This window comes from Pteronotus mesoamericanus, unplaced genomic scaffold (genome assembly GCF_021234165.1).
Source record: "Pteronotus mesoamericanus isolate MK-2021 breed Mesoamerican mustached bat unplaced genomic scaffold, CSHL_Meso_final scaffold_636, whole genome shotgun sequence".
Lineage (NCBI taxonomy): Eukaryota > Metazoa > Chordata > Mammalia > Chiroptera > Mormoopidae > Pteronotus > Pteronotus mesoamericanus.
The window spans coordinates 4,068,581-4,186,356 of NW_026555324.1; the positions used below are offsets into that span (position 1 = coordinate 4,068,581).

Sequence of the window (117,776 nt, forward strand, 5' to 3'; positions counted from 1 at the left end):
GAGACCCCTGGGGCTGAGGTATACGGAGCAGGGTGGGAGTCGTAGCCAATAAAGTTTACGATGGAGAAGAGGGAAAATCACAGAGGGACTTACAGGCCATAGTAAGAAGTCTGGTTTTTATCCTAAGCGTGATGAAGGGCCTTAGAAGCGTTTCAAGCAGGGGAGTGATAAAGTGTAATTTCTTTTGAATGATCACTCTGGCTGCTTGGTTGAGAATGTTTTCAAGCAGGGTTACAAAGAAAGCAGGGAGACTATATAGAAGATGCTGCAAAAGTGCCCTATCTCGGCCTGGATCATTGTCCAACGGAAATCCCCATGTCCACACCTGCCTCCAATCCATAAAGCATCCAGAAAAGTTCCCCCCGAACACAGCCAATCATACTGCTTTAAAACCTTCAATGTTTCAAATTTCCTCCAAACTCCTCTCCAACACAACTCAAAGAGAGAAAAGAAAAAAAAAGAGTTAGGATGTGGCCTCCTTACTTCAGAGACAAGAAAGAAATGACTTTAAGACATTTTTCTGTGTATTATGAATGGAATCACTATTTGCAAGTTTGTGATGATTTAGTAATTGCCTTTTTGTGTATTGTTTGGATCTTGTATTTTTTGGATTGGTGTTCAAAGAAGCACCACCTTCTCACGGCGAACAAAGCTGAGGCAGGTCAGCTTTGTATGGATTATACTTATTTAACTATCTGGCTTCCCCACTAAAGAAAGTCTAAGTTCTATGTAGAAAAGATTGTATTAACTTTGTTCACTGCTATATCCCTATAAGGTAGTGCATGTTCTGTCACTTAATAATATTTGTCTTAATAAATATTTGCTGATGGAGGGAACAACTTAGAGGCCTTTTCTCCCCAATCCTGCTTTTGGTCTGGATTGCTCCACATCACCAAATAATATATCACCTTATACTAGACTTTGAGACTCCAATAAGATCTGCTGAATGATATCTTTGGGGTGGCGGGGTGGGTGGCAGTTCTCAACATGTGTGAAAATGACTCCTCCAGAAACTTTATATACCAACAGAGATACCCTAAATTCTGGCTTACCCAGCTCAAAACCATAGGACTATTTAAGGTTTATTTTGACTCCAAAGTCACTTCCTGCTCCTCAGACAATGCTATGTAACTAAGAGCATTCCTTTCCCAGAGTCAAGTGATTCTGTCATTCCAAAAACAATCAAGAATAGCTAGTAAAACCTACTACTGAGGTAGGATAGTAAGAGGCTAGGAAAATTCCTCAGCAAGTGGAATGGGGAAACTGAGACAAAAAAATTAAACAAGGCCAGACAGTTTGAGCAACTTACAGTCAGCTGATGAGTCACAAGAACTTATCTTCCCTAACCAAGGATACCTGAGAATAAATGGTTTGTACCTCTCCTCCATAACCAAAGAATACATAGCTTAAATCACCCTGCTCAGGAAATAGAGAACAGAGACCCAATTAATGTCATTTGTGCCAGCTAAACCCATGGGAGATGAAGTCAGGGGAGCAAATAACAAAAACCCCATTAAAAGTCAGACTCAATATAAAAATAAAACAGTATAGTGGACTGAAGAATATGCCCAAAACCTCCCTATGTGCTCATTTTGACACATTAGAATATTAAAAATGCACCTGGAAAGCTGATGAATATTCTGGTGAAACCCTTCCTTAAAATTCTCACTCAAAAAAAAGGAAAGCGTAAAAGCTCTCAGGAAAAAGTCCCGGGGTGGGCTCACTTTCAAGCACACTCTTGCCCCTTCTCGGGTATTTTTATTTCCTTCTAAACTCTAAGGGTACCAAGGAGACTTGCAGCCAGGGGAGCAGTGGGCAGCAGCAGCTCAACCCAGACTTACCACCTGATCCTTTGTCCAAGGTGTTAGGGTGGTCGGTGCTGCAGGCTGTAAAAGAATTAACAAAGAGAAGAAAGTGAAGAGTAAAGTTTTTATTCACTCTCCAAGAGAAGAGAGGGGCTTGGTGTGGAGAAGTACACCAGCATTGAGAGGTGGGGGCTTTGAGGTTTTATTGGTTTATAACTGGATTTAAAAAGGGTGACAGGTTTAAAAAGGGCAGTTGTGTGGCTCCTGGGATGTTGTGGGTTTTGCAACACAGGAGGTTTCAGGCGGTTTTGCATAAGCTCCAATATTATCTTTTGCCTGCAGCTGTGAGGGGTGGGCAGTTATTCACATTCTGTTCTTGCTTTCCAGTAATTTCTAGTCCTGGGGACATAAGCTCAGAAGAGTAAAATGGTGGTCATGTTTAATAAGGTCATAGGCATGCTCAACAAAACTCCCGATCTTACAGAGATCAACTGTAAAATATGGAACCTACAGTTAACAATGCAGTGTTGTGCACTTCTGGAGCTGAAACCAGAAGAGCCAGTGTTCATGCTGCCTGTCACCTACCAGACCCAGTAAACAGAGGCAGGGATTGAATCTTTATGGGTGCTTTACTCAGATGGCTGGCGATCTGAGAAGATGGAGGATTTGTACCCTCACGGGCTGTCTTACATTCCATTTTAAACTGACCCTCTTTATAAAGAAAAGAAAAGTGTGGGTAAGAGGATTGGAATTCAGGGGAAAGGTTAATCAGATGAAAGCTGCAGCATTCTTTCCTCTGTGTCCTGGGTGGTGGACAGAGGTCTCTCCCTGGAGCACAATGGCTCAGATCCCATCTCGATTGTTTGCAGTCCTCCTGGGGCAACAAAGGTGGAACTGTTTAAGATCTCCTGGAGTCAAGCTGGGTCATACCTTTAGTTCCTGAAACAATAGCTTTTTATATACATTGTTTATTAAACTTATTAGCTATTACTTGAAACTAAAATTTTTCCAACATTTGAGTCCCCCATCCATGCCACAGTAGTATATGGTGCCGGCTTCAGCCTTTCACAAGGCTCTTTTTTCCTCTGACTTCCAGGTGACCTAACAACAACCCCACCTAGGACTCATTCCTTTCCTATAACTTTTCTAGGGAGCCAAAGCAGAGCACCGCCTAGGCTCTCTCCTGTTGCTTCTTCTACCCGAAACCCTTCCTTTGTTTCGCTGTCTCCAGCCTTAATAAATGTGCTCTCACAATCACCTGGACTTACGTGTGAAATCTTTCCTACACAAAGTCAAGAACCCACACACTACAAGCCTGAGGCAGACCTGCTCCTGCTCGTGCCTGTCCCATGACACTCCAAAGGGAGTATATGTAAACTAGTGCAGAAAAATCATAGAAAATAAACAAATAAAAAGCAGAACCATGGGTCTGGTGGTGAAAGACGAGAAGTTCACTTTTCTGAGAACAATTCCCTAAGTCAGTGCATAGAATATAAAACAACAAAAAAGCAGAACAGTGGGTCTCATGGTGAAAGAAGTTCACTTTTCTGAGAACAATTTCCTAAGTCAGCTGACCTGAGGTCCCTATGTTAATTCTCATTAGGTTTCCTTGGGACAGGAAAAGTTGCTGACTTAAAGCAGAGAAGAGTATTGAGAGTTGGCTGGCACGGGTTACCTGCATGCAGGAATGCGAGGGCCATCACTTTTCCCAGGTATGTGTAACCTTGACAATGACTATACCTTAACCTACCTCTTAGCAGGAGCTACTCAATTCAACAATAGCTGTCTTTACCTCCCCCTCTTTCCTCCACTCTGCCTTGAACAGTCTCCTGTTCTCATAAATTATGGTTTCCTACTTCACCACCTTATATAAACTATGCTCCCAAATATCCCTAAAATTTTCCTTATGGTTTAATTTAATATGTTGTTCATTTTCTTCTATACAGGTTTCGTTTTCTAATTGATATCCTCTCCTCCTTGAAAACTTCCATGACCTAACACTACACTGACTCTTTCTCTGTATCTCTTATTATTCTTTCTCCCCCACCTTTTTCCTTTTTCTGTACCAAGAATATTATTAATAACAACCAATATTTTTGAGTATTCATATGTACCTTATATGTATTAACACATTTAATCCTCTCAGTAGGTCCATGAGGCAGGTATTATTATTATCCCCACCATGCAGATGAGAAAACTGGGGCACAAAGAGGTTATGTTATTTGTCCAAAGTCACATACCTTATAAATGGCAGAGCCAGGATTCTACCCAAGCTGGCTGGCTCCAGATCTTTGCTATAATGCCAAGGAATCTTATGATCTTGTGGCTTCAACCACTTCTTTGCAGATTGTTCCCCAACTCTGAAATCCATTCCATCCTTCTGGCTCCAGATCAAGTAACTATCAACGGCCACAATACCAACCAAAGCTAACATTCACCAAGTTCCTACTTTAGCCTGGCATCAAGCTAAAATTGTTTTACACTCATTATCACACAGCATCTTCACATTACAGATGTGAAATGACATCATAAAAAGGTTATAGCCTTGTTTAAAGTCTCACAGTTATTTATTTGCAAAAAGAGTGATACACCATAAATTCTATTAAAAAATAACATAAGCTACTTGAAAGCAAATGTCATGTCCCTTCAACTTTGCAGCCCCTCCTACAACATCATACACTGAAGAGATGTCCATTATGTATCTGTGGAATCAAATTTAAGTGAGAGAGTGTGCAATTTAAATGAGAAAAACTGGAACAAGATATTTCCTGCTTTGGGGCAACTAGAGGCAGAATCCTAGACGCTTCAGAGATAAGTTATTTGTGAATTTTGGTTATCCATGATCTCTCTGCCCTCATAACTGGAAAGAACAGACAATGGAATAAAATGAGCATTAGGTCAAGAATTAGAAAGAAACTCTCATGCAAATAACATGGTAATGGAGGCAGCTAGCATTTATGGAAGATTTCTGACAGACAGATGAATGGATAAAAAAATATATAGTATATACATACAACTGAATATCATTCAGCCTTTAAAAAGAAGGAAGTCCTGCCATTTGTGACAACATGGATGACTCTCAAGGACATTATGCTAAGTGAAATAAACCAGACACAGAGGACAAATACTGCACAATTTTGCTTGTAAGAAGTATCAAAAGTAGTTAAACTCATAGACACAGAAAATAAAATCGTGCTTGCCAGAGGCTGGGGGAGGGTGAAAGGAGGAGTTTTTTTTCCATGGTGTAAAGTTTTTGTTGTACAAGATGAATAAGTTCCAGAGATCGACTGTAAAATATGGAACCCGCAGTTAACAATGCAGTGTTGTGCATTTCAAAATACATGTTAAAGGGGTAGATTTCATGGAAAGGGCTACTACCCAAAGGGAAAAGAAAAACGCAAAAGAACATAAGGAAATGTTCGGAGGTGTTGGATATGATTTAGTACATTGATTGTAGTGATGGTATTGTAACTGAGCAGACGGGGCCAGTCCACGTGGCACTTTGGTATATGACCCAACAATTAATGCTGGAAGACACAGGTTTTTATTTACAATATTCCAACCTTGCGGGGGGGTAGGGGGGTTGGGAGCACTTCAGCTGGGAGCCCTGTTCTCCCATGAGACCCAGCATTTCCCTTGTTCCCCAAAAGGCTATAAGCCAAAAGCAAGACCAATAGTTTGGCATTTTCTTATCTTAAGCTGAGTGTGCAAAGAGTTCTCCATCTGCTCTAGATCAGAATCTCCATCCTCTTGCAGTAGTTCTCTCCTGGGGTACGTTGTCATCCATGTAATAGTCCAGAAAAGACATAAGTCCCAAGAGTCCAGATAGAGTCTGAATTTGCATGACAGTAGTTCAGTGTCTTGCAAAGGAGAGTCTTCAGAGTCAGCTAGGGCAGGCACAATCAGAGCAGCAAATGTCTCCTTCCTTAATACACCAGGCCACATGGCCAGATCCTGACTACAAACTACATAGCTGCTTGCTCACTTCTCCCTCTCACATGGCTGCTGCATCATTCCTCTCTCAAGGCTCTTCAACTCCCTTCCAAGCCACATGGCTAAATCCCTCACTATAGGCAGCGCATGGCAGCAGAATCAAGATGGTGGAGGAGTGAGTGGAAGTCACACTGACCTCTTCCCAGGACCAATCTGGAATTACAACTAAATTGTGGAGAAATCACCTGGAACAAACAACTGAACAATACTGAGAGAGGAGCCTTCTAATCTCAGACAGACAGAATCATCAGCTTCAGTACAACCTAACTGATAAGGAGCACAGTAGAGACTTGAAAAGGTGGGCGGGATGCTCATGGGCAGCAGGATGAGAAAGATATTGAAACAGCCAGTTGGATCCCCCTGAGATGAGCGGGATATAAACTATAAGTGGGGATCCCCAGCCTACAGCACCAGAGCCCAAAAAATACACAGATAACAGCCAGTTGCTACCAGAGATGGGTGGCTAGAGATGCAAAGAGCCACTTAATGAGCCAACGCATAAATTTCTATTTGCAGCCACTTACCCTGGTCTCTGGAGTGGGAGTGGGCTGGAGATGACTGAGGAGAGACTGGAGAAGGAGGCTTTGGGGAGAAAACTGAGAGAGTAGCCAGCCAGATCCCAGTGCTGACTCATCTCCCAAATGGCAGCAGCCATTTTGCTCACGCAGACCACTCCCCTGAGTGGCAACAGCATGAGAGGACATAAAAGCCCTGCCACTGGGAGGGACTCAGCCCTGGCCTGATAGTGCTAAAGCCTGACTGCTGAGCACAAGTGGCAGCCACAGATGGTAGATCTCTGGCTAAAGGAGGCATAGAGTGATCTGGAGTTACATGAGGAGAGACTGCAGATGGAGGCTTTGTGGCGAGAATGGGGAGAGTACCCAGTGGTATCCCAGTGCTGACTCCTCACCCATACAGCAACAACCATCTAGCTCAGGCAGATCACTCCCCTGAGGGGCAGCAGCATGAGACGACCCAATAACTCTGTCCCCAGGAAGAACTCTGCCCCACCCTGTGGTGTCTAAACTGGCCTGCTGAATGCATAGTAACTAGATTAACAGTTGAAGGAGACAGCCACAGACAGTAGATTCCTGGAAGTCTCAAACAGACTGCCTCAGGTCAGACAGGGTCAACAACTGACATCATCAGAGGCAGATCCAGAAAGAAAAAACAGCATTCTCCTACGATAGAAGTTCACACCACAAAGTCAGAAAATCAAAACAGATCAATTTAAGAAGAAGCAAAAAAGAAGAATCTCACAAATAATGGGAAGACAAAGAAATAACCCCCAGTCAAAGGGAAAGGAGGAATCCCCACAAAGAGAACTAAATGAAACAGAGGCAAGTAAACTATCAGATACTGAGTTCAAAACAACAGTTCTAAGGAAGCTCAATGAGCTCAGTGAGCTCAGAGAGAATTACAAAAAACGACAGGGAAACTATCTGCAAAATATATCAGCATGAAAAAGGACATAGAAACTATCAATAAGACACAAGAGGAAATGAAGAATACAATTTCTGAATTGCAGAACACAGTAGAAAGAATCAAAAGCAGGCTAGATGCAGCAGAGGATCAAATCAGCGAGCTGGAGGACAAGGTAGAAAAAAGCTCCCAGAAAGAGCAAGAAAGTGAAAAAATACTCAAAAACAATGAAGAGGCATTTAGGGAAATGCAGGACAACCTCAAATATAATAATATCCATATAATAGGGATACCAGAAGGAGAAGAAAAGGAGGGATAGAGAAACTGTTTGAAAAAGTAATGATGGAAAATTTCCCTAATTTGAAGAGGGAAAAAGTCACACAAGTCCTGGAAGCACAGAGGGTCCCATTCAAGAGGAACCCAATGAGACCCACTCCAAGACACATCATCATTAGAATGGCAAATATCAAAGACAAAGAGAGAATCCTAAAGCAAGCAAGGGAGAAAGAGGTAATAACATATAAGGGAGCCCTGGTACAGCTAACAGCTGACTTCTCAACAGAAATACTGCAAGCCAGAAGGGAACAGCAAGAAATATCCCAAGTAATAAAAAGCAAAGGTTTGCAACCAAGACTGCTCTACCCAGGAAGGCTCTCATTTAAAATGCAAGGTGAAACAAGAAGTTTCCCAGACAAAAGAAGGCTAAAAGAACACACCTCCACCAAACCAGCATTGCAAAATATGCTAAAAGGACTGCTTTAAAAAAATGAAGAAAAAGAGTCTATGAATACCCAGTTCCTTTCACAGTCACCAATACTTGATATTACCAATATTTTTAATACTTATCAATCTGATTGTGACAATGATGCATTTTAATTGTTCCTTTATTATTTGTTGAAACTAAAACTGTTTTTGTATATTTCTTGCCTATTTCTATTATTTTTAAAAAGCTTTAAATGAGTTTTTGGTATTCCTTATCCATTTTCTGGTTAAATGTTTGTAGAAATTTTTCTCTAAAGAAAAAAACTGTTACCCTTTTTTTAGATGTGTTGCAAATACTTTCCTATTCTATTACTTGTCCTTTAACTTTTTTATATGTATATTACTATATAGCCTTAAATGCTTAATATAGTCATACTGCCAATATTTTACTTTATAGCTTCTGGGTTTGAATATTTTACTTCAGGGTAAGAAAAATGTTATTTTGCATTTTCTCCTAAAACTCCTTAGATTTTACATATTGATTTTTAATTCACCTGAATATTTTTTGTATAATGTGTGAAATAGGGCTCTATATTTGGTTTATTTCAAGTAATAGTTGTCCATGCACCTTATTTGTTGAATAAGCCTTATTTTCCCCAATGATTTGAAACATCAATTTAATCATATATTACATTGTTAGACAGATATATACATTTGTTTCTAGAATGCTCATTTTATTTCATTGATCTACTTGATTATTTCTGTGCTGGTGTTATGTTGTTTTAATTGCTGAGACTTTATAATGGATTTAAATTTTTTAATATTTTATAATGGATTTTGAAATTTAAAAATAAATAAATAAATACAATCTGCATTTAAAAAATAATAAGAAAGAAAGACTCCTACCTTTTGCAACAACAAGGATAGAACTGGAGAATATTATGCTAAGTGAAATAAGCCAGTCAGTGAAAGACAATTACCATACGATCTCACCTATAAGTGGAATCTATCCAACAAAATAAAGTAACAAGGTAAACCACAGGCATATAAAGACGGAGCAGACTGAAAGTGACCAGTGGGGATGGAGAAGGAGGACAATGGTGGAAAGAAGGAGAAGGGACTAAACAAAGAACATGTATGAATGACCCATGAACATGGGCAACAGAGTGGGAATTGACTGTGGGAGCGGGGGGCAGGATAGGATGGGTGGAGGAGGGCAAAGGGGGAAAATTGAGACAAAATGCATGGCAGAATTCCAGACCCCCAAACTACATAGCTGCTACATTATGGCCCTCCTTCCTCACTACTCTGCTTGCAAACCGCATGGCCAAATTCCCTCATGGTTACTCCCCCTTAGTTTAAACCCTGACCTGGAGCCCCCTAAGTGACCTCACTTCCAACTCCTTCCACAATGTGCTACATTTGCCAGTTCTCCTATATTGTTTACATTCTCTCAGCTGCCATCCCCAGTCAGGGCAAGAGTGACTCAGTGAACCAGGGAGAATGCCTACCTTGCTACATCAGGAGTCAATCCTGAAAGTCATGCTCACCTTGCCCTGAGGTGGTAGTACAGCTATTAAACTAACCTTTGTTATGAAAAGTATCTTAAGCTGTATCATCTGCTCCCTCCATCCCCCAACCAAGGGCTATGGGGATTCTGGGGACCCCTCAGTTTCTATCCCCTTTCAGTATCATGGGTATATGGTGTATGCGTATGTCCAAACTCAGGAAGATGTATACACTATATGTGTTAGATTTTTGTATATCAATTATACCTCAATAAAGCTCTTTAAAATCTTTACCTGAGGATTTTTTTTCATTGCTTTTAGAGAGAGAGGAAAGGAAAGAGAGAGCGAAAAAGAGAGAGAGAAACCATCTATGTGAGAGAGAAACATGGATTGGTTGCCTACTCGTATGCACCCAACCAGGGATCAAACCCAAAACCGAGGCATGTGCCCTGACCAGGAATTGAACCTGTGATCCTTCAGTCTATAGATGACACTCCAACCAGCTGAGCCACACCAACCAGGACAATACATCAATAAAGATTTTTAAAAAGTGGGTCCTAGTAATGGAAGGATCTCTGTTTGCCAAGTAGAGTGATAGGTGTAGATGAGGGTGGACTAGTTGGGTGGACATGGGTTAAACTTTGATTCCTGCACAGCCTGACCATGTTGGGAGGAAGTTCAAACTATCCCAGGCCCTGAGCTCTCATGAAGGGACAGTAATGCCCAGTTTTCAGCCACTCCCTCACAGCCACCGTCTAACTGCAACAATGTAAGAAACCCTGGGCCAGCATCACCCAGCTAAATTCTTCCCAGATTCCTGGTCCACAGAAATCATAATAAATGAGAGAGAATAAAATGAGTGTTGTTTTAAGCTGCTACCCTTGTGATGGCTAGTTGTGATAGGTAACTGATATAGAGCCCTTGAAAAACTTCTGGGATCTTTCCTCAATAGTTTCAATTCTCTCCCTTCTGCTTCCCTGTTCCAGGACTCTGCATTCTGCTGAGTTTGCCAGGAGTCATTGTTCAGAAAGCCAAAGGTGAGTGGTGAGTGTTCAAAGTCTGACTTCCACCATCACAGGGTGCGGACTAAGGATGAACCTGAGCCACCCACATCCTCCAAGAGGCTCGAGGAGAGAGGCTTATTTAGGGGACAGAAGTTGGGCAGGCTTGTTCCTATGTTATTTCTTTTTTAATGGATCATTTCATCAAATTTGGATATCTTTTAGTCTGTCTTTTTATTTTACTTATAATAGTCTATTTGTTTGTTTTTAGTACCCACAATGTTCCCAATGTGGACACAGAACAGTGAATAAAACAAAGTCTCATGAAGTGAGACTAGTCAAGAGAGACAGTGCATGGTGGTCACCATTTCATTCTGATCATACACATCAACACAAAATTAATAAGGTCATTTCAGGTTAGCTTTAATTCCTTGGAGATGTCACTGGATTATGATTCAGCAGGTCCAGAATGGCGTCTGAGAGTCTGCATTTCTGGTGAAGGGATGCATTCTGAGTAACCAGGCACTGCATAGTGCTTCCCCATTGTGTTCCCAGGACCCACTGCCCAGGGTCCTTTCGCAGCTCCCACATCTCTTCACTAGCCCCAAAGCTTGAGGCATTTCCTCAGCACCATTCTTTCCATTCTTTCTCAAGTGGCCTCAAATTAAGACATTTAGTGTAACTTTGTCTAAATGAAGTTAGACATAGAGCTACAAAAATAACATGTACCAGTAACAGAATATACCTCCCATGATACCCTACAAATTCAAATTTTTATAGTCATATGTACCAGACACTGCCCAAAGCACTTTGTATGTATTAATTCACTTCTCACAATAACCCATTTTACAGATGAGGAAATTGAGGCACAGAGAATTTAAGACACTTGTGCAAAGACACACAGCTATTAAGGAGTAAAACCAGAATTGAATCCAGGATCCCAAGTCTTAACCAACTCATTCCCCTTTTATTAAATCTTCAGTGATCATGAGAATAACACAATTATATTGCATCGAAATTTTTGTGTTCGAATTAATTTAATGCCAACCCCAGTCCTACATCATGCACTCTTCTGCACCTTGGGTTTGGTTGTCTCTCTCTCTCTCTTTTTTTTTTTTTTCTTTTTTTGGTTTTTTATTTCTTTTTTATTTTTTAATTTACTTTTTAGTTATAGTTGACATACAATATTATATTTGTTTCAGGCATACAACTTAATTGATCAGACATTTATGAAACCTCACCATTTGCGACAACATGGAGAAAGGCAATTACCATATGTTCTCACTTATATGTGGAATCTAAAAAACAAAATGAACAAACTCATAGATACAGAGAACAAACTGATGGTTGCCACATAGGTGGAGTCTGGAGGGGTGGGTGAAAAAGGGAAAGAGATTACCGGTTATAAAATCATCCTCAGGGATATAAAGTACAGCATAAGGGATATAGTCAACAACACTGTAGTAACTATGTATGGCGTCAGGTGGGTACTACACTTACTGGAATGATCACTTCGTAAGGTATATAAGTAGTACTTCTAATGTTTTCACTGTACTGAGATCTCACAAAAGGAAAAAAGTGTAGGCTCCCTCGGCCTCCAGAGGCCCTGCTCAGAGGCGGAGCCAAATGATAACTGGAGAGTGTTTGACCCAGGTGACATCTGACCACCTGTCTCTCCTCTCCCTGCAGGTTCCTGTCCTCCATGCCCCCAAAATGCCCTCTGTGACATTGACGGGTACTGTACCTGCAAGCCTGGATACCATTCTCAATCAGGGGAGCGAGTCCTCACGTTCCCCTTGGACATATGTGAAGGTAAAGGGGTAATTTTCAAATCACCCAGAGTTGGAACTCGAAAGTAGGCAGCATAAGGGTGGGGGAGTAACAGTAATGCGCAATGCTGACAACTACCACTCCACCTTAACCAAGAAAGAAACGCTCTCATGAAGTCAGCAAAGGGGGCTCTTCCAGAACCTAGCCAGTTCTCACTATTTTCCTCTATAACGTGAGGATAATAATGCTGACTTCATGAGGGAGCGGGGATTGAATAAGGTAATGAATGTAACAGTACCTCATGGCTTATAAAGCATCATATAAATGTTTCTGTTTAAGTTAAGGAGTGAGAATATGCGCTAAAGTCATGGCAGAGAGAGAATAAAAATTTGGGCAGAAACTTTTCCAATTCATATGACTCCTAAGATATAAACTGTAGTCTCAACTCAATAACCTTATGGAAGAGTAAGCACTCCAGACTTGAGTTACTATTGGATTGTGTTCCTCCCTTGGGTCAAGCTCTTTCCCTGTCGGAAGCCTGCAGTCAGTCCTCTTCCCCACCTAACACTTCTGCTCTTCTTTGCCCAAACTTGCTGCCATTGGAGACCAAAAGAAAGAGGAAAGAGAAGCAGGAGAGTCTGTACTTGACCGATGCTATTGTTGTCATTTATCCTCTACGTCCCTAAGTTATAACACTTTCTGTCATGAGAGCCTTGGTGGGCACTACGAAGATAATTCCCCTCTCACCCTATCACTGCCCTGAAATTCCCTTGATAACAGCAAGTTCCTTCCTACACCTTCCACATCCTGGAAGAATCCTGTCCTCCAGCTTCTTCCTGCCAAAGGCCATTTACCATTCCAGGTGACCCTCTGGGACAGAACCTAAGCAACCCCACATCAGAAATCTTTCACACCTGACCCCCCTCCAGTTCTTGGGAAATATTCCCTCATCTTTTCCCAAGAAACTTGGGATATGCAGGAGGAGTAAAATCTCTTCTTTGCCAATGCAAGCCAATGGCTCATCCCTTAGGTTCTTTAGGAGGAAATATGCACCAATCAGCTGGGTCCCCACAAAATACAGACAATGTATAATTTGCTGAGTGAACTCCTTAAAATCCCTCTTTCTGGGAGTGAGATGAAGAGGAAAAACTCACACACTTTTCTCCTCTTATGTGGGAGTGGAGAGGCTCACAGTGCAGCACTGGCTCTCTCCAAATGAAATCTCCCTCCCTTATTCACCAGCCCCTGATCCTTTAAACCCCTGATATTAGTGAAGGATGGAAGAATCATATGACCAGATTCAAGATACCTTTTCCTTTGCAAATGTGAGGTCTGGCCCAGTTCCTCGCTTGGAAATGTGTTGTCTGTTCCAGTCGGTGCCAATGCTAAAACTTCTGCTTTAACAACTGTTATTATGATAAGTTAATATCAAAGTATTGCGTCACCATGTGCATTTTAAAAGATCACTTTAAAGTGATAGTCACTTTAATAGAATGGAAGTGATATTCAAAAACACTTAACAAAGGCATCACAAGTACAAGATCTTTGTATTGAAATATGTCTAACTGGTTCCATAAAAAGAAAATGAAGTCAGTATATATCCATAGCCTGGTAAATGACAGGGTCATTGGGTGGAAACGCAGTTAGGCACCAATCTTATGAGGCCATCATCATCTTTTTTTTATTGCGATTTAATTCACCTACCATAAAACTCACACTTTTAAGATACATAATTTAGTGAGTTTTAATACATTCCAAAATTGTGTACCATTACTACTATCTAATTCTTTGAGGTATATACTTAGGAGTGCACGCAGTGAGTCACATGATAACTGTTCTTAACTTTTTGAGAAGTTCTGAACTGTTTTACCAAGTGCTTCTGCCATTTTTACATTACCACCAGCATTGTATAAGAGTTTCAGTTTCCCCACATCCTTCCCAATGCTTTACGGTCTGCCTTTTTTTTTTTATTATAGTCAATCTCATGGGTATGAATTAATATCACATAGTAGCTTTGATTTGCATGTCCCTAGTGACTAATAATATTGAGAATCTTTTCATGCACTTCCTGTCTTCTTTGAAGAAATGTCTGTTAAGTTATTTACCTGTTTTTAATTGGGTTCTTTGTATTATTTTGCTGTTGTTGAATTTTAGTTCTTTATATATTCTGAACACTAGTCCCTTCCCAGATATCTGATTGGCAAACATTTCCTCGCATGTGTGGATTTTCTTTTCACTTTCATGACAGTGTCCTTTGAAGCACAAAAGTTTTTTTTAAATGAAGTCCCATGTGTCTTTTTTTTATTTTAATGAAGTCCAATGTATCTATTTTTTCTTTTGTTGCTTGTACTATGGGTGTCATATCTAAGAAAAAAGTTGTTTCTTACAGTCATTCGTTTTTATATAATATATTCATTATTATTAGAAAATGAAGGAATTATTTCTAATTTTTTAAAATGTATTAGAGATTTTAAACTAATGGATGAAATTTTCTACTTTTTTAATATTTATTAAAAGTTTCTTTGCAGAAGCATATTGTTGAGTTTATTAAAATGTATAATTCAGTTAGTTGGAGCATCTTCTCATACACCAAAATGTTGCAGGTTCAATCCCTATTCAGGACTCATACCTAGGTTGCAAGTTCAATCTCCAGCTGGGGAAGGTATAGGAGGCAGCCAATTAATGTTTCTCTCTGACAACTATGTTTCTCTTGTCCTCTCTCTCTGAAAAATCAAAAAATATGTTCTTGGATGAGGATTTTTTTTTCATGTATATTTTCTGTTCAAGGAATATGAGAGTATCTCTGTGCATAGGACTCTGACTCTTTCAGTCTCTATTCCTGTCTCTTTATACCTCTCTACGTCTGTGCATCTGTCTGCCTTTGTCTCTCTGATGCTAGCTCTCTTTCTCTCTCTCTCTCTCTTTACTGATTTTATTTATTAAAGTCTTGGAACACCCCTTCATTTTTAATATTCTTTATCAGTCTTTGAAAACAGCATATAGCTGGATACCATTTTTGAGCCCAGTATTCCAGTTATTTATCACTGTGTAATAAACCCCAAATTTATTGGCACAAAACAACAATTTTACTAGGCTCATGGATTCTGTGAGCCAGGGATTCAGAAAAGGCACAGCAGGGATGGGTCTTCTCTGCCCTATGACATCTTAAGTCAAAATGCTCAAATGGCTGGTGGTAAATCAAATGGCTGAGGGCTGGAATTATCCAGTGGCACCTTCACTCACATGCCTAGTGACCAAGCTGGGATTACTCAAAAGCAGGAATTATCTGGAATTGTCAAGAGCTTCTATGCCAGAACCCTCCATATAGCTTCAACTTCTCACAGTTCACAGCTGAATTCTGAGAGGGGATACCTCAGCATAGAACTTCCAGAGGGTCAGCCTCCCAAGAAAACTAGGCAGAGTTACATGTTTTTTATGACCTTTTCTCAGAGTACTGTTGTGTCACTTCTGCAATCGTCAGTTGACTGAAGCAGTCACAAGCCCACCTGGACCCAAAGAGCTAAAACAAAAGCCCATATCTCAAAGAAAGAGTGACAAATAATTTGAAGGCTGTGTTTGTTTTAGAACTTCTGCACCCAAACTGCTTGTCTCTGTTTTAACAGAGGATTTGTAACAGGGCACATCCAGGGCCCCCCAAAAGGGTATTTGTGACAGGGTCCAGAGATTGGGGTGTCCAAGAAAAATATATTCTCCCCACCCCAGGGCGGGCCACTGTGGGGGATGGAAGCCTTGAGCAGGGCCATTGAGAGTCATTTTGTAGGTCAGTAAGAGGATAGCTTCATTCTTCACATGCAAAGAGGGTTATTTTGCATATCACCAAAGCTAATCAGGAAGGTTTAAAAGACAATGCAGAATGTAATTGAGAGAGGGAAGGAGGAGAGACTGGAGCCAGCGTGAGAGACAGTGGGGAACACAGACTCTGGGGAACAGTGTGAAGACCACGTGGGGAAAAAAGAAGAGAGCAAGGACTCTTGCTAGTGGGCCGGGAGAAGGTGCCACATGGTTATGGATTAAGAGCTGGAGATCGCAGAGACGCAGCGGATGGTGCTGAGAACCGCGAGAGGCCTGCCTAGCTGAGCCCCGGACTTCTGTTCTTTTTCTTCTGAAGGACGGTACCCCTGACTGGCCTAACTGGGCCGAGGGGGAAGGCAGGACTGTGTGTGTGTTGGTGGGTGTTTTAAAGGGATTTTGAGACTTAAGGGAGACATTTAGCCATTAATGGAACCTGCATAACTTTTGAATAAATAGTTCCTTTCTTTTTCACCAAACTCTGCCATTCAGAGCCATAATTCCAAGGGCAGCGGGCGAAGGACCCACAACCGAGGGGTCCCGGGGAAGGAGGGTGTCGTTGTTTCGGTAATAGCATCTAGGCGCCACTCCTGCCATGGGTCCACTTGTTAGGTAACAGATTTCCATTTATATTTAGTGTATATTAATCCACTTATATCTAGTGCAATGGCTGACATGTTACTTCCTCCATGTTATTTTGCATTTTTTATTAATTTTGTACTTTTTTTCTTATTTGCCTTTTTCTTATTTTTTTATGTGTACATTTTTATTCTTTTATTTATTGTGGTTCAATTACAGTTTTCCCCATTTTTCCGCCATTACTTTCCCTTGCCCTACCCATCCCCCCCTCCCACATTCAGTCCTACCCCCGCATTGTCTTTGTCCATGGGTCCTTTATACTTGTTTCTTGACATGACACTTCCCCTTCCTTCCTCCCATTTCCCCCCTCCCCCTCCCCTCTGGTCACTGTCAATTTGTTCTTTATTTCCGTTTCTCTGGTTCTGTTTTGCTCACTTGTTTGTTTTGTTGATTAGGTTCCACTTACAGGTGAGATCACATGGTATTTATCTTTCACAATCTGGCTTATTTCACTTAGCATAATACTTCCCAGTTCCAGCCATGCAGTGATGAAGGGTCGAAGTTCCTTTTTTCTTTCTGCTGCATAGTATTCTACTTTGTAAATATACCACAGTTTTTTGATCCACTCTTTAACTAATGGGCACTTACACTGTTTCCAGCACTTAGCTATTGTAAATAACACTGCTGTGAACATTGGGAAGCATAGATTCTTTTGACTTGGTATTTGAAGATTCTTAATGTATAATCCCAGCAGTGGAATTGCTGGGTCAAAAGGCAGTTCCATTTTGAGTCTTTTGAAGAAATTCCATACTGTTTCCACAGTGGCAGCACCAGTCTGCGTTCCCAAGAACAGTACACTTAATGTTCCCTTTCCTCTGCATCCTCACCAGCACTTGTTGTTTGTTGATTTGTTTATGATGGCCATTCTGACTGGTGTGAAGTGGTATCTCATTGTGGTTTTAATTTGCATCTCTGTGATGCCTAGTGGTGCTGAGCATCCTTTCATAGCTCTCTGGGTCCTCTGTATGTCCTCCCTGGAGAAAGGTCAGTTAGGTCCTTTGCCTATTTTTAAATTGGGTTGTTGGTTCTCCTGATGTGGAGTCATGTGAGTTTTTTATATATTTTGGAGATCAAACCCTTGTCTGAAGTATCATTGGCAAAATATATCTTCCCGTATGTTTGGTTCCCTTTTCGTTTTGCCAGTGTTTGCTTTAGCTGTGCAGAAGCATTTTAATTTGACATAGTCCCATTTGTTTATTCTTTTCTTTATATCCCTTGCTCTACAGGACATCAATGAAAATACTGCTGCATGGAATATCTGAAATTTTCCTGTCTATGTTCTCCTCTAGGACTTTTATGGTGTCATGACTTATAATTAAATCTTTTATCCATCTTAAGTTTATTTTTGTGTATAGTGTTCATTGGTGGTTGAGTTTCATTTGTTTGCATGTAGCTGTCCAGATCTCCTAAAACCATTTGTTAAAAAGGCTATTTTTACTCCATTTTACGCTCCTGCCCCCTTTGTGAAATATTAACTGACCATAGAGACATGGGTTTGTTTTTTGGGCTCTCTATTCTATTCCATTTATCTATGTATCTGTTCTTATGCCAATACCAGACCATTTTGATTACGGTGGCCTTGTAATATAGTTTGGTATCAGATATTGTGATCCCTCCTACTTTGTTCTTCTTTCTCAAAATTGCTGAGGCTATTTGGGGTCATTTGTGGTTCCAAATAAATTTTGGAAATATTTGTTCTATATCTGTGAAAGATGTCATTGGTATTTTAATAAGGATTGCACTGAATTAATAAATTGCTTTGCATAGTACCAACATTTTGATGATCTTAATTCTTCCAATCCATGAACATGGTGTATGCTTCCATTTATTTGTGTCTTCTTTAATTTCTTTCTGCAGTGTTCTGTAGTTTTCTGACTACAGAAACGAGTTTCCTTGGTTAGGTTTATTCCTAGGTACTTTATTTTTCTTGTTGCTATAGCAAATGTGATTTTTTTTTTCCTGATTTCTGTTTCTGATATTCCATTGCTGGTGTACAAAAATGCCTTAGATTTTTTAATATTGGCTTCGTATCCTGCTGCTTGGCCAATTTCACTTACTAGGTCAAGTTGTTTTTTTGGTGGAGTCTATAGGGTTTCCTATGTACACTTTCCTGTCACCTGCAAACAATTACAATTTTACTTCCTCCTTTCCAATTTGGGCCAATTTGGATGCCTTTTATTTCTTTTTCTTGTCTCATCACTGTGGCTAAAACTTCCAATACTATGTTGAATAAAAGTGGTGAAAGCAGACATCCTTGTCTTATTTCCTGATCTTAGTGGGAAAGTGTTTAGTTTTTGCCCCTTGGCTGTAGGTTTCTCATATATGGCCTTTATTATGTTGAGATATAATCCCTCCACTCCCACTTTGCTGAGTGGTTTTATCATAAAAATGTGCTATACCTTATCAAATGCTTTTTCCACATCTATTGATATGATAATGTGATTTTTAGTCTTTCTTTTTGGGTTTTTTTCCCTGTTTGGAATATTTTTTTTCTAACCCTTCACTTTCAGCATGTATAGGTCTTTTGTTATGAGGTGGGTCTCTTGTAGGCAGCATATGTGTGGGTCATGTTTTCTTATCCATTCAGCTACCTTATGTCTTTTGATTGGAGCATTTAATCCATTTACATTTAAGGTTATTGTTCATAGGTGCTTATTTATTGCCATTTTCCCCCTTTGTACCTGTGTTCTTCTCTCCCTTGCTCGTTTTCTTCATCTTCTTAAAGCAGTCCCTTTAGCATATCTTGCAATGATGGTTTGGTGGAAGTATATTCTTTTAGCCTTCTTTTGTCTGGGAAATTCCTAATTTTGCCTTCCATTTTAAATGAGAGCCTTGCTGGGTAGAGTAGCCTTGGTTGAAGACCTTTGTTTTTCATAACTTGGAATATTTCTTGCATTCCCTTCTGGCTTTTAGTGTTTCTCTTGAGAAGTCAGCTGTTAGCCTTATCGGAGCTTCCTGTTTTTTCCCTTGCTGCCTTTAAGATTCTTTGTCTTTGATATTTGACATTTTAGTTATGATGTTTTTTGGGGTGAGCCTACCTTTTGTTTTCCAAGAGGCATGGCTATGTGAAGATGTGATGTTTGGAGCTGTGGCAGCCATCCTGGGACAATGAGGGAAAGCCAACAAAGGTCAAACCAATGTTCTGCTATTATGGAGATGCTGCATTAACAAACTGAGAAACTGTTTCTGGGTTGTTGTTTTTTTTTGTTATATTGAGATTTATTAGTAATCCCTATTGATAACTCACTTTTAGTCAGGCAAAATATTATTCAAGCCAGAAGCATCCTAACGGATACAAGGTTCGTGGTGGTGAGAAGGATGAAAACACTTTGAGACATATTAGATGCTCAATAAATCTTTGTCAAATGAATGACCAGATTTCTTTGTGTTTCAGATGTTGATGAATGTAAACCACCCTTCAGTAGGTATTGTGGAAAAAATGCTGAATGTCAGAATGTTGAAGGAAGTTTCTACTGTCGCTGTGACCCTGGATACAAACTCCTCTCTGGAGATACACAGTTCATGAATCCCAGTGACAACACTTGTCAGAGTAAGAAAATTTTTGTGTTTTTGTCACCCTTTCAACATTTTTCATTGAGTCTAATAACAGAAAAGATTTTTGTGTGGTGTGGTGGGGACAGGATGTGTTTTTATTTCCTGGAAAGAAATGTATGATGGAAAGAGGAGAAAAAAGGAAATAAGGAAGTTAGAGAAATAATAGGGTTCAGAAGACAAGTGGACTTTAGAGATGGAGGTGACAAGGTTATAAATGAGATAGGTCCCCTTGAATCGCAAAAGAGAGAAACTCACTTGGGTTATTTTAAGCAGAAAAGATAAATTTATGATAAGGGTCCATGGATATATCTTGGATCTCAAGGACAAGAACAGAGCTGGACTTCTTCTGGAATGAAATGAAACTGGGGGCTCATCATTATCAGGGTGCCCCAGTCTCTGATACTCTTTGGAGCTGATCCTGTCTTCCCTTTCCTTGCAAACTGTCTTTCTCTGCTTCCTATTCCACAGAGCTGGTAATACGTCCAACACCTCCAAATCTTTCCATTATCGTTGACCCAACCACCCAAAGAGATCAGTTGACTCTCTTTTGGACTTAATTGTAAAGTCTTTGGAAATATACAAGTTAGCCCAGTTTAAGTCATATTCCCACCCACGGATCTGTGTCTAAGAGGAGGTATCATGTTGTATAAGCATGATCACTCTCATGAAAACTATGTAGATGGGGAAAGCCTATACCCAAGAAATATGGCATTTGGCAGACTTATCTATGAGCTTTGGCAATGGTTGGAATGATAAGAGAGAGAATCTTTAAAGCCTAATATGAAGGAGCTGATTTGTAAAATAACAGTAATGTGCATATTAACAGCTAGGAATTTGTTTCATTTATATTATGTACCAAGTGATACATTCAGTGCTTTGCATGCATTATTTCATTTAACATAATCATATGAGGTAGGCAACTTTATTACAGATAAAGAAACTGAGGCATCCAAAAGTTAAGTAAATTGCCTAAGGTCAGCCATCTAGAAGCCTGTCTACCTGTATTGAGAGTTCTCAGCCACTTGCTGCATGGCAGCATGGGTCTCAGGGAAACCAAAAGAGGGACAAAGCACTCTTTTTTCTGGTACATCATAATAATAATAATAATAATAATAATAATAATAATAATAATAATGTCTCTTTATCAGTTAATATCCAGCCTGGAAAACAAAAACCACTCTAGGTCTTTCAAAGATAATTTTATAGGGAGAATTAGTACTGATGAAGGAAGGGCTGAGAAATCAAAAGGAGGTTGGGAGGCAACCCAAAGATTAGTAATAGCAGAGATACGCAGCCACCCTAGACCTAAAGGGACAGGGGAGGAAGTGGTATTTCCAGAGCCCAAGAGTTGAGTCCATATAATGAGAGGTAAAAACTTGGAAGAGATGATGCAACCAATGCTGGAGCTACCACAAGCCTCAGAGAAGAAGGGGAGGAAACTCCCTGGCTCCTCCCTTTCTCCCCTCTCCAATATTCTACCAGTATTTCCCATTGATTAGTCCATCAGGAAGCCACAGGGCAAGAGATCCTGGTAAATGAAGCTCTTTATGAAACAGAACAGAGCATGAAAAAAGTGGGGCCTGAGGAAAAATTAGCAGTTGATGGACAATCACTGTTTTCCAAGGATATGAAGTCTTTTCCTTACAAATGTAAGTTAAGGTGGGGACCTGCTGAGACTTACAGTAGAGAGAGTGCATTTCAAACTGTGTTGTTTTCATATAGCCAGTAGGTCTTATTCTATGAGATAGTGGAGGGATCACCCCCTTCTTTCCAAGCTTTCTTCAAAAAAAAAGAAACTTATCTATGAGTCTCAGTGTGTACCCCTATGATCTTAAATTTGTTCTATTCTGTTTTTAGCCTCCTTTTCTCAATTTTTGAAAAAATTCTCAATTTTTCTTTTCATTGTTCAGATTTTTGGTCACTAGGTCCATATCTGAGCCATGGTTTATAGTTGATGGTTCTGGTTCAAGGGTGAAGAAAAGATAATTGCTCATGTTATGAGAGAAGCTGGCTGAAGCATGTCTCAAGGTGTTCTTATCCTTACCATCACTAACCTTGTATCTGTTAGGATGCTTCAGGCTTTAAGCAATATTATACCTGACTAAAAGTGACTTATCAATAAAGATTGTTAATAAATCTCAATATAATCAAAACCCAGAAATAGTTTCTTGGTTTGTTAATCTCGATAACACCAGAGCTTTGGTTTGACCTTTGTTGGCTTTCCCTCATTGTCCCAAAATGGCTGCCACAGCTCCAAACATCACATCCTCATACATTCATGCCTCTTTTGGAAAACAAAGAGTAGAAGATTGGTACTCCTCAGCCTCTCTTTCTTTTTGCCATGAAGAAAAATTGTCCTAAGAAGCCTTCTAACAGACTTATCTTTGTTTGGTTAGACCTAGGTCAAATTCCTATTGTAAACAAGTTCCTGGAATAACAGAAAAAGATCTCAGGGCTTGACCCTGGGATTAGGAGCTGTTTCAACTTCACCTACCTGAATAAAATGAGTGTTCTGATAGTAAGGAAGAAAAAGGGCATGGTTGCTGAGTAGGAATTCTTCTCAGCGTGGTATGACCTCCAACTTTTGGGCCCCTCTAATGGTGCATCAACCCAAACATTAGGTCCTAGAATTGAGGGTGGGAAAGAGAAAACTTCTCTTGTAAAGTCTCATATATAATCCTGAGAGGAGAAAACAATACATGTCTCTGGAATGGAGCCTTTCTCCTTAGATTGGTAGGACAATGAAAGTAAAGCTCCAAAAAGATTGTTCCTTTGTGCTCCTTTCCACCCAGCATTAAGGCCATGGGGTTGGAGACTCCATAGCAGAGAATTTGGAGGAAGGTTGACAAGGGTCATTGCATCCCATCCACCCACCTCACCCGAGATCCTCTGAGTAGCTCAAGGTCGTGAGCAGCACAACCTTGCAGCTAGAAATTGAGAAACCTCACATCTCAATTACCAGGCCAATTCTGCACCAATGGCATTCACACTAGGCCAATTCTGCTGTTCCTTCCAACAGGGGTGTCCAAGACTCCATGATCCTTCTACAAAGCCAAGGGCCTCAGAACAAAAAAGCACAACTATGCCAAAAAGGAAACAATATCATTCAGAGGCCTAAGATCCAAACTTTCTAAAAAGATTAAAACAGGGACTCTGATCAAACTGGAGAAGGACAGTGGAAAAAGGCTCTGTAGGGACAAAGACCTGATGGGAAGTTGGATTCCTTTTCCAGGGACCTGTGCTGGATTACAGAGCCCCAGCTATTCTGCAACAGGGTGCTCAGGTAGCTCAGGGGCCACAGGCAGCCATCATCGAGGATGCCTGTGAGTGGGTGGAACTGCTTGTGCCCATTCTGATTCCAGTGTATGCGGCTTCTGCACTTTGAAGTAGTATGAGCTTTGTGCTTGACCAAATACAGATTCAGTACAGGCTCTACCATTTACAACACCCCCAATGACTGAAAACAATTCCTTAACTCCTTGCCCCCATGCCTCTGTTTTATCTGCTTAAATGATATAAAAACTGAACCTGATTCATGGGATTGTTACAAAGATTAAATGAGATGATGCATGCAAGGTGGCATTCAACAAGTAGTAACTAGGATGATTTCTGTGTGCAGTGCATTCTTCTGTATGATGCTTCAGATCTTCAAGAGGCAACACAACAGAGTGGTTAAGAATACTTTGCAGGGACTCTGCAGCCAGATCCCAGCAGAATGCCCTTGGGTACATACTAAATTTTCTCCGCCCTATCTGTAAAATGAAGCTAACAATCCTCATCTTCACAGAGGATATGCCTCACCAGGCTGTTGCAAGGATTAAATGAGATACTACCTTTTAAAGCCCTTAGGACAGTGTCTAGAAGTATTTGCTAATATTATTAACATTTCATCTGATTTTTTTTTTTTAATGAAAAGGTTAAAACCTCTGCTTCAACTAGAAAGATCATGGGAAAGTCAGGTAGCTCTTTAATATCAAGGGTACATTTTCTACCAATGAGAGGCACTCATGCCAGATTCAAGCCCGTATTCCTGTATATGACCAGGTCCCAAGCTGGACTCCACATCAGGGTCTTGGAATTGCATGAGCTCAACTGTGAGACTGGGGTCCAAGTGGGGAAGAGGAGAGGAAAGAATGTAAGGTGGATAGGAAGGGCTGCTGTGCCCTATGTCCACTGCTAGCTCAGACAGCCAATAAATATTTGTTGAATGAATTGCATTGCATTGAACCCAAAGTGAATGAGTAGAAGCAGACTGAGATTCTCCCTGGGTTCTGAGGTTAATCTGTTAAACTCACTCTATTTTACAAGAGAAAAGCTTTTGGTTACTTTCCTAATTCTAAGAGCTCTTCATAGTTCCATTATGTGGACTGAGTCCATCTGGGGTTAGTTATCACCAATGTTGGTAAGTCCAAAAAGTCACCCATGGAAAAGTATGCAGCATACATCCAAAAGTACTTTTTTTTTTTTTTTTTTTTACAATGAATGTAATTTCCAATAACAGACACATTCTGAACTCAGGGTTGTAAGTCAGAGTTCTTGCACTCTTTTGTAAAATTTATTTTTCAATTACAGCTCACATACAATAGGATATTAGTTTCAGGTATACAGCATAGTGGTTAGACATTTATATAACTTGCAAAGCGATCCGCCTGGTAAGCCTAGCACCCACCTAGACTGTGCGTAGTTATTGCAACTTTATTGACTATGTGCCCTATGCTGTACTTTACAAACCTGTGACTATTTTGTAATGCTAATATGTACTTCCTAATTCCTCCACCTTTTTCACCCTGCCCTCCCCCCACCCCCCAGTTTTGCAACTTTCAGTTTGTTCTCTTTATCTATGAGTTTGGTTCTGTTTTATCTTTTCATTTACTTTGTTATTTTAGGTTCCACATATAAGTGAAATCATATGGTATTTGTCTTTCTGTCTGATTTATTTCACTTAGCATAATACCCTCTAGTCCATCCATATTGTCACAAATGTCAAGATTCCATTCTTTTCTATGGCTCAGTGATATTCCAAGTTCCTGCACTTTAAGACAAAAGCTTCAACATTACAAGAAAGCTCTTTGCCCTTTTTTAGCAAATAGACTCAGCTGAAAACCAAGATACAGACTTGGTATAGATTTAACCTCAGTTTGATGGTAACAGATATGTAACATTTTCTATCTTTTCCTCATCTTTCTAAAACAGAAGTGGCTGTCCTCACAAAGCACAATAAACAACACAGAAGGACCCACTAACAATAAATAACCAAACCAGATATTCCTGTTACCGTTCTAATTCCCAGTCAAACTGAATTTAAATACATGAGGTATTTAATTTTCTGTTTCCTCGGCCATTTCAGTTATAATGTCCAGCCAAGACCATATTAAAGAGTTTGGAGCTTACGTTTTTCTGCTTCCCCTATGCCAGGATACCTCTGTCACAGCAATATTGGCATGTGAGATCCAATCATTCTTTGTGGTAGAGAGCCACCCTCTGCCCTGTAAGGTACTGAGCAGCATCCCAGGCCTCCACCCCCAAGACGCCAGGAGCATCCCCCGCCCCAAACTAGAACCACCAAAAATGTCTGCAGCCATTGCCGGGGTCCCATGGGGGCAAAATCACACCCAGACAAAGAACACTGCTCTACACCATAGCAAGGAATTTGGACTTTGATCCCTCTAAACAGCAAACAGCAAAAAAGCTTACCAATGAGCACAATTAGTTTGACTTGTTCTAGTTACATACCTTACCTGCCCAGCTCTCTACCCTTTCCCTCTCAGTTCCAGCAGTAATTTCCCATGATGTCTTTTGCAGAGATCGCCTCCTCAAACAACACCAAAGGCAATCAAGAGGTGAGTGGAAACTGAGTCCTGGAGCCTAGACAGGTAACAAATACTTACAAAGCCCAAACTAGCACGTGGCGGTAGGAACTATATATTATACGTGTACTACATATTATATATCACATATTGACACATGACATACAGGGTCCAGCACAAATAACACCCCTTTTTTATTACAAAATCATAAGCATGCAATTCAGTAGCGTAACAGAATCACACTCAAGCACACCATATGACATTTTAGGTGAAATGTTCAAATTAAAACTATAAATTATTACGCCCATATTAGCCTACCAACCACACTCAAGCAGGCTTTACTTCTGCTGGACCCTGTATATTTAATATATAATGTATGTTAATTGCAATATAATATTATATCATAAAATATATTATATACAACCATGATATATACATATTATAGTTAACCCTTGAACAGCATAGGGGCACTGACCCCCCCCGATGCAGTTGAAAATCTGTGTATAACTTTTCACTCTCCCAAAACTTAGCTATTAATAGTCTGCTCTTGGCCAAAAGCCTTACTGATAACATAAATAGTCAATTAACACATATTTTGTATGTTATGTTTATCATATTGTGGGCTCACAATAAAGTGAGCTAGGAAAAAATGTTATTAAGAAAATCATAAGGAAGAGAAAATATATTTACAGTATTTATTTTAAAGATTAATGTATCAGTGGCCCTGACCAGGTGACTAAGTTGATTGGAGCATCATCTTATACACCAAAAGGTTATGGGTTCAATCCCCACTCAGGACACATACTTAGATTTCGGGTACAATCCTCAGTTGGAGCATGTCCAGAAGCAACCAATTGATGTTTCTCTATCACATCAATATTTCTGTCTCTCTCCTCCTTCTCTCTCTAAAAGTCAGTAAACATGTCTTCAATGAAGATAAAATTCACATATAAGTGGGCCCTTGCAGTTCAAACCAGATTGTTCAAGGTTCAACTCTACCACTGTATTTATCATTATACATACATCCCTATATATTTCACTATAGAGATAGGTAGAAAAAGAGAAAGTGTGTGTGTGTACTGCCCCCTAAAGATAGGACCTATCCCAGGTCAAAAAGATAGACTAAGCAAGACTGTATTAGGATATGCTGAGCTGCTGCAACAGAGGGGCCCAAATATACAATGGCTTTTAAAGGATACTACTTTATTACTTTCTGAGTTAACAGTCCAGAAGTGAGCAGTCTAGGTTGGTGGAGGGATTCTGCTCTGTGAGATCATTAAGACTGGCCACATTCTTTCTATACTAATGTTTCACCCTGGCATCTTGTCCTCAACTGCATGGTCAAAGCAGGGTTGCTGCAATATTGCATTCTTACCAGTGGGGAGAGGAGAGATGGAGTCCAGGGCATGTTGTATGAAGTGCAGAGTGAGGGAAGAGTGGAGAGAGAGGATGCAACTACCTGATCATTTTATGATATGCTAATAAGGATGTGATCGTTTCTTAGCAACACTCCTTTTTTTAATTTTTCAGTTGCTGTTGACATGCGATGTTATATTAGTTTCAGGTATACAACATAGTGATTCAGTTTTATATAACTTCTAAAGTGATGACCCCTGTAAGACTAGTATTCATCTGACACCATACATTTCCTATGCTGTACTTTACATCCTTGTGACTGTTTCTAGAACTGAATATTCGCACATCGTAAGCCCTTCCCTTTTCTTCACCCATTCCGCAACCCCCCTCCCATCTGGCAACCCTCAGAACGTTCTCACGAAATTTGCTTCTGTTTTGTTTGTTTGTTTATTTTGGATTTTAGATTTTACATATAAATGAAATCATATGGTATTTGTTTTTCTCTGTCTAGCTTATTTCACTTAGCATAATACCCTCTAGGTTCATCCATGTTGTCACAAATGGCAACATTCCATTCTTTTATATGAGTGAATAATATTTCATTATATAAACCACATCTGCTTTATCTAATCATCTGTTCATGGGCAATTAGCTTGCTTCCACACATTGACAATAATGCTACAATGAACATAAGGGTGCATATGTTTTTTCAAATTAATATTTTGGATTTCTTCAGATAAATACCCAGACGTGGAATTGCTGGGGCATATTTTTAATTTTTTTGAGAAACCGCCATACTGTTTCCCATAGTGGCTGCATCAGTTTACAATCCCACCACCAGTGCCTGAGGGTTCCCTTTTTTCAGAGACATTTCTTAAAGTGACACCCCAGAAATTGCACATATGGCCAAACCTAACTGCAAGGGAGGTTGGAACAATATGGTCTGTAACTGAGTGACAGGGCCCAGAAAAAAGTTGAGGAATTCATTCAACTACTGAAAGGAATATGGGGAAATGGATATTGCAGGACAGTCAAAAGAGGGAGAGATACCAAGAATGTGCCTGTGAGGTAGTAATCATTTAGTGTCTATAAACCAACTCTGAATTTTAACAAAAAGAATCCATGTCTCTGAGAACGTCTAGTTGAGCAGATTGGGCTCGTATCTGAGTCCGCCCACTCTACTGCAGAGGGACGGCTCACGCCCTGCCCCCCCCCCCCCCGCCCCCCGTCTCCAGGCCTCCAGGTACGTGCTGTCCTCTGCACCTGAAACTCCTCTCCCCAGTTCGTAACCTGGCTGGCTCACTGCTACTCTTCTTTGCTCGAGATTCAATTTAGGTGTCACATCCTCCGGGTCACCCTCCCTAAACAACCTCCATCTGCGTTAACATCCCCTTTCCCCATGTTCTTATGGTGGGAGGCTGTGGGGGATAGAAGTGTGACAGGGCTTCAGATCCTGGCACCACAGTGGCAAGGGACATGGGCACAAGACACTTTCTCCATGTCAGAGTTCTCCAGGGAAACAGAAGCCATAGGAGATACAGATACAAAAAGACGTATTATAAGAAGTTGGCTCATGTGATTATAGAGGCTGGCAGGTCCCAAGATCTGCAGTTGGAAAACTGGGGACTCAGGAAAGCGGACGGTATAGTTCCAGGGACCTGCGAATGGGGAGAGTAGAAGGCCTGAGGACTTGAAACAAAGGAAGAGCTGATGGATATTTCAGTTTGAGTCTGAAGATAAAACAAAAAATAAACCCATGTTCTAGCTCAAGGCAGTTGTGGAGTCAGGCAAGAGGATATTCTCCCTTACTGAGACTTTGTGTTCTATTCAGTCCCCCACCTGACTGGGTGGGGCCCACCCACCTGAGGGAGGGCCATCCACTGTACTCAGTCTACCCATTCAAATGTTAGTTTCATCCAGAAACACCTAGAATATGCTTGACAAAATATCTGTGCACCCCATGGCCCACTCACGCTGACACATAAAAATAGCTATCACACTCTCCAAGTGTTGATTTACACATGTGTAAAATGAGGGTAACAATGGCACCCACCTCCTTGGATGGATGGGAAGCTTAGATGAAATCATATTATGTGGAGCACTCAGCACAGTGACTGGTCCAGAGTACATGTCCATCCATGTTATCCATGTCACTTCCAGCAGACCGACAACACTGATGCGATGGGTTTTCACCCCATAGACTGAGCTTCTTGAGGACAGGAATAAGAACACATCCTCTTTGGGAGCTTAGCAAATGTTCATTGAAGTAATAAATAATCATGGAATAAAAGGAACATTTTATTACAAAATTTATTTCCAGGTTCCTCAAAAAGTTAAATATAGAATTACCATATACCCCAGCAACTCCACTTCTATGACTATACCCAAGAAAATTGAAAGTAGGGATTCAAATAGCTGTTTGCACATCCACTTTCACAGCAGCACTATTCACAGTGGCCAAAAGGTGGAAACAACCCAAATGTCCACCAACATATGAATGGATAAACAAATGTCATCCATCCACACAGTGGAATGTTATTCAGCCATAAAAAGGAATGAGGTTCCAATGCATGTTACAATGTGGATGAACCTTGAAAACATGCTGAAACAAACCAAGCACAAAAGGTCATATAATGTATGATTCTATTTATAGAAAATGTCCAGAATAGGCAAATCCACAGAAATAGCAAGCAGATATTTTAGGGTGATGAAAATGCTTTGGAACTAGATAGAGGGTGGTGGCACAGCATCGCAAGTGTATACGTTGCCACTGAATTGCATACTTTAAAGGGGTGGATTTGATGTTGTGTGCCTTTCACCTCAATAAAAAAAAAAAAATGCTTTGCCAGAAAAAGGAAGATGCAAAGTCATCGTGCTGGGTCAGATACTACAATGACAATTCTGAAGGGCCAATACTTTGGTGCCTGCTCTATACAAACAGGTTTAAATCAATATTTCAGCTCCCATTTCTATGAGAAAGAGAGATCTTCTATATGCCAGGCAGGGAAGGGGAGCAGCTCAGCATTTCCATGAAGACTCAGACTGAAAGAACAGGACATTAAGAAGCTCTATGTGAACCCCAGCTCTGACCGTGCCTCTGGCCCTTAAGTATAACTCTGCTTCTAGTTCTTTGGCATGATAGCATTTCCCTCTTCAGACCATTCATTTATCCAGTACATGAATACTTATTGAGCACCTACTATTTGCTTGCCAAGGACTGTTTTAGGTGCTGAGAAACAACTGTAAATAAGACAAAGTCTTAACATCTAGTACTTTAAAAGATTCACGAACTCCCCCAGGGGAGCTTGGGAAAGTTCCGGTGGGGATTTAGTACATCAAGAGTCTGCGTTTCAACCGAGCTCCCAGGTGAGACTAACACTGTTGGTCCAAGGGCCACACTTGAGCACAGGGACTTGGGGATCAGCAAAAAAATAGTCTTTTAACTCAACTGTTTCAATTTTTTTATCGTTGTTCAGTTACAGTTGTCCAGCATTTTTCCACGTTGCTCTTCTCTGCCTCAACCCCTCATCCCCATAGTCAATCAACCCCCATTGTCCATGCCCGTGAGTCCTCTATTCATGTTTCAATTTTCAAAGCTTCCCCTTGGCCCCTATTTTTCTCCAGCCACTGGTCCATATCTTTGCTATCCTTCATAGACAAATTTCTTGATTTTAAAAGGCCAATTACCAGGGTGAGGGCGTAATGAAAGGTAGTCAAGTATTATGGTGATAGGAGGAGATTGGACTTTGGGCGGTGGGCACACAATACCATATACAGATGATGTATCATATAATTGTATACTTGAAACATATAAATTTACTAACCAAAGTCAACTCAATAAACTTAATTAAGAAAATAAACGTACAAAGGCAAATTAGAGTGCCTCTGGCTATGTCTACCTCAGAGTTTCTCTTCATATAGCATTACAATGTTATAATAGTCAAGACTGGGTCACTCTTTGCTGTGCTGTTGTCCTGCGCATTAGAAGGTGTGGAGCAACATCTCTGGCCTCCACCCACTAGATACCAGGAGCACCCCTCAAGGGTGACGATCGTAAGTGTCTCCAGACTTTACCAAATGTCCCAGGGGGTCAAAATTGCCTAGGTTGAGAACAGCTGGTCTATTTCTAGCAAACTTACCACTTCCCTGTTGGTAACAGACATTAGTAATAATTAACCTTTGTCCTGTATTTACCAGGCACAGACATGCAACATCTCTTAACTCATTTAATCTTGCCAAAAACTTTATGGGTCCTTTTACTGTCGCCTTAAGGTGGGGCAACTAAGGCAAAGAGTGACTGAGTGTCCCAAGATTGCACAGCCATTGAATGTGGGGTCAGGATTTGAACTGGGTCCTCTGGCTCCAGACTCTGCTTTCTTGTGCTTTCTACTCTCCCTTAGGGTTGTGGGGACCTATCAGAGTGAGTGAGTGATGATGATGATGATGATGATGATGATTAATATCTTTAAAGCTACAATGGGTTGTTGAAGATTTGGAGTCACGTCTTGCCAACAAGACTCTGTGGGAACTGGGAGAAAAGAGAAAAATCGCATCCAAAGTCACATCTGTTCTGCAGATGGTGGAATCGACTGTTCTAAAAATTACCTTGAAAACCCCAGACCAAGACATCCAGAAAGTTCAAAACAGTGCTGTGGGTAAGGAGACAAGGCCTGATACCCACAGGGCAGGCGTGGGGGTGCTGGTTACTAGCTGGGATCGGGATTAAGCAATTAGAAAAATATATAAATACACTGCATGAGTACATTTATATGAAATCCTAGGAAATGCAAACTAATCTATAGTGACAGGGAGGGGAGGGTGGAAGGATGAAAATTTGGGAAACTTGGGGACTATGGAAATGCTTACTACCTTGATTGTGGTGGCGGTTGTGCAGGTGAATAAACCAATTAAATTCATCAACTGTACACATTGCTGTACAATCAATTACACCTCTGGAGAGCTGTTAAAGAAAAATAAGAAGATTGTCAGTGATTTCCAATCCTGAGTCTGGGATTTGGGCTTAGAAATATTTTTTTAATCTAGTGCCTGCATAACCTAATAGCTCATGTAAAAGAAACATTTTACTACATATTTTTAAAATGAAAATCCTTTTTCCCTGGCCAGGTGGCTCAGCTGATTGGAGAGTCATCCCATGCACCAAAGGGTTATGGGTTCAATTCCGGTCCGGGCACATACCTGGGTTTCGGGTTTGATCCCAGTCAGGGCTCATTTGGGAGGCAATCAATCAATATTTCTCTCTCGCATTGATGTTTCTCTCCCCCCTTCCTCTCTCTCTAAAATTAATGAACATATCATCGGGTGACAATCCAAAAAATGAAAATCCTTTTTATTGCACTTGTCGTACATATTACATAACCATGTTAAAATGACATTAATTAGCTTGATTGTGGTCATCATTTCATTAGGTATTTCATGTGTGGAAAATCATATTGTACAGCTTAAGTACACAATTTTCATTTTTAAAAATAAAAACAAATAAATGCCATAGTAAAACCAAGTATTAATTTTTTATTAGGAAAAACACAATTTTTTATTAGGAAAAACTAAATTTAAACCAGCCCTGTATCTGCCCACAAGCCAGCCTTCCAGTCCTGGGCCTAGTTAGGCACATGTTTGATGAGGAGACACATTTGTGTTGTGTATGGTATCTTTTACATACGATTGCACAACCTCTTCCTTCACTCCTCACTACTAACATCTTTCCATGTAAACTGTATTCAGCATCATTACCTACGTTATTGTCTTCAAGTGACTTACAGGCTTGCACTATATGAAAGTGAGTGCCATAATTTACTTTCCTGTTCTGGGAAATGTGGGCTTTTGCCAAACAACCCTATGGTAAAGACCACTCACAATTTATCTGTGTGTATTTGCTTGACATTTTCTTAGGATAAATTCATAAAGGAGGAGTTATTAGGTCAAGAAGAAAAAACATTTTAGGCTTTTGACACATATCACTATATTGGCCTCCAGAAATGTTTGCTGTGTTTTTATTCAGCTCAGGGAAATCGAAGGATTGGTGTATGCCTAACTATTCTTGTTTTACCAACTTGGCTGATAAAATACTCTATGCTCTATAAAAGTAATTATAATTATAATGAATTTAAAAGATAAAATAAAATCTAGTGCCTAACCATCTTGGGAAACTGGAATCTGGAAAATTTCATTCTAAATTAAATCATTTGCCAAATTACAGGCAACCCTCGCCTTTCCTGATTTTGCTAATTGTTTGATCGGTAACTAGAGCCCTTAGCTCAGTGGATTTCAGTCTTCTCATTGATAAAATGGGGTGTTTGGGGTGCCTATAGTGTACTTGGAACCAGGGCTGGTAACTACAATTTTGATTATTTTATTTTCCATCTGTTATTACAAAATTTTATTTAAGTAGTATTCTTTTTTCATTTTCCTATAATGGTGTCATTCTTTGTTATTTTGTTACTTGCCTCATTTAACTTTTTAAACATACAAAAAGAGACATAATTAAAACCCTGTTGCATCCCTCACCAATTTCCAACTCACACAGCCTGTCTTCTTTTTAAACTAAACATTTTTATGAGCTTGTTTCTTCCTTGCAATTCTTCCACGCTTTATGAGGACCCTTAATTTCTGAACTAGTTTCCTCATCTGAATAATGGCCCCTCATGGGGTTGTAGGAGGCCGTCAAAAGATGACAACGTATAAAGCTCTTAACCCAAGCCTGGCACTGCCTTCACATTCAGTAAATGTGGCCTATTGGTGTTGCTGTGCACATTTTTAAAGGTTATAATAACAGTAAGCTTGTCCAATGCTTTTCTCATCAGCTGTTAAAGTTCGAGTTGTTAGAGACAATTGCTCTGAGGAAAGAAAGATCTTCAACTTGAATATCCAGATGAACTCACTGGACATTGATTGCAATGACATCATCCAGGGAGACATAAAAGGTACGTGCGGTGGCTGCGTTCAGAATCCTTAAGATACACACAGCAATAATACTGTGTGAGTCATGAGGGAACATCCCCAACAGGCTCCTACCTGGTAGTTTTGTTACCCTAAGATTATGTCATTTGAGTCTTTTCCTTAGAAAAAAGAAGAAGAAGAAGAAATCTTCCCAAAGTGGAAGCTTTCTATTCTTCAGCATGGAAGAGACTTCTTTGAGATTTGGGGGCTGTTCTGTCCGTGTCTCACTTGAGTTCCCCCAGAAGCAGGTTCTAGGACAATTGTAAGGGGTTCCAGTGTAAGTAGTTCATTCAGGAAGTGATGCCAGGAAGCAGCAGTAAGTGTATTAGTCAGGCTTCTTCAGGGAAACAGAACCAATCGAATGTGTGTGTGGTGAGACACAGACAGGTTTCAAGGAATTGGCTCATGCAATGGTGGAGGCTGGCAAGTCTAAAATGTACCCAGGGAATAGCTAGGTTGTAGCTCAAGTCCACAGACTCTGGGGACAGAATTTCCTCTTCTTCAGGGGAGATCAGTCTTTTACTTAAGAACTTCAACTGATTGGCTGAGACCAATCTGCATGAGGGAGGATGATCTGCTTTACTCAAAGTCTAACTATTTAAATGTTAATCTCAAGGCCCATCCATGCTGTTGCAAATGGCAGTATTTCGTCTTTTTTTAGTGACTGAGTAGTATGCCTTTGTATGTATGTATCACATCTTTTTCCATGGATGGACTGAGAATACCACGTTAAGCAAAATAAGTCAGTTAGAAAAAAGCGAAAAACTATACAATTTTACTCATGTGAGATGTAAAACTGAAATTCATAGACACAGACAACAACATGGTGGTTACCAGAAGGAAGAAAGGAGAGGGGTAGTACAAGGTGAAAGGAGTCAAATACGTGGTAATAGAAGGTAATGTGACTTTGGGTGGTGGGCACACAATGCAATGTACAGATCGTGTATTATGGAAATGCACATTTGAAACCTATGCAATCTTATTAATAACCACTGTTACCCCAGTAAATTTAATTTAAAAATAAAATAAATGATCATGATAAAAATTCAAGCAAAAAAATATTTTTTTCAGAAAAGATGCAAATGTTAATCTCATCTAAAAAATACCTTCACAGCAACATCCAGACTGGTGTTTGACCAAACATCTGGGTGCCAGGGCCTTGCCATGTTGATACACAAAATTAACCACCCCCGGCAGGGAGAGAGGAATTGAGGGAAGAAAAGGCAGTCAATACTCTTGTTATAATATGTTAGTGAACAGGTTACTGCTGGCGGCAACTGGGGCTCAGTCCCACTGAGATATGCCACTCAAGGAGAACTGGTCTGATTATACAGCTGCTCTGATTTTCTCCCTGATGGAGGGCCCATCTGGGAGCTCACTTCCAGACCCTTCCAGCCTGCCCAGGGTGCAGATCAAACATTCGCTTGGGAGAGCTTTCCAGGCAGAGTCTCAGCTGCTTGCAGTAGAATCCGTCAGCGTACAAAGCCAGAGAGCACCTGCTACGGCCTATATACAAGGAGGAGATTGTTACTATTGTTGTCCCAGGATTACCAGACTCTCTGATTTTTATTTAAAGGAGAGACAAGAAATGAATTCAGCTTCATTTGTTTCACGTTGTCTAGTCACTTTTTTCTTTGCCTCCTTTTTCAATTACCATTGACATTCAGGATTGTATTAGTTTTAGGTGCGCAGCATAGTGGTTAGACATTTATATAACTTAAAAAGTAGTCCCCCTATAAGTCTAGTATCCACATGACCATACACAGTTATTACAATATTATCGATTATATTGCCTATGCTGGACTTTACATCCCTGTGACTATTTTGTAAATTTGCCAAGACTCTCTGATTCTTTTCAAGAGAAACCAAAAATTAGGTTATTTGCATGGAAGCCTGAATTTTAAATTTGGCAAGAATACATTTATTATAACTGCCATCTAGCTAAAACTGCTATAGCATAATAAATAAGGTCTTGAAATCCAATCATGTAAACATGATTACAGTTGTCTGTACTATTCACCAACAATCCCAAAGTAAAGACAATAAAACATAGACAACAAACCACTTTCTAATCTCAGAAAAACCTCTTGGGACAATTAGTTCCTGTCACTTTCTGTCCTCCCCCAAGAAAATTAGGAACTTGCATCTGCCTCCATTTGAGAAGGGGCCAGGCGGAGGAGGGAAGCCAAGTTCCAATCACGTAATTTCACAATTATATTGTCACCGTGTTCGTCTGTAACTCACAATTTTTCAGGAGTGTGCAAGACTTCACAGTGCAGAGTAAACAAATTACGTCTTCAGCCCAGTTTGCTCCTTGGTCACATGACAGGGTGTTAGGGGTCAGGATTTCAAACGGGCTCAGGAGGACACAGCTCAGCCCATAATAGCTATCTGAGCTGAACTGTTTAAATAAATTACAGACATCACAGTGTGGTCCCATGCCTTCCGAGGAGTGCCTGGCATAGCCATGCGGAGCAGCAGACTAGTTATCATTCCCTAATGGGCCCTGCATCTCACCTCCAAGCATTCACATTGGCTGCTTCTCTGCTGGGAACGCCAACCATCAACTTTGCTGGGTGGACTTTGGCTCTTCTTTTAACACAGCTCAACTTTCACGTCCTCTGTGATTCCTCCCAGAACAGCCCACTTCCATCACAGCACCCAAGCCAGGCCCTCCCGCCTCTGTGCCAACCCAGCCACCACCCCTGAATGTACCTCATCTCCCTGTCTCCTCCACTGTACTGTGATTCCTTTCAGGGCCGGAACCGTGAATTCTTTATAGGTACCGTACGTGGAGAATAACAAGTGCTCATCAAATTAAATCCACATTTAGGCTGAAGCCTTAACATGACTAATGAGAGACAAGAACCATTGATGGGTGTGTAACAAGCTCGTAGGAGGACATTTCTCAGTCCTTCAGGCTTTGCGATCCCCCAGTTGTGACAACCAAAATGCCTCCAGACATTGTCTGATGTCTCCTGAGGGGGCAGAATCACCCTCAGTTGAGAACTGCTAATCTAGAGCAACCTCGGAATTTATCACCAGTGACCATTTTGAGACTGAAAGGGGGTGCTATTAAATTACACCAGGTGTGAACTGGGTCTTTATAGGTAATTGAAGATGTGACATACCCTCCCTCTCCCCAAATAAACTGTCTCACAGAACAAACCCACAAGGCCACTGAGACCAACCTTGGAAACCTCTACAGCCAGTCTCCTCTGGTCTTGTGATTTGGTCTTATGGCAATATTTCAGCTAGAAATTAGTAATTTCTAAGCATAAGAACAGGCAAATATGTCACCTGCCAGTTTTCCAACTATTTACCAGTATTTTGTTCTGACAACAGAAATTGCCATTAACTTAGAGAAACAGAAGTGGTTCTCCTACTTCTGATCCCTGGAGTGAGGCCAGGAAGGCCTGGTCAGAGAAATGGCGCAGCTAAGTGGCGAAGCTGAAAACCAGACACCCAGCTCTTGCCCCTAGACTCTCAACTACTCACTATATGTGGGCTCTTTGCCATGTGGAATTCTTGGCAGCTACAAAGAATAGTGAAGACTTTCTAACATGGAAATATGTTTATAATATTATCAACTAGATAGATAGATAGATACTCTGTTTTAGTTTGCTAGGACTGTCATAACAAAATACCAGACTGGGTGGCTTAAACAAGAGAAATTGCCTCACAGTTCTGGAGTCTGGAAGTCCAGGGTCACAGTGTCAGCCGGATTGGTTCTAAGGCCTCTGTTCTTGGCTTACAAATGGCTGCCTTCTCATTGCGTATTCCCATGGCCATTTCTCTACACACACACATCCCTGATCTATCTCTGTGTACCCTAATCTCCTTCTCTTATGAGGACACCAGTCAGATTGGGTGATGCCCCCGCCGCCCTGAGCAGCCTTTTTTAACTTGGCCACCTCTTTAAAGGCCCTATCTTCAATACAGTCATACTCAAAAGTATTGGGATTTAAGACTTTAACATGAATTTAGGAGGGTAGGGGGACACAATTCAGCCCATAACAATATCCCAATTGATAGATATGTACATCTCATATTAATATATGATAAAAGTATATGATATATATTCTGTATCATATATATCTTATCTAAAAGTCTGATATAAATATGTATATTAGCCTATTAAAGAATGCCAAATTACAGCAATTCTTATCTAAAACCCTTCAATGGTTTTCTATAGACTTAAAAACAGAAGTCCTGTCCCCCAAAACCCCTAAGGTCCTTCAGGGTCTACCTGTCACCTCCCTACCCTCCTCGATGTTCCCTGAACAAGCCAAGCTCACCCGTGGCTCCAGGGTTTTCCCCAAGCTGCGCCTTCCTTCACACATGGCCCTCCCGTTCTTGGCTCTGCTGTCTGAAAACTCTCCAAAATGCCATCACCTCTCTCTATGTCCACTTACTCCACTCAGTTTTCTTCATAGAACTGATCATTCTCTGATATGCACCTTTATTTATTTGTTTGCGGTTTTTGTCTGTCTTCTGCACCAGAATTTAAGAGCCATAAGAGCAGAAACTCAGTTTGCTTTGTTCCCCATCATCCCTGAAATATTGTCTGGAATGTAGTAGGTCTTCCATTAAAAAAAAGTGGGGGAAGGGGGTTGAATAAATGGATAGATGGATAGGTAGATAGATAGACAGATAGATGATTTCTATATATGTTATTTATTTCTAGATGGTTTACATACATATAGAATATATAGAAATGAAATGATTAATACATAATACATAGAGATACATGTAACCCAACTATAAATGGATTTCCTTGAGTCCACAGTCAGCATTATATTTCATCCAAAAAATATGAAAAAACAAATCTAAAAGCCTTGAAAAATAAGTCCATCTTTGCAGAACTCTCTTCAAGGGACAGCAGAGGAAGTGCAACGACATTACACAAAAATTAGTCAACTTCCTAAAGGTCCTCTTTACTGCTAACCCAACCCCTTCTCTCCCTCCTTCAAAATTCCGTCTGCCTCTTCTTTGACCCTCCTCCCACCTTTCATAATATTTTCTTTAAATGTCGCTCTTTTCTGATGTAAATGATGGAGCTTAACCTCTTTTGATTTTTCCAGTTTTTCTCATCCCCCAAATTTTACCATATGTAAAACCAAAAAAAGGTTCAGACCTACAAATACAAAGTCAGCCTCAGAATGTGAGAATCCTCCCCTGAAAAATCTCAACTTATTTCAACCCTCATACATGTGAACATGTGCACATGCATGGTATATACACATGTGTGTATGTGTCTGTGTATATCTACACATATACATCATTTTCAAAAAAGGTAAATAATGACTGTCAGGCAAATGTAAATGAATGCATTTCAAAGACATTCATTAATCAAGAAACCAATAAAATTAAGAAAAATTCAATGGCAATTTGAAGAACAAATATACACATACAAATATACTCATATACAAGACAGCCATGAATACTGCAGTCAACATGCTAACAGATACAAAAAACTGATTAGTATCCTCTAGGGCAGTACAATGTAATGTTTGAGGTTGTATTTTCCATAGGGCAGAAAGCAACTGTTTATCTACCAGACAAAATGAACTCGTGTCAGTAGAAAAAAATTATTTGTGCTATTATCGATTTTCCACGTGTTATCTTCTATGCCTACAGAGTTGTGAAATTGCTTGGCAATATAAAGGTGCAACACTCCTACAGAATCAGATAATTCCCAATACTCAGCTCTCCACTGGCTATCTTAGACACATATTTAAATGCACATATCTACACTTAGAAAAAATCCAGAATTCTAATAGTGATTATCTCAAAATGGTCGAATATTATAGCGATTTTATTTTTTTCTCTTTTTTAATCAAAATTTTATCATTTATTTTTACAACAAATAAGTTGTAGTGTATCAAATAATATGACACTTGACAGAAACTGAAATAAAAACCAAACTATACATGTATTGGTATGACTAAATCTTCAAAATATTAAGTGCAGTGACAAAAGAAAGTTGCAAAAGGATATCCCAAGAATGACATCGTTTATGTGAATTTTTAAACACAGAAAACTGGATTATATATTGTTATGGAAACATACAGATGTAGTAAAATTACAAAAGTATTTATGGGAAGGCTACACATCCACTTCAAGACCATAGTTATTTCTGGATAAGGAAGTAAAAAATGAAATAGTGGGAACTTTAACCATATCTAAAATATTTTATTTCTTTTAAAAAATAATCCTGAAGCCAATATGACAAAATGATAATATATGTTAAATCTGGGTGTAGATGTCAGTTATACTTTTCTGGGTGTTTAAAATATAAGTTAAATTATTTTTAGGAAATAAAGATGTTTGGCACTGTGCTGGTAGCCCTGTGGTTTCCAAATGAAGTCTCCTGCACGGCCACTCAAGAAATGTAGTGCCTTTTGGAAAAACAAATAATTAGTGGACAGTTAAATTCCCATCATCATGGCAGGGGCTGCATCTGAAACACAAGAGAAGGAAGTATGATACCATTTCCTGAGCTAGAGGCTGGCATGGAGCTGAGCCTTGAGGATGACCTGGATTTGGGGAGGAAGAGCATGGGAGGAAGCGTAAACTTAGTAGGCGCACCTGAGCTCAGGTGTGGCCACCATGGGCGCGTGATGCAACTGGGGCAGGAAAAGGGGCCGAAGGAATGGTAGTGGCACTTTATTTCTCTGTGTCCTCAGGTCCCAGTGCAGTTGCCTTTATTTCCTACTCTTCTCTTGGAAATATCATAAATGCAACTTTTTTTGGTGAGATGACTGAGAAAGATCAAGTGTACCTGAACTCCCACGTAGTAAGCGCTGCTATTGGACCCAAAAGGAATATATCTCTCTCCAAGGCTGTGATTCTGAGTTTTCAGCATACGAAGAAGGTGGGTCAAACCTGCAATTTGAGCTTGCTTGGGTTTCACAGACATAAATGGATCAATTTGCATAGCCTCCTAGTCTGCGGTTTTAGACCTACACTGCCCCATATGGTAGCCAGGAGCTACCTGTGGCTGTTAAGCATTTAAAATGGGGTGGGTCTCACAATATTGCATGATCCTTGAAGACAGGAACTTTGTTTTTTGCATTTATCGTGCAGACTATCCTAACCCCTTGGTTCCCCAATCTCTCACCACATCCCCCTAATGAATAATTAGTTTATAACAGAAACTGTTTGTATTCATCAGAGACTAGATGGGGGAAAGGGAAGAGAGTGAAGGAGTAGCAGGTGATAGGGGGAGAGGTGGTGAGAAATCAGTCACCTTCTTTCACTTCCCCTTCATTTGCCATCATGGCTTGTCAATGGTCATCTTGGCCATACCTCTAGTCCCCAGTGGCACAAAGTCTCTTATGAAAGGAAGATAAAAGAAGGGGATCATGATGACTGAACACAGACATAAAAAGTAAGGAGAAAGGATGGGATAGAGAAGAAAGATAAAGCGGTGAACACAGTGAGAGCTGGTAAGTCCCGCTTGGTGATGGGGGTACCATAGCCTGCTAACTCTTGATCAGTATGCACATTAGAGGTGCCAAGAGCAAGAAAATTTGCTCTATAGAAAAAAAGAAATGGTGGACAGGCAATGGAGATGTAGAGTTGAGAGAGAGTAGGCAGAGAAAAGATTAGGATAGAGTGAAAAATTAAGGGGAGCTTTCAGGAAATAATGAGACCTTACAAAAAAAGAGATTTTTGTAATCATAAAAAAACAATAGTTAGCAATTTGTTTTGCAATGTTAACCACTTACCTCAACGTTCCACAAAAATCTTCAATAAAATTTCCTTTTTTTGGTCTTGAAGATAATTAATTAAAATAAAATGTGGTGGGTCAGGATTGATATTTCGAAGATTTAGTATTGTGAAGATTAAGTGTTTCTAGATTTGGTAAGAACTTGGTAAGAAAAAAGCATTCAAACTATCTCTTTAATAATTTCTATATATTGTTTTATATTAACATATTAAGAGAAAGGGACCTAGAGCAGCATTTTGTAGAATTATGTCTTTTTTTAACTGATTGATTTTTTAAAAGATTTTATCTATTTTTAGAGAGGGGAAGGGAGGGAGAATGAGAGGAAGAGAAACATGCTTACCTCTTGCGCACCCCCTACTGGGGACAGGCACATGTTCCCTAGACTGGGGATTGAACCAGCAACCCTTTGGTTTGCAGGCTGGCACTCAATTCACTGAGCCACACCAGTCAAGGCTAACTTACTGATTTTTTTAGAGAAAAGAAGAGGGAGAGAGAGAAATATTAATTTGTTGTTCCACATATTTATGCATTCATTGGTTCATTTTTGTATTCGCCCTGACTGGGGGTTGAACCTGCAACCTTGGCGAATTGAGACAATGCACAAATCAACTGAGCTATCTGGCCAAGGCTTGGAATTATGTCTTAACTAGACATATGTATGCTCTGTAGGGATACAACATATTAGACAGGCACACCAAAAGAATGCTTACAGTATTTTACCCTGTATTTGAATTGAAATTTTAGTCTATTATGTAATAGATTAAATCTATAAAATTAAAAAGACACTTTTATATATAGTGAGTTAAATGAAATATATCATTAAAATTTATTTGACTTTTTTTTACCTTTTTTAAATGTGGCTAGTAGAAAATGTCAAATTACCTAAGTAACTCACATACTATTTTTCTGGGGCAGCATTATTCTACTGCATGGGATTACTTTAGCTACAGGTAACTCCTACATCTATGAAATTTGAACTGAGACATAATATCTATTTCTGCACAGAAGGCTGGTATTAATTATTAAGGTTACATAAGTCAATCAGTAAAAAACTTTAATTTAATCTGCTGACTTTTCCCATTCTCTGTCCAAACTCTTAAAGACAAGAGGGGCAATAGCCAGGCATAGATGTAGTAAAATTTGTTTGCTCCTTTCCCTTTCAGTTCCATTAAGAAAATAAGAATTAAATGAAATCTTATTGTTTGTGACAACATGGGTGGACCTTGAGGGCATTATGGCAAGTGATATAAGTAGAGAGAGAAAGACAAATACTGTAGATCTCACTCAGTGTGGAATCTAAAAAAGCCAAACTCAAGACACAGAGAACAGATGGTGGCTACCAGGGGTCGGGGGTGAGAGATGTAGATGAAGGTGATCGAAGGGTACAAACTTCCCATTACATGAAGAATATGTTCTGGGGACCTAACGTACAGTATGGTGACTCTAGCTAATAATGATTGAATTGTATATTTGGAAGTTGCTAAGAGAGTAGATTTTAGAAGTTCTTACCACAAAATAATACTTGTAACTCTGTGAGGTGATGGGTGGTAACTAAACTTATGATGGTAATCATTTCAATATATATGTATATGTGTATATATATATATTTAAAAATCATCACATTTTATACCTTAAACCTACACAATGTTGTACATCGGTTATGTCTCAATAAAGCAGGAAAGTTAATCTAATTTTAAAATATAAATTTAAGAGTTAAAGGGGAAAGGTGGGGAATCGTAGGTTTTCTCTATCTAATGCGTAAAATCTAGGTATGGAATTTCTGATGTATGGCATGGGGTAGAGAAAATGGAGCAAGAACCTGGGAATGGCCCAGTGGCTAATCAAAGGGGATCCAAGCCCCAAACAGGGAAGCACCTCACTCGTCTCCTTGCCCCCATGACCTGTCGCTCTAGAGCCCTTGGGACAAAGAGAAGGGGTGGGAGGCTAATTTATTCTCTGTTTCCTGGTGCTGTTTTTTTTTTCCTATTCTACCCCTCACATTGCATGAGCAATTATTGCGCTGCTGTCAGGGACGGAACCGGTGTGGAAAGATTTGTTTTTGGCTCGTTTTGGTTTGGTTTGGCTTGGTTTGGTTTGGTTTTGGTGGGGGAGAGGGTGGGGGGACCAGAGAAATTTGGCCTGGAGACTACTTGGGAGAAAACTTGAATGAAAAGCGTGAGCCTTACACTGTCTTTTTATCTGACTCTCATGGTAGGGGACGAAATCATAAAACCCATGACATCTTATAAAATTCTGGCTTCCACAGAGAGAAATGACCTTGTTTTGTGTTTTGCAAAATCCCAACAGAGGCGGGGCTATAGGAACAGGTGTCCTGGTGGCCATCCCCTTCGCCTGAAATAGAAATCACCAGAGTCACTTCGCAGCCACGGCTCTCATTCTCCACCCTCGCATAGACCAACACTCTGAGAGCCGTTCCTCCTGAGCAAAAACACAATGAGCCCATTCTATTTTCAGACGAACCTCCAGGGCCAAAATGTCACCTGCGTCTTCTGGAAAAGCACAGAGGAGGGTGGCCACTGGTCCAGGGATGGCTGCTCCCTGGAACAGGTGAACAAGAGTCACACCACATGCAGTTGCACTCACTTGTCCAGTTTCGCTGTCCTCGTGGCCCCCACCAGCCAGGTATGATGCAAACATTTAATTCCTCTGGCTAATCCTTTTTGAACTCCTATTAGGTGGCGAAAAGTGCTATAAAGAGCATGAAAACGAGCAAGGGACTGGAGTGACTGCAGAGGTGTGCCGCGTTTCATAGAGTGGTCAGAGGAGGATTAAATATACGAACTGCAATCTGAATATCGAGTCAGTAGTGCTACGATGCGGATGAACCTAGAAAACATCACGCTGAGTGAGAGAAACCAGACACAAAGGACCACATGTTGTATGATTCCACTTACATGAAATGTCCAGAAGAGGCAAATCCATAGCGACAGAAAGCAAACTGGTGGTTGCCAAGGGCTGGGGAAAGAATGAATGATGCTAACTGCTTAGTGGGCACAGGGTTTTAGGTTTGGGGTGATGAAAACATTTTGGAACTACACAGAGGTAGCAGTTGCATAACATTGAACGTGCTAAATGCCATTGAACTGTACACTGTAAAAGGGTGAATTTTATATTTGGGGGATTTTACCTCAATCAAAAAAAAAGCCATAGGAAAGGACCTCAGAAAGAGCATCTGGCAAAGAAACACAAGTATGCGTAAAGACCTTGAAGAGAGAACAAATCTGGCATGTTCCAAAGAAAAATGTGGCTGGAACAGAGTAAATGTGAGGAGTTGGAAAGGGGCCAATTGGAGAGATGGAGGCAGGAGAAATATGCCATGTCAGGAATTTAGACTTCATTCTAATTGCAATTGGAAGGCAATGGAAGGTTTTCATGATGGATGCTGCATATTTGCATCATTAGAAGATCCCGTTGGTTCTCAGGTCAAGAATGAACAGTGGTCAGGAGTGGACTCACAGCCTTGGCAGGTGTGACTCACTTGATTAGAGCATCGCCCAGTAAACCCAAATGTTGTGGGCTCAGTTCCCAGCCAGAGCACATGCCTGGGCTGCAGGTTCAGTCCCCAGTCAGGGCACATACAAGAGGCAACCAATCCATGTTTCTCCCTCACATCGATGTTTCTATCCCTCTCTTTCTCCTTCCCTTCTCCTCTCTCTAAAACCAATAAGCATGTCCTCGGGGGAGAATAAAAAAAAAAGTGGCCTCCCCAAGACATGATGGTGGTCAGGGTTCAGGTGTCAGGCAATGAGGTGGTAGGAGACAGTAAGACAGGACACACATCCTGGAGGTGGAGTCAGAGAGCTCACTGATGACACGGGCTGGGTGGCAGCACACAGGAAGTCCTACATCCCTCTGCTCTTCTCAGGGATGGAAGTGGCACCCCAGGAACAACACGTGGTGGAAATCGCTGACCTCTCCTATTACACAGGGCCGTGGGGACACTAAAATAGGTTTAAAAACATAAAATACTTTCTTTTTCTTACATTTATGAAATTCATCTGAGTTGGGCATAGCCTTAGTTTAATCATTTTTGTTGATGTATATGTGTAATATTCTCTTGCATGACTATACTACAATTTACTTATCCATTCCACAGTTAATGAGTATCTAGGTTGTTTCCTTTTGGGGGGATATTAAAAACAATGCTACTTTTCTGAGATGAAACATAGACAATTCCATGTGGGACACCCAAGGGTGAGGAGGAAGCAACATACTCCAGATGGTACAGCTACAGATGGCAGGGCCTCTGTTGTCTCGGGTTTCTGAGTGACTTTGTGCAGCAGAGTATTGTTACGTCATTATAAAGTTGGAAAACAGACGCAACTAAATTATATTCTCAGGGATTGAATGCATAGGTGGTAAAACTTATCATAATAGGACCATGGCTATTCTCAGGGAGAAGGTGGTGGATTGCAGTTAGGAAGAACATCTGGGATAATGTCCACAGGTTAGTTCATGATCAGTATTCACTTAATAATTATTAATCATATGGTAGATTGACTTCTCTGTGTTTTTCTGTATATGTGTTATATTTCCCACCTTTAAGGTTGGAAAAACAAAGGATTAAAAAGTTCTATAAAGTGACATTAAAAATGAAAATCTCCATATAATTATAAGGGTTGGTGAGTATCATTTCCCATTAGTGAGTCTGGCTAAGTCTGTATGGCTCAGCAGATCCCTGGTCCCTGTCTTTAATGAAATGAGTCCCCGAGAGCTGAATGAAGTAGGGTATCTAAGTTTGGGGCCTCACACCAACAGATTTTGAGAAAAGAATTTGAGGGCAGGTAGTTTCTCTGGAAGGTGAAGCCAGGAAACAACAGTAGGACAGTAGGGAAGTGAGAGAGAAGAGAAGACACCCAGGAAAAGGTGCATCAAAGAGACAGTTATCCCCATGGACAACTGGGGCTCAATCCCGTTGGGTACTTCTGGGAGATGTCATCGGGTATGCACCTCAGAGCCTTCCCATCAGAGGTGGCATGTTTATCTACCAATTCCCCAACTGTTCCTTGAGGGTCATTACACCCTGGCACTCGTGACTTGCTCTGGCACATGCAAGCACACTCTTGAGACAGGGGAAATACTCTCGGGCAGAGTCACAGGGCTTCACAGAAAGCAGCCAAAGAGCAGATATAGTTCAGTGTAAAGAGGTTAATAGCCTCTATTACACGGGACTTCTTGTGCGCAAGACTGAGTAGGTCTGGCATACCCATTCCTTTCAGCTCGAATTCTGTTATGCAACATAGAGCCTATAGTTCACAATAGGGGGTTGTGCACTTAATAACTTGCTAAGAGGGTGGGTCTCATTGTTGTGTTCTTACCACAAATCTCGAAAAAAGAAACAAGACACAAAGAAATCTTTTGGAGGTGATGGATATGTTCATTACCTTGATTGTGGGGATGATAGTACAGATATATGCCTACTTATAAACTCATCAAAATGTGTGCACTCAATATGTGCAATATTTCTTATATTAGGTATACCTCAATGAAGCCGAGGGAAAAAGCCTTACTCTTACAGGCGCCTCTCACACTTTCTATCACCAGGCTTTGTGCCTGTGTTTACAATGCCCTGTTCCAAAGGGGGAAAACCATAATCCCAGAGCAGGAAAATGTGACTGCTATCTCCTCTTTGCTGGTCCCAGGAGGAGGATGCCACCCTCGCTGTGATCACCCACGTAGGGCTGAGCCTCTCCCTGCTGTGCCTCCTCCTGGCAGCCCTCACCTTCCTGCTGTGCAAAGCCATCCAGAACACCAGCACGTCCCTCCACCTGCAGCTCTGCATCTGCCTCTTCCTGGCGCACCTGCTCTTCCTCACGGCCATCAACAGAACCGAGCACAAGGTACCGACGCCATCCCAGAGGATCCTCTGACTTGTCCAGGGGATGTGGAGTTCATGGGGCCATGCTGTAACCCCTTAATAAAATGTCCTTGGGTCCTGGGAAAGGTTGGAGGCGTGGTGCCAAGGTGGGCGACGCTGACATTGATTACCAAACTTTTCTACATTTGATGACCTTTGTCTAATGTCATGTCCTCTGAACTCAATGCCAATATAAAGGAGAGGTTCTCAGGTCATACTTCACCCTAAGTATCCCACCTGGTGACTCTAACTTCTCCCCCAGGTGCTGTGCGCCATCATCGCGGGTGCCTTGCACTACCTCTACCTGGCCGCCTTCACCTGGATGCTGCTGGAGGGCCTGCACCTCTTCCTCACCGCACGCAACCTAACGGCGGTCAACTACTCCAGCATGAGCAGGTTCATGAAGTTCATGTTCCCTGTGGGCTACGGAGTCCCGGCTGTGATTGTGGCCATTTCTGCAGCTTCCGGGCCTCACCTTTATGGAACGCCTAATTGGTGAGCTTGATTCTCACCCTGTGCCATGAGCAGTTTGGGGTCAGCATTGATGACGGTGACTGAGATCTCCGCAGCAAACGCACTCTACTTTTCCCTAGAGGATAAGAGTGCTGATCTTTCCCCCAAAGAATCAGGGAAACATGGCGGTAAGAGCTTGGAAGATTCTGAAAAGAAGCAGTTTTGTGCTTAGATATCAGCTTTATCCCTCCCATAATTCAGAGTTCTCAAGTTTCAGATTCCTCTTCAGCAAAATGGGGATAACAATTATCCCCATTGTTCCACCCTCATGATGCTGGTGTGAAAATTCAACAGGACTGTGCTTTTAAAATATTTAATGGAGCATTAACACATGGTAGTGAACAATCAAAACCTTCATTGTCATCCATCAGCTGACATTTTCAGATGATGGAAAAGTACTCTGTCAGGAAAGGGTGTCACTTCATGTTCATTTCACGTGCTTTCTCTGATCTCTCTTTGAGTTCCTTTTCCCATTATTTCAGCTGCTGGCTCCAACTGGAGCAAGGATTCATCTGGAGTTTCCTTGGCCCTGTCTGTGCCATTATCTGTGTGAGTATGTGGCTCCAGTGTTCCTGGCTGAAGCACCATAAATGTTGGGTACAGGACACTACAAGGGCCATGCATTTTCTCTATTGTATGGTTTCCACCTGCTACCAATTCAGTCCCATGTTGGGAAAGTAGGAGCTGTGTGCCATTTATAATGAACAAATCACATTATTTTAATTTGCATTCTTCCTGGTCTACATCATTCCTGCAGGTGAATTTAGTGTTTTTTCTCTCGGTCCTTTACATTTTGAAAAGAAAACTCTCCTCCCTCAACAGCGAAGTGTCAACCATCCAGAATGTAAGGTAAAATGGAACAAGTGGTACTTCTGGCCCTCTCTTCCTCTGCTCAACCTCTTCTTGTCCTTCCTACATATCTACACCCATGGACACCCCACAGCAAGGCTCCAGGGACTAGCAAGGCCACTTCCAACTCCCAATGTCTGTATTAGAGAGAGTACAGGTTAAGCTGCTGAGACAGAAAAGCCCCCCACTAAAAAAGAGTGAAACAGAAGTTTATGTTACTCTCATATCACAGTCCAGAGGTGAGCAGTCCAAGACTAGTGGGAAAGCTCTGCTCCACGAAGTGATCCAGAGACTCAGGTTCTTTCTACTGTGTTTCTCCACCATTCCCTAGGATGTTGTCTTTGTCAGTTTCCCATCCATGGGAACAAGATGACATGGAAGTTGCATGGTCCACATTTGCTCATTTCTTATTGGCTAGACCTTAGTCACATGGTGACACCTAGCTTCAAGGGAGGCTGGGAAATGCAGTCTCTGACTAGGTAGCCATATGTCCTTGAAAAAACTCAAAATGGGAAGAGATCTAACCCTAAAAGGAAGAGGAAGAGAATGGGGAAAAAAACAGCATTTTCTGCCACACAACACAAGATGCACACAGGAGTACTCTTTTTTATCAAAAACAACCAGCTTAAGCTTGTTACCCCATCAGTTGCTGAAAGCTGAAATTCTATAGAAACTCTAGGAGTTGCACTTCTGAAGGATGCCCCAACAAAACTGGGTTCATCCCACAGGTAGAGCCTGGTTTGGCTAATAATAACGAATTTAAATGTATCCCTAAGAGTTGTGTGTAATGGATTTGTAAAAGATTTAGATTAAAATATATTTTGTATAATACTATTTCTTTTAAAAAATTGGGGGCTATGAACTTTTTTTTTATTTTGTGGTATCTATTTTAATTAGAACACATAATTTACTGTTTTCATTTTAATCACAAAATAGCATGTTGAATTTTTTCAAAATTTTTAAAAATATATAAAGTGAAAATGGATACCCCCCTTTTTCCTGCTATTCCCATGAAAGCTAGAGTTAACACATTTTATGATAAGTATGATATAATATGTGTGATATTTTCCCCAGAGATTTTTTTTTGTGCATTTCTATAGAACACACGTGCACACATTCACTACAGAAATCATTCCTCAACCAGCTTTTCTCACATAAAACATTATGGTTTAAAATTAGGGATGTATATGTATATATATAGATATATAGTGACCTTACATCTCAGTTTGCCTGGGACAGTTCCTGTTTATGCCTGTTGACCCATTGTAACTATTAATAACACCCTTTTTCATCCTGTTTGAATAACAAAGTATATGACCCACCCCCCACCTAAAAAAGAGAAAGAGATAAAGAGCCCCTAGTTTCAGAATGTTTTCTGTATATGTGGCACTGACTTTGTTCTATATACCGTCCTAAATACCTGTGTTAAAGTCTCATTTAATCTTTGCAGTAGCCCTATGAAATAGGACTATTATAAAGATGAGGGACCTGAGTTACAGAAAGGCAGAGTAACTGGCCCAATGTCACACAGTGGATTAGTGCTGCCTTGGCTTTAAACCAAGGCAGTCTGGCTCCAGAGTCCTCACCAATAAGAACTACACCACAGGAGTGTCCACATCCATTCTTAGCTTTCTACTCTCCCCAGGATGCTGACGTTTAAAGCAATGGCCCAGCTCTTCATCCTGGGCTGCACGTGGTGTCTGGGAGTCCTGCAGGTGGGCGCAGCTGCCCGTGTCATGGCCTATCTCTTCACCATCATCAACAGCCTGCAGGGCATCTTCATCTTCCTGGTGTACTGCCTCCTCAGCCAGCAGGTAAACTTTTACCCCTTTCTTTATTGTTTAAATGAAGAAAAATTCACAAATATGTAATTTAATGAACATTTAGATCCATGTTTGCTAAATTTTCATATGAACTTGTGAACAGTATGTAAATACAACCTATATTTTCTCTACTTTAAGATACTATTGATTGTGAGACATGTCAATTTATTTTTTAATTGTTTTTATTTATTGATTTGAGAGAGAGAGAGGAAGGGAGAGAGAAAAATATTGACTTGTTTTTCTACTTATTTATGCATTCATTGGTTACTTCTTGTATGTGCCCTGACCAGAGATTGAACCCACAACCTTGGAGTAGGGGGATGACGCTCTAACAAACAGAGCTCCCTGGCCAGGGCAAAATATGTCAATTTACTCATAGCTTTCACAAATTAAATAATTACCACATCAAGGAAGTATCATGATTTTCCTCAGCTTTCCTATATGTAATGGCTATTTCTGTGTAACAGAGAAGCTAAAAAATGTCAATAGCTTAAACACAAATATTTACTTTTCTTATTCTCAAGTATGCAGGTGGTTGGAGTCCAGCTGATCTTGGCTAGGCTTAGCTTGGCTTGGCTATACAATGCAGGTATATTCAGATCTGCTCTTTGTGACTCTTCCCAAGGCTTGAAAGAAAAGAGAGCAGTTTCCCTACATAAGTTCTTTTCATGACAATGACAAAATCACAAGAAAACAAACTTTACTGGACAAGGCCATTTCAAGCCTTGCGATTCTGCCTATATCACCTCCACTGATATCCCTTTGGCCAAAGAAAGTCACAGGTCCAAGCCGAAAGTCAAAGGAAAAAACCCCACCACCCACCATGAGGCTAAGACAGGGTGTAATAGTACTTTAGGGGGATGGATAATTAGGATCAATAATGCAATCTACCACACTACTTAAACACATGAATTATTAAACATATTTCCATGTGGTAGTATGATACTAACCAATGTGGTTAAACACATGAATTATTAAACATATTTCCATGTGGTAGTCTCAATACTAACATGTTTTAATATGCATAATAAGCTAAATTTTTGAAAATTTTATTATGAACATTTTCAAACACACAAAAAAGTTGAAAGAATTATGCAGCAAACACATATACAGTAAGTCTTCACTTAATATTATCAATAAGTTCTGCAGTCTTAAGCAAAACAACATAGAATGAAACCAGTTTTACCATAGGCTAATCGATGTAAAGAGTTAAATTCTTACAGCATTTCATCAACATTATAACAGAACAACACTGAATGAAATAATATCATTCAAAAGCCTGCTGTATACCACTCATCTACATTAACATTGTGCTATACTGCATTACATCATCTATCCACACTCCATCCTTCTATCCATCCATTTACCCGTCTCTATTATAAGCCACTGTAGCTTACACATACAGTCAAAGAAAACTACATGCAACTCTTCTTGGTGTATGTATGCACCTGAGTGAGCACAATGCAGAAGACTTATATATGTACTTCTCCCTCAGTTCATTTCAATTCCTAAGGCATCTTATAGTGTGAGCTTCCCATTTTTCAAGATATACATTTTATGTTCAGTATGACTACTAAATACAAGCCAATTCATGTGCTTATAGCTGAATGAAAAAAACAGTGGTGTGTGTCCAACACTCAGGAAATACTGGCTACTTTGGGCTTGTTGAGATGAGCCTATAAGATGTTACTTACTGAGGGGCACTCAGGGATAATGTGCACAGCACATTGTCCGCAGAATTGAACCCCAGACACAATGAAACCCTACTGTATACTATTGAACTATGTGGACATAACTTCTACTTAGATTTAGTTAAATTACACTACCTCTACAGAACAGGATACTATACAACTATGAATATATTGTAAAAGACTGAAACCACAATGAAGCTGGAGTCCACATGGTCCAGGTCAAGAGGGACAATGGCCAAATGAACATACTTCAGCAACCAGAAGAAATACAAAATCACTCAAGGTCTTTATACAAGCACTTCTCAAATACCATGAAGGAGACACATAGCCCAGGTATCCCTTGGTTGAGTTCAACCACTAAGACTTTGACATTTTCACTGTAGCAAAACCTGTCCTGGCTGACACACGCTCTTTCCTATTACTAGTACTATTCTCCTCCTCCTCCTCTCTCTGTTCCTCTTCTTCCTTCCGTCCCTTTTTCCTTCCCTCCTTTTCTTCTTCAGTCGGCATTCAGGTGCCGAAAGAACCAAACTAAAAGAGGAAGTCAGTGGGTGAGGGAGAGGAAGACCAAGCTGAAAGAGCCAACACTTCCTGGAGAGCAAAGAACAAGCATAGGCTTGAAACATTTCAAATGTTAAATTTTGTCCAGGTGCAAGAATACTTTGGGACTGTAAGGATATCCAAAATGTATTAGGAAAAAAGCAAGTTTCAAAATGGTGCTCCAGAAGGGTTGCATCTTGTTTATATAATGTGTATAAACATTTATTGTTGGTGGTGGATATGGGTGTACATGGCAAAGAATAATGGGTTCTCAAACAATCCCAGGGGAGCATATTTAACAATGTTTAGGGACATTTTTTATTGTCACAACCGGAGAGAGAGAGAGACGCTGCTGGCACCTAGTGAGTAGAGACCAAGGATGTTGTTAAACATCCTACATTGCATAGGACAGCCCCATTACATAGGATGATCCAACCCAGGATGTCAACCTTGGTGTGAAACCTTGGCTGGAAACCTTGGTGTGGTAGATACTGTTCATGGCTCCCTCAGGTCCCTTAGGCATTCATCTCGACATTCCCAGGGTTGCTTATTGTGAACACCTATGGGTCTAGGGCTGTGGGCTTCTTACTGCCCACAGGGCATGCCTGGCCCATGCACGGGACAAGCTGGTGGTTCCAGACAGTAATAGCTCTTGACAGCAGCTATCAACTAATGCTGGTGGGAGCTGGTGGATAAATGTCCCAGATCTCTTGGCCCCTGGGTGGAATAACTCTGAGATATTTCCTATGCTATTTCCCAGAGCTCCTCAATGAGATTGAGCCCCAGTTGTCCAAGTGGAAACTCAGTGGAAAAGATTAGGTACTTTTTACTGTCTGCCTTCCCTTCCCTATCTCACTTCCCCACTGATCCCCTAGTGCATCAGGAGATCATCCCTCAAATCAACTCTTTACACTTGAACCCTTTCTTGGGGTCTGCTTGTGAGGGACCCCAAACCAAAACATCAATTGTCTTTTACTAGATTGAGGAATTATGTGTGACTTCTATTTTCTTCTCCCACATAAGCATATTTTGTAAGTTTTCACCAACAAAGATTCTGAAATACGCAAAATGTTATTATGGTAAAATATACGTAACATAAAATTTACCACTTTAGCCATGTTTAAGTGTGCAGTTTGGTGGCATTAGCACATGCACATTGTGCAGAGCCATCACCACCATCCTTCTCTAGAAATTTTTCATCATCTCAAACTGAAACTCTATACCCGTTAAACACTAACAGCTCGTTCTTCCCTGCCAGGCCCCTGGCAACCACCACTGTACTTTTTGTCTTAATTAATTAGACTATTATAGGGGCCTCATACATATGGCACCATACTGTATTTGTCCTTTTGTGACTGCCTTATTTCACTCAGTATATTATCCTCAAGGTTCATCCACATTGTAGCATGTGTCAGAATTTCATTCCTTTTGAAGACAGGGTAACATTTTATTGTATGGATAAACCACATTTTGCAGGAAAAGTTTTTTTTCATGATGTCACTTTCTTCTTCCCAACTCTGCCTTTTCTCTTCTCTGATATTAACAAAAACCATCCTGGTATTTCCTTTAATGTTCCAGGTTCGAAAATGGTTTGGAAATGTCATGAAACCTAAATCTGAGTCTGAGATTTTTACACACTCCAGCAGGTTTGCTGCTTACTCTAAATCTAGTGAGGTAAGAGGACTTGGGATTTATTCTAATGCTTCCCCCTTTTAACCCCGAACTTCCTCTCCTTGTCTTACTACGAACTTCTGTTTCTAGAAGGTTTGGGGAAGTGTTTTTTCTTGATGACCCGGTGAGCATTCCTCATTCTCACTATATTGTTCCTGGTGACCCTGCTCACTCACCATGCTTAAACTGACTTTAGTGTCTATTCTTGTCATTCAAAGAAGTACGGACTGAGAACAAAAGAAATCATCCTCAGCACCACTACCATCTAAAGCAGATTTCTTTAGGAGGAGACATAATCTTAGACATGCAGTCATCATCATCTGAAATCCCACTAACCCATAGAGAGGTGGACATGAGCCAGGTTGAGTTGATAGGTACCGTGGAAAGGACTCCAGGGGAGGAACTCCATCCCCACTGTTCAACGCAATTATAAGGGAGGGATGCATAGAATAATGGGACCTTCCTAGGAGAAGAAATGGTCCTGTTACTTGGTTTTTGGTATTTGTCTGTTATTCCATTGAACTAACTCAGGCTCAATGCACCAAAGAACGAGCTTCAAGCACTATCTGAGACTCCTCTCCATAGCTGTTCCTTATTTGCTCTTGTTGAGAAATGAGAGGACATACTTGTAGGAAGCTATGTCACTAGACAAACAAGATGGGCTCAAAGCTCATAATCCATAAAAATTCTCTCAGTCTTATTTGGTTTTATGCCTCCCATGTGCATACCTATCACACCTGCTAGCCAAAAAGCCTTAGAATAAGTTATTTTTATTTTATTTTATTTTTTTAAAGATTGTATTTTATTTATTTTTAGAGAGAGGGAAAGAAACATCAAGGTGTGGTTGCCTCTCATACGCCACTACGGGGGACCTGACCCACAACCTAGGCACATGCCCTGACTAGGAATTGAAATGTCCACCCTTTAGTTCACAGGCTGGCATTCAACCCACTGAGCCACACCAGCCAAGGCATAGAATAAGTTATTTTTAAAACAAAATTGAGAAATTTTTGATACATCATCATATACATTTATTAAGATAATATGTGACTTTCTCCAACAGTAGAAATGTTGAGGTCACTGAAGAAACATCTGTACCTTATTGGAGGCAGGAAAGGAAAATTCATTGAAAATTTTTCCAAAAGGACCAAGAGGAAAATGTGACCAGGAAAAAAAAAGTCTTGGGCATGTCAGATGGTCAGAAAAAAATTTATGACTATTAGACTTAATCATTCTCAATAAAAGTAAAATTGTGGAAGGTGCTAACCATTGCCTGTGACTTTTGAAAAGTTTGCCAGGTAATCCAAAATAATTTCCAAAGTTGCTAGCACTCCAGCTAGTGGTTTATAATTATAATTATAATCAGTAGTAGTAGTAGTAGTAGTAGTAGTAAATATTGTAAGAACCCAATGAGTATATGTTTAAAAAAGAATATATGTTTATTTTTGCATTTTTAATGTATATATAAACACTTTAGTTCCCTTCAAAAAATACATTTTCTTTAATTAAAAGAACCTCTTGAGCTTTTATTTTTCTAGGCACATGGCATGAGTGAAAGCTTACAAAACCCTTTCTATGAACTAATTTGGCCTTGGGTTAATTTTCTTTCTCTGCTCCCTAGAAACTTGCTAATGTTGGAAGGTCAGTTGTGTAACCAGACAATACCATGGATGGGAAAAGTAATGCTTGACTGGACAGGGAGTTTTGTAAACAAACCACAAATATAAGGAAGGAAGGTATAGCTGTGGACTTCTGCATACAATGGCTCTCATAACTAGCCAGGAACTCGTAACTTCATGGGCTGTTACAGGAGACTTTGGTTCTCCGGTGAAGTTTGGGGCTTCTAAACAAGCTGTAACTTGTAGGGAGCCAAGAGAATATTTGTTGAGTTCTACAATTTGTCGGATACTATGGTGGGCAATGCACATACAGAAGGTAACAAGACCAACACATTCCCTACCTTAAGGAAGCTTAGACACTAACCTTTCTTCATAGACAAAAACCAAGATCAAAAGGCCTGAAATTCTTGAGGGGGATGCTATGTCCAAAAATTTTTTCAAAGAAATGATTCTTCATGTTGGATTTTTTAGAGAAATCTTCCCCCTATAAATTAAGGCCACACCTATGCAGGATTCCAAAATACTAGGAGATCATGCCATCCTTGCCTGGTGGATGGGGCCCTCTAGTTTTAACCCACTCTTACTCCTCCTCTCTGCTTTGTTGTTTGTTTGTTTGTTTGTTTGTTTGTTTTGTGTTATCTATACATCCAACTTTAATCTAAAATTCTTTTGTCGGGGGGGATGTCTTTCTAGAACAAATGAAGTGAAAATATTAAAACTAGAGCATTCAGCTTCACGTGGAAAGTCATATCCATGCATCTGGTTGGCATTGTGAAGAACGAAGCTGAGAACAAAAGAACTCATTATACACATCATTCTTGGAGAAGAAATGTTTAACCTGTACTTCCTGAAGTGTTTGTGATGCATAATGGCTCTCAATAGATGTATTTTGAATTGGGTTTCTCTTGTTTAATCAATGCTTGTCCTTGGTTACCCAAATTATGACCACTGCAAGTACTTTTTGTAAATGAGGAGGTCCTTTTGAAGGCCTCTTCTCAAGCTCTTTCACTCATCCTAAACTTGTTCTTTAAATTCTCTCAAACCATCAGGTTTATGACCTTTCTTATCCAGTCTAGATCTCATGATCAACCAGGTCAAATGATTCTCTCACACTTTGAACACCTTTGTTTTCTCATTCTGATTCTACACCTACCTGTGGAAACCCCAATCCAGCGGCAATCCAAAGTGACAGGCTCTATGCCTTGTCTATTCAGGGGCCATCACCACTATCATATGTTCCTTATTAACGGTCATATTCAGCTGGAGGTGGAGGATGGGGATTACCCTCCCAAGGACATTTTTCAATATCTGGAGAACATTTTTGGTTGTCATGACTGGGGTAAGGTGGGATGCAACTGGCATCTAAGTGATAGAGGCCAAGAATGCTACTAAATACCCTCCAACACATAACACAGACCACACACAGAGAGCAAAGAATTATTCATCTCCAAATGTCAGTAGTGCTGAAGTTGAGAAACACTGGTCCTAACTAACTATAATGATCTTATTCTTATTTGTTACAGATTGGTTTAGGATGGGCATTTGTACCAATTGTAACCAATGAGATATAAGAAATACCTACTGGAAAATACTCTCTCCTTGATAAAAACAGAAAAATTTAAGGAGTGCCTGACCATGACTTCCTATTTGGGGTTATTATAATATGATGTTTGGATAAAAGATGAAAGAGTGGAAAGATGGGAATAATCTGAGCTTTTATGACATTGTTGAGTTGCTGAACCAACCCTTGGGCTTTTTCCTATGTAAGACAAACTCCTTTCGTTAAGCCACTTTGGGTCAAGTCATCTGTCACTTGCAGCCCAAAGTACCTTTCTTTATGAACCAATCATGTTTCTCCTTTACTCCCCCATCAAAGAAGTAGGATCCCAGAATCACTCAGCTCAGAACCATTGCAAATGTGTACTTTCTGATCTAAACAAGACCCTCCATGTTACCCGAAACTTTACTTCATGGAGAGTTTCTGTTTTCACTTCCTTCCTCAATTCACATGACTTTCCCCTTTACATCAGATATAAGACCCTGCTTCCTACTTCACAGAGATAATAAACACCAGCTGATGAAAAGTTCCTCAATTTCCTGACATCTCTTACAAATATACCCACATCCATACCCATCCTTGCTTCCATCCCTCATGATGCCCATTGTCTTCCCCTTCATTCTTCCACAACAAAGGCAGGGTCCCTTGTCTTATTTAAAGCTTACCCCTTTCTGTGCTTTGGACCTCATCCTCTCCTGTCTCTTTGGCAGGCCTTTCTCCATTGATTACCTCCCCTCTCTCCTGAGTTTCTCACATCCTCTCTCCTGGTTCTTCTCCAGTGGCATTTATGCTAAAGCTGGCTCAGCAAACTTTCTTTGTTAATGGCCAGATAATAAATACTTTAGACTTCTGGGCCATATATAGTGATAGGGATGATACATAGATGATAGGTAGGTAGGTAAGTAGGTAAATAGATAGATAGATAGATAGATAGATAGATAGATAGATAGATAGATAGATGTGGTATATGTGTAAAGGGATATATGTGTATATCCCTTTAGAAATACAGAAACTCATTGATCATACAAAAAGGACTGCAGGCAGGATTTGACATTTCCACACTCCACAAGCTATAGTTTGCTGTCCCTGTGCTAAAGAAAGCAAAATGGAAGAGTCTAGGAAAATGGACACCTGCACATGCTTCAATTGCCCTTCACTCCATACCCTAATATACCTCCTTCTTTGAACCAAAAGTGTTCTGGGACCCATAACAGATGGAAATCCCCGAAGAGAAATCTGAGGTTGAAAGATCTCCCACACACCAGGTGGACTGTTGCAAGACAGTCTGAAGAGCACACAACGGTGAACATCAAACACAGTCCATCCTAGGAAGAGCCTAGCCCAGAGGGTCCAGGGGCCTCCCAGGATAAAGTCAGCATCGCTCCCATGAGTGTGTGCCTGATCCCTCTGGCCCCCGAGAACTCCAAGAGGAACCCTGTCCTGAGTCTAGTAGGAAGTGAGGAGACAGGGAAACAGAAAGGCCCCTGCCTGCTGCACACATGGACCCCCTGGGATGGAGAGTCCCTCTCCTTCCGCAACTTGGGAAGCTGCCACTGCTTAAAGTTCTCAACCTCCAGCTCTGAGCTCCAAAAGAAAACGAGAACCCCAAGAGGCCCTGGAGACCCCTGAAAAGAGGATGGTCCAACATACTGGACACCCAGCCAAGTGGGGCTCCTGGAATAGACAACAATTTCAAACAAGAAAAACAAAAATAAGAGTCTAAAATCTTTCAAGTTCAGCACCAAAATGATCTATGGAGCTAAATAAAATGAGAATAATTAAAAAGAGGAGTTTTGCTGGATAAATTAAAGAAGAGAATGATCTCTATCAAGGGTCAAATAAGTGGCTTAGAAGACCACGTGGAATATCTCAGAGCACAAAGCAAAAGGCCAAAAGACAAAAATCATGAAGGATAAAAAAAATCAGTCTGGGAGACCCAGGAGATCTAATATGGGAATTACAGGGGGTTGTATAAAAGTAGGGAGGGGAGCATGCTCAGGTCCCCCTACCCCAAAAATTCTCCCTACTGTAATACACAATCCCTCTCTTTCTGTTAATAGCCAAAATTCTAGAAAAGTTGGCTCTCTGCTGTCCCGACTTCCTCCCATCACATCACTGCTCAGCTTAACGGCAGCCTGACTTCCGCCTCCAACGTGCCCAAGAATCAATCAATGTCCTGATGCTGCCCCAGGGCTAAGTGCACTGGCTGCTTCTCAGTCCCTTCTAACTTACCTAATTTGATGTTGTTGATCTCCTTTTATATTTTTTTTAAATATTTTATTTATTTATTTTTAGAAAGGGGAAGGGAGGGAGAAAGAGAGGAAGAGAAACATCAATGTGTGGTTGCATCTCATGCTCCCTGTACTGGGGACCTGGCCTGCAACCCAGGTGTGTGCCCTGCACTGGGAATCAAACTGACTACCCTTTGGTTCGAAGGCCGGCGCTCAATCCACTAAGCCACACCAGCCAGGGCTCTTTTTCTATGTTTATTTTTATAATCAAGTATTTTGGGTTTTGTCCAACTTTACTGAGGTATAACTAACAACTAAAAATTATGAATAATTAAAATATACAAAGTGATGATTTCATCTACATCTGCTTTTCTCCTTGAAGTTTTCTCTGTTTTTGACTTCCCTGATACCACACTATTTTCCTATAAATGTGGCCAGCTCATCCCAGATTTCCCAGGACTTCCCCAGCTTTGGCAGAGAAAGTTCAGCATCCCAGGAACCCCTCCATCCCAAGCAAACCAGAACCATGTTGCAAGCTTGTCTTCTCCTGTCCTGTAATGTCTTAGTTTGGGTGCCCCAAGAGCAAGCCCTGAGACAAGGACTCAAGAGCAAATACTTTGTTTTGGAGGTAATCCCAGGAAACCCCAGCTAGAGTGTGAAGAAATGAGTCAGGGAGGGAAAGGCATCCGGTCCAAGATGCCTTCAAAGGTATGTTATGGAAGAGGTTACTGCTGCAGGCAATGGGAGCTTCATCCCAGCCAAGACCACTAGGCAGTGACATGGGGCTCCCATCTCAAAGTCATGTCACCCGAGGGGTGAGGGAGCTGGGCTACATGCCCACCAAGTGCAGGCTTTGTAAGATCTTTTCCAGGGAGCATTTTCCCCAGCCCTCCTCACCTGCTACATTCCAGACTCTGGTGGCAGCTGCTGGCCATTAGAAGTCACTGAAAGCATGAGGATCAAGGATATAAGCAGGGTGCGACCACACCAGCTACACACAACACTCAATTCCTGACCCAATAGAAGTTCTAAGAATTTCAGCGCAAGTTCATAAATCACCTACATTTCAATGGGTTGTGTCCGTAAGTTTTTTTTTTTTTCCTCCACCTTGTCTAAGTAATGACAACTCTATCTTTTCTATTGTTTAGGCTGAAAACTGAGGGCTCTCCTTTACTCTTTTTTTTCTCTCACATCCCATAGTCAAACCGTCAAGTAGATTAGCTGTAGCTTCGAAATAGAGCCAGAATTCTTCTGACCTTCACAATTAGCCCCTGGGTCCCCGTCATCCCTCCCCTGCATTATGGTAACAGCCCCACAAGATGATCACCATCAGACCCAGAAGATAACTCTTGGTCTCCTATCTGAGCCCAGGATGCCTGTTCGACCAAGCCATGCTGTTCCTTCTCCTTAACTTCCAGTTGAAACAAGAGCTTGCCAGGTCAGCGTCCTCAGAAATACAGCAGGTTAACAGACAGTCCCTTGAAAGGCAGCAAGGGCTGCAGAAAGAGATCAGCCACTGAAGGCACAGACTGAGTCCAAAGACCAGCTCTGTCACTTACCCACTAAATGTCAATGGATAAACCATGACACATGAACCCCTGTGCCCCAGTTCTTCCAGCTAATAATGGGGTTGGTCATTATTGCAACTTCACAGAGTCATTGTGAAGACTGAATGAGAGCTCCTGCATCTACCTAGCAAATACATGCTTTGGAAACCATGGCGGTAAAGGGGACCTCTTTCAATTGCACCTCTATCTGAAATTAGACAATCATGGGAGATGGAGAGGCAAGATAGATTTGGGCCAGCTCCACCACGGGCCCCCTAGCATGTCTCAGAGACATGGGCACGGGCCCCAGCTTCCCCATTTCTCAGCCCACATATTAGGGGAAACTAAAGCTCCCTCTTCGGAGATGCTGGAATTTCCCCTAACCCCAGGTGAACAGTCTGTTGGACCAAAGGTCCCCTGGGTGGAGAGCTTGGAACAAGATGCCCACCCACTCTGCAGTCAGTCTATTGGCTACTTTTGGTACTGATTATTTGGGGACAGGTGTGGAGGTGGTGGGGAGACGAGAATAGAAGAAACAGACAATGAAATGAATGCCGACTTCCCTCTCGACTCCCCTCCACTCAGAGCCTCCTTTCCATAATTGCCTGCTTGCAGTCAAAACAGGAACCATTCTAATAGTCGAGGGCATTTGCTGGTCAATCAATTAGTTGATTTGGAGAACGTCTACTCATTCCTGTGTACAATTCAGGAATTGCCATGTTGAGTTGTGCTCAGCTGGGGGTAGTACCAGCTTTCTAGGAGATGGTTTTGATTGTCACAATGGCTGGGAGAGGGACCTCTGGCATTTAGTGGGTGTCACAGGCTTAACTGTGCCCCCCTCAGAAAAGTTCATGTGTTGAAGTCTTAACCCCAAGGACCTCGAAATGTGACTGTATTTGGAGATAGGGTCATTAAAGAGGTAATTAAGGTAAAAGAAAGTCATTAGTGTGGGCCTAATCCGATGTGACTGGAGTCCTTATAAGAAGAGATTAGTACATAGACATGGACAGAGGGAAGACCACGTGGGGACACAGAGGGAAGACAGCCATGCATAAGCCAAGGAGGGAAGTCTTACCAGAAATCAACCACACCAACACCTTGATTTTGAACTTCCATTCTTCAGAACTATGAGACAATATATTTTATATATTTTTGTTGTTTGAACAAGTCTGTGGTACTTTATTATGGCAGCCCCAGCAAACTAACACAATGGGCAAGGACCACACAATGAACTGGCATTTTGAGAAGCTCGTACATTGCAAGAGCTAATAGTCCCAGAAGGTCCACTTGGCAGTAAAGTGAAATACTTCGTCAAAGATCTTTACAAACCACAAATAGTTCAAAGGCACATGTGGGTAGATGTCTCCATTGCTGTTCTGAGTATCTGACCAAGTCAAGGCCCGGCCTGGCCACAGTGGGTGGGGAGACTTGCTTTTCAATTGGTCTGCCTTTCTAGACGTTCCATGGGCCAAATCTAACAGAGGTCTGATTCCACCACCTAGCTTGGTCAAACCTCACCTGGGACATTGAAAAAGTTGCCTGTCAATAATAATCTTGCCCCACCTGCTTCCCAGTAGCTGGTGCACATCAGATAGGCAGTAAGGGAGCCCACTCCCAGTCCCTCACGGTTCAGAGGACCCAGGTTATTTTGAGCTCCAGTTAAATCAGTCAGACCCAGGGTCCCCAGGACAAGCCTCACTTCCTAAGTACCATGATCAAGGACTTGGCAAGCTTTCTCCAGATCCCAGAACTGGGAGATCATCACTAAGACATGGTGTCCCTGCAGCTCACCATTGACTGTTGACTGAATGTGTGTCCCTCCCAAAATTCGTATGTTAACAACCAATCTCCAACGTGATGGTGTTCAGAGGTGGGGCCTTTGGGAGGTGATTAGGTCATGGAGTAGAGCACCCCTGAATGAGATTAATGCCCTTATAAAAAGAGACCCGGAGAGCTCCCTTGTCTCTTCTAACACGTGAGGACACAGAAGAAAGAAGCATCCATGAACCAGGAAGCAGTCCTTCGCCAATCACTGAATCTCCCTGCACCTTGAGGTGGGGTTTCCCAGCTTCTGAACTTCAAGAAATAACTTGTTTATAAGCCACCCAGTCTATGGTGTTCTGTTAAAGCAGCCTGAACACACTAAGACACCATCCAACTGAACAAGCCCCCGAGTCCTCACCCTAGAAACAGTCTGACTTACACCCCAGGGAACTTGCTACATCCAGGCTGCGGGTTCCATCTCAGGTGCCTCCAAATCGATTCGTGGAGAGGCAGGGCCTTCCATGGAAGGGCAGGAGGGTCTCATCTCTAAGAGCCAAGGGGCACTCAGGCACAGACCCCCATCCAGTCACCCAGTCTCATCCCTGGGATTCAACAGGAACATTTCCCCTCACAAATCCAGTATGTAGCTTTGTTGCAAGAGAGGTCATTCCAAGTGCCACCTGTGTTCATGCTGCCACAATCCTCGTCATAAACATTGTTAGGTTCCGCTGGTTCCCAGAAGCTGAACAGGAGAAAAAGTCGGTGTGGGAGAGGTGAATAGGTGGAGCATGGGGTATTTTTCAGGGCGATGAAACTACTACTCTGCATGATACTGTGATGGTGGACACATGGCATTGACATTATGCATTTGTCAAAACCCATAGAATGTATAACACTTGGAGCGAACCCTAATGCAAAGTATGGACTTTAGTTAATAATCACATGTCCATATTGGTTCATCAATTGTAACAAATGTACCACACAACTACAAGATGTTGATAACAGAGGAAATCGTGTGCTGGAGGAGTATATAGATAGCAAACCTCCATACCTTCAACCCAATTTTTCTGTAAATTAAAAAAAAATTAATTAAATCTATTGATTTTTTTTAATTGAGGGAAAAGGCCTTCATTGTACAGGACTCTCTCTTCTATCTGAATCACTTCTCCCAGCCTCTCAGAATTATCTGAAGATGCTGCATTATTTCCTTCACCTTAACTTGCCTGTCCTAACTCAGCCCCACCTCCTCCCTCCCAAATCAGGTACCTGGACCTGGTCAATGTCTGCCTCCTCTTCCAAAGAACACTTCCTTTACATTCCTAATTCTCCCATCCTTCCAAGTATTGAAGTCCTACTTCAGGACAGATCCTTATTTGGTGATTCAGGTGCAAGGTACTTGTTAAAAGACACTCAGGAAAGAGGGAGTAAGAGAAGCAGGATGGGGAACGGGACGGAGGTGAGCGAGGACACGGGTTCAGCTGAATCTAGCCTCAGCCTGGTCCCACAGGGACCTTGGGGGCGTGAGCAGTATCACAGAGTTATCCCAGCTTGAGACACGTTGTCCAGCTTTTTCTTAGCCAGTCATTGGCTGTGGGCTGACCCCAATGGGAATAGGGTGACCTTCTAGGTGAGAAGGCTTCCATTCAGCTGAGGACAACTATCTGGAGAAAGCATAACTGTGACCCTTTTGCAGCCAGTGCCCTTTGCTGGCAGATGGCTGCACAAGCCCCAGGAAGGGATCTGAGAAGGGCACCCACGGTGCTGCGCCATGCGGTGCCACCTTTGTTTATGGAGCTGCGCCTCCTTCCAAGGACCATTACAAAAAAACGAGATCCCCGGACAAAACACTAATGTCTCTAATATATAAAGAGCTCCTAGAAATCAATAAGAAAAGACCAAAATTCCAATATGAAAAAAACAAAGATATGAATGGATAAGTCACCAAAAAGTTAATACATATGGCTATTGAACATTTGTGTTTTGTCACTATAAGAGAAATATAAATTAATCTTACACTGGGACTTTATTTTTCACCTGTAATTAAACCAACAAAATTCCAAAAGTTTGATGAACATGTGGGCCAAAAAACTATAGTCAAACTGCTAAGAGATTAAATTGGTATAACCAGTGTGGGGGACAATTTGTTTATATGTATTTAAAATTCAAATACATGTACTCCTTTAGAACGTGAAATTTAATGCCTAAGAGAACAGACTTTGAAGACTTTGTCTTCACATTTAACATGAGCCAGTTTGGCTGGCATTGCCAACTGCTAGCTGTGTAACCTTGGGCAGGTCGTTTAACCTTTCTGTGCCTCAGTTTCCCCTTCTTTTACATTCCTTACAGGATCATTAAGATTAAATATATAAATGGGTGAATACCTGTAGACTATAGAAAAAATGAGATCCTGTTCATTCTTTTGGCAACTCAAAATCTTCCACTTCCTCTTGTCCTATAGTCACTCCAACTAGGGACTTGATATATTTGAGCAGTTGGCTAATAGGTAGAGGTAATTGCAGTGGGAGAAAATTAAAGAGGTGCAAGGACCAGAAACCCTATCAGAAAAACAGTGCCCTGTGCCTCCCTGTCCAGTCCAGCCCGGGACTCTAGAGAACCTGCTGCTTGGACCACACAAGGGCCCACAATGAGCAGAGAACCCAAGAATTCTAGATACTTGCCTCAAAGTGACAGGCGACCCATCCAGCCACTTCCATTCTCCTTCATGCTCCTTGTCACTCAGCCCCAGCCAGTACACCCGTGGGGAGCGGTGAGCCTTGGCCACGAAGTTCTGCGGGTACAAACTCTATTCATCCATCAATTCTTCTGCATGACCCTCTGTTCTGTCCCACACACTTAGAGCTTTTGAATGCCACCCCCAAAGTCCCTCCCAGTCCCTCTGGCATCCAGAGCAGGATCAGCACCTTTCTTCTCCTTGAGCACGTGCATTGGGAATAATTGTTACTTTCTCGCATGATCTGTGAACTGCTCGGCAGCTGTTTCCTCTCTGTAAAATGGGATAACGATAGCTACCTCCTCATAAGGTCGCGAGGATTCAATGAATTAATAGGATAAAGTGCTCAGAACAGTGACTGACACACAGTAAGTACTGTGATGTCTTCACATTTAACATGATAACATTTAAGGGACATTTTAATAATAACTGATATCTTGGTTTCCCGGGTACTTCCACCCCACCCTGCAGTCCTGGCCTGCATTCAGGCAGAAGAGGAACCCATTGCTTCAGAAAAACTCTGTGAAGAGGCGAGAGGAGAGAGTAGTGGGGATGCCTGCTTTTGGTGTTTCAAAAGCCCAGGCTTTTGGGAGAAAGGACTTAGGCCAAAGACAAAAGATTAGGAAGAAAATATCAAGATTAAAAACAACTCCTGTCGTGGCAAACAGACCAACAGTGAGAGAAACCAGCTGAGCAGTTGCCTGGGGTGGGAGTGGGGAGATGTTGTAAACCTGGACTGCGTTGCCCGTTACACGGCTGTATGCACATATCAAAACTGAATGTACATTTAGGATCTGTGCATTTTACTATATGCAAATCTTACCTCACTCATCCAATCATATTTCAGTACTAAGATTCTTTAAAAGTTGGAGAGGAGGGAACACAAAAGGGAAAAAAAGCGATGAAGCTGTAGACATGGTGGGTGCCAGAGAGAGAGGCTCTGCGTTCCTCCCCAGTGAGCCCCAAGTGACGGCCAAAGCCCCAGATAGGGTGGGAGACTCTAAAAAGTTGAGGGGACCTGGACCCTTGTTCCTAGGTAAAGCCCCAGAGAGGTGTCAGGAAACGAGAAAGACAGAAGGGCTGTTTGACCTATCAGGTTAGAGTACTGTCTAGCACATAGCACATAAAGGGTGCTCAGGAAACGTCGGTTGAGGCAATAAATTAATAAGTGAGCTATGTGCTTTGCACAGACTATCTCATTTGATCCTCATTGTGATCACAGAAACAAGTACCATTATTATTGCCATTTTAGGATGGGTAAACTGAGGCACAGGGAGGCTCAATAATTTGTCCCGGATCACTCAGTCAGTGAACGCCAGCTTGGTGGACAGACGTCCAGGACCAGGCCGCGGGCCCCCTCCGCCTTGACTCCACAGCAGCTGCCCATTCAGAAGAAAAATGGAGGACCCCAAATGACTAAGATCAACTGTCCGCAATCCAAGTGTCATGGGAGCTCAAAACAACTAAATGAATTATTTAAATCAAACAAACATATATTTTTCTTACGCACCTGAATTAGGGAATATGATTTATACCTTCCCCACGCACATTATCTAACTTAATCCCCCCAAAACCCTTCTATATTAGCGGCTCATACAAATGAGGCTATGAAGCAGAAGAATGGAAATACAGAGAGGACCAACAAGACAAAAAATTAAATAATAAATAATCTTAATAATAATAAATCAATGCATTTAGTATATTTAAAATTAAAATCTAATAATAAATCATTAATTATCTTTTTAAATATTTTACTTATTTATTTTTAGAGAAAGGGAGGGAGAAAGAGAGGGAGAGATACATCGACATGTGGTTGCCTCTCACACACCCCCAGCTGAGGACCTGGCCCACAACCAAGGCATGTGTCCTGACTGGGAATTGAACCGGTGACCCTTTGGTTCACAGGCCAAAGCTCAATCCACTGAACCACACCAGCCAGCACATAATTAATTGTCTTAATAAAATGCAACCAAATCAAAACTTACCTTAAATAAACATGGTCTAAAAAACACCAGTTAAAAGCTGGGGATTGTCAGATTGAATTTTTGAAAAATAAGACCCAACTGTATGCTGTCTATTAGAAATCCACTTTAAAAAAAATGACAGAAATAGGTTAAAAGTAAAAGGATAAGAAAAGATACACCATACAAACACCTGAGCTCCAGTCCTGGCTCTGACATTTACTACTTATAAGCGACCACAGGGAAGGAAGTTGCTTCAGTGCACTGTGCCCTTTCCTCCTCGTCTGTGATATACAAATGATATACGCTGGGCACAAATGTCATTACTACCTAACTGCAGTAGTACTAAGTCATAAAATTATTTACAAATATTTCGATTCCCCTTCTACATGTGCATAGGTAGAATTGTTTCCCTACCACCTTAAAGCCCAGGCCTGCCCATGTAAGCGCGTGCAAGGGGGGACTATAGGAGTCCTTGTATGATTTGCCCCAGACACTTTGACCATTGAGCTGTGGGGACTGTTAATTCAGCATAGCACACCCTTTTCCTGACTCACACCAAGAATTTGTAGGGTTTTTATGAGGATGATGTTAATGCAGGTAATATGTTAGATGTTTGGAATACAGTCTGGAGAATAGGGAGTGTTACCTAGGAGCTAGAAAACTGAGACTTGCAGAGAATAAGTAAGCACAGCTAGGATTTGAACTCAAGCTGAGCATACCCTCCTGACCTCTGCATGATATTAGGTCAGTAAGAGCTTGCTATGAAAAGTTTCCATGGCTCAATAGCATTTCCAATTCCCTCCATCCATCCAGGCCACGGAAAGACGTGAAAGCCTGGGAGAGAAGCCGGCTGGCCCTGCCGGTTCTCAGGGACTTGGAGGGTCCAGCTCACCTGCTCAGCGAAGCTATTGATGATGACCAAGTGAGAGTAATTCTCTTGGCAGAACTTCCGGGCTTCATCCCACGACTTGGTGTTTGGGGAGAAGTAGTAGCACTTGCCCTCAAAAGCGAGCCAACCCTCAGGGCAGGTGACCCTGGCACCGTCTGGGAACAGGATAGACTGCAATGAGAATTGCTCCCGTGGATTCGTGCAATATGCCAGCTTTGCCATGCCCCCATCTCAGAATAGTTCCCCAAGTCCCACTCACCTAATAAGCCCCGAAGTTCCACTAGGGACTGGTTGGTATCAGCTCTTACTTTGTCAATGTCCTTCTTCAGGCCAGCGAGCCCCGCCATGCCAGTCACTGTCAGCAGGGAGGGCTGGAAGGTTAGAGACCCAAACCCCCATCTACCCACTCAGCCACCACGGACTGCAGGCACAGCAGAGAGCAGCAAAAGGCATGCTCCCCTCTGCACCCACGTTCTTGTCGGTGGTACTACAACTCAAAATCAACATACTCGCTGCCAGGGGGAATCAGAGAAAGGACTGATCTCTGGGGCTTTAGAAAGAATGGGAATGGGGGGCTTCCTGGAAGAGGTGGGTTTTGAAGGAAGACAGTGATTCAGTTACTGTGAGGGCATGGAACACAACAGGCACCTTGGAAGCAAAGATACAGAGGCCACTAGGTTAGGAAAGGCTGGTGCAGTAGAGGTTAAGGGAGCTTCATGGGAGCTTGAGTTCAGAGTAGGATGAGGGCCAATGTCCTGTTCTTTGAACGCCACGTGAAGGGTTTTGTATCGGATTCTGGGCAGTGAGAAGCCACTGATCATTGCTTTGACGGAGGGAGTGCGGAACGCAGCAATTTCCAGACTCCAGTGGGCATGGCAAAGATTGTGCCAGCCCGGAAAATTTTCTACAACTAATGTGTGTATTTCCACCACTCTCACACAAACTCGTCCTCTTCCAACACTCCCTAGGGTCATGAATAGGTGGTCCTTCAGTTAGACGAGCCAGAAATATAAGATCTATAGATATAGGTAGACAAAAAGACAGAGATAGGGAGAGAGACATACAACAACCTAGACACCCTTCCCTCTCACTCAACATCATTCCCAGGCAATCCATCCCCAGGTCTGGGCAACATTATCTCCTAAGCCCTTCCCTTCACACACTTCTCTCCATCCCCTCAGCCACAATCCTCATCCGAGTCATTGTCACCTCTCCCCTGTCCGACTGCACCACCTTCCTTCCTCGTGCTTAAACAATGTTGCCTCCTACCACAGGGCCTTTGCGCATGCCTGAGACCCTCACCCCTTCACCTAGTTAATTCCTTCTCTTCCTTCACTCCGCTGCAATACTATTCCTGAGGGAAGCCCTGTATGACCCTCCCAAAGATAAGGCCAAGACCCCTTGTTAGACTTTTTCATAGAATCACCTTTCTCTTCCTTTAGACCAGTCATCAAAATTTGAACTGTTATACTCATGGAGGTGATAATTTGGTAAACAGCTGTTTAAAGCCTGTGCTGTCCAACAGAAACAAAAAGTGAACCACATGGGTAATTTTAAATTTTCTAATAGTCAGACCTTTTAAAGTCAAAAGACACGGGTAAAATTACTTTGAATGCTATGTCTACTTATCCCAATATATCCAAAAGATTACCATTTCAATTTGTAATCAATATTAAAGATTATTATTATAAATATTATTAAGATTTTTTTTTTTTTGTAGCAAGTCTGAAATCGGTGTGTGCGTTAGACTTACAGCACGTCTCAATTCAGAACGAGCACATTTCAAGTGCTCAGCAGCCACAGGAACTTCTGAGCGCCAGGTGGGGCAGCACAGGTCTACGCACACACACAGTCCACAGGGCCCGGGCCTGTGTCTAGTGAGCTCGCCATCCTACCCACCCGACCTCCACCCCGGTGCCTGATGAGGTGCCTGGCAAAGATGATCCTGGAGCTGGGTTTGAGGATCATGGTCTTGTTCAGTATGCATGGCACATGGGACAATTGGACACACTCACCATTCTCCTGCCATGCCCTCTGCTGAAAGCTTAACATCTTCAGTTCTTCCACCACCTCCTGGTCTATGAGAAGGAGTCCAGCTTGAGCCCAATCCCCCTGGACCCCATCCTCGGTCTCCCCACGTGCCCCCCCTCACCTTACTCACACTTAATCAGGGTTACAGCCAGACCAGTGCAGGCCAGGAACAGTGACACCACCACCAGCAGACACAGGAAAACCACCCATCTCTCCTCCTGGTAGCACCCAGGATCCCCAGATTTCTGACTGAGCCAGGGCACTGGAGTTGCTGGGGCAGGAGGTAGGGGGAATAGAGAGAGAGAGAGACCAATACTGGTGCTTAAGAGAGTGCTGAAAGGAACCTTGAACCCTTCTCCAAAAGCAAGGAGACAGAGGTCTATGGTCATGGCTATATCACCAGATGGGGTCAGCAAGAGCGTATCAGGGAGAGAAAACCCTGAAGAAGCCCAGAGCATTTATGCAGCATTTCCTGTGTGCCAAGCCTTATTATGTTATTGGACCCTCACCCTTATGACATGGATGTGCCTAAGTAAACTGAGAGGTCATGTGTGACTTGGACCCAGCTCTGTCCTCACCCTCTATAACGCATTGATTTCTGCGCTCCAGAAGCTCCTGCCCAAGCTGCTCCCCGTCCAAGGAAGCCCGTGGACTCTTGCGTCTGGTGCAGAGAATGTTTCCTGCACCTTACATGCAAGCAGGAGGTGGGCCCCGAAGGGCACACAGCAGACACCTGGGGCCCCTGGGTGTCTGGTCTACACTCAGGGAGAAGTAGCTTCTGAAGGGAAACATTTCTCTACCCTACGGTCTCACTCCAGAACTCTAGGTCTGGCTCAATCACACTGGCCACTGTGAGAGGAGAGGTAGGAAAACATACAGAGGACTTACTTACTGGCTTGGGATGGCTGGAATGGAGGATGCTCCGGAGAGATGCCTGGGAGAAAGGAGGAGAGAGTTTTATGCAGAAGTTGCTGAAAGACTCCGTCTTCCAAGATAAACAAGGCTTTATCCCCTCCGATTTGTATTCTAGTCAGAATTGGGGGAGTGGGGAAAGGCCTTCCAGGTGTCCCCTTTCAGGCTTCCCAAAGGGTCTTCCCATGGCTCACCCAGTTGAGATGTGCGGGTGATGGGGGTCAGATCCAGGCCTGGAGGGGGTCAGAAAGACAATGCTCATGTAGAGCAAGACGTCAGCCAGGTGAACACAAAAGTCCCAGCCCTGGATTCTCACCTGTGATCTCCAGGGGCTTGCGGGGAAGTACAGGGGGCTCTGGTTTTCTTCCTGAGGAGGAAGGAAAGGTTGCTCAGGCCCAGAGTGGGACAAAGCCAGCACTGGGTCTCCTGTACCCCAAGCCCCAGCTCACCTGCCCTTGGAGGCCTTCGGGGAGCCAATGAACCTGAAGAAGAGAAGCTCAGAATTAGAGCTGGTCTGTGGATGAAAATGAGCCTGAAGGCAGTGATGGAAACCAGATTGAGGTTGTAACAGATGAGGTTGGGCATAAGCATAAAATGGGGGTTAGAGACGGTGACAGGATTGAGGTACAATAACCAGCCATCCTGGATTACCCAGGACTTTCTCAGTTTTAAAACAGAAATCTTTCATCCCAGGAAATCTTTTGTCCCTGGGCAAACTGGAAGAATTGGTCATCCTAAATTAAAGACATGGGTAAGTTTAGGGATGGGGATGGAGTCAAGTTTGGGGTTGGCATAAGAGTTTGGAGTGGGAGGAGGATGGGGTTGAATATGGGTCAGGGAAAGCGACAGACACGGGAGTAGGGCTGTTTCCTGTTTTTAATCCAAAGCCCAGTCTTTTTTTTTTTTTTTATTATGCCATTGAAATCAAGGGGAAAATCCTCCATGCACACAAAACACCAAACACAGGAGAAACAAATAGTTTTGGTCTTGACAAGAGAACTTTAATTGAGCGATCTGCCTACCCCTACCATCAAAGGTTTGTTGTTGTTGTTGTTGCTGTTGTTGTTCCTGATTGAAACAATCTGAAGGGAGTAGGGTTGTGATTCAGGACGTGGTTGAGATGAAGAACGGGGTCACAGTTTCGCTGGGGGATAGGGGAAAATTTGAGCTGGGATGAACTTGGGTTTGAAAAAAGGGAAGAAGTTGAGGTTGGGTTGTAATTGTGTTGGGGTGTGATGATACCATTGGATCTGGAAATGGAGATGGGGATGGAGAGATATTATAGCTACACTTGGATACGGGGAAGGGGCTAAGTTTGGGGAAAGGGCAGCCCTGAAGATGCAGATGGGGTTAGTCTGGAGCTGGGTTTGAGAACCACGTTGGGACCAGGCTGGAGTTGGAGACAGGAAGTCAGACAGCTGAGTCCCATTCACCCACTTCCTCAATCCAAGCCCCTCAGAGCCCTGAGGCTTCCCAAGGTGGCCCTAGTCTAGACTCTAAGTGGAGGATGTGGAGCCCCATCCCACATGGAATGGTCCCTGTCCACAGTCACTAAGTCAGCACAATTCCTCAGGGGCCCCGAAAGGAATTGATTCAGAGGATCTTCCAAAATCTCCAGTTTTATACCCACTAATCAGACTCTTCTTGACTCCTGGGCCAGGTGTGGACCATTCCAGTCTAGAGGCAAATCTGGGCCCTGGGTGTGCATGTCAGGAGGTTGGAGAACCAGTGGTCCACTCTAGTTTCTCAAACACTGGCTTTCCCGTCTGTGGGTCTTTGCATCCACCATTTCTCTTCTGAGCATCTCTTCCTAACAAACTCCTCCTCATCCTTCAAGTCCTGCTCCGATGTCCTCTCCTCTAAAGCCCCAATCCTCCCACCTTGGCAGGCAGAGCCCTCCATTTCCCTCAGGACTTCTCCAGTCTCCCGGTTTATCTGCCTTTAGGTCTCCTCACCTGGGATTGTTCCCAGGACTTACTTCCCCATCAGCCTGAGACATCATCAAAGGCAGAGCAGAGGAACAGGTCCTCCTGCTGTCAGAGTGCCTGGCACTGGCCAAGTACACAGGAAGCTGACCATGAATCTACGAAGCTCAGCTAGTGTTCTCTGGAGACCCAGCTCTACTTCCAGACCACAAACCACATCTCTTCGCCTAGCCTCTGAGAAGTCCTCTTACCTGGCTTGGGAGGAAGGTCCTTGTAGGGAGGCGCCATGTTCTCATAGTCATCAGCATCCTCCTCTTCCTGTCTGGTCCCTTCCAGAGAAAAGGCAAGTGAGCACCCAGCCCATTTCCTCTTCTGTCCCTCAGGCCCCAGTTTTGAACCCTAGGGTAGAGATACTGTGACCTGGGTCCTGACCACCCCTGGCTCCCAGCCCATCTGGCCAGTGCCATACCTGGCAGGTTCTGGCACCCAGAGTTAGTATACAGCATATGCATGGCCACAGCTAACAGAAGAAACTAAGAAGGTACAGCCAGAGCCTGGCAGCTTCTGCCCCTTGTCCTTCCTGCTCAGGTTTCTCGAGCACCTCTCAGTTCCCTTTTCTTTAAAGGTAAGTACATGCAAATCTGTCTTGATGGGGACCTCCCCCAGGCCCCCCCTCCGCCGCCACATACACACCCTTTTATCAAGGTTGGAGTTGTCATGAGGGTTTGGGTTGGGGTGAGGGTGGGGCTCAAGATGGGTCAGGAACAGTGACGGACATGGGGGTAGGGTTGTGATTCAGGATGTGGTTGAGATGAAGAGCAGTGTCGTAGCTGGGTTGGGGGATGGGAAGAAGTTGAGCTGGGATGACCTTGGGTTTGGAAAAATGGAAATATGAGTTCATGAATAGAACTAACAATAAAAACAGTTCGCACGTGAGTTTCTACAGAGTGCCAAACCCTGGGTGGAAAAGATGAATAAGCTCCTTCCTCCATGGAACTTTCCATCAAGACAGGAGAGGAAATAAACCAGTAAAGAAATATAGAAATAAACACTATAATTTTATTGTCTTTCCAATAGTGACTATTATTTTTTTAAAAAATAAAACAAGGTAATGGGATAGGATGGGAGCTAATGTAGAGAGACAATCAGGGAAGGCCTCCTGGAGGTGGTCACATTTGTAATAAGATGTTAAAGAGATAGGGGCTAAGTACTCCCATCTATCCAAAGTGAAGTTCTAGGACACTGGATCAGTTAGCTGCAGCTGCATTTAAAAATTGCCCCAAAACTTAGTGATTTAAACAACAGCAGCAATTACAGTCTCTGTGGTTCAGGAATGCAAGAGCAGCTTAGCTAGGTGGTTCTGGCTTGGAATCTCTCACAGGCTTGCAGTCAAAATGTTGAGCAGAGCTGCAGTCATTCAAAGGCTCAACTGGGGTTAGAAGAGCCTTTTCCAAGAGGGTGCCTTCACATGGCCCTTGGTGGAAGGCCACAGGTCCTCACCACGGGAGCCTCCCAAAGGACTGACTGACTGTCCTCACCACATAGTGGAGGCCAAGGTGGAAACCACAGTGCTTTTTATGGCCTAGCCCAGAATCCCAAACTATGATCTCCACTCTACTCCATCTGTCACAGGGAGTCATTGTAGAAGGAGACAACACAAGGGCAGGAACACCAAGGTGTGGGGATCATCGGGGCCATCTTGAAGGCTGGCTACTGCAGTCATATATATAGAACTTGCAAAGGAAACTTTTTCACATTTAGCTTGATGCTGACTGGTGGGTATTTAAAAAGTGAAAATTAAAGAGAAAGGGGAAAGGACTGCTTTCAACCATGGGAAAACCAAAAGACGAGGTTTTGACTCACACCCAAAACAGCATGAGGTGAAAGGATGGACATAAAAAAAAGGAGCTGCAGTAGGAGTGGTTGCGTCTTTGGTGCAGCAAGGATGTGGGAGTTTCCTGTGAACCAAGCGAAGGTGGTGGATTAACCAGCCTGAAGCCATCTGGAGAACTCTGCCCAAGAGGGCAGCCTGCCTGTATTTCTCAAAAGGAGCGCCACCAGCCTTTGGTAGGGCAACAGTGATAGGAATATCCAGGGCTCCTCCTTTTTCTCGCATTCCATGGTTATGGCAAGGAGATATGGCAAAGGGTGAATTTTCAAAAGATATTCCCAAGCATATCTCATGTCCTGCATGGTCTTATGCAATGTTACCATGCTACTCCTTGAAGGGGTAGAGTCTAATTTCTCCTCCCACTGAATCTGGGCTGGCCTTAGTGACTCTCTTGTAGTCAATAGGATGTGGTGGAAGTAACATCTGTCCAGAAACTTCCAGCTGGGTCTGTCAGAACACACACTTCCAGCACCATGTTGGGAGAAGGCCCAAGCCGCAGGAGGCCACAGCGAGGTGATCCACTCAACAGTCTCAGCTCAGTCCGGTGACATAGAGTCCAGCCCCCGGGACATTAGCGTCACACCCAGGCCTATGGGTCTTCCTATCTTCTGGCCGAATGTTAGTAAGTGCGGTCTGCTCTCCCTTCACCACACACCTGGCATCTGAGCCCCTGTCACTTCCTGGTCTGAGCCATCATCATCTTTCACCTGAGTTATGGTCATAACTTCTACCTTGGTCCACCTGCTTCTCTCCTTTCCCCGCGTATAGTCAAACTCATAAAAGCAGAAAGTAGAAGCAAACAGGTGGTTCCCAGGGGCTGGAGGGAGGGGAAAACAGGGAGATGTTGATTGAGGGTTACAAAGCTTCAGTTATGCAAGATGAGTAAGTGCTAGGGAAAACAATGTGACTAGTTGACAAGATTGTAGTGTGTACTTAAAATTTGTTAAGAGGGCAGATCTTGGATATTCTCACTACCAAAAAAAAAAAAAAGGAAAATGGTAATTGTGTGAGGTAATGAATATGCTGGTTGGCTTGGTTGTGGTGAATGTTTTACAATGTACATGTATATCAGCTCATCATATTGTACACCTTAAATATATACAATTTTTGATTGTCAATTTAACCTCAATAGAGCTAGAAGAAAAACAAACAATGGTCTGCCTTGATTTAAACTTTTGATATTTGGTTCATCAGGGATTTTTAATTTCTTTTTTTTTTTAATATTTCATTAATGTATCACTTCTCTTTGAGGGAAAAAGGAAGTCTAAAAAAATAAAATAAAATAAAGGTGTCAGCAGGGTGGTGCTCTCTCTGTCGATTCTGGGGGGGAACTTCCTGCCTCTTCCAGCTTCTGGGGGCTCCTGGCATCCCTTGGCTTGTGGCCACATCACTCCAACCTCTGCCTCTATCTTCACATGGCCTGTTCTCTATGTCTCCTTACCTCAAAAGTCCCTCCCTCTCTTTTCTCTGAAGGTAGATGCTATCCTGGTGGCCTGGAAAACACAGAAAGAGGCCATGAGACTAAGGAAGGCAGTTCTGGAAAAGGCAAGAAAGCAGCCTCTCCCACTAGTTCCCCGTCTGGGGGAAAGTGGCTCTGCAGATACCTTGGTTCAAATCACATGAAACAATTTGAACTTCTGACCTCTAGAGCTATAAAAGAATTAACTTCTGTTGTGTTAAGCCACTAAATCTATGATGATTTGGTATAATAACCATAGGAAAGTATTACATACCCCAAAGAACAAGACACCAGTTCCCCTTTTAGGGGCTTTCCACTACCAATAAAAGGAAATACAACTCAAGTTCACTTTAAAAACAAGGAAATGCCATTCAGCCCATGTACAAATTAGAGTATCAGGCTGGGCTGCTGTAAAAGAGACTCAGAACAAGAGTTGCCTCTGCAAAACAGAATTTATGCCTCGTCATACAGTGTCAATATTGGCCATCAGCAGTCTCCCCAAATGGGAAACTGTCCCCAGCACAGGGGGAGGTGGGTGGCTCCAGCCCTAGCTGATGGGTGGGCAGCAGACTAGCCTCCCTCTCCAGAGGAAGCAGCCTGGGGGCCAGGCTGTCCCCTGTTACACCGAATGATGGAGACAGTCCCATTTTACTGATGCAGAAGTCTGAGAAGGAAGAGCGCGCTGTTTGCCCAGCAAACACATGTGGCACACACATGGGGAGCATGTGTGTGTATATGTGGAGTCAGAGAAGAGGGAGAGGACAGAGGTAGGAGTGGGGCACTCCAGCCAAGAAGACCAATAGCATCTCTGCCTATCAGAGGCGTCTGTTGAGGTGGGTGCCCCTGAAGCAAGGTAAGTTTGGCAAAGACTGGATGGTCTCACTGTGTGGGAATGATGGGCACATGGCCAAGGCCATCCCTCGGGGCCTAGCTCACAGCAGGCACTGAGGAGCTGGCAGTGGAAACCAGTCCCATCCACTGGGTATAACATAAGACCATGGGCCCAGGCTGGCCGGGGCACTGTCCTATTTTTGCTGTGTGACCTCAGGGGAGAAAAACAACACCTCTGACCAACGATCTCATGATACATCCAAAAGGGATGGGGGTTCCAGTGGTCCATTCATCCATTCAACAAATAATGTATTGACTGCCTACTATGTGTTAGGTCCTGTGCTAGGTATTGGGGATCCATTGGTGAACCCCCAAAAATATCCCTTGCAATAAAAAGGAAGATAACAGAACAAAAATCACACAAAGCATGTTCTCAGATCAGAACCAAATTAAACTAGAAAACACAGACCAATGTCTGGAAAATTTGCAAACATTCAGATGTCAAGTAACATCCATGAGTCAAAAGGAAAGTCAAAAATTAAAAATATTTTTAATTGAATGAAAGCAAAAGTGGGGTTCAGAAAAAACAGTGCTAAAAGGGAAAGTTGGGACATTAAATGCTTGTGTTTAAGAAAGTGATCAGGTCTATTTGAAAGTTGCTAGGAAGGTAAAATTTTGTTATTTTTTTCAGGTAATACTCTCAGAAATATCTTTTTCACATGTGCTGCTAGACCTTCTCTACATGCATCACAGAATTGTCTACACATCCATTCACTAAAACAGCACTGTTCAGAACTACATGCACAAGGAACATTCATAAAAACATGGATTTTCATGTATGTCCTTAACCACATATCTACATGCATTCCAGAATGGATACCCCATCCATTCCTGTTTTCAGAGAGTAGATCGTAAAAGTTCTCATCACAAGAAAAAAAACTGTAACTATGTGTGGTGACAAATGTGGCCCAAAGTTATCATGGCAATCATTTTGCAAGATACACTAATATTGAATCATTACATTGTCACCTGAGGCTAATTTACTGTTACGAGTCAGTTAAATCTCATTTTTAAAAGAAGAAGGTGATGAGGAAAGGCCTGACCAGTGAGCTAGACAGCAGGTGGTGGGGGGAGGGCCTTTGATATCTGGAGGAGAACATTCCAGGCTGCACAAAAGCCCTGAGGACAACACACTCCTGGTGCGTTCAAGGAAGAGCAAGTTTTGGATCCAATGTCCCCTTTTCTGTGAGGCTTTCCAAAATGACCCTATTTAAAGTCCCGAGCCAGCCCTTCTCACACACTCCAGCCCTTATGCTTCTCCTTAAAAGTTATCAGCACGCTGTCACCATCTAATATCCCACACATTTCACTTCTTTATCTTGCCCACTGCCTGTCTTCCCCACCATGAGGAAGGTCAACTCCGCTGCCTGGCATACAATGAATGTTTGTTGAATGAATGAGTGACCATCCTACCCACCAAACACTGACAAAGGCCACCATGGCAGCTGGGCCTCTCCAGGCTCAGTAGTGCTTCCAGCACCAACCAGCCAGCCACCCTCCACGCTCCTGGACTAGCTTAGGGGCAAGTGTTCTGTCTTTCCCCAGGGGTTTTCTGGCCAGGCCTCACAGACCTTGTTTTTCCTCCTCCCCCAGAAGTGAATTACCCAGAGCTTCCAATCTGCCATCCAGCAGACCATGGCGCGGCAAAGACGCTGCCCAGAATTTCCTTCTCCACCCCCGGCCCCACTTGGGGCGTCTGAGGCTGTTCTGCTCACAGAATGCCAACGCAGCCCCTGCCCTGGGCAGGCCAGGATGACGAGGGAGGGAGGAGGAGGGGCAGAGACGCTGCGGGCAGTGAACCGGGGCATCTGCGTGACCCAGGTAGGGGAGAGATGACTGGTAGAGAAAAAACAGGAAGGTTGTGGGCACGGGTAACCAAGGCCCGGCCCCCGCCCTCCTCACCCTCATACGGGCTGCCTAATGCCGCCCTCACCCTAACATCGTCTCCCCAGAGCCCTCCGCTCTGAGTGTGGACAGGACAGGCTGACGCATCTAAGTCCCAGAACCTCAGGACAGAGTGGGCTACATTCTGCCCCCCACCCAGAGTCACCCCTGGCTTGGACCTCAGTGTGCTGGTATTAGGATGCGAGGCCTTTGGGAGGTGATTGGGTCGTGAGGGTAAACCTTCATGAATGGCATTAGTGCCCTTCTAAAAGGGACCCCAGAGAGCTCCCTCACCTCTTCCGCCATGTGAGGACATAGCAGGAAGCTGGCCATCTACGAGCTGGAAGAGGGGTCTCACCAGCACCCTGATCTTAGCCTTCCAACCTCCAGAACTGTGAGAAAAAAAATTCTGTCCTTTATAAGCCACCCGGTCTGTGGAACTTTGTCACAGCCATCCAAACGGACCGAGACAATGTGTCAAGTGTGAGATGTCCACCTGGAGGTGCCCGGTCAGTGATTGGATACACCTGCCACTCAGGGGACAGGGCACACCTCGAGACAAATTTGGGAGTTATCCACCTAAAAGGGGTGTATTTGTTTCTTGGGGCTGCTGAACCAAATGACCACCAACTGGCTGGCTCCAACCAACAGGAATTTCTTTTCTCACAGTTCCGGAGGCTGGAAGTCCGAAGTGAACTTCAGCAGGGCGTGCTCCCTCCGAAGCCTCTAGGAGAAATGCCGTTCCTTGCTTCCTCCTGCCTCTGATGGCTCTAGGAGTTCCTTGGCTTGTGGCTGCATCACTCCAAGTTCATCTGCATCTTCCCAGGGCCTGCTCCTCTTTCTATGTCTCCTCTTCTGCTGGTGTTAAATCTTCTTCTGTCTTTCTCATATGAGGACATATTGGATTGGTGGCCCACATGTTTAATCTAAAATGATATCAAGATATTTAATTACATTTTCAAAGACACTTTTTCCAAATAAGGTCACATTCACAGGTTCCAAGGATTAGGGCATTGACATACCTTGGTGGGTTGGGGGCAGCAGTGAACCCGCTACAGGTTGTATTTTAAGCCCCACATGGGACTGTGAGTCCAGAGAGATGCTCTTCACCCCCCACCTTATCTTCGTGTTCACTTCTGTGTCCTCAAGTTCTGAAACAGCCATTCGTTAAAGATGTAGTGGTAATAACCATAAGTAACGCTTATCTAAGCCTATCTGCTAAGCACTTCATAAAATTAACACTTTAAAAAAAAATTTTTTTTTATTTTTGAGAGAGGAGAAGGGAGGGAGAAAGAGTAGGAGAGAAACATCAATGTCTGGTTGACTCTCACACGCCCCCTACTGGGGACCTGGCCCACAACCCAGGCATTGGGTCCTGACTGGGAATCGAACCGCTCACCTTTTGGTTCACAGGCCAGCACTCAAGTCCACTGAGCCACCCCAGCAAGAGCTACATAGCTAACACATTTAATCCTTACAACATTAAAGTCAATATTTCAATTTCACAGAGAGCTCAAGGCCCTTGCCAGGCTATACTATAGGATTCTAAGGCAGGGCATCTGTTCTCTCAAATGGCAGGAATCCCCACCTGGCCCAAGCAGAGGATCCTGCTTGCTTTAGAGGACCTCACCTATCACAAACAGAAAATAAATTTACTGAAGAAACCAGGATGCTGCTGTCACGAGAGACAAGCTGGCATAGAACAACCATAACTCTAAACATTGCTGCACGGCTCTTGGTATCAATGCCATGCAGGCCCCAGGGGAGTGCTCCCCAGCCTCTCTGGCTGATGTCCCAGTGTGTCTGAATTCTGCAACCTTGATTCTCCTTGTGCCATTGATGGAAACGGATGCTGCTTTGGGGTGTGGGGAAGACTTGAGCACTAGACTAGCTTAGGTAGGAGAAAAAAACAAATTATCATGTGCATTAGTTTTCTAAGTGGCTTAAAACAGAAAAAATGTAGTCTCACAGTTCAGGAGGCCGGAAGTGCAAAATAAGGTGCGGGCAGGGCTGTGCTCACTCTAAAGGCTCTGGAAGAAGAGGCTTCCTGAGTGGGATCCTTTGCACCCCTTGGCTTGTATTGTGGAATCATCACTCCAACTTCTGCCTCCACTTATGTGGTGCCCTCCCTGTGTGCATGTCTGGACACCAGTCACTGGATTAGGACCCACCTTAATCCAGTATGACCTCATCTTAACTTGATTACATCTGCTAAGACTCTATTTTCAAATTAGGCCACATTCACCACATTCACAGGTTTGGGTTAGGAGTTCAATGTCTATTTCGCGGGGAGGGAACACAGTTTAACCCACAGCACCTTGTCTAATGAAATCTATTTTTGCATAATCAAGTTATCGTTTCCCAACACTGCCAAGCTCCCAATCAATGACTACTCCTTGTGTTCCAGTGAAGGGTTCCAGAGAGACTAACAAGTTAACACAATTGTTATAGTTGCACATTGAGGCTAAGGAGTATTTGGCAGGATTAAACAATGTACTCTTAAATTTGCATATAGGTAATGTAGTAAGTGTGAAATGTAATACCAATTCTTTAAAGTGGCAACTAGGGAGATACTAGCATTACAATGTGTTTTATTTTCACAAAATTATTCAGTAGGATTTATTTAAAATTTCAGCTCTAAATAGTTTTTAATAAATAACTTTATTTGCTTATTTAAATTGCACTTAATTCATTAAAATGTTTATTTTGAATAATTTTATTTAAACTGTTGATATTCACAGAATATACCATTGGTACCGTGCAAGGTTTTTTTTAAAAAAAATTCGAATGCTTTTCAAGAAAAACCATTTTTTTAAAAATACGATTATACCACGTAAAAAAAAAAATGTTCACTTGTGCCCTAGCCTTGGGAGATCAGGGGTGTAAGCCCAGTAAGAGAGGGGAGAGGCCTCTGGACCCCTGTCGTGCCGCCCTTCACCTACCCACCCAAGTGGATTTCCAGAAGTAAGAAGACCCCCACAAACACTTCATTGGCAGTCACAGAATGCCGAGACGGGGCGCACCGCGCCTGTAATGTCTCCATTGGACCGCCAGTCGGCGGCAGATACCGGAAGTCCTCCGGAGTCATTCACCACTGATCTCTGTGGCAGCCAGCGCAACCCGGAAGCCGTGACTGGCGAAGGGGGAGTGCTTCCGGATAGGAACGAGGTGACCCCGGCTGCCGCCGGAATCTGTGGCGACAGCAACCATGGGGGCGCACCTGGCCAGGCGCTACCTGGGCGATACATCAGTGGAGCCCGACCCCCTGCACATGCCAACCTTTCCTCCCGACTACGGCTTCCCTGGGCGCAAGCAGCGCGGTGAGAGCCAATGCGCAGGCGCGGCCAGCGAGAGTGGGACGCGGACGCCTTAACCCGGGGTCCGCAGGGCTGGGTTCAGTACAGACCTCTGCCGGGAAGAGTCCGTAGGACAGGCGTGACCCTGCTTGAGTGTGGTGGCATTCCGGGCAGAGGACACGGTTTGACAAAAAAATTCCAGGGCAAGAATGGCAACATGGAGCTAATGAGGCGCTCGGAGCTGGGATTTGTTCTGGAGTCAGTGGGGAGCCATGGGAGGGTTTATCAGGAAGGGGACTCTTCATTGTCCTTTTGTCCGGATGTCAATGCTATTTCTAGTTATGTGCAAGAAAAAACCGGGGCTCACGTCGTGCGGACTGTCCTGCACGTTTTTGTTTTTTGTTTTTCGTTTTTTTTAATGTACTGGGTTGGCCAAAAAGCCCGTTTAGTTTTGGGGGGAAAATAAAAGACATTCTTTATTTTCACCAGTAACTTTATTGATATGGATCTTTTGAGTATGCTGGCTATCTCCTGCTATTGGCTTCTAGTGAGTAGGGGCCAGGGGTGCTGCTAAACACCTTCCAATGCACAAGACAGCCCCAGAGCAATGAATTATTTGGCCAAAACGTCAGTAGTACCAAGAAACTTCTCAAACCACTTTTGATGTATTTGATCAGTCACAGCATGTTCTCCATATGCTGCACTAATCTTTTTTTGCACTTCAGTTGCGTTTCTACCTTTCTTGAAATAATAAAGTATAATACGCCAAAGATGTTGCGTATTTTCTTTCATCTTCCGTATTTAAATGGCTGCACAAAAATTCACCAATTTTAGCCCTGGCTGGTGTGGCTCAGTGGACTGAGTGCTGGCCTGCACACCAAAGGTCGCTGGTTCAATTCCCAGTCAGGGCACATGCCTGGATTGTGGGCCAGGTCCCCAGTAGGGGGCATGCGAGAGGCAACCATGCACTGATGTTTCCCCTCTGTCCTTTCCCCTCTAAAAATAAATAAAATCTTTCTAAAAAATTCACCAGTTTTTTTTAAGTGCATGCTGATATGACAGCTATCACAATACATTCTAACAAAATTGTTTCAAATGAAGTTAAGGACAACTAAGCACTATTAGAGCCATAGCACAGATAAAACTAAATGAACTTCTTGGCCAACCCAATAGTGATATTACAAACATACCGAGTACCAATCCTGGGCCCTAGTCCCATGTTGGACACCACGGATGCAGCAGGTACTGATTAAAGCAACTCGCAACCTTGAGTGTGAGACAGCGGCACCAAGAGCGATTTTGGGGATAGGCTTTCCAGAAGGTTATAGCTGGAAGTGAGACCTCAGGGGAGTGAGTAGGAGTTGACCACACAGACACAGAGACCCAGGAGACCGGGTAGCCAGCGTTTGTAAGCAAAGAAGGAACCCAGTCAGATTTGCTTTGTCAAAAGGTCATGTTAGCTGCTAGGTGGAAGACCTCTAAGTGGGGGTGTGCAGGGAGGTCCGGATTTGAGAGAACTTTGGGAGGAGAGAGGTGGACTTCTCCAGGGAGTGGCCCAGCTTCTGGTAGCTGTTCAGCCCTACCTGAACCTGCAGTCCCGCGATCCACCTGTCATCTCACACGTTATTGTTCCCACAGCGTCTCACACCTGGCTTTGCCCTATCGTTTTGCAAACACCCGCAGCCCCCCGTTCCTCTCTACTGCTTGGCTAAACCAAAGTTCTGGTTAAGCTCAGCTCTCCTTGACCCCTGTCCCTACACAGCTGAAAATCATGGGTGAAAACACTCAGCCTCCTCTGTGACTGCTTTCCCCATCAATCCCCTGGTTGACCCTTCGTGCTGCTGGTTTTCCTGTTACAGTCCCTCGCCCTTCGCTCTCCCACTCTCTCCTAGATGAGTGTCCCAAGCCTGCTCCCTGACTCCAGCACCTTCTTCCGACCTCCTTTCAGCTGGTCGCTTTCCATCCCCTTACTAAGAAAATAGGAGCTGTCAAAAGAGCTCTCAGGGCTCCGTGGCAATCCTCTGCTGTTACCGCAGATGATCTGACGCTGCTGCAGAAAATTCCCTTGTTGCCCCCATCCCACCTTCTCACCTACCCAAGGGCTCCCTACCATTCTCCCTGTCTCTTGCAACATTGGCTTTCTTCCCATCAATGTGCAGGTAGTTACCTTTTACTGTCTTAAATACCCTTCTGACCATCTTCCCCCTCCAGCTGTCCAACCTCTTCATTGCAAGAGCTCTCGTCAGGTTTCTCAAACACACGCAGTATCTCTAAACCCCATTGTCAGATTCTCAGTTCTAACCAACCCCACTGCAGCAGCGTCAGGCCTGGTTGATTGCTGCCACCCTCCTCACATGGCTTGCAGGACCCCTTACTCTTTATCACCCAGCTCACTGTGGGCTCCTTCATGATCCTCCCCGACTCCCTGTCTTGTAAATGTTGGGGGGCCCCGTGACTCAAGCCTGTCTCCACTCACTCCCTGGGGTTCTCTGCTAGTTCCCTAGTTTCAAGAGCCTTGTGTTCCAGTGCTCCCAAGTTTTTATTTTCAGCTGGGCCTGGACCCTGCCTGGCTTCTCTGCATGCTGTTAACAGGCATCTTGCACTCAGCAGGTCCAAAACAGAGCCCCTGACCTCGCTGCCAAGCCCAGGCTCGGACCACATGCTTGGTCCAAAATCCCTGGGGCATCCCAAGGCTTGTCCTCTCACCTCAGGACCTTTGCACCTGTTGTTCCCCTACTGAGAATGCTCTTCCCCCAGGGGTCAGCATGTCTCTCCCCCTCACTTTCAGATGCCACCTTCACAAGTTGTAACCTACCTCCCAACACTGCCTTTATCTCCCTTGCTTTATTCGTCCAATACTTAGCATTGTGGACATTCTGTGACATTAGCTCTACCTGCTTGTACTGTGTCTACCTCCAAGCAGGGGCCCCAACACAGTAGGTGCTTCATAAATCCTAACTGCTGACTGATTACACCAGAGCACCAGGTGCTGGTAGCAGTCACGTTGCCTTGAGTAGGTGGATTACAGGCCTAGGGCTCAAAGTGAGGGTGGGGGTACCAGAGTTAGGGCTCAGCGGTCTATGGAGTGGCAATCAGAGCAATGGATTAAAATGAGCAGAGGTAAGAAACTCAGGAGGAGGAAACCATAGAGATGGGAGGAAAGCAGGGGGAGGGTTGGGGTTAGGGAAGAACCAGGGGAAGAGAATGTTCAAGCAGGAAGTGAGAGGCTGAGGAAGAGCGGTGTCCTGGGGCCTCAGTTGCCTTGTGTGGGCAGTGCTGGGTGGAGTATAGAAGCTGGACGCAGTTCTGTGCAGGGACAGATGAGGACCTGCGCCCAAGGGAGACAGAGACACGGGGTTCAGAAGTGGAGGGACGAGAAGCCAGTGCGGGGGAAGGTTGCAGCTGAGCTGGGAGATCCCCAGCACAGAGTGCACGCCCATGGCTTCTAAGGGCCCCACTCAGCCTTCTGAGGGTTGACTTGGTCTGGGGTCAGGTTTGCACGTGGTTGGGGCCCCAGCGCAAGGGCAAGTTGAGCTGTCATAGAGGTAGGCGCTGAGCACTTTACGTTAGTTCCTTAACGCTCACTCACTTGACTTTGAAGCTGGAAACTGTTAGTCCACTCTTTAGGGAAAGAAAACTGAAGCTCCGAGAGGCCTTACCCCAGCAAGAGGGCAGAGCTGGGACCCAGGTCCCCCAGCAGCCCAGCCCCCTCACTGGGTTGTGCCGAGCAGAAGGGAGCGCTGGGAGAAAGTGGGCTCTGCGGTGTGGGGCTAGAGTGACCCCAGAGGGAGGGGAGGGGAGATGAGGATCCAGTGTAGATGCCGGGGTGCCTGGGGTGATGGGGAGAGAGGGACTCTTCCCCTGGTTGGGCTTCAGTGTCCGGGACCACCTTTGTGCAAATTAGGAAAAGACAGTCCCTCTGTCAGAGGATGGCAGTCATCTGCCACCATATGGTTGACCCATGGGCCCGGGGATGGAGGGCAATGGGGGCCTGAGCTGGTGTGGCTCCCGGTTACACGTGGGCCTGCTGGCCCTCCCTGGAATCAGGGCATGATGGGGAGGAAGCCTTCAGCAGTTCGGCCCCTGGGAAAGCCCACCCCAGCTGAACCCCGCCCACTGCCTCCCCACAGAGATGGTGGCCACGCAGCAGGAGATGAACGACGCACAGCTAGTGCTCCAGCAGCGAGACTACTGCGCCCACTACCTCATCCGGCTGCTCAAGTGCAAGCGTGACAGCTTCCCCAACTTCCTGGCCTGCAAGCATGAGCAGCATGACTGGGACTACTGCGAGCACCTTGAGTGAGCCCCCGCCCCGCCCTCCCACCCCCACACCCCCACCTGGCCCCCAGCCCAAGGCTCCTGAGGCAAAGGACAGTGAACTAACCTGAGTTTCCAGCCATGCCCCACCTTAGTCAAGAAAGGACCCTCAAGAGGCCTCTTGGGTGGGGCGGGCAGCTTTGAGGTCACCTAGAGGATAGGCCACGTCAGGGTTCCAGGTGGGAGGCCCAGGGCTCACTGATGTCCACCAGAGAGGCAGGGGGCAGACCCGAGTATTGAACCACACACACACAGGTCTCCCCAACTCCGAGGCCTCTCCAGAGTACTCTGGGCTGGAGTTACTGCCCCGTTGGCTTCCCAGAGCCGAGTCCGACTGGGAAGCCCAACACGCCTTCTCATGCTCTGCCCGCAGCTACGTGATGCGAATGAAGGAGTTTGAGCGGGAGCGGCGGCTGCTACAGCGGAAGAAACGGCGGGAGCAGAGGGAGGCAGACCTGGCCTGAGGCTAGGAGCCTGCAAGGTGGTCCTGTAGTGGGCCCACCCACCACCCTGTGGACCAGTGGACAAATAAAAGCCTCTAGGCCTTTAGCCCAAGCCCTGCCTGTTCCTGTGTTCTGGTCCCCAAAGCCCTCAAAAGAAACACGCTGAGTCTGAGTCCGGCTGGGCAGGCAGATTTTATTCCAGGTGCTGGAGAGTGGTGGACCCCCATCCCTCCCCCAGAAGGACATGGGATAGGGGCACAAGAGCCTGGCTCCTGAGAGCCCAGCTGGTAGGAGCCGGTGGGGGTGGTGGGCGACTCAGAGCAGGAAGGGGATGATAGGCATGCGCAGGGGCGGGTAGTCTCGGAACTCCTTCAGGTAGCTGCGGTGCTTGCCCTTGGCCCAGATGGTCATTTGGGTGAAGCCCACCAGAGAGAAGAGGGCCACTGCAGGGCAGAATGGGGTCAGGGAAGATGCACAGCCTGGGGTGGGGACAGGGCCCGGCGGAGGGAGGGAAAGTGGGCTCACCTGGGAGACACTGTGTCATGATGGCAAAGCCAATCCAGGACCCCACCTGTGGGCACAGGGTGGGAGGTGAAGACAGGCAGGACTGGGCAGGCCAGCTGTTTTGTCGAGGCCTCACCCGCCCCCTGGGCCACCTCCCTCCCAACCTTGTCTTTCCAGGTAGAAGGTAGGAACCAACCTTTATGTCAGAGAGGCCCCACGTAAAGTGGGGCTGCGTGATGAAGCTGCCCCTTGGCCCTCAACAGCCACAAGCCCAGCCTCACACAACTCCCAACCCCCAGAGGCCACAGTCTGCATCTCCACATGCTCAAACTACAAAAGCAACTGCTGAGCCAGGCAACTCCCTACAGAGACTGGCCCCTCCACATGGAACCTGAAGCCCCACAAGGGAGCAGGGAGTCGGGCAAGCCCTCACCTCATAAGTGTAGTTGGGGCAGGACACCAGCAGGAAGAGCCACGTGAAGGGGTTCTTAGTGGGGTATGGGATCTTCCTGGTCTTGGATCCTGACGGGCAGGATGAGAAGGATGAGTGAGGCCTCCTGGCCCAGCCTGCCACACCCCCTGCACAGAGCAGGCCACTCACCAGCTGGCCGCAGGTCCCGCAGGGCCATGTGGATGGAGAAGTTACCCAGTTGGCAGATCTGTCAGAGAAACAGAGTCAGCCCAGAGCCACCCAGACTCCCCAACCCCGCCGTGCATACCAGCCTGCTTACCACAAAGATGGCAAGTGCCAGCTTAACCTGCTGAGCTCCGTAGGCTGAAAAGAGAGGGGAGGCCTGTGAGGGAAGCCTGGTGGGGGGATGGGAGCTCGCAGAAGCAGGGTCCCAAAGCCACTTACTGGGAGGCGTGTAGAGAGGGTGGTTGATGTAATAGGCCATCCACGCAGCAAAGCCCCAATAGTAGGTGCAGTTCTGAAAAGGAACAGGGCCAGGATGGGGCCTAGCCCAGTGGAGGGTGGAGTCTAGGTGGGCCAGGTGAGGGGCAGGAGGAAGCAGGGCCCCCAAGACAGGCAGGAGAGGGCAGGGCCCTGTAACGGAGGCAGGGGGCGGGGCCAGAGTGGGCGGGCCTGGGACACTGGCCCAGGGGCTCACCTTGAAGATGTTGCGCAGGGGCATGGTGCCATGGGAGAAGCGGTGGACGAAAAGCGTCTCCAGCAAGCGCTTGATATAGTGGAATGAGTGGCAGATGCAGGCAAGACTGGGAGAGGGGGAGCTGGCTCAGAGGCGGCCGGTCCACAGGCCTTTCCCCTACCCCCCTTCACCCCTCCAGCCTGGCCCACTCACTGCACCACTGTGTGCCGGCTGGATGTGAAGTCATATTTGTGGCCATAGATGAAGGGAACCCGGAAGTAGAAGAGCAGGTAGATGAAAAGGGGTCCCGCGTACTCTGTCAGGAAGACCTGGGAGAATGGGCTCAGGTGAGTCACCCCAGTGTGGCTGATGGGAGAGGGGACTGTAGGTGTGGGTCAGAGCTCACCGTCACCCAGCTGATCTGGGCCCCCAGGTCCCGGAAGTACAGTGTGGCGGTGGTGCCCACAGGCAGCTTCTGAAGAACGTCCTCATCCTTCAGGGACTTGCCCTCTGCAGAGAGGCAGGCCACGACTCAGGAGCTACCCAGGCCTTCGCCCACTGCCACTGGGGTGCCCAGGGTGGCCAAGCGACAGCTGTACTCACTGGGGTCCAGGCGGAGGGACTGGCGGGCAGGGTACCACTGTGGATCTGTGGGTAGAACAGGGTGTCACAGCACACAGCCTGGCAGGGCCCAGGGACCCCACGCTCCTCCCACCGAGGACAAGGCCTCTGTGGCCTGTGTGGCTCCAAGACACAGCACAGAACACAGGCAGAAGTGGGATGTTGTCCTTCCGAAAACCAAGCAAGGGCGTTCCTGTCAATGGCCACACGGGGGCGCTACAACAGACAAGCCCAGAAAGTCCTGGGCCACTGAAGGCATCTCTGCAGGCCCTGGGGAAAGAAACTGGCAGCAGGTGTCCCACCCAGAGGCCCCTGCTCCGAAGGGCTACAGGAGGTAGTGTGACTGGGCCCCAGACTCACGGCTCTTAGTGAAAAGGTTCTTGATCTCTGCAATGGTGGCATGAGGTTCCACCTGAGGGAAGCACAGGCCAGGTGCAAGTCAGGCTCCCTCCTGCTGAGGTGGGGATGGATCGAGGGCCTGGGTAGCTGCTATGGGGGTGGGAAGGGGTGGAGTCCAGCCCCCACACCCACATGGCCGAGTGGAGCAGCAAGGATCGGCCAGAGTCGGGACAGCAGTGGACCTCTGGGCCCAGTTTTACCAGGCAGCCAGGGTGCCCCCAGCTAGGCTGGGAGACCGTTCACGTACGGGAAGCTGGGCCTGTTTCTCCGCCTCTCCTCTGCACCCCACCCACAACTCCCCCCGCCAGAGCCCAGGCCAGACCTCCCTAGGAAAGAGAGCCCCTTCCCCTGGCCTGGCCTCAGAAGGGGCAAGGTCACAACTCCACCCCCATCCCAGCCCGAGGCCTGGCGGGCTCATGGGGCTGCTTCACCTCCTCCTGCACCGGGAGGCCAACTCGTGGCCACACCCAGAGGCCAGAGCTGCCCACTCTACCTTGAGATGGCAAACACAGGCCCAGACCTGAGGACAGTCCCCCTCATGCGCACTTCTCCCAGGCAGAGGGTGTCAGCACACAGGCTGGAGGGGCACTCCCACCTCCCTCGGGGCCAGAAGCCCCCACAAGGAATGGGGTCATAGGCCCAGCACCCCAGCCCACTGCAGCTAGCATTGCGGTCCTACCTTGTCCAAGAAGCACAGCTTCTCCCGAGTCTTCGCATCCAGAATCTCCACCTCAAAAAAGAGAACACCCTTTTTAGGTTTCTTGACCACCTTTGGGGGCGCAGGCCAGGGGAGGCCATTGAGGCCGAGGCCAGGGCCAGGGCCAGGGCCAGGGCCCTGGCTGGCCTCCCGAGCCACCATGCTCATACTCAGGTCCATGCCGCCGTGCTCTGCCCGCGAAGCCAGCGGCCCAAGCCACCGGCCGTTAGTCCCCACCACCGACCTACCCACGCGCAGCGCTCTGGGCCAGGCCACGGGATCAAATTCTGCCATGGTGCTGGAAAGGAGCCCACGCCTGCCCTGGCACTGCTGCTTCTGTGCAGCTGTAACCCGAGTGGCCCCACAGCGGTGCCCAGCTAAATATAAAACTGCCCAGACTGAGTCCCCCAGGAGCTGGGTCACCATGAAAGTGGACACAGTCCCCAAAGAGCACCAGGGGATGAGATCCCAGAGGAAGGCATGAAGGTGCCTCCCAGCTCCCCTCCCAGTGCAGGGTAGGGGCCAGCCTTGGGGAGGAGGGTGAGAGACCAGCAGGCAGCCCCCGCCCCGGCACCCGGTTCAAGCTGGCAGAGTTCACTGGACTTGGAGAAATCCCAGCTATTTTGAGAATCCAAGAGAGAGATCATCCATTTCCCCTTCTGAACTGTGAGAGACACTCGGATTATTTCCCTTGTGCATTTGTGTTCCTAGGGAGGTGACAGATTCCAGAGCTATTGGTGCAGAAAACCAATCTATGTGTGGAAAGGGTCAGGAAACCGGGAAGTTTCCAGAAAGCACCCCAGCCTGGGCTGAGGCCTCAGCCCCACTTCCCTGACCTTCCTCCCCACACAGTCTCACTAGATCCACCCAGACCATGTTCAAGGCCACCTTCAAGGCAGCCTCTGCATCCTGTAAGTCCAACATAGCTGCCTTGTCTAGGCCCCGAGACCCTCAAAGCCCAGAGCACGCAGCCTGCACCACACATGATCTCCCTGAGCCCCAGACGGTGGCAGAGCAGAGAGGCAGTGCTGGGAGGAAAGCAGCTGGCGGGGGTGGGAGCAGAATCTGACGCCACAGCGGTGAAGCGCAGGAGAAGGTGCAGTGCAGCCCGGGGGCGGGGGGTGGGGGGTGCTGATCCTGAAAGGCCTGAGTGCCACTGAGCTTAGCACAGGCAGTGGCAGGCAAGGCTGGGTCTGTCCCCAAATCGGCCACTGAGCAACAGGTGCTGAGGAACCTTCCCACCCCTGGTGGGCCCTCATTCAGTGGCAGTTGGGGAAGAGGAGCAGGACACAAAGCCCTAGGCAGGGCCCCAGCCAGGCTCTCTGAGGGCATGCCACCCACCCAAAGCCCTGGAAGAGGGCTCCCCTGCAACTGGGGCCCCCCTGAAGAAAGGGGATCTCCCCACACACACCCCCCAGTGACAGTGGTGGGGCAGGGCATGCAGTGGGCGGCACATAGGACTGAATCTGGCCCTGCCACAAAGTCACGTCTCTCTGGGCTGCAAGCCAGGGGCAGACGGGAAGGGGAAGGGGTGTACGTCACAGGGCTGTGAGGGTCCCATGAGACAATGCAAGTGAATCGCCCGCAGGGGCTGACAGATGCGAGTGCCCCAGAGCCTCGGGCCCTGTGGAGCTGCCGCGAAGGCAAGGGCATGGGCTGGGGTTCAGATCCCAGCTCCCTGGCTGGCTGCAGCACCCGCCCCCGCTGTGGACGTGTAGACGTGAGGGTAGGAGACGGCCCAGGACCCAGGAGGTCTTGGGCAAGCCACCTGTACTTAACACGCTAGAGAGAGTTCCGCCAGGCCCTGTGGCCTTGGGGCGCGGGTTACTGATCCCCTCTGAGCCACAGGGGTAACAAGGCCAGCCAGAGGGGCCAGAAACAGGGAGCTGGTCATCGCCTGTAGTACTGGGCCCATGAAGGGGACTCATGGGAGAGGGACGGGGCACACACGGAATGTACTGGAAGGGCTAGAACACCCCGTGGCTGCAGGTATATTAATAGTTGCTGGGTCCCAGGCGGGCAAGGCCTACATGCCTTCAGTGCCTGTGTGGTCCACAGAAAGACAGCACCGAGCCTGCAGGGAGAGAGGCCTCCAAGTTCCTGCTGAACCACTCAACAGCTTAAAATACAACCAGCCCTCTCCCTGCCTGCCAGCTGGTGGGGAAGGGCTGAAATCCTACCCTCCAGGACCAGGGCCCAGGAGGAGAGGACGGCTGTCGGGGCCCCAACTGGCTGCTGGGAGAGGAAGCTGGACAGCAGGCAAGTGTGGTCAAGAGAGGGGCCACACTCCCAGCAGCCACTCCCTGGGCCACTGCGCCCAGGCCGGCCAGGCCAGAGGACAGGAGAAGCTGAACCCTCAGAGGTAAGCCCAGCCCAAGGGGCAGCACCAGCGCCCGCGGCCGCCGGGGTGGGGGCTACCCCAGCACCGGCCCACCTCAGGAGGATCGGTCCTCGTTTCCCATTTCCTGTCTCAAATACTGGGACCCAGAAACCATCTTTACTCCAAGAGAGGTCTGAAAGACCCTGAGGGGTGGGGGAGGGGGGATCCAGAAGCTCTCCATACTATTTCTGTAGCTCCTGTGCTTGTACAGTTATTTCAAAATAAAAAGTTAAATAAAAGTTATGCTAGGTAGGAAAAAACAAAGTTTTGTTAGGTGATAGAAGCCAGACACAAAGGTTCATATTTTATATGAAACGTCCAGAACAGCTAAATCCATAGACAGAAAGCAGGCTGGTGGTCGCCTGGGGCAGACAGAGGGATGGGGGAGTCCCGGCTAATGGGGCTTGGTCTCCTGTTGGGGGGATGGGAAGTTGTGAAACTAGATAGAGGCAGGTGGTGGCACAGCAGTGTGGATGTGCTAAGTGCTGCTGAGCTTTTCACCTTTAAATGGGTAATTTTGTTATGTGGATTTCATCTCAATAAAATTTTTTAAAGGGGGAGGCCTACAAACAGGTCCCAATTACCCATCAAAGAGAAAGGTCCCTGGGCAGGGAGCAGCAGAGGCTCCTCACCCCGACCCCCACCCAGATTGAGGGCCTAAATGTGGGGCCCTGTTATGTGCTTCCCCGTCTGCAGCCCCTGAGCTTACCCGCAACTGCAACCCACCCACCCCCTGCCCCGTGCCCAAGCACACCTCCCATGCCCGATGCCCGACACACACACCCCCACCCCATGCCCGCCCAGCCCTGAGGCCAGCCTGGGACAGGGGCCCAGCGCAGGCCCCAGGGCCAGGGTCAGAGGCACAGGCAGCCGCTGAGCGCAGACAGGAGAGGCAGCAGGCCCAGGCCCCATCCCTGGGGAGAAGACGGGTGAGGGGCAGGGAAGAACAACACGTTCCACTCTGTGGATGAATGAAGTAAGGCCTGTGAGAGGGTCACTGGCCCAAGGTCCACTGATGGCTGCAGACAGGGAGCGTGGCCCTGGGGCCTACAGGGGACAGAGGACAAGGCCAGAGCAGACACCCTGGCCTGGGGTGCATGCGGTAACAGTGCCACTAGCCTGGGAGGAATTCTCACCCCGAGTCCTGAGATCCTGGGGCTCAGCCAATAGCAACTCGTGGCAGCACGAGGTGGAAGAGACGTGCGGAGAGGTGGCCAGGGCAAGGGGCAAGACCACAGCCCACCCTGCAAGAGGGGAGAGGCAGAGGCCACACTGTGGTCTTCCCCAGCCCAGGGGGGGAGCACCCGGAGCCACTGTCAAGCAGCAGGGCCCCTGGCCTTCACGGTCTTCATAGAAATAAAAATGTTACTAATCAAGGTAGCAGTAGGAGAAAGAGGGATGTTGTTTTTTGAGCACCTGCACTAACCTAACACCAGTGCCCAGAACTGTCAGGGAGGCAAGGCTCCAGGGATGGACCCTGTCTGGCAATGAGAAAACCGGAGCTCAGGTATGCTCAGGGCTTTTGCACATGCTGTTCCAGCTGCCTAGAAGGCTCCCCACCAGACCCCCCGCGGCTCCTCCCCAACCTCCTCCAGCCATCAGGCAACTTGGCAGTGAGGCTCCTCCTGACCATCAACTTGAAATATCAACCCCTAGACATTTACCATCCACTTCCCACTGGGCTGTCGATTGTTTCCCAGCACCCCACACACAGCCTAGTGTGGAGCTGTGCTCTCTGAACACCTGTGTAAGGCACCTAGCCAAAGGCTCGCGTATTTCCTGATGGTGCGGTCCTGAACAAGCTACCCAACCCTTCTGAACCTCTATGTCCTCGTCTACAAAGTAGGCTGGCCCCACCTGCCATCTCACCAGGTTACTGGAAGATTTAGAGAGGTGAGGAAAACCACCAAAAAAGAAGGTATGTGAACATATCCAGCCTAGAATAAAGCTTATAAAGAATAAACATAATACAGACCAATACTAGCAAAAGAGCACTGCTAGATGCCCAGGGAGCCAGGCCCCTTCTCCCCAAATCCTGTCCCCAGGACGTCAAGGTCAGAGAGGTGGTGCAATGATGTTTCATCCAGCTGCTGACAGTGAGCAGAGCCCTAACAATAGCAGGACACGTGTGGGCAGGAGAGGAGGGGCCTCTGCCACCGTCCCTGCCACTGTCCCTACCACTGTCCCTACCATGGTTCCCCACAGTGCTGGAGGCTGCCACATCTCTGCTGCCCCCTTGTGGCAACAGCTTCATCCCACAGTCCCACATCCTGGAAGGGTGCCGGTTGCAACCAGGCTCCACAATCCCACGCCCCAGTGCCAGCACAGGATGGGACCAGGATGGGACCGAGAGAGTGAGCGCTAACCCCGGCTCTGCCACTTACCAAACAAGAGGCTTCAGGGAGCCACTGCCCTGCGTTCACTCATTCATTCAGTCATCCCTGCAGCCCTTCCTCCCATGGCTGGATACTGCATCGAACCAAGCCAGGCCCTGCCTCCAGGGGACCTGCATAACACTCTCTGTGTGCTTGCGGGTGGCAAGCAGGGGGCAGGAGCAGACAACAGTGGCATGATTTGTAACCAAGGGTTTCAAAGAAAAACAGAGGATGGGGTGGGATGGGGCATCAGGAGTGGGGAAGCCAGCCATTTCAGGCAGAGTGGCCGGGAAGGTCTCCCTCAGGAAGGGGCATCCAAGCAAAGGCCAGCAAAAAGCAAGGGAATGAGCCACGCACACGACTGGGAGAAAAGTGCTCCAGGCGGAGGGAAGGGCAAGCACGAGGACTCTGAGGCTGGGCTGTGCCTCGCACGCTTGTGGAGCAGGCGGGCCCAGCCAGGTGGCCTGAACAGTGAGAGTGAGAGGGAGAGCAGGACACCACGGAGATCAGGAGGTGACAGGGACAGGTCACACGGGGCCTTGTGCGCCACAGAGAGGATTCTGGCTCTTACTCTGAGTGAGGTGGGAGCCGTGGAGGGTTCATGAGGAGAAGAGGGGCATAACATAGCTCTGTTGTTCATAGGCACCGCCTGGGAACTGGGAGACCAGGGTGGGGGTGAGGGTGGGGGTGAGAAGTGGGAATTCTGGACAGACCATGAAGGTGGAGGCAGCAGGATCTGCTCATGATTTGCATGTGGAGGTAAGAGGAGGGGAAGTCTGAGATCTCTACCTGAGCCCCACAAGGGTGCAGCAGTGAGTAGGAGACCGGTGGGAGGGGCAGGCACCGCGGTTCCAACCTGCATGAGCTGCCAGGCAGGCACAACGCACGGGACCTAGCGCCCAGGTCACCAGAGCCAGGAGCCTGGGCCCCTCTTTACAAACCGTCTTTCCCCATCTTTACAAACAGAGCCAGCCCCGTGCTTCCCAGGCTCTTCCCATCTGGGAGCCTGACTCAGTGGCTTCAAGGTAGAGGACCACGTCTAGTACTTGGGACAAGGGGCTGGAAGAGGCCAAAGAATCAGCATGGATTCAGGGTCACCCTCAGCACCTCCCACTTCTGCACCTGGAACCTCCTCACATCCTAAGATGGGACCCGCTTGACGGGTATGGATGAGGACAGTGGGCCTGGAACTTCAAGTTTCCCAGCCCCCTCTCCTTATCCTCTCTCATCCCTACAGTGGCCAAGGGAGCAGGAGCCATGAGCTCCACTTCCCAGATGAGGAAGTCAACCCAAGTCATGCACGTTCCTAGCCCAGACCCCCCAACACAGTCTTCTGCGACCACGCCCCCACCAGGACATGCTCTGCAGTGGCCCCTACACAGAGGTAGCACAAGGCAGGACACCTGCCTCCAGCAGGCTCTCTGGGACACCACAGGGACCACCTGCCAGGAAAGGGCCCTCAAACTGGGCTGCCAGATGCTGGGCAGCCTGGCAGTACCCAGCCAGTGCCTGCAGGGGGACATCTCCCAAGGCTGGGGCATAAGAGGCCCACTGGGGTGCAAACCCTGCTCTGAGTAACCTAGGACTCCAGGCAAAGATGAAAATGGCCCGACAGGTCCTTCAGCCAGCCAGCCCAGGCACTCGACTCCCAGAGTTCCCACAGCCACCAGGCACAGGGGACGCCACACCCAGGGGATGGAGGCCTGGCCCATCCCGGCACCTGGCCAGCTAACCAACTTCCCAAATGCAGAGGGCGGAGTGAACTTGCCCAGACTCAGAGGCTCAGCACTCTCGGCTTCCCTTCCCTTACACTTTCCAGAAATATCAAAGTCACAGTGCTCCTGCCAGGGCAGCTGAAAAGACCTCAGACTCAGCTGCCAGGAAGCCAGCAAAGGCCACACCTGCTCAACCAGAAATACCTCCTTTCCCAATGGCCTCGCCTTGTGATCCCTTTTCTCCGAGGAGCCCAGGACAGCTGTGCTGTGGGTGGAATGTCATCACCCAGGCGGGGAAGGGCAGAGAGGCTGACCACCCATTCCCAGGCACCCAGCCAGCCAGCTCCCACCCCCACACCCAGCAGCCAGATGAGGGGCGCCAAGGTCTGAATGCCAATGTCCCTAGGCTGTGGGACCCAGGGCCAGGGGAAGCTGGCACAGTAGCTCACCAGCACCCACAGCCCACGCACCTCCCTAGGAGGTTACAGGCTGGGCCTGTTCCATTTGGAAGTACCATGATCCCGGCCTTGTTCCAAGTACTGTGCTGAGACCTTCATTGGCAAAATTCACCTGGCCTCACCTGGGCCTGTGACCCCTGTTAGGCGGCTCACAAGGGGGCCCTTGCCCAAGACACGTGACCAGGAAGTGCCAGAGCCAATGTCAACCCAGCCTGCTTGGGCCCACAGCCCCTGCTCACCACCACAATGCAATACAACCTCCACTCCGAAGAGCAGGACTAAATGCTAACAGAAAAAGGAAAACCCTGGATTGGATTATCGGGAAGGCCGCCCTCTCTCTGCTGACACTCCAACTTCAGCACATCAGTCTGGACGGCCTGGACTCAGCAAAACGGGCCACCTCCACGGGGAATGCCCTGCAGGGGAAAGGGAGGACTGAGCCGGCTCCTGCCTCACCCCAGCCTCCCCTGGCTCCAAAGTCGGGGTTTATGGAGGGCAAAGGCCCATCACCTCCTGTCTCAACACTTCCGGCACATCTTCCTGTCACACACTAAAGCCATCAACAGGCCCAGAAAGCAGTGCCACAGGTGGGCCAGAGCCTGTCCCACTTTTCCTGTCTGAGCCTTGGCTTCTCCATCTGTCAATGGGAAAATTCGTAAGAGGACCTAACACAGATGACTCCTGTGACACACGTGGCGGAAGCCCTGCCCAGTGGTCCTGAACCCTGCCTGCGTGTGAGACAACCCAGGCGAGGAAATCAGGATGGGGCCCAGGATCCATAGCTTCAAAAGCTTCCAGGTGGTAGATGGAGGCAACCTCCCAGCCTGGGCTGCCTTCCTCAAATAGACCCCATCCTCTGGAAGAAGTCCAACTGACATGACCCTCCCAGGCCCTCCCAGGCCCTCCCAGTGGGGCCTCAGCCAACCCCTAAGCTCACCCCTCACCCCCCCACCCCCTCCCCTGGGTGTGAGCACACAGCGCCCACCACCACCAGCTCCCTTTTAGATCAGCAGTTACACCACTCAGAGAGGAGGAGGCCAAAATGCGGAAGCTCAAGTCATCAGCCCAAGGGCACATGGTCCACAAGCTCCAAGAGCAGGATCTCATCTGTTTGTGCTGCTTAGGAACTGGATATTCTTCTTCCAGGGCTGTCCCAGGACCTAGATCCCCAGGGGATGGCCCAGATCTGCACCCCTGTACCCCATGGCCAGGTTGGTGACCACATGTGGTCTCTGTATCTCTGAGCAGGAAAGCACTGTCAGATCAGAAAGCTGGAAGAGGCCAGAGATGCTGACCCATGCGGGCGGACACAGCCTGATCAGAGCAGCAGGAGGAACTCATCCGGACCGAACCGGCGACCTGTGCCCAGCACTCCCAACCCAGGTGCCGAGGGCAGGTTAGTGAACACTGGGGAGCTCAGCTTGCAGAATAGCTGCTCTGGGATCCACGTGGCCAGTCTTAACCAGGGAGCAGCAGCTAACGCCTCCCACACACACACAACATGCCAGACAAGAAGGCATGTCCTCCACGTGAATTATCTCCTTTACTATTAATCCCCTTTTGCAGGTGAGTGTTATTCATTCCCTACATAAATCTGACTGAACACCTACTACACACGAGGCACTGTTAAGGACTCTAGGGATTCAGCTGTGGAAGGAGACAGAAATCCTTGCCCATGCAGAGCTGACATTTAGTCAGGGAACAGAGGCAACTAAACAGTTACACATAACATATTACAAGATGACATCTACCATAGGAAAAGGAAATGGGGGTGGCAGGTGAAGGGGGGTACAGCTTTATATAAAGTGGTCAAGAATGGCCCCCCTGAGCGGACACTGAGCCAAGCCCTGGAGGCGGTGAAGGAAAGAGCAGTCCAGAGACCTAGGGGAGCAGCCAGGCGGAGAAGCGGCCGTGCAGCGTTGCCGGGTGCCTGGCGTGCGAGAGCTCGGCCCCTGTGACTAGAGGGAGGGGCGAGGGCGGGAGTGGGAGGAGGTGAGGGCAGCGTCGTGATGGGTGGTGCAGGGTGTTCTGGGCCGTGATGGGTGGTGCAGGGTGTTCTGGGCCGGGTGCGGACTTCAGGTGTGGACTTCGGCTTTTACTCCAAGTGAGGTGGGAGCCATGGAGTTCTGGGCAGAGCAAGAGCACGACCTGACTTGGGCTCTTAAAGGGTCTCTCTGAATGGTAAGGAAGTAAGCATAGAAGTAGGCCATGGGAACAATGGTCATGGAAAAAGGATGGCGCAGACCAAGGGGTCAGCAAACTAGGGCCCACAGGCCAATTCTGCTCCACCGCACACCTCCAACAAGCTTAAGAGTGGTTGGAAAAATCAAAAGCAGCCCATTTCATGACATTCAGATGTCAATATCCACAAAGTTGTACTGGCACACGGCCATGCTCGTTGACTGGCGGATCATCTAGGGCTGCCTTTGTCACAACGGCTAGCCCATTAGGCAGGCGCTCCTCCGCTGTTTTTCTGAAAGCGAAGACTGGGAACCCAGTCCTGGGACTGGCAATGGGACCTGGGTCCCCAGGGACTGGCGTCACTCACTTTCTCACCCGCACGCAGGTGGTCCCTGACAACGAAACGGCATGGCAGGCGTTACCAGGTCAGGATGGGAGATCCAGGCCCCACCTCCCAGTACAGCCTCAGCTCACTGGGCTGCCCATCTCCGGGGCCTCTACCTGGCCCAAAGGAGCTCCAAACTAGGTCATCAAACCTCAGTACATGAGAGTGAGCAGCGGGCTCTACCTGAGGGTGACTGTGGCTGCCTCATGCATAGCAATCCTGTGCTCCTCAGGGGCAGCTGGCCCAGGGCAGGGAACCCCCACCTATGAGAAGCCCTGGCCTGCGCCCACAGAGCGAGGATGTGCTTGCTGCGCACAAACATCATTGTACATCACTGAGAGGGCTCAATGATGTACAGAGGGCATCGGAAACCCCCAAAAGCCTTTTTCTGCAGACAAATACTTCCCATTCTTCATTCTCTCAGCAAACACTTGCCGAGCCCATCCATGTGCAAACCATGATGGGTGCTGGGCTCTAGGATGAGTAGAAAGACCTATTAGTGACAGCAGGGTGCCGGGCAATGTTCCAGGTGATGGGATACAACAGCGGGCACAGCCAAGAGAGACCATAACTGCCACCCCCCCATGGACCTGCTCATGCTCAAGGGGAACACAGGCAAAGCATTTACCATGTAACACGAGGTCAGAATGTACTAGGTGCCATAAAGAAAACAAAAGGCAGCACTGGCTGGTGTGGCTCAGTGGATTGAGTGCAGCATGCAAACCAAAGGGTCGCCGGTTCAACTCCCAGCCTGGGTTGCAAGCCAGCTCCCCAGCAGGGAGCATGCAAAAGGCAACCACACATTGATGTTTCTCTCTCTCTCTCTCTCTCTCTCTCTCTCTCTCCTTCCCTTCACCCTCTCTAAAAATAAGTAAATAAAATCTTATAAAAAGAAAAAAAAGGAAGAAAGAAAACGAAGGTGAGAGGACCAGAGTGCCACGGGAGGGCTCAGGGAAGGCCTTTTTAAAAAGTATGATTTGAGCTAAACCATAATGAGGCTCCCCAAGGCTCCCTGGGGGAGGTGCAAAGGCCCTGAGGCAGCACAGAGCGTCCCAGGGCTCAGGAACATGGAGAGGCTAGAACAAAGTGAACTTGAGAGCAAACAGCTGAGGAGGAGGCTGGAAAGGCATCGCAGACTAGCCCTTCAGGAAGGTGCTGGAGTGCGACAACCTGTTCTGGGTTTGAGAAGGATCCCTTCCACTGTGGGGGGCTAGGGGCGAGGGGAGAGACAAGCATCCAGAGACAGCAGTGAGAGTCTCAGAAACAACCCAGGCCAGAGACTATGGGGACTTGGACTGGGGCATAAAGGCAGCAGCTGGTGAAAACAACACCCTAGTTTCTGGATTCTGAGGTGTCACGATTCAAAACAAGCTGGCAACTTTTAAGAGGGAAAAAAAAACTATGTCAATATAAGATACATGTATCAATCGTAAGAGGCATCACTACTTAAGAAACATGAAAATGCTGAGGGGAAAAATGTGCACCTTGGAATGAAGACAGAGTAGTAACAAATGCAACAGAGGGGTACAGGGTTTCTGAAATGTTTAATAGCCCTAGCCACATCTACCAAGGGAAAGGTACACTGAAAGATGTCAGCCCTTCCTGATGTAGCTGTTGAGAGAGGGGTCTGGGAAGACGCCCATGGCTGTCTTCCCACCTGTGAGCCCTACGGGTTTCTGCTGGTTTCTCCCTGCCCTTCTGGCTGAAAGTGAAATAAAGCGATAGGAAAGGGATCTAGGAGTCTTGACATGGACGTCCTTCCCCATGCTTTCTCCCCGGATGGTGCACGTTCCCAGGCCCAGCAGGGAGACTCAGAAGGGGTTTCACAGCACTGGACATGGTTCTGTCACTGAGACCCCAGGTGGGCCGCAGAGTGGCGGGCAGTGAAGTTCTGGGCCGGTCTAGAGGATGGAGCCCGGCAGGAAATATTCCTGGAGACTGATGATCAAGGTTTTTAGCACTTCCCACAGGATCCCCATCTTATCCTTACAGGACAACTCAGAATTCGGGTAACTTTGGGTCAAAAAAGATGGCCAAACTCCAAAGTAACTAAAGATGAACAGTAACCCAGCTTCACAACAGAAGGGGGCCCATGCTAATGCAGCGAAGCTACGCACTCTTCAAGCCAGAAATTCCAGTCCATAAAACAGCCATGCACCTCATGAGCATGTAAAGATCCTTCCCCCTTGAGTTGCAGTGCCTGGGGTAGGGGTGGGGGTGGGGGAGTAAAGGTGACAGGGCTAACGGCCTGGGCCTGCCCTGTACCTTGCTCTGTAGGACGGTGTCTCTAACAGACGCACAGGATCACGCACTCCACAGTCTGCTGAGCCCTGCTGGGAGCCAGCGACGAACAGGAGAGCAGAGAGGAGGGGCTCACACAGGCTCGCTATCAGAGGGTGCTAAGTCCATGCGGAAAGCTAACCAGGAGAGCTGACAGCGTGGCCTGGCTGAGTCAGAGGGAGTCTAGAAGGAGAAAACTGAAACCTGAGTGACAGGATTCCCAGACAGGATAAGCAGAGCAGCCTCTCCCCTACCCATCCCAGCACTGGGCCTACCCAGCCCAGCTCCAGCCCCACCCCCAGCCTCGAGGCTGTTAGACTTGAATCTCTGGAGCAAATGGTATTCAACAATATACAGTTTCAGACTATACATCTCCCCAAGAGTCCTGATATCACCTCACCCCGCCTCAAGAGATTTGCTCCCCCAACCCCACCTCCTGAGATGCCTTGATGCAGCAGCCTCCCTGCCCTTTCTTGAGTTAGACTCCTGAGGTGCCTGGGAGACAGCTCTTCCCCGTAAGGCCAGAGGCTCCATCCGTGACCCCCCTCAAGTTTCAACCTGCTTCCTGATGTGAAGCTCTCCCGCTGCCGATGTTAAACCGCCCTGCCCCAAACGTGGCCAACCCACACCCACCCTGAGGTCAGACGCTGTTCCCGTGGGCTCCACCACACAACCGGCATGGCCCTGACTTGTGCTCCCTGGTTGCTTTAAACAGGAACGAAAAAGACTTCAGAAGGGCCCAGAGCACAGCACAAACCCTGCAGTCTCCTGGGATACTGAGTGGCCTGGGGACTCTGCTTATATAACAGCCTGGTTCGAGCAGGGACAGGGACAGGGCTGTGCCAGCCTGCAGTCACTGCAAGCTACTGAGAGGCCCTTTATCCCTCCAAAGTCTGGGATAGGCTCCTGGCCCATCTCTAACCAACTGCTTGTCAATAAGGAAGTACCCTGAGTATTTACATAACAGAGCAACAAGAGGGTCCCAAAGGACTTAAAAATAAACAATCCTCTGGAAGTTAACCTTTTAGGTAGAATCAACAGGAAAAAGGGACTACCATCACCCTAGGGATAAAGTCCACAGGCATCTGGGTGGCTACAGAGCCCTGCCTGGCAGGCCTCATCTCTTGATGGGGAACACCCACGGAAGCCTGGCTGCCAGGCCTCTGCACACACTGTTCCCCTCCCCCTCCCTCAGGCCTCACTGAGGTGAAAAGACTGAGGACAGAGGCTCTGATTCCCTCTTCCCAGTGTTTGGGCATGTAATAGGTAAAGGGGGAAAAAAATATGTTGAAAAGAGTGCACTTATAAAGAAATGATAGAGTGGAAACAGACAAGCTAAGCCCTAGGGCAGGAGATCCCCTGAACCAGCAGATCCTGCCAGGCAACTGTGTGGGGCGGGGCGGGGCGGGGCGGGGCAGGCCCAGGTGCAACCTCAGCCCCTTTGGGAAAGGGTGGGATGAGGAATAGGTCCCCTGAGATGGGCGAGACCCCGAGCATGTGGTCAGGGAGCCCTAAGAAGCTGCTTTCCCTAGGTCAGGACCCCTAAGGACTGGCCAAGCAAGGTCCCGCAGCCCACCATGTGAGACACGAGACTCATCCAGGTCCCTGCAACAGAACTCCCTCTCGCCCTCCTGCTCCCCACGAGCCTGACGGAAAGGAGAAGATGCATTCATTCGCCCAATCACTCATTCAACAAAGAGGCACTGGCCGGATGCCGGGGGAAGCTGCAGGAACAAGTCGCAGAGTCCCTGCCCTCACAGAACTCAGTCCGACATGGGGCAGAAGGACCATCGAGTACCCGACTGAAAATACCACAGCCAGACACAGCCCATGAAAGGGATGACCAGGCACTGGGGGGCGGGGTCAGGGGTTGCACTGCAGATAGGACGGCCCAGGAAGGCCTCTCAGCAGGACACCGAAGAACAGAGGGAAGGGCATACGCTCAAGGAACAGCAACAGCAACGTGGCTGTGGGTGTGTGAGGAGAAGGGAGCATGTAGTGATAAGTGAGGGAAGCAGGGAACGGAGAATGACAAGAAGCCTCAAAAGGTGTGAGCCAGCATGATCTTCCCATTCATGCGCCTGAGTGAGGAGGCTGGGACCCAGCACCGCTGCCTTTTATGGTTGTCACAGTAAGTTAAAAAGCAGGCGCTGAGTGTGCTTCGACTTCAGCGAGGATCTTCCCGAAGAGTAAAAAAGAGCAGATCATCCCAAAATGTAACTTCAACATGCGACAGTACATCAAAACTGGTCACTGGCATCTGGGCTTCTTCCACCTCCTGGGCGTATCATGAGCACGAAGCTGTGTCCAGGAACCCCAGTGGCCTTGTCTGCTTGAAATGCCAAGTTCTAAGGCATTCAAAGGAGACCACACGCAGAAAACACTTCAGGTGGCCTCCCTGATGCAGAGCTGTCTACCTGCCCAGCAATTTGTCCTTACCCACCTAATGCTTTGTGCCATGACTGAAGGCCAGGAAGTGTGCGGAGCACTTCCCACGCCCCAGTGGCCCTCTGAGACAGATGTCCTCACCCTGACTTCACGGGTGAGAAAACTGAAACTTGAGCAGGGTAAATGTCCGAGGGCAGACCCACCCGGCGGCCTCCATACGACCCCCTTCACAACCACATACTTCGGCACATGACAAGCTGGGCCCACATACAGCAAAGCCCACTTGAGGTCTCATGGAATTGGGCTCTGCCACCCACTGTGTGACCAAGGGCACATCGCTTTGCCTCAGTCTCACCACCTGTCAAGGAAGGATAAGAACAGTATCTACTTCATAGGTTTATTGTGAGGTTTCAATGAGTTACTAGATAAAAAGCACTTAAGAGTGACACAACATTGGCGGTAACATCATCATCATCATCATCATCATTATTATTATTATTATTATTATTATTATTACTACTACTACTACTACTACTACTACAATGCTCTGGCTATTTCCTGTATTCAAACGTTCTCGGCTGCCACTATCAGTATCAGCAGGAGGGTGTTAAGACCTAGCCTGAACGTGACCGACCAGCTCAAGGTCTCTGGCCTTTCTCACCCAGCCAAGCCTGTCAGTGTTTGGTTTGGATGCCCCACCAAACAACCATGTCACAAGGAGCGCAAGTCCCTTCCAAGCACATCTCCACTCGGGGCTCTCAACCCTGCACCTCCTCTCTCCTCAGGAACCAGTTATTCAAGAGGCTCTACTAAGCTCAGGATCACTCCCAGTCCCAGCCAGTGCAGCTCAGTTGCCCCACCTGAAGCCCACCCTCACCACTGGGCTCCTTCTACCTGCCTCCTCCACCTAGGACCTGCCTTGTCCACCTCAGCCCCACCCCACCCTTCTCCCTCCAACTCAGCACCATGGCATCTGGAGGCAAGTAGACCAACAGAACTCGCTAAATGTCAACTGCTGTGCTGTGCCTGGACCTGAGTTACATACCTTCCATGCACCTGCTCATCTAATGTTCACCAGGACAATAACCCCTTGAAGCCATAACCCTGTGAGGTTAGGGACCATTATGCCCAGCAAGGTGGTGGTCAATGAGCAACAAGGAGCTCCAAAGGGGGAGGAGCCTCATGATAGCAAGGGACAGAGGAGGGGACTCACCAGGAGAATCTGCTGCTGTGAATCACTACCTGCTCTGAGCAACAGGCCTGCAGAGCGTCAAAAGCCTAAGACCCACTCACAGGCTCTTAGCCTGAGGCACACCAGCACAAGGAAGGCCTTCAAAGCTCCCCAGGCTTTCATAGCTACAGAACTCCTGAGGAGCAGCCCATCCGATTTCAGAACAGAGGGAAACCCTCTGCCGCAGTCCAATCCAGCCCACAGCGCCCCTCCCACCCTCCAGCCAAGGATGTGTCCTCAGAAACATGCACGACCACCAGCTGCCTGGGGCAGCATCAGTAGATCAACCACAGGGTGCAAAGTAGAAGTAATATCCATGCCCACCTGATCGGGTGCTCATAGGACTCGATAACCACTGGTGGCCGTCAGCATCACCATCATCACACTGCTGTGGCTCTGACTCTTCTATCAGTGAGGAATCAGACCTAGGTCTGAACCCTGTGTCTTCCACAATGTGACTGACTGTGGGCAAGCTCCTAATCCACAAAACGGGGGACAAAGAGTAGCCATCTCTCAGGGTTTTTGGAAGGACACTATAAATGTGAACTGTCCCTGCTCTCACCATTGTTTAGACACAAAAAATAATAACTCAGGAAGAGGGAATCACAGCCAGGGTCCATCCTGTCTGCAGATGCAAAATCAACCCCAAAAGCTTTTTCTGAGGGCCTGTTTGATGCAGAGTGCAGAACCGTGTGGAAGTGAGAGATCAGGCAGTCATCTCAGAACGTATCACATTCCTGCAAACCGGCACCAAATTTTTCTGGCAAGGGTCAGAGACCCATATGTTAAAACAGGGCTCAATCGCCAGCAACCCCTGACTTACTGCCCACCTTCTATTTCAAAAGGACACAAAAATTCAGAAGAAAAAAAATACAGGAAACAGCAGACACCTAGAATCTCACCTCTGAAGTTTAACAGATTATTTTCATTTTACTCTAGTTATATTAGATTCCCTTTTGTTTTTTTTTAATAAAACAGACATGAGTAAAGCCTTCCCCAAGTCTTTTCTTCCCCACCTCTTCCTCCCCAAGCAATGGTTCCTCTAACTACTGTGTAATTCTCACTCATTGCTCACTTCATATTACAATTTATCTTTTTGTCAGATATATCCTCATAAACAGTACATATAAGTCTCATTTGGTACATTTTTTAAATTTACAGACTCTTTTGCAACTTGCTTTTTTCCCACTCAACAGCATGTTTGGAGATTTATTAAAGGGCTAGGTAAATCAAACTGATTTTTTTTCATATCATGGCTTTGTGTAAAACAGTTCAAATGAACGAACCAGAGCTGCATGTGGCACCTCCCACAATAAGCACACCCCTTGATGACACATTTCCAGCAACAAAATTAGAGTAGCAGAGCCAGGACTCAGCCCAGGCCTTTTCAAAGTCTAACTTTTTTTTAAGATTTCATTTATTTATTTTTAGAGACGGCGAAGGAAGGGGGGAAGAGAGGGAGAGAAACATCAGTCAGTTGCCTTTCGCAACTCTAACGTACCTATGACACCATTAAACACGAGTGTACCTACTCTCTCCTTAACTATCACCTTCCTACTCAGTTTTCTGACTAAACAATTGCCCTGTGACCAGAACTCTAGTTCCAGAACTTTCACATACTTATTTTTGTTAAAGTAGCTGAAGCAAGAATTTGCCTGAGGCACTGTATTGGCCTAGAATTATCCACAAACTGGGCACCAATAGAGCAACCCTTTCAGGGGTGGGATGATGGAAGATCCTAAATGAGAGCAGTGGGACCCCAAGAAGATGAGGCTTCCTCACCTCGGGGTACCCAGTTGCAGGAAATGAGCAGCGACTTGGGCTCAGTGAGGCTGAAAGGTAGCGATTCTCCTCATTTACAAGATGCAATAGCTGGTAGCGATACTCCTCATTTACAAGATGCAATAGCTGTTTTTCCAGTTGCTACTGGGACCACTGTTTTGACCTCTTATCTGCAATGGTAAAAACTGCAAAAAAAGATCCTGTAGTCTGAGATAAGTAGTTCTCTTATCTTACTTAGCTCTGATGCCAAGACAACCTCTAGGGCTGCTCTGTACTTCAAAGAGCCAGCTTCAGCCAAGGCCTGAGGGTGACTTGCTTTAACCACCTGCTCTACAGCTTAGTCTCAAGACGACAAGAAGGGATACTTTTTTTTTTCTTATTCTCAGATCACAAAGGGAAGACAGGAAGATAAACTTCAAAAAACCTTCCCCAGAGCTGGAATTCTAACTGCCATAACATCAGATGTCAGCCCTGGTTAGCCTGCTGTGTGACACTGCGTGGGTCCTGCGCCTTTCTGTGTAATATTTCCAACATTCATAAACTGCACTTCAATCCCTTGTAAATTGCATTTTATCATCTAGGAGAAACCTCTGGGGGCCACAAAGGCCTTTTCAGGGAGGCTAATCTCTCAGTGGACAGGGAGTCGCTTGAGGGGAGATTTAATACCAAACAGAAATACATTCTTTGATGTGGACAGTAACTGAAACATTTTCTCAATCTTTGCTAAGTGTGAGTGAAAGCATCCTCGCTATTTTTATTGATCTGCTAAAAAACACCTGCAGTAAAACAAATCTGCTTGCTGTGCCAACTGGACAGGGAGGCAACTGTTCCTCCCATATAGAAACTCTGTAGCTATCCTCTCAGCAGGTACTAGGCCAAGGTTACCAGAGAATGATAACAGAGAATACAGAAAAATAACTTTTTTCTTTCCTCCAAGGTCACTTTGAACACTAGGTTTGAAGCTCCCCATTCCTTCTGGGAAGGAAAAGGTTCAAGTAAGGTAAAGCATGTTCTCCAGTCCAACCGTGGGTCTCAGGCTTGCCCAGCTTCCCGGAACAAAAGTGCCCACCCCAGGGGTCCTCAGAGGTCTACTTTATCTGACTGCTAACTAGTAAAATTAAGAGATTTGACTTGAATGGTAAACACACAATGCTATATACAGATGATGAATTATAGAATTGTACATTTGAAACCTATATAATTTTATTAACCAGTGTAACCCAATCAACTTAATAAAAAAGAAAATTAAAACTCCACTTTTAAAATGCCACACAGACCTTCCATCCTGCATCTTTCAAACTGAATGTGGCTTTTTCTCCAAGGTTACACAGAGAGTTTGAAAGGGAAAACTATATTACAAGAACTTTATGTATAATAATTATATAGCTGAATGGGGCATGAGAGATTACTGAATCCCTACCTCCTTTTTCTTGGTGTCATGTCAAAAGCGATTGAGGACTTACTGGTTAATAGTTTCAAAAGATTCTGACTGAATTTACCAAAAATAATAATGATAAAGGAAGGAGGCAGAGACGGTGGCATTCAACTTATGAATAAAAACAATTAATCCTTCCTTCCATTTATATAAGGTGCCTAACCATAGTCAAATTCATAGAGACAAAAAGTAGAATGGCAGTTGCTGGGGGCTGGGCAGAGGGGGTAATAGGAAGTTAGTATTTTACGGGTACAGAATTTCGGTTTTGCAAAATGAAAAGGTGGTTTTAGAGATGGATGGTGGTGATGGTTGCACAACAATGTGAACATACTTAATGCCACTGCCCTATACACTTAAAAAGAGTAAAGATGGTAAATTTTATATGTATTTTACCACAATTTTTTTAATTGGGAAGAAAAAAAAAAAAGAACAAGAAATCTCTTGACCTGCTAATTTTCATTTGGGGACCAGGATGTCATTGTGGCTAGTAGCTAAGACTCTGGAGTTCTGAGTTTCTCTCTCTGTTCTGCACTTACTAGCTGGGAACCTCTGGGCAAGTCTTGGACATCTCTGACACTTTCTTCATCTACAAAAGTGGAAGTAATAGCAATAATAGTCTCCTACTTCATAGGCTACCAGGATAAAAGAACAAGGTAACAGAATATCATTTGCACAAGAATGAGGACTTGCTAAATGGTTCTTATTAACATTTTTAATAATAAATGAGTTTAGTATTCAGTGATGTTACTTAAAAGTCAGCAATAACTAAATGATAACAAAATTACTATTATCAGAGAGAGCTATAAATGCATGAAAAGATTTTGTTTTAGGAGAAAAAGAAACCCAGGTTAGGAGTCAGAAGACGGGCTTTAAGAGTGGTTGTGGGCACGAGATTTCTCCTCGGTGACACACAAGGATTGACAAAGATGATCTCTTAGATTACCAAGAAGCCAGATGAGCTTTGCTGCTTGGCTGGAGCCAGCCCTGGCAGCACCTCCCTCATCTCCTAAGCTCCTCGGAACGTCCTGGGCGAGGGAAGGGGTCCAAAGGTCGTGCCAAAGAGAGCTGACAACAAAGCCCCTTCCTACGCCTGAGGCGGCGGCATGGTGCAAGGTTTGTGCAAGACACCCACGCATCGTGGGCAAAGGTCCCGCACCCCCGCTCCTCCTCGCCAAAGTCTGCAACTCCGCCTGCTGGAGGAGCTGCAAAAAGGTCTAGCAGAGACCCCCAGAAAAGGCACCCCCAAAACAGCCTGGTTTGCAGAATTATAAATACCTCCTCCGCACATGCGCACTGAAATTTACGAGCTGCTCCGAGACACAACCGCACCCACTGCGCCTGCGCTGTCCGGCTCTCATCCACGCACAGGGTAGGAAAGGGAGATCCCGTGGTCCCACGAAGAAAAAGAATGGGTCTGCGGCCGCCGCTCGGTCCCCGTTTTCTCGTTTCTTACCTCATAATGCTTCATGACTTCCTCACACGGCGACTGCTGCGACTGCTCCCCCTCCGGCTATTTCTGCCAGCGACGCAGGACGGATCCCTCACGCGTTCACCACCACCGCGCGAGACTAACTCCGGCTCCTCGTCCGCCCCACCCCTCCCTGCCGCGCGGCCCCCTCCAGCCAATCAGCGGGCAGGGCACCCACCTCCGTCCCCGCCCCGCAGGCGGTCGGAGGGAGGACTAGCCGCTCTCGCCCTAGGGATGGCCAATCAGCTTGCGGAACTCATCGAGGGGGCGGAGCGCGGGCAGAACCTGAGCGTGGAAAAAGGGGCGTAGCCCCGCACCAATCAAAATTGGCCCTGAGGCCGCGGGCCCCTTTCCCTGCCCCTTAGTGGCGTCGCTGTGGAAACCAAGGGAAGCGAAGGTTACTGCGTAGCGCGGGGCGGGAGCGAAAAGTTGAGTGACAGGGAGGGCAGCATCCACGTGGCCCGCAGCGAGGCTGCGTGAATTCGGAGGTGGGCGGCCCCTGGCCCCTGGGAAGAAACGGGAGAGGGCTAGGGGCTCGGGGCGTAGGCTGAAGTGCCTGGATGAAGAGACCTCTCCAGGGAGGGGACCCGTATCTGTCATGAATGGGAGGGAAGGAAAGGAGAAATGGGTGGCGAAAAGCACCCTGGGATTCTCCCAACCTGCACCCTGGGGGTGTCTTCACTGCCCTTTTCACTGCAAGGTGTCCTCCCCACTGTTCCCCTTAAGGGCAGGAGGCCCACATTTGTCTCCACCTGCGCTGTCGGGTACATCACCACATGAAGCTAGCGAGCCTTTGAAATATGTCTGGTCCAGTTTGAGATGTGCTGTATAAATGTCAAACACACCAATTTCAAAAATAGTATGAAAAGGAGGGGTTTTTTTAATCTCATAACCTTTTCTGTTGATTACACCTTGAAATGATATTTTGGATATATTAGATTAAGATACATTACTAAAATTAAGTTCTGCTGTTCCTTTTTACTTTTTTAACGTGCTTATTGGAACATTGAAAATCACAGACACAGCTCACATTTGTGGCTGGCAGTTGTGCACACACTACCTCTACTGGGCAGTGCTGATCTGGGGTCATGCCATCTTTTGTCATGAATGGGCTTGGGAAGTTGGATGCTCACACACATAACACACACACACACACACACACACACACACACAACACGGACTCATGCACACAATCTAGACTTCAGGACAGGCTAAGGAGTGGGGAGCACCTGGCACACCCTCTCACCTTCTCTTCTTTCTCCCAGCCCCAGGTCTGCTGCTGAGACACCATCAACAGTTGCTCCCTCTAGAACCCAGAGATCTGACATCAGGGAGATGGCGAGAAGTCCTGAAAGGTAGATCTCTGAATCATAGGGGAGTGGGGCGGGGCGGGGGAGCAACCTGCTGCCATGTGTGGATGAGTCATTGCTGAACCCTTAATGATCCAGATTCAGTTCTAGAAACTTCTGAAGCTACATTTTTTGGGGACTTCCAAGTAACAGCCAAGGCTATGGTCTTCAGAAACTCAGTATCTTTTTCACTGTGCCCATGTGGACAAAACAGATGAAAACACAAAGGTGTTTTATAACTGCACTTTCAAAAGCACCTATCTTCTGTTAGTAGTTGTGGGGCTCACAGTATCTTGAAACCCTTTGTGTCCCAACAGGCCACCTTGCTGCCCTATAAGGGGGACAGGGGAGTACTCTGATGCCACAGGTTAAAATCCTACCAAGTTGAGTTACTTGAGATGTCTAATTGAGGTGCTGAAGGAGCAAGATTGAACCCCTAAAACCTAGCCACATTTTGCTACTTTACCAGTTGTAGTGATTTGTAGCTTCTCCTGTGTGGCCTGAGTAGACACATCTTCCCGATCACTAGGTACCAGATAGATAATGTGGTGTTGTGGCCAAATAAATGACATTGGACAGACTGCACATACATTTCTACAGACTGGAACATTCTGGAGTTCCTTTTTTGAGACTGCTTTCCTGAGCTGCACACTCATTCAACAGGAACCAAATTATTTTATGAACCTACTATGTTATGTGTCATCAGAGGCACACAAATAATTTCCACCCTGCTCACCCACAAGAGGCTCATAGGAAGGCAGGAACAAGCCTCTGGAGAATTCTTTACTTTTGACAATTAGTGCAGGAGTGAGAATCCCTTGCTGACTTCATCTGGCTTCCAGTAACCAGGCTGTCGGCAAAAATCAAATCCACCCTTGAATGAATACTGGCCACTTTAAACAGCCATTCGTGACACTGTACTGTAGCTCTGGCTGTGGCTGTCATTAGGGACAACGCGATCGTGCTTGTGCCCTCAGCATCCCCAGCACAGTGGTGAATTTAAACAGTGACAAGTAGACACATTTGGTGCTTGCTGATCCGACTGCAACAAGCCCCTGAGAGTAGTTTCCAAATGGAAAATTCCAGAAAGATCTTGCATTTGGCAGCTCTGAAAGATAAGCAGGGCCTCCTGGGGTCTCAGATTTGGGTGAACCCACAGTCATTTGGACATCAAAGAGCTGGTATGTTCAGTAGTATCTGGCTCCTTTTGTATTTTCCACATGCAGGAAAGGTAGGATCTTGATTTTCCCAGAACCTGGTTTAGCTGGTTTGCAGGAGCAGGACAGAGCTGGTTCAGAGAATGTGGGGAAGGTGAAGCAAAGATCAGACAAGCTAGGGCTGGTTAGCAACCTTCCATTGTGTCAGGAGTCCCAGAGGGAGATCTCCGAAAGCCTGCTCTGTTTCGCCATTTTTATTTTTTGTTAAGCCAGTGTGAGATCTTTTTTCTCCTTTGTTTTTTCATTGAGGTATATTTTACATACAGTAAAATTCACCTTTCTCAGTGTATAGTTCTGAATACAGACAGCTGTATAACCACCCCAGTCAAGATATAGAGCATTTTCATCATCCCAAAAATTTCTCCTGTACCTCTCTTTAGCAGATCCCAGTTCCTGGCAACCACTTTCTGCCCCCAATACTTTTGCCTTTTCCAGGAGGTCCTATAAAATGTCATCACACAGTAAATAGCTTTTTGAGTTAGCCTTCTTTCACTAACAATGTATTTGAGGTTTATCTGCATTATTTCCTGTATCAGTATCTTGTTTTCCTTTTTAGGGCTGAATAGTATTCCCTCTTGTTGCTGGATCAGTTTGTTCATCCATTCATCTACTGAAAGACACTTAGGTTTTAATGGCTTTCAGTAATAATGAATAAAACCTTGATAAACATTGGTACATGGGTTTTATGTGAACATGGGTTTTTTTTTTCCACAGCAGCTTTATTCAAAATAACCAAAAATGTTCATTCAGTGATGAATGGATAAACAAACCATGGTATATCCATGCAATGGAATACTTCTCAGCAATAAAAAAGAGTGAGTGAACTTGGGTTTTTATTTCACATGGGTATTCAACCAAGGGTGAGAATGCTGGCTTATCTGGCAGTAGTGTTTTTGAATGCATTCTTGATGAAGAGAAGAATTGAAAAGAGTGCATTTTCCTAAATTAAAGCTTTACCGTTATCTGAATCATATCTTACACGAGCTGAGTGCTTTTACCAGAAGCACTCTGTGTGCTAAACACTCCACACTTCAGCATCTTACTCCCTGGATGACCTCAGTCAAGTCACGTGAGTGCTCAGAGCCTGGTTTCCCCACTTGTAAAATGAAGGTAACATTAGGCCAACCTCCCAGGGTAATTGCGAGGATTATATGGGTTAATACACACTGAGCACTTAAAAATGGCTTGGCACATAGTAGGGCCATGCCCATGTTAACTGATACTATAGTGTTCATTTCTTGGCCCCTCTTAACTTCAACCACATAGCAACCCTAGGTAGTAAGAGCAAGCAAGTTGTGTTAAGATCGCACAGGCAGTAAATAAATAAATAGTGGGTCCAGGATTTCGCAGAGGGAGGGAAACATCAATGTGCAAAAGAAATATGGATCAGTTCCTCTCACACACCCCTAACTGCTGACCTTTCAGTTCACTGTTGGGCGCTCAACCCACTGAGCCACAAAGGCTGGAAACTCATAGGAGCTGATACTTCTTCCTCAGGAAAACCTCAGTATTTCTTGTGTTTTTTTTAAGTTAATTTTTGATTTTTAAAATTTTTTTCCAATTACAATTTACATTCAATAGTATTTTGTATTTAGTTTCAGGTATACAGCATAGTGGTTAGATAATCATATACTTATCAAAGTGTTCCCACTGATACTTCCAATACCAAACTGTCACTATACATACTCATTGCAATATCATCAACTATATTTCCTATGCTGCACTTTATACCCTCATGACTATTCTGTAACTGCCAATCAACACTTCTCAATCCTTTCACCTTCTTCACCTGGTCCAGCAACCCCCTCTTTCCTGTTTCTGGTTGGTTGGTTGGTTTGTTTTCATATTGTTCTTTAGATTCCACGTATAAGTGAAATCATGGTATTTGTCTTTCTCTGACTGGCTTATTTCACTTAACATAATACCCTCTAAATTCATCCATGCTGTCTCAACATGGCTGAGTAATATTCCATTGTGCGTATGCACTGCAGCTTTCTTATTTGCTTGTCTATACATGGGCACTGGGGTTGCTGGCATAGCTTGACTATTGTAAATAATGCTGCAATGAACATAAGGGTGCATAGATATTTGTTTTTAAGGCCTTTCCATATTTTGTTTTTGAGAGAGAGGGGAAGGGAGGGAGAGGGAGGAAAACATCAATGTGAGAGAAAAACATCCATCAGTTGCCTTTCATATATACCTTCACTGGGAACCAAACCTGCAACCCAGGCATGTGCCCTGACCAGGACACATGCCCAGCCAACTGAGCCACACTGTCAGGGCTCAGTGTTTGCTTTTAAAGCCTTGCAGCTGATTGGATGAGGCCTACCCACATTATCCAGTTATCCCCTGTACTTACAGTCAACTGACTGAAGAGGTTAACCTCTTCTACAAAATACTTCACAGCAACTCTTAGATTAGTGTTTAATTGAACAACTGGGTACAATAGCCCAGCCACACTGAGGCATAAAACTATCACATTTTCTCTGGGTTGAGAATTGAAGATCTACTGAAATTTCCAGAAGCAGAGGCCACTTTTCCAATAACATTCTGAAGTGCCCAGTGAGTGTCCAGGCTAAAGAATCCTAAAGAGAGGTGTTAGGGGATTTTTTTGGGGGGTGGGGAGTGGTTAAAAAGTGAAAACTTCCTGAATTTCCTGAACATGAGCCAGGTTTATTTAAGAAGGCAGGCCCAAAACTCGCCCCCAAAGAAGAGGACACCCAGAGCCATTTGAAGACCTTCAGAGGCTGTCACATTTGTAACTCTAAACTAAATTTATCATATAAAATAAATACCAGCTTTTAAGTGTAAGGAAATCCAGAAACTCTAGGTTTTTCTCCATCATAATGCCTCTTTTATTTACGTTGACGGGAGAGACTTGGTTTTTCTTGCTGATGCATGTAAAGAAGCACAGATCAGCCCTGGCTGGTGTGGCTCAGTGGATTGAGCACTGGCCTGTGAACCAAAGGGCTGCTGGTTCAATTCCCAGTCAGGGCACATGCCTGGGTTGTGGGCCAAGTCCCCAGTTGGGGGTGTGTGAGAGGCAACCACACATTGATGTTTCTTTCTCCCTCCCTTCCCCTCTAAAAATAAATAAAATATTTTTTTTTAATTACAGATCAGCAAAGCTATTACTGTGCAATCAGTTTATTAGTCATCCAGTCCCATGGGAAAAAAAATGAGCCTAGCTAGAGTTGGGGGGCAGGGGTTGAAAGACATAGGTTCAGGGCAAAGCAGGGTGGTAAAAGTGAGGGTGGCTGAAGGCTGGGGTGGCAAGTCCCCGGATGGCCTGAGAACTTGGCCAAGAGAGCCAAGAGTGCCCAGAGCATCAAGAGAGCGAGTTCTTTGTTTTGAGGACTAACATAGTTGGTGGGATGTCAGTAAAAAAAAGTTACATATTGATTAACAGGTAAATTTGGTGCCAGCTTTCCTGGGGGGATGTGATT

The 117,776-nt window shown here is 45.4% G+C and overlaps 4 protein-coding genes and 1 long non-coding RNA gene across 8 annotated transcripts; 3 read left to right on the top strand and 2 right to left on the bottom strand.

Moving 5' to 3' along the window:
* The first annotated feature begins 3,443 nt into the window (after positions 1–3,443).
* Positions 3,444–57,479, top strand: ADGRE3 (adhesion G protein-coupled receptor E3). The gene is made up of 16 exons (XM_054562074.1): positions 3,444–3,517; positions 10,417–10,467; positions 12,121–12,243; positions 20,045–20,200; positions 26,008–26,045; positions 31,840–32,023; positions 34,190–34,309; positions 41,015–41,202; positions 44,536–44,703; positions 47,724–47,921; positions 48,201–48,433; positions 48,934–49,000; positions 49,209–49,300; positions 50,946–51,114; positions 54,933–55,028; positions 57,338–57,479. The coding sequence occupies exons 1-16, from the start codon at positions 3,493–3,495 to the stop codon at positions 57,344–57,346; spliced, it is 1,917 nt and encodes a 638-aa protein (XP_054418049.1). The 5' UTR covers positions 3,444–3,492; the 3' UTR covers positions 57,347–57,479.
* Positions 57,480–64,353: 6,874 nt separating this feature from the next.
* CLEC17A (C-type lectin domain containing 17A) lies at positions 64,354–74,708 on the bottom strand. Its single transcript, XM_054562089.1, has 12 exons — positions 74,666–74,708; positions 74,448–74,525; positions 72,721–72,753; positions 72,588–72,638; positions 72,466–72,504; positions 72,252–72,293; positions 71,490–71,630; positions 71,344–71,406; positions 69,588–69,683; positions 69,332–69,483; positions 66,423–66,532; positions 64,354–64,486 (listed from the first exon to the last, which is right to left on the bottom strand). The coding sequence occupies exons 1-12, from the start codon at positions 74,706–74,708 to the stop codon at positions 64,354–64,356; spliced, it is 981 nt and encodes a 326-aa protein (XP_054418064.1).
* Positions 74,709–83,452: 8,744 nt separating this feature from the next.
* Positions 83,453–88,491, top strand: NDUFB7 (NADH:ubiquinone oxidoreductase subunit B7). The gene is made up of 3 exons (XM_054562090.1): positions 83,453–83,641; positions 87,748–87,916; positions 88,308–88,491. The coding sequence occupies exons 1-3, from the start codon at positions 83,530–83,532 to the stop codon at positions 88,396–88,398; spliced, it is 372 nt and encodes a 123-aa protein (XP_054418065.1). The 5' UTR covers positions 83,453–83,529; the 3' UTR covers positions 88,399–88,491.
* Positions 88,492–88,556: 65 nt separating this feature from the next.
* TECR (trans-2,3-enoyl-CoA reductase) lies at positions 88,557–111,893 on the bottom strand. 2 transcript variants are annotated; one of them, XM_054562077.1, is made up of 13 exons: positions 111,750–111,893; positions 91,669–91,719; positions 90,951–91,002; positions 90,573–90,617; positions 90,376–90,479; positions 90,183–90,298; positions 89,991–90,096; positions 89,738–89,810; positions 89,613–89,656; positions 89,483–89,540; positions 89,315–89,403; positions 88,903–88,948; positions 88,557–88,820 (listed from the first exon to the last, which is right to left on the bottom strand). In XM_054562077.1, exons 1-13 carry the CDS (start codon positions 111,762–111,764, stop codon positions 88,693–88,695), a joined length of 927 nt encoding a protein of 308 aa, XP_054418052.1. In that variant the 5' UTR covers positions 111,765–111,893; the 3' UTR covers positions 88,557–88,692. The 2 variants fall into 2 exon arrangements, with proteins under 2 accessions (XP_054418052.1, XP_054418051.1); XM_054562076.1 differs by lacking the exon at positions 111,750–111,893 and having other exon boundaries at positions 91,669–91,850.
* Positions 93,753–116,163, top strand: LOC129061442 (uncharacterized). 3 transcript variants are annotated; one of them, XR_008528194.1, is made up of 4 exons: positions 93,753–94,048; positions 97,408–97,604; positions 99,863–100,010; positions 109,248–110,132. It is a non-coding gene; the product is annotated as an uncharacterized LOC129061442 (long non-coding RNA). The 3 variants fall into 3 exon arrangements; XR_008528193.1 differs by lacking the exon at positions 109,248–110,132 and adding an exon at positions 104,993–105,414; XR_008528192.1 differs by lacking the exon at positions 109,248–110,132 and adding an exon at positions 113,030–116,163 and having other exon boundaries at positions 93,754–94,048.
* The last annotated feature ends 1,613 nt before the right edge of the window (positions 116,164–117,776 follow it).

Bases quoted from the DNA above. Each gene is read 5' to 3' on its own strand.
- ADGRE3 (XM_054562074.1), top strand. From the start codon at position 3,493: ATGCGAGGGCCATCACTTTTCCCAG. The intron at 26,046-31,839 runs GTGAGTGGAAAC...ATATCTTTAAAG, and splicing joins ACACCAAAGGCAATCAAGAG to CTACAATGGGTTGTTGAAGA. The intron at 48,434-48,933 runs GTGAGCTTGATT...CCATTATTTCAG, and splicing joins CTTTATGGAACGCCTAATTG to CTGCTGGCTCCAACTGGAGC.
- CLEC17A (XM_054562089.1), bottom strand. From the start codon at position 74,708: ATGCATATGCTGTATACTAACTCTGGGTGCCAGAACCTGCCAG. The intron at 69,684-71,343 runs GTGAGTGTGTCC...CCCTGCTGACAG, and splicing joins GAGGGCATGGCAGGAGAATG to TGACTGGCATGGCGGGGCTC. The intron at 66,533-69,331 runs GTGAGCTGGACC...TTGTACCCGCAG, and splicing joins TCAATAGCTTCGCTGAGCAG to AACTTCGTGGCCAAGGCTCA.
- NDUFB7 (XM_054562090.1), top strand. From the start codon at position 83,530: ATGGGGGCGCACCTGGCCAGGCGCTACCTGGGCGATACATCAGTGGAG. The intron at 83,642-87,747 runs GTGAGAGCCAAT...GCCTCCCCACAG, and splicing joins CCCTGGGCGCAAGCAGCGCG to AGATGGTGGCCACGCAGCAG. The intron at 87,917-88,307 runs GTGAGCCCCCGC...CTCTGCCCGCAG, and splicing joins GACTACTGCGAGCACCTTGA to CTACGTGATGCGAATGAAGG.
- TECR (XM_054562076.1), bottom strand. From the start codon at position 91,848: ATGGTGGCTCGGGAGGCCAGCCAGGGCCCTGGCCCTGGCCCTGGCCCT. The intron at 89,657-89,737 runs GTAAGTGGCTTT...CTCTCTTTTCAG, and splicing joins CCCTCTCTACACGCCTCCCA to CCTACGGAGCTCAGCAGGTT. The intron at 89,541-89,612 runs GTAAGCAGGCTG...TTTCTCTGACAG, and splicing joins TGGCACTTGCCATCTTTGTG to ATCTGCCAACTGGGTAACTT.